Genomic DNA, 144,179 nt, shown 5'->3' on the forward strand with positions numbered 1-144,179 from the left:
GGTTTAGTCCCCAGTTGGCCACAACAGCCAGAGCTGTGCTGATCTGAAGCTAGGAGCCAGTAGCTTCTTTCGGGTCTCCCACGTGGGTACAGTGGCCCAAGGCCTTGGGCCATCTTCTACTGCTTTCCCAGGCTATAGCAGAGAGATGGATCAGGAGTGGAGCAGCCGGTGAGTGAGATCCCAGTGGAAAGAACAGGTCTTCAAAGAAGGAGGTACCTTTCTCTGAAGGGAGGAGAGAACCTCCACTTTGACTATGACCTTGTCTAAACAAGATAAGAGTCGGAGAACTCAGAGGGCTTCCATAGCCTTGGAAACTCATGACTGGAGCATAGGGAGATTACTGATGCCATAGACAGGAGTGTCAATTGGTAAAGTCAACAACAGGAGTCACTGTGCACTTACTCCTCATGTAGGATCTCTGTCCTTAGTGTGTTGTACATTGAGATTTAATGCTATAACGAGTACTCAAACAGTATATTTCACTTTGTGTTTCTATGGGGGTGCAAACTGTTGAAATCTTTACTTAATGCATACTAAACTGATCTTCTGTAAAAAAAGAAATTATCAATTCCCAACTTGACTCTCACTGGGATTAAACATGACAATAGGTCTGATCTGATTTCATCATCATTTAAAAAATCATCTATCATTTTTCACTTCATGTTTCTGTGTGGGAGCAAACTGTTGAAATCCTTACTTAATGTATACTAAGCTGATCTTCTGTATATTAAGATAATCGAAAATGAATCTTGATGTGAATGGAAGGGGAGAGGGAGTAGGAAAGGGGAGGGTTGCGGGTGGGAGGGACGTTATGGGGGGGAAGCCATTGCAATCCATAAGTCGTACTTTGGAAATTTATATTCATTAAATAAAAGTTAAAAAAAAAAAAGAAGTGGAGCAGCCGGGACTCGAACCGGTGCCCATATGGGATGCCGGCATTGCAGGCAGCAGCTTTACCTGCTACACCACAGTGCTGGCCCCATACAATATATTTTTAAAAAAGAAAAGAATTTTAGAGAATTAATCAATAAAGTGCAATCTCTCTCTATTGTAAATTCCAAAAACAGAAAAAGAATGTGAGGAAATTATCAAAGAAATGATAAAAGAAAATTTCTCCAATCTGAAGAACATGAATTTTTTTTAAGGATTAATTTTATTTATTTGAAAGAGAGTTATAGAGAGAGGCAGAGAGAGAGAGAGAGAGACTTGAACTGGCCCTCTAATATGAGATGTGGTGTCACAAGTGGCTGCTTAACCAGCTGCACCATCTCTGGAGATTATTTTTTTTAATTAATTAATTTATTTAAAAGGCAGAGTTACCGGGAGACAGAGGCAGAGAGAGAGAGAGAGAGAGAGAGGTCTTCCATCCACTGGTTCACTCCCTAGATGACCGAAATGGGCGGAGCTGCGCCAGTCAGAAGCCAGGAGCCAAGATCCTCTTCTGGGTCTCCCAGGTGGGTGCAGGGGCCCAAGGACTTGGACCATCTTTCACTGCTTTCCCAGGCTGTAGCAGAGAGCTGGATCAGAAGCGGAGCAGCCAGGACTAGAACCGGCGCCCATATGGGATGCTGGCGCTTCAGGCCAGGGCTTTAACCCACTGTGCCACAGTGCCAGCCCCCAGGGATGAGTCACTTTCTAGCAAAAGCTCTAAGGGCCAGTGCGTGGTCTGCCAAGTGCTCTTTTCCATCTGCCACAATTCCAGCCATATTCCAAAAGGAGCTGCTCTTTAGTGTGGGTCCTGAAGTGGAGATGCCAAGTCACCAAACTACGATAGATTTCTACCTCGAGCAAAAGCACACACACAACGAAACCCTTTGCTCTTGTGAGTCAGTGGAGTTTTGGGGTCATCTGTTACCACAGCATATTCTGACTGATACATTGCCTGGCATATTTTACAAAAATATTTGTATTTATTTATTTATTTATTTAAAAGGCAGACTGATGGGGTGGGGGCAGGGGAGAGAGAATGAGAATCTTCCATCCACTGGTCTGGGTCAGGCTGACGCCAAGAACCAGGAACTCCATCTGGGGCTCCCATGAGGGTGGCAGGAACCCAAGTACTTGGGCCATCATCAGCTGCTCTCATGTACATTAGCAGGAAGCTGGATCAGAGACACAGAGTACCTGGGACTCCAAGCTGGCACTCTGATATGGAATGTGGGCAACTAAACCTGCTGTGCCACAATGCCCACCTCATTAGCTGGTACCTTTTTTTTTTTTTTAAGAATTATTCTGGGGCTGGTATTGTGTAAGCCGTAAAGTTGCAGCTTGCAAAACTGATACCCCGTATGAGTGCCAGCTTAAGTCTCGGCTGCTCCATTTCTTTTCTTTTTTTTTTTTTTTTTTTTAATTTTTGACAGGCAGAGTGGACAGTGAGAGAGAGAGACAGAGAGAGAAAGGTCTTCCTTTGCCGTTGGTTCACCCTCCAATGGCCGCCGCTGCAGCCGGCACACCGCGCTGATCCGATGGCAGGAGCCAGGATCCAGGTGCTTTTCCTGGTCTCCCATGGGGTGCAGGGCCCAAGCACTTGGGCCATCCTCCACTGCACTCCCTGGCCATAGCAGAGAGCTGGCCTGGAAGAGGGGCAACCGGGACAGAATCCAGCGCCCCGACCGGGACTAGAACCCGGTGTGCCGGCGCCGCAAGGTGGAGGATTAGCCTATTGAGCCACGGCGCTGGCCTCCATTTCTGATCCAGCTCTCTGCTAATGCTTCCGCTGGGAAAGCAGTGAAGATGGCCCAAATCCCTGGGCCCCTGCACCTTTGTGGGAGACCCAGAAGAAGCTCCTGGCTCCCGGCTTTGGCCTGGCCCTGCCCCGGGCATTGTGGCCATTTGGGGAGTGAACCAGAGGATGGAAGATCTTTCTCTCTCTCTCTCTCTCTCTCTCTCTCTCAGTAACTCTGCCTTTCAAATAAATCAGATAATCTTTTAAAAAATTAGTTTATTTATTTGAAAGGTAGAATGACAGAGAGGGAGACCCACCAAATGAGAAGAGGGGGAGAGAGAGAGAGAGAGAGAGAGAGAGAGAGAGAGAGAGAGAGAGAGAGATCTTCCATCCACACGTTCATTCCCCAATGACCACAATAGCCGGGCTGGACTAGGTTGAATCTAAGAGCCAGAAAGTCCATCCCACCTGGGTGGCAGGGATTTCCGTACTCAGAATATCATCTGCTGCCTCCCAGGTGCAGTAACCCACTGTGTGACAACACTGCCCCCGCAATATGCTATGATTACAGTGAAGTTAAAAGACTAAAGCAGAAGATGAATAAAACAGAATGAGAAATTTTTATTAATCTTTTTTATGAGTGTCGGGTGGGGGAGAAATGTGCTTTATGAATAATGGCTAACATATACTCTTACCGTAAGTGCTCTAATACATTGCTGCTCACTTACATCTTATGACAAATCCTATGAAGTAAGTAGAAATAGTTGCTATGTCTTTGTAGTATTTGGAAACAATTTGCAGAGAGTAAGTAATGTAACTGCAGCGGAGGCAAAATGGCAGGGATCTGAGCCCCAGGACGCTCACCCCACGTGAGCCCGTCATGCCTCAGCTGCTGCTCCACCTTCCAGAAAGTCTGCGATGCTGGGAGATTTGAGCTAACTCCAATGAGGAGGTGGTGGTATCTCATTGTTGTTGTAATGACATGTGGTGTTGCTTTTTGGTGTGTGCTTGACTTCAAAATAATGCCAAATTTATTCCTATAGTCATATAAAAATACGTGGCTCCATACTAAACTTACAATGTTATCTCCCAGAAGTAGAATTAGGGTGGCTTTTATTGTCTTCTTTGTCTACTTTGCACTTTGCTGCCTTGTACATGTTGCAGTTTATAAGTTTTTATTTTTTTATTTTTTTTATTTTTGACAGGCAGAGTGGACAGTAAGAGAGAGAGAGACAGAGCGAAAGGTCTTCCTTTTGCTGTTGGTTCACCTTCCAATGGCCGCGGCAGTCGGTGCGCTGTGGTCAACGCACCGCGCTGATCCGATGGCAGGAGCCAGGTGCTTCTCCTGGTCTCCCATGGGGTGCAGGGCCCAAGGACTTGGGCCATCCTCCACTACACTCCCAAGCGACAGCAGAGAGCTTGACTGGAAGAGGAGCAACCAGGACAGAATCTGGCGCCCCGACTGGGACTAGAACCCGGTGTGCTGGCGCCGCAAGGTGGAGGATTAGCCTACTGAGGCGCAGCACCAGCGCAGTTTATAAGTTTTATAAAGTTATCAGCAGGAAAATTATTTTTAAGATTATTTTAGGGGCCAGCACTGTGACATAGCAGGTAAAGCCGGCGCATTTCATATGAGTTCTGGCTCAAGTCCCAGGTAATCCACTTCCAATCCATCTCCCTATTAATGTGCCTGGGACAGCAACGGAAGGTATCCCAAGTCCTTGGGCCCCTGTATCCAGTGTGGGAGACCTGGAAGAAGCTCCTGGCTTCTGGCTTTGGCCTGGCCCAGTGCTGTTCATTGTGAGTTTTTGGGGACTGGACCAGCAGATGGAAGATCTCTTTCCGTCTCTTTCTTTCTCTCTATAACCATGACTTTCAAATAAATAAATAATTTTTTTAAAAAGTTCCTAAATATTGATGCCAAGGTAAAAGGTTTATAACGTCTGGAAATATTCTTTTTAAAATCTGGACACAAGATCTGAAAATCAAACAGGAGTATTTTCTGAGCACCACCAGCCGTTCACTCAGTGAACTCACATTTTGTGATTTTTCCTGATATGTGCATAATCACTTTCTCCTAATATTTTATTCAATAATATTTGCTGATTGAAATACGATTCTTAATTATGACAGTAATAATTTGGAAGTTATTTTGTTACTAGTTAATATACATCCTGTCATATAGTTATTGTTTATAAAATATAAGTTGATGCAAAGAATGAAATAATCCTCAAGTAATGTATAGTACACTAATGTATACTCTGCAGTATAACTATGTTTTATACAAACTCTGGTATTTAGCATCCTTTTTTTTTTTAAGGGAAAGGGTTTATTGGGGGAAACCCAGCAGAATGGGGGGAAAGGGACAAAGAGGGAAAAGGAGAGTAGGAGAGAAAGAGAGAGGGGAGTGCAGACGAGAGGAGCCAAGAGAGCCATGTGTTCAGGAACAGGCCCTTTTAAAACTTTGCCGGAGGGCAGGCAGGGAAGCAGGAGCAAGGAATCCCATTAGGATGGGGGTGGAGCTTGGCACAGGTAGTTGGGCCTTGTGGCCACCTGGCTTTCAGCCATGGCAACTGAACCAGGGCATAGGATGTAAATCAGGGTGTAGATCGAACCATAGATAAAACTACACCAGTTTCCTAACATTCCACCCCTTCGTTTTTTATAAAGCAGGAGTGGTATGGAATTACATTAGTCCCAAAAGTCCAGGAGGGGTAGAGGGAGGATGAGCTGTCTTTAGAGCTACTCCCTGCTGGCAGAGGGCAATGTCTCAAGCTGCTGTCTCCTGGGTGGGGAGCCGAGTATATCCCTGTAGCAGCCTTTGGTTGACCATCTCGTTGCTGAAGGCCTTGGTTCCTTCCATTATCACCTGCTGTAAACACTTAAACAGACACTGTAGTATAAAAGTCAGGGTGAGAATAGTAACCAATGATCCTGAGAGTAGCATTAACCAGGTAATGGGAGGATTTCATAGAGGAGAGGAAATTGGGGGGGGGGGGGTGTCTCTGGACCCTTGTGAGGACAGTTTGATGATGTGGCTTAAAGCTGATCCCAGCCAAGACTGGGAAAAAAGGCCACTTAACTTTTGCAGGTAGCAGGGTTTGTCTGTAGAGAAATTCTGAACAATCATACAACCATCAGTACACAGGTTGGGAGTAAAGCCATCAATACATTTAAAAATTTATTTCAGTTACCATCCTGTTTAACCTGTCTTGTCCAACATTTATCAGAGTAGGAAAAATTTGAAAATGCATTTGAATTAGCCTTTAGTAGCATCTGCGTAGTTTTTACCGTATAATCACTTCACCTCCAGCCCTTTGTTTTTGAATTGTTAGATTCTGGAAATAATTCATTGCAACTGGCCTGTTATCGTTATCCTATTCTGCAAACTCATAAATAGTTTTATATATTTTTAAAGATTTATTTATTTATTTGAAAGGCAGAGTTACAGAGAGTCAGAGAGAGAGAGAGACCCTCTATCTGCTGGTTCATTCCCCAAATGGCCGCAACAGCCAGAGCTGGGCCAATCCAAAGCTGGGAGCTTTGGACAATTCCAACAAAAGTGAAACTGTCAAAAACAAATCTGTAAGTTTCAGATTAATATTTAATATAGGGGGCCGGTGTTATGGCCTGGCAGGTAAAGCCACTGCCTATGACACAGGCATCCCATATGAGCACCAGTTTGAAACCTGGCTGCTCCACTTCTGATCCAGCTCACTGCTAATGTGCCTGGGAAAACACCAGAAAATGGACCAAGCCCTTGAGTCCCTGAACCCATGTGAGAGACCAGGAAAAAGTTTATGGCTCCTAGCTTCATCTTGGCCTAGCCCTGGCTGTTGTGGCCATTTGTGAGAGTGAACCAGCAGGTGGAAGATCTCTCTTTCTGTATCTCTGCCTTTCAACTATAAATAAATGCACCTTTAAAAATTAAAAAATAAATTGCACATCATTCTAAATTGCAGGATGAAATCTTGTGCCATTCTGCTCTGTACTGTCTAGGACATGAATCATCTTTTTTTTTTTTTTTTTTTTTTTATTTAACAGGTAGAGTTATAGACAGTGAGAGAGAGTCAGAGAGAAAGGTCTTCCTTCCATTGGTTCACTCCCCAAATGGCCGCCACGGCCGGCGCTGAGCCGATCCGAAGCCAGGAGCCAGGCGCTTCTTCCTGGTCTCCCACGTGGGTGCAGGGGCCCAAGCACTTGGGCCATCCTCCACTGCCCTCTGGGGCCACAACAGAGAGCTGGACTGGAAGAGAAGCAACCGGGACTAGATCCTGGCGCCCATTTGAGATGCCGGTGCTGCAGGCGGAGGATTAAACAAGTGAGCCACGGTGCCAGCCCCCATCTCTTTTTTTTTTTTTTAAGATTTTATTTATTTATTTGAGAGGTATGGTTACAGACAGAGAGAGGGAGAGACAGAAAGGCCTTCCATCCACTGATTCACTTCCCAAAAGGCCACAGAGACTGGAGCTGAGCTGATCTGAAACCAGGAGCCAGGAGCTTCCTCTGGGTCTCCTAGGTGGGTGCAGGGGCCCAAGGACTTGGACCATCTTCCACTGCTTTCCCAGGCCATTGCAGAGAGCTGGATCAGAAGAGGAGCAGCTGGGACTGACTCCCATATGGGATGCCGGCACTGCAGGCAGAGGATTAACCTACCGAGCCACAGCACCAGCCCCATGAATCATCTTTGTATCCACTGTATATTTGCTTCCTGCCCATTAGTAAATTAGTAGCTGTCTTGGCTATCAGGTTGGTTGTCAGTATCACTGTGCTTATGTTCCTGATTTTACTGCATGAAGAGAGTAGTGATGCTGCTCGCTAAGATATACACAAGGAAGAATCCATAGATGCTTCCTTTAACGGAAAAGATGAAAGTGGGATGCCGAGGGTGCAACCATGTGTGCTAAGAACAAGGCTTCTATTTGTGACATTGTGAAGAAAGGCAGAAAATTATGCTAGTTTTTCATAAAGATTTGTTATTTATTTATTTGAAAGGTAGAGTCACACAGAAGTCTCCCATCCTGTGGTTCGTTCTCCGAATGGCCTCCATGGCCAAGGCTGGACCAGGCTGAAGCTTGGGACTTCATCTGGGTCTCCCATGTGGACAGGGGCGCAAGTACTTGGGCCATCTTCCGCTGCCTTCCCTTAAACTTGGCCCTGGATACGGGACTCAGGCCTCACAAGCAGCGGGTTAACCTGCTGAGCCACAACCCCGACCCCTTAGGCTAGTTCTGTTAACTGCAACAGTCGTACCCACAGTGCTTGCTAAGTGCTTAGTTGGTATGGAAAAGGCATTAAATAAGGTTCATTATTCCTTGTGGCTTCAGGCATCCACTGGGAGTCTTGGAACACATCCCCTGTGTGTGATACGGCCAGTAGACCCCAGGAGCGTTCCCGCAGCAGCTTGGCTGTGAAGTGGGTCTCCTGGTCAGAAGCAGTGCTCTGCGGAGTGGACAGGCAGCATACAAAGGGTGCATTTGCAACTCAGAACATTGTGCAACTGAAACCCTGGGGTCTGTGAGACTGCAGACAGCAATGCTGGCTGATACACTCTGCAGACAGGAAAGGCAAACCGACACCCAGAGCAGGTGCTGGAGCTGCCATGACAGGCGCCACGAACTGGGTAGCTGAAATGATGAAAACCTGTTTTCCCGCAGTCCTGGAGGTTACAAGTCCAAGATCAAGGTGTGGGCGGGGTCGGGAGGGAAGGAGGGGTTCCTGAGCTCTCCTGGGGGCTGTGGAGGCTGTCTTCCTGTTCCCTGGCCACCCGGTCTGTATTTTCACTTCACATTTGTTCTCTCTCTGTATGTGTGTGTGTGTGTGTGTGTGTGTGTATCTGTGTCCAATTTCCCTTTTGTAAGGACATCAGTCAGATTGCCTGAGGGCCCACTCTAAGGACCTCATTTTAACTTTAACTCCGTAAAGACTCTGTCTCCAAATAAGGTCATCCCTGGAGGTGTGTTTGAATATGAGGGCTACACAGTTCACCCTGTAACTGCCTTCCGGGACACGAGGGTCCCGCCCTAGTCCATTTGCCGTCAGTCGGACGCAGGGGCGGGGTAGCTAGCGTACACGTGAGTTCTAGAGCTCAGTTCTGCAGTACAAGCCGGTCACCTGGAAAGGGTGTTCCTCTCGAGCTTCGCTTTCTGTTTCAGAACAGTGCTTAGTTGAAGAGTACTTTTTTTTCTCGCTACTAAAGCGATGCCTTTCTGAACCGTGCAGCCTATAGCCCATGAACGAATGTTTCAGCTCTGACTGGGGACAGCCCCAACTCCTCTGCACATGGCTGTTTCTAGGCGGTTCTTTCTCCTGAACCACACTTGCTGGCTGCCATCTGCATGGCACGCCCCTGTGTGTTAGTACTCAGGCTCCACGGCTCCAGCTGTCCTCCCAGGACTTCCAGCCTTGTCTCCCCAATGCCGGGAGACTGCTGGACACCATCCAGTGTCCCTACCCACTGCGTGGCAGGAAGCGGGGAGCAGTCATAGGGTCCACTCCATTGGTCTTCCTTCGAGGCCACTGTCCTTCCTCGTCTGACAGCCAGTGTTTTGGAAACTGAGTTCATATAGTTCATCTGGCTTTTTAGCTATTTCAGTCCTCTTTGTTCCTTATATCCAGTCCCTGTTACTTCATCTTGCCTAGATATAGAAGTTTGTAGTTAAAAACATATTTACACAGCACCTAAAAAGTAGTGGGGAGAAACAGCCAGGGTTCCCTTTTGGTCTTACCTCACATGATGGCCTTGACCCCACGGACCAAGAGTTTGCTGTAAAGTTTTCTTCAAATGCTGTATATGTGGATCCCAGTGATACCTCCAGGTATTTGGGGAGGCAAGGTGTGTGGAGGAGCAGGGACAACCGGAGTGAGGCCATGGAGCTGGCAGACCCACTGCGGGTGGCCACTGCCAAGGACTTCGTTGCTTGGCGCCTCACTTGTCCTCTCTCTAATACTGGAGCCACGCTGCCACTGTAGGTCCCCTGTGTTGAACTGCTTTTGAAATGCATGCGTGCTCTCCTTTCCTCACTGTATAATCCCCCAAGTCCATAGCAATCTGTACCTCTTGGGGAGAACTGGCCACTCATTAATTATAGATTATGCCTGCAGGTTTCCTTCTCCAGAGGATGGCACCTTCTCTTGCCAATAGATTCTGAGTCTAAAAATTTGTTCATGTCTGGGAAAATGGTACAACTGTGGAATTTTATTCAGCTGACTCCCTGCAGCCATTCTCACTCTCTTTTGAGTGTGCTAAGTCCCTGCATTGGCTGCCTCTGTGTTGCTCTGTTGGTGAGCTGTGTTCTAACTCTCTCGAGGATTCTTTGCAACTCAAGTCTCCTTGGCTGCAGCTCTGACTTAGCCAGTTACTACAATGATTAAACCTCCTGGAATCTAATGGTTATGCACCACCTCCTGTTCCACCTTCCCCACTGCTAGCCAGGCCATCCTTACTGATGGCCTTGATGACCAGTTGTCCCGTAGGCCTGCTCATGGATTACGATCTGGGGAGTCTTCTGATCTCACCTAACCTCTACTCTGGTGTGCTCACTTCCTGATGCTTCTATTCTCTTCCTCTACCCTATCTAATGGCAACTCAGGCATTGCAATTTGACTCAGTTCCCCCACCCCTGGCTACTACAACCCACCTCAGTAGGGATTTTGTACCCTGATAACTTGCTAGGGTATTAAATCCCATAGCTCACGAAAATGTCCCCAGAAAACACATTCTTCTTACCAGTCTCCTGCTCCAGCCTACTATTCCAAGGACCTCCAAAATCCAGTCCCACAAATATACCCCCAGCTCCTGCAGGTATCTGCTGGTAATTATTGCAGTCGCTTTGGGAGTATTTTTTCCCCCTGCCATGGTTTAAATATCCCTCCCCAAACTCATGTCAGAATCTAACCCCCAAGTTCCTCTATTGATGGCATTTGGGGGGGCCTTTGGGAGGAAGTTAGGATTAGATATTGTTTTTTCTTTTTTTTTTTTTTTTATTATTTTTGACAGGCAGAGTGGACAGTGAGAGAGAGAGACAGAGAGAGAAAGGTCTTCCTTTGCCGTTGGTTCACCCTCCAATGGCCGCCGCTGCAGCCGGCGCACCGCGCTGATCCGATGGCAGGATCCAGGATCCAGGTGCTTTTTCCTGGTCTCCCATGGGGTGCAGGGCCCAAGCACCTGGGCCATCCTCCACTGCACTCCCTGGCCATAGCAGAGAGCTGGCCTGGAAGAGGGGCAACCGGGACAGAATCCGGCGCCCCAACCGGGACTAGAACCCGGTGTGCCGGCGCCGCAAGGTGGAGGATTAGCCTATTGAGCCACGGCGCCGGCTAGGATTAGATATTGTTATCAGAGTGGTGTCCCCATGGGGGATGACTAATAAGCGGAAGAGAGACCTAAGCCAATGCATGCTTTCTCTGTCTCACTGTGTGATGCTCTCCCCCAAGTTGCGATGTAGCAAGAAAACCCTCACCAGACACTGAGCAGGCTTTTAGACTTCCTGGCCTCCAGCACTGTGGGCAATACATTTATTTTCTATATAAGTTGCTGGGTCTCAGGAATATTGTCATAGCAACAGAAAATGGGCAAAGACATCTCCAATAATTAGGCCCAGGGTGTCCCAGGTGAGTTATGCTTTGTTCCAAGACTTATTTATTTGAAAGAGTTACAGAGAGAGAGAGAGAGAGAGAGAGAGAAAATCTTTCACCTGCTGGTTTACTCCCCAAATGGGTTTTAACAGCCAAGGCTGGGCTAGGCTGAAGCCAAGAGCCAGGTGCCACATCCAGGTATCTCACACAGGTGCAGGGGCCCAAGTACTTGGGCCATCCTCCGCTGCTTTCCCGGTCACATTAGCAGGGAGCTGGATTGGAAGTGGAGCAGCCAGGACTTGAACTGGTACCCACAGGGGATGCCAGCATTGCAGGTGGTGGCTTAACCCACTATACCACAACAATGTCCCCTGTGCTGTGTCTTAAGGGTAGGGAACGAGGCAGAAGCAGATCATGGCGGGGGGGGGGGGCAGCTGATGGATCTTCTCATGGGGAGGAAGGAATGGGCCACATCCACAAACTCTTCAGGTTTCAGAGGAGTCAAGAGAGCCCGAATCTTTGGAGTCATCTACCCAGATGTCTCTGTCCCATGTGTCCATTTTGCCAACCTAGGGCCTGACCCTGGCATAGCAGACCTGCCTCAGCTGTGCCTTCAAACTTATTTGAAGCTCAAGACTTACATGCTGAGTTTGGTCTTCAACTTTTCCTGCTGTCCTACAGCAGATGAGTTTTTTTTTTTCTTGATTTTTTTTTCTAGCTACCAAAGAGGCCCTATGGTATTCAGACTTGGCTCTTGGCTTTCTACAGTTTGCTATTGCCCTCAGCTTTTCAGAGGATGCTATGAACTAGCTGTGTCCCCTCTCTCTCCCCATTCGTATGTAGTTCTAATCCAAAAAAAAAAAAAAAAAAAAAAGTTCTAATCCCCACTGTGGTGCTGTTTGAAGGTGGGGTCTTTGAGAAGTAATTAGATGAGGCAACATGATAAGGTTGGCATCCTTGTAAGGGAGAGGCACACAAAGAGGCTAGGAGAATGCATGGCGAGATGGCAATGACCTATACAACACTAGAAGAGGTCTCAGAATGAATTAATCGTGTAGGTACCTCATTCTTAAACTTGGAGCCTCGAGAACCATGAAAAATAAATTTTGGTTGTTTTGTCCACCCAGTCTATTGTATTTTGTTACAACAATAATTCTGTCAGCATTATTATTAAGGAAAATATTATTAAGCAGTATAAGACTGGGGGTCAATGCCATTTATTAAAAAGTCACTGTCAATTTCATTATTTATTGTTCTCCTTTGTCAAAGGCCTGAACCATTGTATTGTCTGTTGCAGAGACCAAGGTGGTCCCTTCCAATGCAGCATTCTTCCAAGTCACCGTCGGTAAAAGTTTTAGCAACTGAGCCATAGTAACAGTGCTGGCAGGGACGATCCATGCCCCACATGCACCAGGGATGGAGTCTTCATTATCATTGTCACAAAGGCATTTTCTTCTACCATACCCAATGCCAAGTATATGGGTTTGGATAATCAGTAAACAATACACTGAGGTTAGGTAAGCAAGAAGTTTGGGAGGGGTAAGTTTGTGAGAGCTAAAGCATTGGGTAGATCTATTGGAGTCACACACTAGGCAGAAATAGCTTGGGGACTACTTGGGAAAGGTGTGGCCTTGGCTCTAAAGCAGAGCTTGGGGCTGAACAGGAAGCTTTCTCATGAAGGGAGAGCTGAGAGGTGTGCCTATATACTCACCATGCTTACCCTGGACTTTTGATTGGAATATGTACTTTCCAATTTCAGAAAATTTAAAGCATCATGTGGGATTCAGTGATTCAAATAGAAACCAAGGGAATGACCATTTGGGACCTGCTTTGGCTCACAAGCTGTACCACAACCAGCATCTCCTTCCTCTGATGCAGTGCTATAGCAAGGTGGCTTGCATGACAGTGGTTTGAAGTTTGATGGGGAAATATTAGGGAGATAGTAGTTACAATATTTAAATAGCATGCTGAGCTGAGGATTCCAAGTGGTTTGCTATAGGCTCACGTACTTAGTCTGCCTTTTATTTATTTATTTTTTTGACAGGCAGAGTGGACAGTGAGAGAGACAGAGAGAAAGGTCTTCCTTTGCCGTTTGTTCACCCTCCAATGGCCGCCACGGCCAGCGTGCTGCAACCGGCGCACTGCGCGCTGATCCGAAGGCAGGAGCCAGGTACTTATCCTGGTCTCCCATGGGGTGCAGGGCCCAAGTACTTGGGCCATCCTCCACTGCACTCTCTGGCCACAGCAGAGAGCTGGCCTGGAAGAGGGGCAACCGGGACAGAATCCAGCGCCCCGACCGGGACTAGAACCTGGTGTGCCGGTGCCGCAAGGCGGAGGATTAGCCTAGTGAGCCGCGGCGCCGGCCTAGTCTGCTTCTTTAAACACTGAGAAAACAGAACAAATGCCTTGCTGTGATACTGAGTAGGAGAGGGAGAGTTAGTGTATAGCATGATGGAGTAAGAAAATAAATGAAAATGCTCAACAGAATGGAAGAACCAAATAAGATGAAATCTTTTAAGAGTAATTTTTTAAAGATCAAAACAAACAAAATCACATGATTTGACCAAAGCAAAGGACATGGCTTTTATCTATCAAAATAATCTGTGATGTGGCGGTCAAAGTGAATTCAATCTTAGGTATGTTTTTCAAGCTTAAGCAGCGAACCCTTCCTCCTAATGCCTACTTATGAAGAACATCAACATTAGTCAAATGTCCCCAGCAAAAAACTCCTAAAGCTCTGACAAACAGCTTGAAAATCCTTGACCTCAATCAGACAGCAAGTTCTACTCTGTATATTAGACTATTAGAAACAGTAAGATCAATTTTCATTATCACATTTTAAAGAATCTGCAAATTGTGACCCTACAAAAGAATGATAAAATGCTTTGGAAATGTATCATGCAAAAACGTTGAGGGAGAGCACTTCCTCACTATAGCATTAAGTATGCTCTCAGGGCATCTGGGAAAGAAAGTAGGACTTTGTGCCTCCAAAAGGCTGATCTAGATAAGAGATGGTATTTATTTTTTAAGGTTGTGGTACCAAAGTACCGTAAGCTGGATCACTTAAAAAAAAAAAAAAAACAACCACCTCAGTTCTGAAGGCTACACTGCAGTATCAAAATGTTAACAGAATTATGCTCTCTCCAACTTCTCTAGAGAAAAATCCTTCTGGGTCTCTGCCAGCTCCTTCTGGTTTCCAGCAACCTGCTCCTCCTTGGCCTGCAGATGCACTCCTCTACTGTCATACGGTGTTGGCCTCTTGTTTTGGGTCTCTTCTCCAGTTCTTAGGACACACTTCAATTCAGAAGGACACTTTAGAGACAGATTTCTGCTCTGTAAAATACCACTTCTAGTACTCAGATTTATTTTGGCTTGATATCCCTTGAATAACCCCAGGGTGCAAATATGAATCAGGCTTATTGCGAGGCCCTACTTGAATTCCAGCTTCATCTTCTTGATGGGACAATGGTATAGTGGTTCAGACTTCTTAATTTTGTAGCAATTTCCTCCCAGTTAAAAAAAAAAAATGCCCCAAGAATAAAGCAGTGCTGGTGGGTCCATTCTCTGCTAGTAGAAACTGAATAACCTCTACCTCACCCTGACTCACAGCACCTGCCCTTGGTGCACTCAGAACCAGTCATGTCGTCCTCTGAGCTGACCTCTGAGCTCCCATCCTAGCTCTTTGGTACTTGAGACCTTTGTTTTTGCCTGAAACCCACTGACAAAGTACAGTTTTCAAGCCATGAAAGTACTGTTTGTAAACAGGTTTCTCTGACAACCAGAAACTGCCTTATCTGCCTCTTTGTTGGCATGAGTATTCAGAAATGTACCTGATTAGTGTCCATCTTTTAAAAATTTATTTTGTTTAAGGAATACAACTCCATGCATTTAATATATACAGATTTGGGAATATGCTGCTCTCCCCCCCCACCCCCGCCACCTCCCACCACCTCCATGACCTGATGGCTCCTCAGATGTATCTAGTTTAAAACATTTCTGTTCTTCATCTGTGAATATTTTTAACAATTTGGCTCAGACATAAGGTAAAGATATGACAAAAACCTATGAAAAAGCCAAAACCAGTGAAGGATTAATGGCTTTATTTAAAAGATATTTTCTCAAACTCTGGGACAAAATGGGTACAGCATTCTGCTATAAAATTTCACTCAGATGATGGTCTGAATGTTTCAAAACAGCTAGCACTTGGGGCACCAGCATTGTGGCACAGCAGGTTAAGTCACAGCTTGCAATACAGCATCCCTTATTGGTGTGGGTTCAAGTCCTAGCTGCTTCACTTCCAATCCAGCTTCCTGCTAATACACCTGGGAAAGCAGATGGCCCAAGTGCTTGGGCCCTTGCCAACCATGCAGCAGATTGGGATGGAGTTCCTGGCTCCTGGCCCAGCCCTGGCTGTCGCAGGCATCTGGGGAGCAAATCAGCAGATGAACAGCTCTCTCTCCAGCTCTGTCATTCTGTCAAATACATCAATCTTTAAAAAGAAATGGCTGGCACTTGACTATGTTTCTCTGAAAAAGCTAGTATAAATATACAGGTATAATCAAGTTAAACACATTTGTTAAAGCTATACACTAGGTCCTTTGTGCTATGCACTGGGGATAAAAATATAAAGTGACACAGTCCTTAGAGTTCAGGATAGAGGGCTAGTCCAGGGTGAGGAGGGATGAAGGGACAAGGATAATAATCTTTGAATCATACCTGAACAGACCTTTCAGGTAGAAAAATGTATGGTGAAACTTTTAGAAACAGGGAAGAACAACAGTCTAAGTGATGAAGAACAAGTCTAAGTGGATTGTGTCACATCTACTGACGGCTGAAGAGCAGCCTGGGAAACACCAGGTCTAGGTGAAGAGTGTGACAGCAAGGGGACTGGAAAGGAGGGAGAACTATAAGGAGTGTTTTTAAACAAGGGCTCAACAGGAACTGATGACAGGGAGAGGACTAGCAAAAAGTCTCATTTGTTTTGGATAAACTATGTTGGCTAGGAATACCATTAAACTACAACTGGGAAAGAGAAGTATGCTTTTATCAGGGCAAGACTGGCGATAAAAATTTTGTTCAGCTGGATATCTACAGGATATAACCATCCATATTAGCTTCTTGCCTGATGATATATATCCACCAACATTAGGTCTCTGAAGGTATAGACACAAGAAGATAATCTGTTTCTTATTTCAATTTTATGAAGACATTTCCACTGAACTAAGGGCACAGTGGTATTCCCAGCGTACACATTTCCCATTTATCAGGTAAACATTTTCAAAAAAATCTCGTAAGCAATTTAAACAATATAGTGAGATGGGTTCCCAACAGAGCACATACAGAACCACTTATTTGGAAATTATTAAACAAACACAGACAACCCTTACTGAGTCATCCGAGCCTACAAGTAAGCTCATGTATATTTTGTTTGTTAAGATGTTATGTTAGTGTGAAAAGTACTAAGGAATAGAGGGGAGTTTTAGAAACACAATCACTTACCCATAAGCAGGAAATTCATACCTACTATGTGAGGGAAACATTATTTTAAGGATTATAATCAAAAGAAAAAGTGCCATTAAATTACAAAGGAAGATGGATCTTGCATTTATCTAACCACTCACTAGTCTACCTGCACAGAGCTTGCTCAGATACAACAGTTTCTATGGTAGTAAGGCTGCTTAAATGAGACTAAGGTGCTCCTAAGGCAAGTAGTCCCTGTGAAAAGAAAACGTAGAAATAGCAGAGTGTATTTAATTTCTTCCTGCTGTGGTAACAGCTGCAGATACATTCCCTTTCTCTGCTTATTTCCTTGTCTTTTCTTGAAGCTTCAGAAGTCATTCACTGAAATAAATTAGTTGATCTGTTTGTATTGTCAGAAAAGCAACCAGAAGATTTTACAGAATGATCTCATTCATTAACAACTTGAAGTTCTGAAATGTTGATTACCATTTTCATTGAAAATGTTCAGGACTTAGAGCATCAAGATCCACTAAAACAAAGCAGGTATTCTATTAAGTAGACAGGATCTGTAAATTAGCAGCTGTAGGCTTCATTCTGTTGTACTCATTTTGGAAATGGACATGTTATGTTTCCATAATCCTTAAAGGATCACAAATCTTTCATAAAGAGGAACTACTATGCAAATAATTTTACATTACTATAAACTACAAAGTCTAGTATCCATTCCATTTAGTATTCAAGTCTACAGAAAAAAATCAAATGACAACTGCTTTATTATTAAAAGTTACTGAATTCCATAAAGCACACAAAGTAATCTATATTCAACTAACAAAAGTTTGTTACATGTATTTAAAAATATAACAGATTTGTCTGTCTTAACATTTATATTCTATTTAAAAAGTAATAGCTTTACATATTTTGCAACTTGAATTTATAAAATACATACATTCACCCTATTTCAAATTCTCAAGCACAATCTTTATTTCTGAATTGTAAGAGAAAAAAATGGTACCAACTGAAATGAAAAATTCATTTTGACCTGAACATGTACTTAATCCTTGGCTACCATATAATTAACCTAACAATTCATTAAAATAATTTTTTTACCTCAAACCTGACAATTTTAATTTACATAAGCAATTTGTGGTTAACTACGAAAAGACACATTTTCATACCTGACAAAATCTACTGAGTTCCTTAACAGTCCTATTTCAAGCTTTTAGAAGACGCAAGTCTATTCAATTTTTCCATATGCCCTGAAATCTGACAAGTTATGTCACAATTAACTCAAAGCCTAGTATGTTTTGAAAACATGATTTTGACTTTGAGAAAACAGTTTAGAATTATTATGGGATTAATCTTTTGTGAAAATCAGATAGGGGATGTGCCAAGAAACAGAGCAAGAACTGGATCCTGTTTTCCAGTGAACTCTTTCACTCAACATGTAAAACCAGAGTTCTTGCAACAGCTTCTATTCAGGAGTTCTTTCCATACATTCAAAATAGTTTCAGATCCTATTTTATCAACAAAACATTTTTCAATATAAAAAAAAGTCATAGCATTCTGATAACTCATTACCAAATACAAGTCTCAGTGCTAACATTTGAGAATTAAAATTACAATTAACATCTTACCCAGGGTATCACAGTCAAAACCACACTTTCAATTTTCAGGATAGGGCTGGGCTTGAAGTACACATTTAAGAGCCCACATGTTTGTAATGATGATAATGTATATAATCCTACGCTTAAACTAATGCAAAATGTATGTTGAGAAAGCAAGACTCTTTACAAGTAATTTAAGAAAAATAATTCCACAACTCAAAATGACTTAAAAATTTTAAATGGAAAAAAAATTTAATTCATTTGAGCAATAATCAGGCTTTGGGAGAGTTCCCACTCAAAAGTCAATACATTTCTCTTATTAGTTTTTTAGAAGTAAATTACAACTAACAGCTCATTAATGAAGGAGTCAATTATTCACAAAATTAACAATCTACTGATGAGGGGAATATCAGGAATTCAATGTATTTTATTTGTAGGACAGTCTTTTTTAGTTTTTTAAAACTTTCTGATGTAATTTTAATAATCTTCCTTCTCTGGATTCCTCAACTTAAAAAAAAAAAGCACAACTTAGAAGTCAGAAAAGGAAAACGCTGAAGACTGATCCACATTCAGAGATCTGTGGGAAGAGATAGGAAGGAAGGAGAAAGAGCACAGTGACTGAACAAATCAGAAAAGGATTGGGACTAGTTGCTGCAGACTAAAAGACGCCTTTTCCACAGGCCACAAACATGCAAAGGCAGTAAAGGCACTGACATACCAAATAGTGCACTACCTATTTTGATAACAAAAAGTAATATATGGTTAATTAAGCCTTCATTCTTTCTAAAAGCCAACTTACAAACACAATTATATATAAATATAAACCATAGCCATTCAAGCTAAAGTATGCACAAAAAATGAATAAAAGTGAATCTGAGAAATATAAGCAGCAGTAACCATAAAGGCTTAGAACTAGTGACACTGAATTCTTTATTTAAAAAAATTTTGAACACATAGTACCTCCTCTTCTCTTCTATTTTTAGGAAGAAGTTTTAACAAGTTTTAAATATCTCAATTCTCAGAAACAATAGACTTTTTAAAAAATAAGACTTGATTACTAGAAACAATATGTAGTTACACACCATTTTCATTATCACTACTCATTTCCATTATTTGTCAATTCATCTTCGATGCAATCTGGGGACAATTAACGGCCACTAGATAACTGTTTTAGAATCTGAAGAATTACCCACCACAGGAATCTAATGATATATATTTGCATATATTTAAAATTTCAGAAGGGTGAGTGTAATAAACTACTCTAGTTACTTTATACCAAATATTTATATACCCAATCAAAACAACAAGGATTCAGATCTTTCTCCAATTGTGTTGTTGACTATATAAAAGCTATTTGTAGCACTTTCTTCTGGGGAATTAAAAATGTTTTATTTCCCTGCGGGCTAAAAGGAAGAATTACATATTACAAGTAAATCCAGTAAAAGTGAATATTATTAACTCCTTAAGATTGAGAATGGCCATAAAATATATTTTTAAAAATTTTCCTTAAAAAACTGAAAACAATCTTTCTCTTTAAAACCTATGGCATTAATCCCTACTTGACAAAAAAAGAAAAATTCTGAAAGGGCACCAAGTTCATGAACTAAGCATGCATAAATAAGAAACTGAATGTATCACTGTTGTAACAGAATTTGGCAAACCAGCAGAATGGCCTAAAATAAATAAATAAATAAATAAGAAGAGAATACCTATTTTCGATATGAAAACATAACTCTGTAGGCCTAGTGCCCATGGAGGAAAAGCAGGGAAGGAGGAAGTAGCATATTCCTATGTACATTTTCTTTGTATTCTGGTTGTCTTTCAACAACACATTACAGAGAAACATTCTGCTTATTATTACAAAGCCATTTACTGCCCTCTGCAGAGCAATGAGTCAGATAAATGATGACTTCTAATAATGTGATGACTTCTAATAATTTTAATATAAAATTAATCAAATCTAAGTGTAAAGCAGTGTTCAATGACTTATTTTTCAAAGGAGGAATGTTAACCTGATTATGAACTGTGAATGGTTGATACTCCTGTTAGGATATTTCATCTTATTTTCTTCTCTTTAAAACATTAAATGTACTGAAATTATTTGGTTTTCCTCTGCATTACTTCATTTTATAGTTATCTATATGTAGAGAGAGAGGTATGTTAAAATACTGTTATAAAAAACTCAAATTCAGGCTGTATATGACCTATTAATCTATAGTTAATAGCATTGCTAATTGTAGACCTGGTATATTAATTCCTTTGGTGAATGAATGTCACAGGTCACTTCCTTGTAAGAGGATTTTAGTGAGGAGGACCAGCAATGTGGAGAGAGATTTCTCGCTAACCAACTGGAAAAAGATGAAGTTCACTCAGTAGTTTAGACCAGTTTTCTAAAATATGAAACTATATAATTTATAGCTGCAATTTTCATATTAAAAGCAGTTAAAAACTAAAAACTAAGAATAATTCCAAGATTTTCTATCTTGGTTAAACAGCCAACTAATACAATTGATTGAGATCACTATGAGAACTTATGTATATCTAGTCAAAATTGAACAAAAATGTTTCTAATTTTTAAAAAGTGGTAGTTGCTAACTGATAATATTAACTAACAGTGTCCACAATTTGGTGGCTGGCCATGGTTTTAATTTTTTTTCAAGTTATTTCTACAGCAGACATAATTTTGAAGTCTACCCACCCCTGAGTTCAGCAATTATACTTTTAGAGTGTAAAATTATATGCCCTTAATTAACAACATGTACAAAGCTACAAAATGTCATCTATACAGAGATTAAAAACAATTTTTAAAATATTATTTACCAATTATTGATTGGATGGTTTTACTGGGGTACATATTTCAAACTGTTCAGCCAATTGGCTTTTACTGTTAAGCCCAAATTGATCCACATATTCAATGCAGGATATTTCAAAAAGAGTGCAACAATAAGGCATTAGTAAAAATAACATTGTAGTAGAAACAGATTTTGCATATGTGAAAAGGTAATTTATAAAATACATTAATCACTTTTTAAAAAGAGAACCTAGTTGTAGCATCATTAACTTACATGGTACTGAGAATTGGACCTTTCAACAAACTTTTTTTTCTATAGAAAAATTTCATCTAGCTATAAGCACAGTCTTTTCAACAAGAAAACAAACTAAATCCCTTCAGGAAAAAGCTGTATGGTTGTGGAGACAAATAAGCAAACACACCATTTTATAGTGTACTTTTGCCTAAAATTAAAATAAAAATGTCCACACTTTTTGTTAAAACATTAAGCCTCTGTCAAAAATGTATTTCTTATTTTAGGATACAGGATTGAAGACAAGATGATACTTACAAGTAAAGAAAATTTACAAGAAAAAGCTTGACAAAAGTTTTTCAATTAAAGTATTATAACATTCAAACAACTTAAAACATAACAAAAGAAACAAGATTGCAAACAAAAATGTTTATGGATTTTCCAAACATAAATAAATGAAATAGTGTTTAGGCAGTAGGGCTCATGCTGATGGCTAGTAGGAAGTAACAGAGTGTAATCTACTTGGAAAAAAACCTTTAATGTACAAATAACAAGCCCAAATTATGGACTGCAGCAATTTAATCATCACTGCCATTTCTCTTACTTCCAAAATAAAGCCTTGATTAAACCATTCATACCCTATATTACTCACACCTTTACTTCAGAGATTGAGGAATTATATACAACAAATGAATTTATTTTCACCATAGGGATAACATATTGTACCTCTCTGCCAATGTTACTTGAAAACCTTCCATGTCAAAACAATTTGACAGCAGATATAAACAATTAAATAAATACGCAATGATCTTTCATTACAGTCCTTTGAAGACGCATGTTAATTCATGCTGTTAACCTTAGGATCACAGTGCATAGAATCCAAATATAAACAGTTGGGGTGCCTTTCAAAGTAATGTTGGATCCCTCACTTTATTTATAATCCCACTATAACCGCTAAGTTCATTTCATAGGCCCTATCATGCATTAATCATCGAGTGGCAGAAGCTAATGAAAACTTTTCCTATTACAACGTCCATTGCCGGCAATGAACGTCTTCAAACCACCAGGGAAGTCATTGTTATTGCACAATACATGAGGACCTGGAACTATTCCAAAAGCTTAAAAAAATAAAAATAAAAAATGGAATTATATTTGACATTTCCTGACACCTGCATTGATACTGTATGACTAATAAAAGCATGTCAGTTGCCTGGACTGAACCAGCGATCAACATGCGCCCAGAATGCACACGAGTAAAAATGCAGTAAAAGGAAGTAGTCTTCATTGCCTATAGGTCACTTCCAGTCAAAGGTTAAAGTTCAAAGACTGAATGATCAAAGTGCTCATTTTCTCAGTAGGACTATCTTCTGCTAGGAGGATGATAACAGTGGCATCATCAACAAGTATCATCTTTAAGAAAAGGAGAAAAAAGAGAATTAAAAAGTTAAGCATGCATAAATAAAATCTACAAATTAATCTAATGTAGAAATATTTTCACTAGCAAAAAGAATATGGTTTACATAATTGCCTCTCTCAATCCCTGGAAATAAAAACTCCAAACTGCTATTATACAGGAATAAACTAATCAAGTTTTACTCTTTAAGGAAATTAGTAGTTCATACAAACCTTAAAGTGATGTAGTTTATTTGTTCTATTTGAAATAATAAATTAAATATTATACCTAATTTCATCATAATGCTTTAAATAAGAATATTTTTAAGAAAACACTGGGAGCTTATATCTCCTAAATTTCATAAGAAAGTATCTGAATCTTAAATTACCATGGAACTTGGAATTTTTTTATGACTACAGAACAAACTTAGGAATATGAAGAAGTTCCTTACAACATCACTTCTCTATAATAAGAGCATTTTATAACACTTGGGTCCTAAATTTTTACTAAGACTAATCATACTCAAATCTCTAGCCTAAAAGGATAACACTGTATTTTACCTATTATGTCAAACTTCATCATTCATTAATTTCTGAAATGAACTGGAGGCAGGTCTATTTTACAAGGGAGATTCTAGCTCTGAATCAAAGGCAAATCCCTCAGCCCATCTGTTATGTTAGGATGAACTGTCTATTTCATATACCTATTTTGCTTAGGTTCCTTAATTTTTTTAACTGTATTCTCTGAACTTAATCGATTTTTCAAAGCAATGGACTGTTGCCTCAACTGGCACACAAGGTATTTCCATTCCAATGCAAGTATGACCTTAATTAATCAATTAATTAATTTTAAAATGTATTTAAAAGGTAGAGTTAGAGCGAGCGAGCGAGAATATCTTCAATCCACTGGTTCACTCCCCAAATGGCCGCAACTGCTGGGGCTGGGCCGGGCCAAAGCCAGGAGTCAAGAACTTCCTCCAGTCTCCCACATGGGTGCTGGGGCCCAAGCACTTGAGCGGTCCTCTGCTGCTTTTCAAGGCACATTAGCAGGAAGCTGGATCAGAAGCAGAAGTGGAGCAGCTGGGACTTGAACCAGTGCCTATATGGGATATTGGCACTGCAGATGGAGGCTTAACCTTCTATGCTACAGGGCCAACCCCAATGTTAATTCCTTAGTGTATAGAAACTATTAAAATAGTTCTAAAAAACATTGCTAACAAATTTACAATACGGAATGTTTACTCACATATCAATACAATTTTTTATATCCAAAGATCTCTGAACACGAATGGGGTGACTTTTTTACACTTGAATGTGCTAAAGAAAACATCTACAAAAACAATATAAGGTATGAAACAGAAACAATAGGATAGCAGTGACTGAATTCTTAAGAGAACGTAAATAAATAATGTGAAAGATCACAAATTTAAGCTGAAGAAAATTTGTTTTCAATAATTCAACACAGGTATCTGGCAGCTTAGCTTTGGTGTGCTGGCAGAGTTCTCTTGTAATAAGAGATGAAGTGAAGCCGGCGCCGCGGCTCACTAGGCTAATCCTCCGCCTTGCGGCGCCGGCACACCGGGTTCTAGTCCCGGTCAGGGCACCGGATTCTGTCCCGGTTGCCCCTCTTCCAGGCCAGCTCTCTGCTGTGGCCAGGGAGTGCAGCGGAGGATGGCCCAGGTGCTTGGGCCCTGCACCCCATGGGAGACCAGGAGAAGCACCTGGCTCCTGCCATCGGATCAGCGCGGTGCGCCGGCCGCGGCGGCCATTGGAGGGTGAACCAACGGCAAAAGGAAGACCTTTCTCTCTTCTCTCTGTCTCTCTCTCTCTCACTGTCCACTCTGCCTGTCAAAAAAAAAAAAAAAAAAAAAAAAAAGAGATGAAGTGAAATTTCAGATCTTTTGCTTTTTATGAATACACTGTGTATCCAGGAAGCCCCTTGGAAAATACATATAACAATAACACTAATCTACACCAAAACCTCCCTCACATTTCTGCTTACACCCGACAAATACACTGACCCAAGTATTCTGATTGTATCACTCAGAGGACTGTGGAACTTGATACCTGAGACATAAAATTCCACTTGGTTTCTAGAAACCAAACTGCTACATGTTCTACTGAGTTTATCCAGTTCTAAGTCAGCCTTTGTTCAATGTCTAATCTTTTTGTTTAGCTTTGCAAATCACGTGAAAGCTGGTCTCTGTATCAAACCTTTGAGAATTGTTAAGAAAGAACAATATTTCTTGGTATCCTCGTTTTATATAAGGTGAACATGCACAACAAAGATCTTCTGTGACAAAAATAGGTAAGTAGAAAAAAGATAAGCCAACATCTGGAAAGTTCTAACAAAAATAGTTGATGAGTTAATATTATACAAGAGAACATCCAATTACCTTTTTGATAAGACTGTTCAAGTTCACCTATAATGCCAAGATAATTTATTATTCATATACTTGTGAAAGCTATTCTGATCATGTATGAAGGAGAAGACAGTATATGCTACAAAGTGAAAATGATTTGTTTAAAATTGAAGGGAAAGTTCAAAAAAATTCTGTTTCATAGCCCCTGTAGACTGACCATGAAATTCACTTATGGAACTAAGTTTTCCCTTAAAGAGAGAATGGATGAAGTGAATGATTCATGCATTTTGGGTTCAAAAAGGAACAGAGGGGTGGGCATTTGGCCTACTGATTAAGACTCCAGTTAGGATGCCCACATCCCACACTGGAGTATCAAGACTGGATTCTGAGATCCTGATGTTTGCTTACTGCCACCCACACTGGAAGACCTACATTGTATTTTAGTCCCCTAGATCCTACAGGCATTTGAGGTATGGGTGTCAGCACATGGGATCTCTCTCTTTTTTTCCTGTCTGTCTCTGTTTCTCTGCCTCTGAAATAAATTTTAAAAAAAGGAGAGCAGAGAGTATATCAGAAGATAAGAATTTCTCACAGTAAGTCACTGAACCAAGGATATTTTAAACAGAATTATATATAAATAAAAAAATTTATCTGTACCTAGGACTGGAGGTTGGACTAAGAAATTCATGATTAGGATGAATTAAATTTCAGTGGCTTTCTAAAAATGACTACTTGTATGGGGGGGGGGGGAATATTTAAATTTGTTTATTGGGAAAATGAATTCCTGAACAAACTCCAGACTAATTTAGGTAAGATGTTAGCTTGAAATGCTCCACTATTTTTTTGGTACTTCTGGGCTTACTTGGAGATTCACTCTCTCCAAATCATTTATTTATTTTTTAAAGATTTATTTATTGCCGGCGCCGTGGCTCACTAGGCTAATCCTCCACCTTGCGGCGCCGGCACACCGGCTTCTAGTCCCAGTCAGGGTGCCAGATTCTGTCCCGGTTGCCCCTCTTCCAGGCCAGCTCTCTGCTGTGGCCAGGGAGTGCAGTGGAGGATGGCCCAAGTACTTGGGCCCTGCACCCCATGGGAGACCAGGAGAAGTACCTGGCTCCTGTCACCGGATCAGTGCGGTGCGCCGGCCGCAGCACGCCGGCCGCGGCGGCCATTGAAGGGTGAACCAACGGCAAAGGAAGACCTTTCTGTCTGTCTCTCTTTCACTGTCCACTCTGCCTGTCAAAAAATAAAAAAAAATAAAAAAAATAAAGAATTACTTTAAAAAAGATTTATTTATTTATTTATTTGAAAGTCAGAGAGAGAGAGAGAGAGAGAGAGGGAGGGAGGGAGGGAGGGAGTGGTGAAAGAAAAAGAAAGAGAGCAAGCGAGCTATCTCCCATCCACTGGGTCACTCCGCAGATGGCCACAATGGTCAGGGCTGGGCCAGGTGGAAGCCAGGAACCCTTTCTGGGTCTCCCACATGGGTAGCAGGTACCCAAGTACTAGGGCCATCTTCCATTGCTTTTCCAGGCCATTAGCAGGAAGCTGGATCAGAAGTGGAGCAGCCAGGACACGAACCAGCACCCATATGGGATGCTGGCATTGCAGGCAGTGGCTTTACCAGCTATACCACAAAAGCTGCCCCATCTGTAATAGTAGAGATTTCTCCATAATAGCTAAAAAGTCTAACTGTATAAAAAGCCATTTCTACTATGAATTATACTTTATTTTAAATAATTAGTTCTTATTTCTGGTCTCACTATGTGACCTTCCCCCATTTGTTATTCAAAATGATAAAGGGCTTTTCATAAATCCTTTCAACTGTACAAGCCAGAATTACAGGGTCTTGAAAACTGATTATCTTTTTCAAATTTTCCTACTGGGGAGTTAGGAAAGAAAAATTATGAATACCCTCTAACAGTGGGGTAAGAGAGTTGTACTTTCAAAAAACATGCATTTTAAAAATAAATTACTCAGGGTCAGCATTATGGCATAGCTGGGCAAACACCAGCATCCCATATGGATGCCAGTTCAAGTCCTAGCTGCTCCATTTCCAATCCAGCCCCTTGCTAATGGCCTGGGAAGAGCACTGGAAGATGGCTCAAGTATTTGGGCACCTGCCACCCACATGAGAGACCCAGATGAAGCTCTTGGCTTCAGTCTAGCCCAGTGCTGGCCACTGGGACCATCTGCAGAGTGAATCAGCGCCAGCAGATTTTCAAGATGTTTTTCTCTCCCTCTCTGATTTAACAAAAAAAAAAAAAACAAAAAAAAAAAAAACAAAAAACTGGGGCTGACATTGTGGCATGGTAGGTAAAGCTACCACCTGCAATACCAGCCTCCCATATGGGCACCAGTTTGAGACCCAGCTGTTCTACTTTGGATCCAGCTCTCTGTTAATGGCCTGGGAAAGCAGCAGAGGATGGCCCAAGTATATGGGCCTCTGCTACCCATATGGGAGACACAGATAGAGCTCCAGGCTCCTGATTTTGGCCTGGTCCAGCATTGGCCATTAAAGTCACTTGGGGAGGTAGCCAGTGGATGGAAGATCTTCCTCTTTCCTCCTCTCTCTTTCAAATTAATAAATAAAACTCTAAAACAAACAAAACAAAACAAAACATCTACTAGGTCAGTGCTGTGGCGTAGGAAGTAAAAGCCACCATCTTTGATGCCAGCATCTCATATGGATGCTGTTTTGGGTCCCAGCTGTACCACTTCTGATCCAGCTTCCTGCTAATGAGACTAGGAAAGCAGCGGAAGATAGCCTAAGTACTTGGGACCCTGTACCTTTGTGGGAGACTCAGAAGGAGCTCCTGGCTCCTGGCTTCAGCCTAGCCCAGCCCTGGCTATTGGGTCACTCCATTTGGAGAGTGAGCCAGTGGATGGAAGATTTTCTCTCTGTCTCTTTCTCTGTAACTCTGGCTTTCAAATAAATAAATCTTAAAAAAAAAAAAAAAAAAAAGAATTGTTACCTTCAACTATGGGAAGATTTAAAAAAATCCATCACTCTAAGACAATGTCTTACAAAGTTTTGTTTTAAAAAAGAGATGATTTAAAAACATTTGTGGAAAAAAACACAAAAGAGGAATGTTTCTATTACTAGTGAGAATGGATCTGAAACAGAATGACTACTTTGTTAGCAATTTTGACATTTTCAAAAGATCTCTGGGGGTGGGTGTTTTAGCCTAGCTCAGCCTCCTGACTCCAGCTTCCCACTACTGCAAAACAGAAGGCAGCTGGGAGAGCTCAAGTATTTCAGTCCCTGCCACTGGGCTTCAGTCTGGCCTGGTTCCCAGCTTCAGACAGGATCAGCTCCAGCTCCAACAGACATTCGGGGAGTGGATCAGAGGATGGAAGATCTCTTTCTCTGTTTCCCTCCACCTCTCAAATTCAAATATATAAGTAAATATAAATATAAATGTATGTATTCAATGCAAATTGAAGTAGAGAGCCATTTAATTGCATTAGGGTCATATTAAATATTTTAGGGGATCCTCAGTGCCTACAAGGAATTCTTTAAGCTAGATTATTAATGAGTCTATTTGGAAACCTGTTTTTCTAAGAATACTTGAAACAGTAGCTCTTAAATGACTAGCCATATGAGGGGATATCTTAAAAACCCTATTTTGGGCACAGTAATAACGTTTTTCAGGTTCCTCAAAAAAGTAGTACTCGACAAGACTTTGATGAAGAAGCTCCCAAGAGAGGTGTGGGGGAGGGGCAGGTATGGAGTGAATGTATGTGTGTGTATATGTGCAGAAGGATTTATTCCATGAAAACAGCATGTGCAAAGGCAATAGATGGTGGAATAGAGTGTACATTACAAATAGTGCTCCACTGACCACTTCATGAATAAAATGTTTCTCGTATTAGTTTCCTGTGAAACCAGGAGCTCTTAATGCTATTACCAAAGACGAAGTTCTTCATAGGATGCCACAGTCATTAGTAGTGTTGTTTTCCTGGGGAATTCTAAGACTCAGCCATTTAAAATCACAACACAATACATGGCTGGTGAGGGAGAAAAAAGATTCCAATATCTTAAAAAAAATAATTATTTTCTTAGAATGGATTCTCAGTTTACTGAGACAAAGGATTTGATCTTGAAATTTCAGCTTCTTAAATACTGCTAAAATATTTCCTCACCATCCCATATGAGCAACCAGCTGCTCTGCTTCTGATCCAGCTTCCTGCTAATGTGCCTGGAAAATCAGCAGATGATGGCCAAAGAGCTTGGGCCAGAGACCCAGAAGGAGTTGCAGACTCCTGGCTTTGGCTTGGCCCAGCTCTGGTCTTAGTGGCCATCTGGGGAAAGAACCAGCAGATGGAGGATCTCTCCCTACTCCCTCTATAACTCTGTCTTTAGAATAAATAAATCAATTTAAAAAAACAAAAACAAAAAGGATTACACTAAATTTTCTATGTAACACCAGCAGATATAAAAGCTGTATTCTACTCTTTACTATCTTTCAATATTGCATTCATTTTATAAAACCCTACCAATTCAATTATTCACAGTTCCAAAAATCTTAAATTTGCAATTTTAATGAGCTGCACTTTTTGCCTATGTTGTTATTTACTCTTAGATAACTTTGAAATAAGTCTTAATTTTAATAAGGTACACATATTTTTCAAAGTATTTAAAACTTCATATGGGGGCGGTGTTGTGGTACAGCAGGTAAAACCATTGCCTGAGATGCCGGCATCCCTTATGAACGCTAGTCTGAGTCTCAGCTTCTCTGTTTCTGATCCAGTTCCCTGCTAATGTATCTGGGAAAGCAGCAGAAGATGGTCTAAGTACTTCTGCCACTGCCATCCATTGGAGAGCTGGATGGAATTCTTGGCTCCTGGCTTCAGCCTGGCTAAGCCCCAGTCATTGTGGCCATGTGGGGAAGTTAATCAGTGGATGGAAGATCTCTCTCTCTATAACTCTGCCTTTCAAATGAAATAAATCTCAAAACTACTTTATAATGATAATGCTTTCTCCTGGTCGCTCCTCTTCCAGTCCAGCTCTCTGCTGTGGCCCGGGAAGGCAGTGGAGGATGGCCCAAGTGCTTGGGCCCTGCACCCACATGGGAGACCAGGAGGAAGCACCTGGCTCCTGTCTTGGAACTGGCGCAGCGTGCCGGCCGTGGCAACCATTTGGGGGGGGGGGGGTGAACCAATGGAAAAAGAAAGACCTTTCTCTCTGTCTCTAACTCTGCCTGTCAAAAAAAAAAAAAAAAAAAAAAAAGCTTTCAAAAAAATTTAAAAATTTCATATAACTTAAATTTTTTGTGGCTCCTTTTAAATTTAGTAATCTCCCTCTAGAGAATGTCCAGTGTTTTAAAGTTTGTTTTAAAAAAAAATGTTTGTTTTTTTCTTAAATACCTAATCCACAGGAAACATTTTATATGAAGTGACTATATAAATTTCTTTCTTAAATTACCAGTTTTCTAAGATGATGACTATTTCTTTCCCCTTCTCACTGACTTGCAACGGATTTCCCAAATATTATATACAACAAGGCCTATGTAACAGTAATTCTATTTTCAGTGATGTACTCTTACATTAATATGTTTTACCATCTGGTAGACTTTGTTCTCTGTTACCCTTTGTAGTTCAAGTTTTGCTCTCCTCATCTATATTTTTTCAAACATTTTTTTTTTTTTGAAAGGCAGAGTTAGACAAAGACACACACACACACACACACACACACACACTCCATCTGCTGGTTCACTCCCCAAACAGCCACAATGGCTGGGCTGAAGCCAAGAGCTCCAAGCTGGGTTTCCCAGACAAGTTGCAGGGTCCCAAGCACTTGGGCCATCTTCCATTGCTTTCTCAGGTACATTACCACAGTGAGGGGGATCAGAAGTGGAGCAACCAGGACTTGAACCAGAGTCCACAGGGAATCAGGTGTCGCAGGCACCATCTTAACCTAATGTGACACAATGCTTGCCCCCTGAACTTTTCTTTTTTAAAAAAGATTTATTTATTTATTTTACAGGCAGAGTAACAGAGAGTGAACGAGAAGAGGAAGCTGGATGAGTAGCTGGGACCCACACCTGCTTAACCTGCAGAGCAACAACCCAGGCCCCCTCCAACTTTTCCAGCACCTTTCCTCATCATTCCACTGGATTTTTACTGAATTACATTAAACCCCAAATTTGTAAATAATATATACCTAAGAAAAGTAGTTTCTCATTAAAGTATCTCAATATTTTTTCATTTTTTCAAGGGTTTTTTTACTTTCTTCTTCTAGGTCATACATCTCATTAACTTCACAAATTTTCATATTTTGTGTCTCTCAGGAATAGCATTCTTGTTTTTTAAAAAAGATTTATTTATTTATTTGAAAGTCAGAGTTAGAGAGAAAGGGGGGGAGGGGAGAGGGAGATGGAAAGGGACAGAGAGATACCTTTCATCTACCGGTTCACTTCCCAGATAGCTGCAACAGCCAGGCCTGCGCCAGGAGCTTCATCTCGGTCTCCCACATTGGTGGCAGGGGCCCAAGTACTTGAGTCATCTTCATCTGATTCACCCAGACCATTAGCAGTGAGCTGGATCACAAGTGGAACAGCCTCGACATGATTTGGCACCCATACAAGATGCTGGAGATGCAGGTGGCTGCTTTATCAGCTATGCCACAATACTGGCCCCAAGAATACCATTCTTCTTTCACTCTTTCTACTATGTATCAGCTGGCATGGCATTACTACCTCATTGACTCTGGTCACTTTTTATTTCAATACCTGGAGAACTCTTAAGTTTATAATTTATTCAGTTTAAGTGAGGATACAGAAAGTTTCATATTGGATAGAAAAGGAGAAAGGTCATATTCCTTCAGTTTTTCCCGTTCTAATTTGTATTGGGTTAACAAAAACAAACAGGAAAACACAGGCAGATGCTTCTATGTATACAAAATCACACAGGGTGGTTTTATTTCCTCTTTAAAATGAACATTATGGAACATAAATGTTTTGTTTTCATTTCAAATACTTCTTTGAGGAAGCTGTAAGGTTAGTTCAGAAAAGATGCTAGCAGCTCTGAATTATAAAGCTATCATTATCTCTCTTGTCTTTCTCTCTGCCTCTCCAATAAATAAATAAAAATTTAAAAACAGCAGACTGGGGCCAGCATTGTGATGTAGCAAGTAAAGCCACCACCTGCAATGCCAGTATCCCATATGGGTGCAATTTGTTTCCCAGCTGCTCCATTTCTGATCCAGCTCCCTGCCATTCATGGCCTGTGAAAAGCAGTGAAGGATGGCCCAAGTATTTGGGCCCCTGCTACCCATGTGGGAGACGTGGACGAAGCTCTTGGCTTTGGCCTGGCTCAACTCTGGCTGCTGCAGCCATATGGGGAGTGAAACAGTAGATGGACAATTTCTGTGTCTCTTCTAACTCTTTTGAGTAAATAATTTATTTTTTAAAAAAAGTGGTACAGTCTCATAATGTTAACGTAATTTTAGATTTTAGTTGTATTGTATGATGGATGTGATTTTGCTTGCCCACTAAATCTAGACTGAAGGGCAGGTATCTAGCATAGTGATTTAGAAACTGTATCAGTACTGGGTTAGATACGCTGCTCCCACTCCTATCCCCAGCTCTCTCCTAATGTGGAAAGAAGGCAGCAGTAACAGTACAAGTAATGAATTACTGCCACTTACACGGAGACCTAGATTGAGGTCCTGGCTTCAGCCCAGTCCAGTCTGGCTGTTATGGGTGTGGGCATCTGGGTAATGAACCAGTGGATAACAGATCTGTTTCTGTCTCTCTACTTCTCAAATAAATAAAAATAAAAATAAAATGTAGTATATAGTTCATCCATAAAATATCCTACAATGTTTTCAAGAACTTTTTCCATACTGATATCATAAAAACAGGATCAATTATATCTTCTGCTCTTTTTTTCTAAGTCCTAACAGATACATATCAAGTCAAAATGCAAAAACAATTACCATCCCAAATTAAATCTGCTTACCATGATACCACCATTTTGTTTTCTTTGGATTCTTGTTACATGTTCGCACATAAAAAGAATTATCTGGTGGTCGTCTCTGAAACAAAAGAAGTGAGTTTAAACAGCTAAGAAGTTGTAACATAGAAAACTTGCAGGGGAGATAGCTTGAGGAAAAGCTCATGCACAATTATTACAGAAAGCATAAAAAACACTGTCAACACTAACAGCATGACTAAAAGAACAAGAACTATAAATATAGCCAGAGAAATATATACTTTTGACCCATAAATTGTTTTTAAAAGGAGATGGTGGTGTATGTGTATGGTCCTGGTTAGGCTGCAGTCAGTGGGATCACTAACAGAATGACTATCAACCAAAATTGATGGCATTAAGATAAAGGAATTTTAGTTTCATGTATCTTATAATTTCTGTAGGAATAATAACTACTTCTGTGAGCTAATTAAAATGGAAAAGTCTACTTAACTAGGTTTGTCTAAAGAACTAAGAACAACTTAAAATCTCCACACCTCCAAAGTCTTACTGTTTTAGTGTAATAAAGTATTATTGAGGAAAGATCAAAGGATTCCATTCCTAAACAAAATATAAGAGGAAAAAAAAGACAACATATTTTGGCCTTTCTGGACTAGAACAATACAAGAAACAAGACAGCTCTGCAAGGGAATTATGTTAGAAGCCATGATTCCAACAACACTGAAAGTAGATAATACAACAGAGTTCTTTCTGAAAACCCTTGGATACTGACCAGACACAAGAAATTTGACTTGGGGCCAGCACTGTGGTGTAGCGGGTAAAGCTGCCACCTGCAGTGCCGGCATCCAATATGGGCACTGGTTCAAGACCCAGCTGCTCCACTTCCGATCCAGCTCTCTGCTATTGCCTGGGAAAGCAGTAGAAGACGGCCCAAGGCCCTGGGCCCCTGCACCCGTGTGGGAGACCTGGAAGAAGCTCCTGGTTCCTGCCTTCACATCAGTGCAGCTCTGGCCATCACAGCCATTTGGGGAGTGAACCAACGGATGAAAGACCTCTCTCTCTCTCCACCTCTCCTTCTCTCTGTGTAACTCTTTCAAATAAACAAATCTTTAAAAAAAAAAAAAAAATGACTCTACAAAGATTAGGAAACATATTAAGTTCACATTAAAACTACCAAGGGAAGGTTTGAGATAATATGATAGATATTCCTATCTTTTAGTTTTCTTTTCATCTACTCTCAGCACTGTTCTGATGGATATTTTTTTTCCCTGCCCTTAAACGTTTCATAGTGTTTAGACAGGCATCTTTTCAGATTTCATCAACTGTTCAGCTAACCTACTAAAGACAAGAGACTAAGAGAATTCTTTCCTCTAAGTCTAATCAAAAGAAATGGAATGGGGGACCAGCACTGTGGCATAAGGGGGAAAAGCTGCTGCCTGTAAGGCAGACATCCCACAGGCGCATTAGTTCAACTCCTGGCTGTTCCACTTCCTATCCAGCTCCCTGCTAACGTTCATAGGAAAACAGAAGATGGCTGAAGTGTTTGGGCAACTGCACCCACATGGGAGACCCAAATAATCAATCTCCACTGGCTAGGGAGTGAACCAGTGGATGGAAGATCTCTTTCTCTCTGTCTCCCCCTAACTTTGACTTTCAAAATAAATAAATCTTAAAAAAAAAAAAAAATGAAGTGGAATGGAGATATTATTTCAGGAAGGTCCAACCAGAAAGCAAAGTTAATAGGACTACCTAGATAGCAGGAAGGTAAATAATCCACCTGACTGTAACTAAAACTCACACACTTGATTCACGTTTGTGTTAATATTTAATAGTAATTTAATTTAACAAAAGGAACATTGTCACATAAGGTGTTCAACAACTATCCTAAGATTATTCTGTTGGCATAATCTGAGAAAATTCCTGAAAATTTAGTAATTAGATACCTGACTACCTTGAAGAGATGGTCCTCTGTTGTTTGTCATGCAAAGTTAAACCAGGGTTCGAACAATGGAATAAACTTCTATTATTATAGCAAATCATCTCAAACTCATTTTATCTATTTTGTTTAGAAGCCAAGAATTTATCTATTTTGTTTAGAAGCCAAGAATTATAACAGCCTTTAAAAAATATTTAAGAAGGAATAAAAACACTCATTCTATTTGCTTAAGTCTGGAATATAACCAATCTGTTAAGTGATCAGGGAGATACAGTTCTGAAAAAAAAAAAAAAAAAAGTAACTTTACCAAGAGATGGATATTTTTTTTTCCTGCCCTTAAATGTTTCATAGTGTTTAGACAGGCATCTTTTATCAAATTGTTTCAGGAACGGAATACAAGGCTGGGAAGGCTGGGCAGTGTAAGAATATTATAAGGGCATTGACAATAAAGGATAGATTACTAAAAGGCCATTGGTCCCATTATCAGTATTTAATCTACTGAAATCTACTGATAGATTTCATTATTTTTTATACAGACTTCATTTAAATGACTTCCACAGGGCTGGCACTGTGGTGTAGTGGGTAAAGCTACTGCCTGTGACACCAGCATCCCACATGTATGCTGCTTCACTTTCTGGCTGGTCTACTTCTGACCCAGGTCTCTGCTAATGTGCCTGGTAAAAGCAGCAGAGGATGGCCCAACTTTCTGGGCCCCTGCCACCTACATGGGAGACCTGGAAGAAGCTCCTGGCTCCTGGCTTTGGCCTGGCTCAACCTCAGCCATTACAGCCATCTGGGAAGTTCAACAGTAGATGAAGATCTCTCTGTGTCTCTGTCTCTATGTAACTCTGACTTTTAAAATAAATAAATAAATTTTAAACAAATGAAAGCCTTCAGCCTAGGGAACCATTTCTTGTAAAAGGGAACTAGAACAAAATAAATGACTGAATCAAAGTCCTAAATACCTTTAGTGAAAACTGACGTGTATATTCAGAGTTTAAGTACAGCCCACAGACCAAAGTCTACCACAGATGACCTGTTTTAACAGCAGAGCTTTAAGGTGGGTACCTAAAAGACCTTTGAAAGCTTATTTGGAGCTGTATCTCCTCAGTCTGAAGCACATTTCCTTCTCATCTTTATAACATAGCACTAAGCACAGTAAAAACAGCAAACATCTAATAAAAGTTTGTTAAATCGTATATTTAACAGACATTTTGACTATAACACCAGCTTCCCATATGGGCACCGATTCCAGTCCCAGCTGCTCCAGTTAAGATCCAGCTCCCTGCTAATGTGCTTGGGAAAGTAGCAGAAGATGGCTCAAGTCCTTGGGCTCCTGCACGTGCCCACATGGGAGCCCCAGATGAAGTTCCTGGCTTCCATCTGGCCCGGTCCTGGCTGTTGTGGCCATTTAGGGAGTGAACCAGTGGATGGAAGACCTTCCCCCCCCCGCCCCTTTCCCTCTGTAACTCTGCCCTCCAAAATAAATAAAGTCTTAAAAAAAAAAAAAAAGTTTATTGGGGCCAGCGCTGTGGTGCAGCAGGTTAACACCATGGCCTGAAGCACCGGCATCCCATACGGGCACTGGTTTGAGACCCGGCTGCCCCACTTCTGATCCAGCTCTCTGCTACGGCCTGGGAAAGCAGTAGAAGATGGTTCAAGTCCTTGGGCCCCTGCACCCACATGGGAGACCGGGAAGAAGTTCCTGGCTCCTGGCTTCGGATCGGCACAGCTCCGGCCGTTGTGGCCAATTGGGGAATGAACCATCTGATGGAAGACCTCTCTCTCTCTCTCTCTGCCTCTCCTCTTTCTGTGTAACTCTGACTTTCAAATAAATAAGCAAATCTTTAAAAAAAAATTTATTGATACTTTATATAGCATGGCAAGTCTTAAAACTAATCATGCAAGAAACACTAGTAGCAGACAAATACAATGTGAGGAGAATGGCAAAGGTTAGAAGGATGAAGGAGGCACAATGGATTCTCAATGTGTATTATGGAAAAACCATGCGTGAACTTCAAAATTTTTCTGCAAAAAATAAGTATTTTTAATTCAATTTTTCTGGAGACTTTTTATTGACTATCCAGGACCACTTAATTTTACTATTTATTTATTTGAAAGGCAGAGCAACAGAGAGAAGGGAGGGAGGGAGGGAGGGAGGGAAAGAAGAGGGGAGGGAAGTAGAGGGGAGAGAAGAGAGGAGAGAGGAGAGGAGGTCAGTCTCCCAGAGAGGAGAGAGGGAGAGAGGAGGAGAGGAGAATGAGAGGAGGCAGAGGGAAGAAAGGAAAGGAGAGAGGGAGAAAGGGAGGGAGAGAGAAGAGAGAATAAGGGAGGAGGACAGGAGGGAGGAGAGGAGAGAAGAGGGGAGGCATAGGAAGGGGAGGGGAAGAAACGGAGAGGAGAGAGGGAGGGGAGAGAAAGGAGGGGGAGGAGGGGGAGGGGAGGGGAGGGAGAAGAGAGGAGAGAGGGAGGGGAGAAAAAGGGAGGGAGGGGGAAGGTAGGGGAAGGGGGGAGGGGAGAGGAGGAGAGGGGAGAAGAAGGGAGGGGAGGGGGAGGGGAGGGAGAGGAGAGGAGAGGGAAGAGGGGAGGAGAGAAGAGGAGAGGGGAGAGGAAGGGAGGAGAGGAGAGGGGAGAAGAGGAGAGGAGCTCAGTCTTCCAGAGAGAAGAGAGGGAGAGAAGAGAGAAAGAGGAAAGGAGAGAAAGAGAGAAAGGGAGGGAGAGTGAAGAAAGAGGGAGGGAGGGGGAGAGAGGAGGGAGAGGGACGGTTCACTGCCCAAATGGCTGCAAAAGTCAGGACTGGGGGCTGACACTGTGGTGTAATGAGTTAAGCCACAGCTGCAATGTTGGCATCCCATTTCAGAATGCCGGTTCAAGTCCTGGCTGCTCTGATTCCTATAAAGCTCCCTGCTAATGGTCTTGGGAAATCAGCAGATGATGTCCAAGTACTTGGGCCCCTGCCACTCACATGGGAGACCCAGATGGAGTTCCAGCTTCCTGGCTTCCGCCTAGCCCAACCTTGGTTGTTGCAGCCATTTGGAGAGTGAACCAATGGATGGAAGATCTCTGTTTCTCACTCTGCCTTTCAAATAAATAAAAAATAAATCTGAAGGGAAAAAAAGAGCCAGGAACTCCATGTAGCTCTACTACAGGGGTATCGGGGGTGAGGGTGAGGCAAGTACTTGGGGCATCCATCATTTGCTGCCTTCCCTCCACAATTTTTTCGAAGTACCCTCACAAATAGAAAGAGCATAGCGATTCTCCAGTTTTTAATAGTAAATTACTATATTTAAATATAAACAAAAGCTAATAATCATAAGGCACAGGCAAACTATGAGCAAACTGCTCTGTAGTACTGTAGTACATATAAAAGTTTAAAATGAGTGTGTTGGGGTGAGTGAGAAAAGAAAATATGGAAGGAATAAATGAGGAAGACTTGCTTCTAAAGTCTTTGGGATTAATAAGAGCTCAATTACAGCCTGAAAATGTAGCATGAAAAACACCAACAATAAAGAGGAAATGAAAGTTAAAAAGTGATGTTAACAATACACAGGTACATTTTTTTCTGCAAATTTTAATATTCCTGACTAGGGATATGTCTTTTAAATAATAGTGCAATTTTCTATTTTTTTCTTTATTTTATGGTACATAAAATTGCATATGAAGGGCTCTTAATCTTATAATTTGAAGAAATATAATGTAATCCATTATTTTCCATGATTATTTGAACAAGAACTGTTTTGTTTGCTTTTTTCCAAGACACTCACTTGTTGAAATAGAGTCTAAATGTTTCAGATTCTAAATAACCTATCATTTAAAAATGAACTACAAGGCCGGAGCTGCAGCTCACTTGGCTAATCCTCCGCCTGCAGCACTGGCACCCGGGATTCTAGTCCCGTCCCCGGCGCACCGGATTCTGTCCCGGTTGTTCCTCTTCCAGTCCACCTCTCTGCTGCGGCCCGGGAAGGCAGTGGAGGGTGGCCCAAGTGCTTGGGCCCTGCACCCGCGTAGGAGACCAGGAGAGGCACCTGCCTCCTGGCTTTGGATCAGCGCAGCGCACCGGGCATAGCAGCCATTTGGGGGGTGAACCAACAGAAGGAAGACCTTTCTCTCTGTGTCTGTCTAACTCTGCCTGTCCAAAAAAAAAAAGAGAACTACAAGGCATGCGTTATGCTGCAACAGGTTAAGCCAATGCTTGGAATGCACAAATCCTATTATCAAAATGCCTGGCAAATTGAGTCCTGCCTCCACTTCTGATCCAGCTTCCTGCTAACACATCTGAGAGGCAGCAGATGATAGCTGAAGTACTTGCATCCTTGACACCCACATAGGAGACCTAGCTGGAGTTCCCAGATCCTGACTTCTGCCTGGCCCCACCCTGGCTGTTATAGGCATTTAGGGGAGTGAATCAGTAGATGAAAGATCTGTCTCTCCCTCTGTCACTCTGCCTTTCATATAAATAAATCTTTAAAAAAGCAATAATAAAAATGAATCACTATCTTAAAAGTTCTCTAAACACAAATTTAATAAAAAATGGCAGTGCAACTTGGAGAACAAAGGAAAAAGAAGGCCTGCTAAACACACAAACACAACATAGGTTCCTTTCTAAGGCAAATTTGTTTTCTCCTTTAAACAGAATACAAAGCTAAAACTTCATGGGAAAAAGGGTTTTATTTATTTTTATTTTTAAAATTTGTTATTTACTTCATTTTATTTGAGAGCGCGAAAGCAAATGCATAAGATATTCTAAGTGCTGGTTTTCTTTCCAAATATCTGTAACAGCAAAGGCTGGGCTAGGCTGAAGCCAGAATCAGAAGCCAGAGCCAGGAACTCAAGCAGTTTTCCAGAGAAATGGCAGGGACCCAAGTACTTGAGTGCATGCTAAGAAGAAGTGGGACTCAAACCTAGGACTCCAATATGGGATGTGGCATCCCAAGTGGAGTCTTCACTGCTGCATCAAATGCCTGCCCTAAGAAGAGGATTTAAAATGCAGGGACTTGGCGCCAGTGCTGTGGCCACAGTGGACTAAGCCACTGCCTGCAACGCCAACACCCACATGGACATTAGTTGGAGTCCCGGCTGCTCCACTTTCAATCCAGCTCCCTGCTAATGCGCCTGGGAAAGCAGCAGAAGATGGCCCACATGCTTAGGCTTCTACCACCCTTGTGGGAGACCTGGAAGAAGCTCCTGACTTCAGCCTGGCCCAGCCCCAGCCATTGTGGGCCCTTCGGGAGTGAACCAGCAAATGGAAGATATCTTTTTCTTTTTCCTCTCTCTTTGTAACTCTGCCTTTCAAATAAATAAATTATAAAAAAACTAGAGACCCACGTTGTGCCACAGTGGGTTAAGCATCACTTCAGACACTGGTGTCCCATACTGCAGTGCACAGTTTGAGTCCTGGCTGCCCCACTTCTAATTCAGTTCCCTGCTAATGCACCTGGGAAACCAGAGGAAAATGTTCCAAGTACTTGGGACCCTGCCACCCACATGGAATTCCAGGTTCTTGGCTTTGCCTGGTCCAGCCCTGGCCATTGTGGCCATCAGAGGTGTAAAACAGTGGATGGAAGATCTCTTTCTACCTTCCAAATAAACAAAATAAATTATAAAAAAATTAAATGTAGAAATACATGAATATTATGCTACACCAATCCTCAAGTAGGAATAAGAATGCCAAAAACACATAAGGGGTTCTGGCACCATTAAAGGGTATGCTAAATTTAACTAATGTGATTTTTCTTTCTGGTCTTTTTTCCTACCTCCCTCAGACATAGAATCTGTGGATTAGGAATGCAGAACAGGAGGAAAATCCTTAACAGTTCTACAGGTAAACTGGCTCTCCTTTCAAACTAACCATTAGTATAGGAAATCTTCTAAAAGAAACTGACAGGGCAGGAGCTGGGAAATGAGAGAGGGAAGCTATGATGCGGCTGGGCCTTTCCACTGTGAAATCTGGAAATAAAAATTTCTTGTATACTTTTGCCCTATGCATGCCTATGAAAATAAAATTCAGATAATTTAAGAACATGTGCAGACATTTCCTGTTTTAAAAATGTAAAACAGTTAAGTATGACTTCTAGTCATTCAACATTAAAACTTCTATTTGGAATGAAAGATTCAAAATAATTTTCTAATTTATTACTAAACATGACATTCCCTACTATTATAAAATAAAAAGCATGAGTTTTTTCATCAAATAAAAATAATTTTATATTAAAACTGTTTATCTAACTAAACTGAAAGAAGAAATATTACCTGTAGGAATTCTGAAAAGTCCTACCTTTTCTTTGCAGCTGGAAAGCATACTAATAATGCTAAGACAAACTGACTGGACTGAGAGCGCTGGGGACCAGTCTTCTGTTAGAATGGATAAACAGATATGACCATTGCTATAAACATGAGGATGAACAGGAATATTTTCACCAGTAAACATGACCTAAGAAAGAATAAAATTTTATTAACACTCAAATATTCTCTATTACCAAAAAAGAAAATATTGTACACAAGTAATAAGTATTGACTTCTAAGAACAAAATGAAAACAAACCAAAATCAGTGTCCGGAACAAGATAAATAACTATTTGTTTATTCTCATTTTCTCAGTTAAGTATGGGTTTCATTGTAAGAATAACCATGTAGTACGGGGGAAATCCCAAGTTACTTTATATTTCAATTATCTTTTAATAAATTCCCATTAGAATTTCTAAATTACTAGGTATTTTTTGACTAGTGAAAGACAACTACATTTATAAGAATAGTTTTACAGGTTCCTCTCATTGCTCTCAGCATACAAAAACCAAGTTCACCAGAATTTCAAACAAAAAAGTATTCAATTTTGAAACAATATGAACCACAGGTGGTTAGGATCACCTCTACCTCAGCTACAAACGCCAGCACCTAAGCAAAGGAAAATGACAATACATATATATATACATATTCCATATATGTATATTCCACTATAATACATATATTCCACATCCTCTAAACTCATATCCATTTTTACGGGCAACTTACTAGTCATTAATTGGCAATAATTAAGCTCCTAGATGAAAAACACAGTTTGACTGATTCTCCTAATTACGTTCATCTCTGCTTTTCCTTTTACTTAATTCTTCTAACAGTTTTCCCTTTCTCTATCTTGTTTCAGCACTGTTTTGAATGGTAATAAATCCATTACTCCTTTTCCTTTGTCCTAATAATGGGAAAAAAACCGTTAACAGTGTTTCTCAAATATCTATCTAAGCATTTGAATAGGCATAAAGCATCTGTAAGCATAGTCAAAAATAATTCAAAGAAAACAGTAATAACTTTTATGTTTAGGAATGTTTTTATATATATCCTTCTCCAGAATAATTATTTTTACATGAAAAATTAAAAGATTGCTACTTTAAGTCTTTCAAATTTTATATCACAATACTACATTTATTTTGCAATTTGCAGTAATTCCTAACTCCTGATCTTGTCATTTGAAAAAAGAAAAAATCACTTGATAGTCTAGTTAAAAACACAAAATCGGGGGCCAGCACTGTGGCGCAGTGGGTTAGCTGCCGTCTACAGTGGCTGCATCCCATCTGGTTCATGTTCTAGCTGCAACACTTCTGATCCAGCTCCCTGCCAATGCACCTGGGAAAGCAGTCGAAGATGGCCCAAATCCTTGTGCCCCTACACCTACCTGGGAGATCTGGATGAAGCTCCTGGATCCTGGCTTCAGCTTGGCCCGACTCTGGCCATTGCAGCCATTTAGGGAGTGAACCAGCAGTTGGAAGCTCTCTCTCCTTTTCTGTAATTCTGACTCTCAAACAATATAAATCTTTAAACACACACACACACACACACACACACACACACACACACACAGAGTCCTACTTTCAAAGGTAGGTAATGTGAAATATATATATAGCAACAGCTTCTAAACTAGGCTGAAAGTACCACTCAGTCCTGAAAACTGCCTCATACCTGAAGATAGGGTATCAATAAAAAGGAATCCTGTTTTATTACAGAAACTGATAAATTACATATTGTTCCTAGGCATACCCTTTCCCCTCCTCTTTCTAAAGCAGAAAAGAAAGCCAGAGAACTAAGTATGGTCAGAGTAAGTTGGTTTAATATGAAACATATTATGGAAAGCCACAGAAAGCTAAGGTTTTACAGATAATTAAAATATGCAGCTATAATTCTGATTTTATAATTTTACAAACCTTTACATATTAACAAAGCAATTTTTCATACAAGTTAAGAGTCTTCTAATATCTTAAATACACTAACATGTGGAACTCATTTCCTTGACTGACACTAATATAAGGCAGCAAAAGGAATTTTCCATATTTGCACATTCTTCATTTCTTTTGTTTAATTCTGGCCATCCACCCCAAATCTTCACTATAAAATGCTAAAACAAGGCTGGAAAATAAAAGTCAAGTCTCAAAATAAGAGAAATCAAGTAACTTGTCCTACTCTGAATGCAGAAGACACCCCAAAAAGAACCTGACTTTGGACCAGTTGTGTGCTAACCATGCCAAGTCTTTCAACTGCATCCATGAATGCTGGTGCTCTCTTCACCTTGTGCTAAAAATGTGCTGCTCTGCAAAAGGAAACAGCTGCTCATAGGTCTTACAGTTCCAAGCTTTAAGTCTGTCCATCAGTTTTTAAAATAAAACTTTACTTTTCACAAATATGAACTACAATTTATTACACTGTATCCATTAAATATTCCTAAAATGTGTTGTGGATGTCTAGGATGGGAGCTTATAAGTACCACAGAACATGTTTCTACTTTAGGGTATTCATTTGCCATGAAAACACATTTGACTAATTGGACATTTTCATTAAGAACACAAACAATACCCAAGAGTTTATTCCCTGGCTGTAATTGTTTTTTGAAGGATACTTTTTCCAGGAGGCTTTTGTTATGAAATGTCCAAAAAATGAAGAACTGTCACTTATCTTCTTTGGGAAAAAAATGAATCTATGGATCATCAGCTACAAGAAAAATACACTGACAACCAAATGCAAAGGTTATCACCACATGCTTTGACTAACCAATTCACAGAACAGAAGGAAAGTAGTATTTTTCTGGGAGAGAAATTATTATATACTTAATCATGCAATCAGAGCCATGAAGTATGCATGAATTTAAAGGAAATCAGGAGAGAAAGGAAAGAGAGAGTGGCACTGGAAGACACTGAGAGCAGAAGTAGCAGACATTCTACATAAGCAGAGAAGAGAGCTCAAAAATCAAGACAGAAAAGTTATGAAGTAGGAGGAGGCTGAAATAAATCAGACTTCAATCACAAATAAAAAAGTAAAGGCTTTTCAACATGCTTCATGCAAAGCAAATGCAGCCTGTCTGAAACTTTGGGCAACCAAAAGCAAGGGAATTAATTGTTTGTACACATTATAAGTAACCCCTAGGGCCTAACCTGCCAGAAATAGAATTTCAGAAGTTTGTCTAAACAAGGGAAGGCTGACTTTACATGCCAGAGGTAACTTCCTGAAATAAAATCTTCTCAACAGTTTATTCATGTTAAAGGTTGGTAGGCAGTTTTCACAGCCAGTTTTAAAGTAATCCTTGTAGCTCTAGCTCTCTGCCTGATGTTATGGGGGACAGTAACCAAGCTCAATTTCCATTCCCATTTATTTAACATTTAGCAGAAGCCAAAGGAAGAAGTGAAATTTCAGTTTTTTTAAAATGGAACCAAATTGATTCTGAAAACTAAAAAGAGATTGTTTCTAGAGTTAAAAAAAATTTGGAGTCTCAAGTAGGCAATAAAACTAGAACTCTGGGATTGGACATTTGGTGCAATGGTTAAGATGCCAGGATCTGGGTTTAAGTCCTGGCTCTCTTCCCAATTCCAGTTTCCTAATAATGCACACCCTGGGAGGCAGCAGATGATGGCTCAACTACTTGGGTCCCTGCCACCCACGTGAGAGACATGGATTGAGTTCTAGGCACCTGGCTGTTGCTGGCATCTGAAGTGTGAACCAGAGGACAGGTGTTACCTCTGTCTCCCTTTCAAATAAAAAAAAAAAATTAATTAATTTAAATGTATTCATTTTAAAAATCAAAAACAAAACAATCAGCTCACGTGACCACTGTGTGTTAAACCACAAGAACTTTGCCAATTCAGACTCAAACTGTCATATAAACAGTTTATAACCAGAGACTGCACACATTCCCCAGTGTATAAACCACCTGAGTAAAATGAACTAAACAATCTTGGAGGAAAAGAAAACTATTTTATGGAAATAAAGTTTGAAACTTAGAAAAGGATTTTAGCTCTAATGTACATGAATCATATTGAAGTTCTGAGTCTGCATTAGAATCAGTCCTCAAATGTCTCTAAATTTCCAAACATCTCCTTAGCAGTGCAGCTTATTTCAAAGAGCAAATGAGAGCTAAGACAAAATTATGCTCAGCATATCTATAATTATTTTAAATTAATAAATCTGAAAAGTCAGGGAGAGAGACAGACACAGAGATCTGAGAACGCCCATCTGCTTTTGTTCACTCCCCAAATGCCTGCAGCAGCCTGGGGGTGGTCGAGAGGCCAAAGTCAGTCTCAGGGAACTCAATCAAGTCTCCAACATGGGTGGCAGGGACCCAAGTATTTGAAGAATTACCTACTGCCTCCCAAAGTACACATTAGCAGGAAACTGTACCAGAGAGCAGAGACAGGGCTCAAAGCCAAGTCTCCAATATGGGAGGCAGACATCTTAACCACTACCATGCTCACCCATTTATAATTCTGGAGTAAGCATGCATATTCTATAACCAATCTAAAATTCTAAGCAGGGTAACTCCTGGGTAACTTTTGGGGAACCCTGAATGTAGTGTTCACTAAAATCTAAACTGAAAGTCACCATAATGATAAAAAAAAATCTAGAATAAGGATGAATACCATTTGAATTTGACATAGTTTGAGAATAGTTCAATCTTAGAGTTACCGATATTTACACTGACGTGGTAAGATTGTACCATTAAGAATGCAAACTACCGCTATGTTTAGACTATTAGGAGATGCAGAGTCATTTAAGATTGTGTCAAGTGAGGTCAAAACACCATATCCATGCAGTGAGCAGTACAAAGTCTTTAATTATATATGCTAATCTATAATACATCCAACAACAGTATGAGGGAAATGTTTTCATTTATTAAAATCACAGGCAGCTGACAGTGCTTAACGGTAACTACAAGAAAAAGAGTACACAAGGAAAGTTTGAAAAATGAAATCAGGTATTTAATTATGTACAGAACATAGTATGACCAGTATAGCATGAATGATAAATATCTGACAAAATGACTGGAGATTGGGATTTTCGCATAGCTTTCAATCCAATTCTCCCTGTTAGTCTTCACACGTGTATGAGTAGCAGCAATACTAATAGTTTTCCCTAATACTACAGAATTACCACTACCACCATGTACATATGTATCACAAAAACAAAATTCTTTATTTTAAGATTTATTTATTTAAAAGTCAGTTACAGAGAGCGAGAGTGAGAGATCGAGCCTCCACCCACTGATTCACTCCCCAGATGGCCGCATCATCCAGGGCTGGGCCAGGCCAAAGTCAGGAGCCTCATGTGGATCTCCTATGAGGGTGGCTGGGACCCAAACACTTGGGCCATCCTCTGCTGCTCTTCCCAGGCCATTAGTAAGGAGCTGGATCAGAAGCAGAGCATCTGTGGCTTTACCTTTTTGGCCACGATACTGGCCCTGAAGAAAAAATTCATTTTTTAAAAAATTTATTTGACAGGTAGAGTTATAGACAGTGAGAGAGAGAGAGAGAGAGAGGTCTTTCTTCTGTTGGTTCACTCCCCAAACAGCTGCCACAGCTGGCACTGTGCTGATTTGAAGCCAGGAGCCAGGTGTTTCTTCCTGGTCTCCTATGAGGGTGCAGGAGCCCAAGCACCTGGACCATCCTCCACTGCCCTCCTGGGCCACAGCAGAGAGCTGGACCAGAAGAGGAGCAACCGGGACTAGAACCTGGTGCCCATAGGGAATGCTGGCGCCGCAGGTGGAGGATTAACCAAGTGAGCCACAGCGCTGGCCCCTGAAAAAAATTCTTAAACACAAGGAAACCAAAATTAAGATTCCCTTGGATGTCAACTATTTTCTTTATACCTGTGTTTCTCTAGCCTACCAGTCTTTTCCTTTATTTTCCCTTTGCTTTACTCCTAAGATTTCAATGAAAAGGGTTAACTGTTTATCACTTCATCAGATATCCTAGATGCTAGACCATTTAAGGCAATAAAAATTGCTATTCAAGACTTTGTGAAGTTTGACTAGCATTACATGAAAGAGTAGGGAGAATCAGACCAAGAATAAAAGCAATGATGAAGATATCATGAAATTAGGTTATGGATCTTTCCAATGAAGGGAATTTTGAGGAAGAAAAGAAGGGAATATATTAAGAAAGCATGAATAGGAAACATTAACTGAGAGGATACAGGAAATAGCACTTTTTGTCCTAGTACTTCTTTGGTTCTTTTAAAAAGATTTATTCATTTGAGAGGCAGAGTTACAGAGAGAGTCTTCCATCCACTGGTTTACCCCCTGAATGGCCTCAAGAGTGGAGCTGGGCCCATCCAAAGCCAGGAGCCAGGAGTTTCTTCTGGGTCTCTCACATGGGTGGAGAGGCCAGCCCAAGCACTCGGGCCATGTTCCTAGCTTTCCCAGGCCAAGAGCAAGGAGCTGGATCAGAAGTGGAGCAGCTGGGACTTGAACTTCTGCCCATATGGGATGCTGGCGTCGTAGGCAGTGACTTAAACCTACTATGCCACAGAGTCAGCCCCTCTTTTTTTTTTTTTTTTTTTAATAAAGATTTATTTATTTGAAAGGCAGAGTTAGAGAGGTAGAGGCAGAAGCACAGAGAGAGAGAGAGAGACAGAAGACAGAAGACAGAGAGACAGAGAGAGAGGGAGGGAGAGGGAGAGAGAGAGAGAGAGAGAGAGAGAGACAGAGAGAGAGGGAGGGAGGGAGGGAGAGAGAGAGAGAGAGAGAGAGAGATATCTTCCATCTGCTAGTTCACTCCCCAAATGGCCAAAAGGGCTGGGCCAGGCTGAAGCCAGGAGCTTCTTCTCAGTCTCCCACATGGGTAAAGGGGCCCAAGCACTTGGGTCATCTTCATTGCTTTCCGGGCACATTAGCAGGGAGATGGATCGGAACTGGACAGCTGGGACTCAAAACAGTGCCCATGCAGACAACAGCAGCTTAATCCATTGCACTATAGTGCTGCCCCATTGCCCTAATACTTCTAAAACTTTGTAATCATGGCAAGTGTTAAGCACTGCTTTTAGCATCAATATAGACCTTTAAAATAAATATTTTTCCGTTTCTAAAATACCTAAAATTTCTTCAACAAAAATTAAGAGTTGAAAGGCTTAAAACCAAGTGTAACTGGTCCACTTAAGGCCATAAAGATGCATTTCAGATTTATCTCATTCAAAAAGAATGTTTTGACAGGAGAAAGAGGAATAAATAGTAGATATATGAAGGAAAGGAAGAACTCCTAATATGAAGGAGGCAGAAAGGGAAAAAACCAAAAGGGTAAAGTACTAAGCTTGAGGATTTCACTGTTTCTATGGAAACTAACCACACGTCTCAATGCCTATGAGACAATGTCCAACTCCCGCAGAGTGCATGACCCTCTCAGCCTCAAAACAATCCTCCACTCATATTTCCTGCTATAGTTACAGTCCTCCATGTATTTTACACTTAAAACTACAAGAGCATATGCTCACATATCTCAGAAGAGGCCAGGTCCTTTCATATTTTATCCCATACTTTTCACATACTCCTCTTACCCTTGATCTTTAAAGCAGTTCAAAGGTCACCTTAGTCTACTCTAAACTGGTCACTGCCTTTCCTTTTCCTCCCGAAGCACATTACTATTTTTATTATCCTCCCAATTTCATAGGCCAAGAATTGTGAGGTCTTCTTTGACTCTGATCTTAGTTCATAGTCCACATCAATCTATCAACAATTATGTTGATTCAATTTTTAAAGTTAAGTCCAAAATATGGCTACCTTCCATAATTTCCATGGCTACCCTTCTGTAGAAAGCTGCTAGCATCTCTCTTCTGGATTACCAAATTAGCCTGTCAGGTCTCCCTGTGCCCTTGCATTAACAGTCTATCTGCTATAGCCACATTGTTCCTTTTCAATAGGATCACACCATTCCTCTGCTCAAAACCTTCCAAAGCCTTCCCCATTTACTCTAAGTCAAAAATTACTACAATAACAATCATTGGGGGCTGGCGCTGTGATGCAGCGGGTTAACGCCCTGGCCTGAAGCGCCGGTATCCCATATGGGCACCGGTTCGAGACCCAGCTGCTCCACTTCCAATCTGGCTCTCTGCTATGGCCTGGGAAATCAGAAGAAGATGGCCCAAGTTCTTGGGCCCTTGCACCCATGTGGGAGACCCAGAAGAAGCTTCTGATCCTGGCTTCAGATCAGCGCAGCTCCGGCAGTTGAGGCCAACTGGGGAGGGAACCAGTGGATGGAAGATCTCTCTTTCTCTCTCTCTGCCTCTTCTCTCGGTTTAACTCTGACTTTCAAATAAGTAAATAAATCTTAAGAAACAACAACAACAACGATCATTGTTCTTTACAATCAGTGGTGGATACTCCAGGCCAAATTAAGTCTTTAACTTATGCCCTATACTGCCCATTCTTATACATCACTCTAGGGACCTACTCCTGTGTGTGCTGTAAACTGAGGATCTTTGCTTTTGTCTTCACCTGTTCTTTCAACTCCTTTCAGGTCCTTTCAGGTCCTTTCAGGTCCTCCTTCGATGTCACCTTGTCAGTGAAACCTTTCCAGACAACTCTACCCTATATTCAACATCTTCATCTCTCTTCCTCCCTTTTCCCCCACCATCTTCCATACTGAAGTTATTTTACTTATTATGGCTGAATCTGCCTGCAAGAATGCAAACCTTCAATAAGAAGGACTTTTTGTTGTTTTTGTAGTTTTGGTCACCACTGAATTTACCAGTGTATGTAGAGCACAGTGTCTTTCCTATGACATTTACTCAATAAATTTCTAGAGAATGAATGAATAAATGTCTGCCTATCCAAATGTCAAAAAAGATTATAAGCTGTTTAAAGGCAAGCCTAATGTCCTTTTTTTATCCCTATACTCTCCCCCATCTCTCAAATACAGATAACAGTATCTACATTCAATATATACTCAATACATGTAGAGCTAACCAACCATATACCTATACCCTAGCAAGGGAATGGAATAGAACATACGTGGGAAGATAAACATTAATGGGAAAAATAATTAAAAAATGTTTCATCTCTATTCCCATATTAACTGAAAACTGTTTGTTGTTATTGTTCTTTCTTTTAAAGCAAATCACTGAGCGAAACATTGTATTTAGATAGCTTTTTTACTGTAAGGGAGCTATCACATGAGAAATTAATAATTGGTAAAGGTGAAAGAAAAACTATAAAGGTGTGTAAAAGTCTTACAGATCTCATTTACAGGTACAAAAATAGTGATGTAGAAAAGAAATCGGTCAATTCCAGGGATACTTCAATCCAAATCTCCCATGTGGTTATCAGGGAACTAAGTAGTGAACCATCAGCTGCTGCCTCGCAGGTTGTACATTAAAAAGAACCTGGAATAGGAAGCAGAGCCAGGACTTGGATCTTGGCATTCTGACATGGCACATGGGTGTCTCAAACAGAATTTTAAATCTCTTTTAAATCTTAAACCACCTCTCTCAGAGCCTTAAATGATATTGTTCTACATATCATCTTTTACCTCAGAGAAAACTGCTACATGGATAAACAGGTATTTTCCTCATGTTGGTACTTATAGCTAATTAGCAAAATGAGGTAAGGGAGAGAAAAGCCTTGGGTTTATTAAACCATGAACAAGACAATTCATTTTAAAAAACTTCAATGTCATCACTTAAAAAGGGATATTTCAGGGGCTCGCGCTGTGGCATAGCGGGTAAAGCTGCTTGCCTGCAGTGCTGGCACCCCATATGGGCATAGTTTGAATCCTAGCAGGTCCACTTCTGATCCAGCTCCCCATTAATGTGCCTAGGAAAGCAGTGGAAGATTGCCCAAGTGCTTGGATTCCTGCACCCATGTGAGAGACCCAGAAGCTACTCGCTTCAGCCTGGCCCAGTCCTGGCCATTGTGCCCATTTGAGAAGATCTTTCTTTCTCTCTCTGCCTCTTCGTAATCTACCTCTCAAATAAACAAACAAATCTTTAAAAAAAAAAAAAAAAAAAAGAAACCTATTAGACAATAAAATCAAAATGGCAGTTAAATTACAAAATGAGGGCCGGCGCCATGGCTCACTAGGCTGATCCTCCGCCTGTGGCGCCGGCACACCGGGTTCTAGTCCCGGCCGGGGTGCCGGATTCTGTCCCGGTTGCCCCTCTTCCAGGCCAGCTCTCTGCTGTGGCCAGGGAGTGCAGTGGAGGATGGCCCAGGTGCTTGGGCCCTGCACCCCATGGGAGACCAGGAGAAGCACCTGGCTCCTGCCATCGGATCAGCACAGTGCGCTGGCCACAGCGCGCTAGCCACGGCGGCCATTGGGGGGTGAACCAACGGCAAAAGGAAGACCTTTCTCTCTGTCCACTCTGCCTGTCAAAAAAAAAAAATTACAAAATGATATAAATATTATTAATACTATAAATGGAGGTAATGTGTGTAGAAATGGTTACGTCAGAGGTGACAATAAAGGAACTTGAATGTCAAGCCAATGACTGAACAGAAAATAAAGAACCATTACGATGTTTTACTGCTAAGAGTGGGGGCTGGGAGGGAGGTTGTATAGGAAAAAAATGAGATAATTATGTCTTCAAAGACATCTAATGGCACTGAGAGAAGACATAAAGGAGTACAAATAAGTAGAGGCTAACATAACAGTCCAACTGAAAGATAAAAGCTTGGACTACAGCACTAATAGTAAAGTAAGAAAGGAGTGAACACTGGCCGGCATTGTGCTATAGTGTGTTAAGCTGCCATATGGGCAACAGCATCCCAAATGGGTGCTGGTTTGAGTCCTGACGGCTCCACTTCCAATCCAGCTCCCTGTTAATCCTTCTGGAAAACCAGCAGAAAATTGTCCAAGTGTTTGGGCTCCTGCATCCACGTGGAAGACCCGAAGAAGCTCCTGGCTCTGGCCTGGCCCAGCCCTGCTGCAGCCATCTGGGGAGTGAACCAGCAGACTGAAGATCTCTCTCTCTCTCCCTGCCCCACCCCTGCCTTTCAAATAAATAAAATAAACCTTTAAAAAAAAAAAAAAAAAAAAAGGAGTGAACTGACTAAAGTATTTGCAAAAATATTTGGAAAAAAATTGTAAAATAGTGATGGAAAGGGAAGAATTGTAATGTAGCGGGTAAAAGCTGCCACCTGCAGTGCCAGCATTCCCGTATGAGTGCCAGTTCAAATCCCAGCTGATCCACTTCCGATCCAGCTCTCTGCTATGGCCTGGGAAAGCAGTGGAAGATGGCCCAAGTCCTTGGGCCCCTACACCCACATGGGAGACCCACAGGAAGTTCCTGGCTCCTGGCTTCGGACTGGCTCAGCTCTGGCCAATTGGGGAGTGAACCAGTGGATGGAAGACCTCTCTCTCTCTCTCTCTCTGCCTCTCCTTCTCTCTCTGTGTAACTCTGACTTTCAAGTAAATAAATAAATCTTAAAAAAAAAAAAAAAGATGAAATTCAAAATGACATTTGACTTTTGATTTAGAATTAAATGCTATTAAGAACGTTTAGAGGATTTTTTTTTTTTTTTTTTTTGACTTGACTTGACTTCCTATCTTCTGGGGCCGGTGTTGTAGCTCAGTGGGTTAAGTCACCTCTTGCAACCCATGAGTACCAGTTCAAGTCCTACTCTTCTAATTCTAATCCAGTTCCCTACTAATTCACCTGGGAAAGCAGTACAAGATGCCCCAAGTACTTGGGTCCCTGCCACTCATTTAGGACACCTGGATGGGGTTCCTGGCTGTTGGGGAATGAAGTAGTAGATGGAAGATATCTGTCTCTCCCTCTTTCTCTGAAACTCTGCCTTCCAAATAAAAATAAATACACCTTTTTAAAAAAAATCTTTTCTCTGATGAAAAATTTGTGAGCCCCTAGAGTAACCTTTTCCAAGTATTCTCCTAGACAAAAGTTCTGAATTGGTGTTTTGTATTCTTCCTTCACATACCTTCAAACAAACAGAAAGTAAGATGGAAAACAGATGGAAGGTGACAAGGCAATGGAGTCTAAGACCCTCATTACTTCATGTATTAACAGCCAGAAATAACACTTACAAGCAGGCAGGAAACAAGTGAAGGTAATTCTCTGGAGGAAAGAACGATTTTTGCTTTGTCTTTTGATTATAGTTGACTGAGATCTATTATAGACAGCGTAAACTCCCTTCACTTCTTTTTATGAAAATGGTAAAAAGCCTTAACAGTTTTCTGCTTACAGGAAATCTTCAGAACTCAAGGAGTCAGTATCCATTTAATCCTGTGCCTTTAAACATCTCTCTTCTCTATCCATATCACAAAAACTAAAATCCAACTATTCTCCCACATGATCAAAAAAAAAAAGATTCAGCTATGTCTGATATATTCTTTAATATGGCAATGAAATATGATTTTCCTATTTTAGCACCTAACAAGCTGAATTTCAAGTATCTGGTAAACAGTTCAGGTATTTGGTTCATTTTTCAGACTTCCCATTAATTAACAATACTCCAGATTTAGCATTAAGTCTTATCATTTTAGCCAAAAGATGTCACAAACCTCAAATTTAAAAATTAAGTACTTTGTTGTAATAATTCTCTAAAGAATAAGTACTTCTAGTAACTCATTCACCCAACCTACCAAGCCAGAAACCTGGGAGTTATCCCAGAGTCTCCCTTTCTCCAATTTCTGATTATTCATTTACCAAAGTTAAATACTTCTCAAAAATGTTCCTCTAGTACCATTATCAACTGAGTATTAAGCCATTGACTAAACTGCGTCTTAAATTACAATAATTAGATTTGGAGTTGATGTACAAATATGTAACACTGGTAATGCACCACTCTGTCCTTGCAATACTAAAAGACTGCAAAAACAGCATGTCAATGCAAATTCTAAGTGCTGCTTCCAACTGAGTGCTCACCTCTTTATCATGTCACTCTGTCACCATATCTAGCACAAAGTACCTCCAGCTATTCCAAAATGCTAACATCTACAAATCAGAGGCCAAGGTCAGACTTTTACCCTTTTCTGCTAATATCCAGAGAGAAGCAACAATCTAAAACTCTTGAAACTACCAGTGCAACAAAGCCCTAATAGCAACAGTGAAATATTCATAAGACCTTTATTATACTACAAATGAGAATGAGTAAATCCATTCCACGTATTTATAATGATTTTCTTTTGTACATTTTTACTTAAAAATCACTAATTTAGCATTTTGCTATTACTAAAAATAAAAATTTAAAAAGCAAGGCAATTACCTGAGGAGAGTCAAAAGGATATCGACTACTAAATTTAAATAGAAGTTGAAATTTTTCCCCTTCATATAAGGTACCTGGTGCACCCTCCATGTCTACAATCCACCTAGAACAGAAAAAAACAAATTTAAAACTTAACATAAAAGGGATTAAGATGAGAAGCAGAAGAAGGAATACAGAGAACATCCTCTAGGGCAGGTAGTGGGACAGGAGCATACTTCACCCTCCCAACAACTCTGAGTGGGCTTTAACACCCTGAGTCCCTCCTCTAACACTCAGGGGTTAAGACACTAGAATCAAGATCAGATGACTAGCAAAGGACAGAGACAAATTTTCATCCAGGCATGAAAAAAACGAAAAACAAACAGCATAAAATCTCAAACTCAGGTGTATTGACACAAAAAGAGCTCTTATTCAATTTTTTAATATTTATTTGAAAGGCAGAATTAAAGAGAAAGAGAGATGGACAGACACAGCCACATACACATACACACACAGATTTTTCCATCTGTTGGTTCACTCCCCACATGGCTGCAATGGCCAGAGGTGGACCAGACCCAAGCCAGAAGGCAGGAGCTTCCTCTGGATCTCTCATGTGGGTGCAGGGACACGAGTACCTGGATCATCCTCCATTGCTCTCCCAAGTGCACCAGTGGGGAGCTGAATCAGAAGTGGAGTAGGGAGGACTTGACCTAGCATTCCTTTTTTTTTTTTTTTTTTTTTTTTACAGGCAGAGTGGACAGTGAGAGAGAGAGAAAGGTCTTCCTTTGCCGTTGGTTCACCCTCCAATAGCCGCCGCAGCCGGCGCGCTGTGGCCAGCGCACCGCGCTGATCCGATGGCAAGAGCCAGGTGCTTCTCCTGGTCTCCCATGGGGTGCAGGGCCCAAGCACTTGGGCCATCCTCCACTGCACTCCCTGGCCACAGCAGAGAGCTGGCCTGGAAGAGGGGCAACCAGGACAGAATCAGGCGCCCCGACCAGGACTAGAACCTGGTGTGCCGGTGCCGCTAGGTGGAGGATTAGCCTAGTGAGCCACGGCGCTGGCCTTGACCTAGCATTCTGAAATGGCAGCATCTCTTAAGCTGCTTTGCTATAATGCCAGCCTCAGTATTTATCTAATTTACTCTGGAAAACAAACTGAGTTTACTGAGACAGGAGACATGCCAAGGTAATTATGACTATATAAAATTTTTGCCTTATATCCTAACTATAACTATTACTGACATTTACATTGTTTCCAAATTAGCCTTAAAATTAGTAACACTGATATGCATATATCTAGTTCTAAGTCAATCTTTTCCTCTTTGTACCCTTCTTAAAAGAGTTTTAGGGTATATTTATAAATTCAAAGGTTAAGATATTCACATTTTATAAGGTCTTAATATAGTCTACCAGACTACCAGTGTTTCAGAGAACTGTTTAAACATTTTTGCATTTATTTCTTTGTGAGAGAGCTCTCAGATATCTACTGACTCACTCAAATGCTTGCAAACAGCTGGAACTGAGCTGGGTTGAAGCTAGAAACTCAAATCCAGATCTCCTGCATGGTGAGAGGAACCCAATTACTTGTGCCATCACTGCTGTCTAGCACAAAGCTGGAATCAGGAGTCGGAGCCAGGAACAGAAGCCAGGTACTCTGATGTGGACTTTTTAACTTTAATTAATTTATTAGAAAGGCAAAGTGACAGAGTGAGAAAATGAGAGTGACAGAGATCAATCTTCCAACCGTTGGTTCACTCCTCCTATGTCTGCATCAACGAGGGCTAGGCTAGGCCAAAGCCAGGAGCCAAGAACTCCAGCCAGGTTTCCCACATAGGTGGTAGAAGCCCATCTTCTGCTGTCTTCCCAGGCACATTAGCAGGAAGCTGGATTGGAAGCAAAGCAGCCAGGATCTGAAATGCACTTCCACGTGGGATGCCAGACACTGGCCTGAGGTGAACATCCCAACCTACATCTTAACTGCTAGACTAAATGCTGCCCTAGCTTTAACAATTTGTTAGTCATTGTGTTAATGTGGTTCCTCACTCCCTCAAAAAGAGTAAAGGTTAAAAAAGGAAGCAGTCTGAGGATGATCGACTTCATTGAGGTTTACAAGGCCTGACTATTACAGAACACTCCGAGGGGGATTAACACAGAGAGGGGTTAAAAAAAAAAAAAAAGATAAAAATGGGATTAAGGATGGGTATTTGGTCTAGCAGTTGTATCAGAGTGGCTGGTTTCAAGTTCCATCTCCACTCCCAATTCCTGGTTCCTGCTAAGGGGAGGAAGCAGGTGATGGTTCAAGTAGTTGGATGCCTGCCAAACACATGAAAGACTCAGAGTTCTTGGTTCCTGGCTTCAGCCTGGCTGAGCCCTGGCTATTGCTGGCATTTGGGGAACGAACCAATGGATGAGAAACCTGTCTTTGTCTCTTTCAAATTAACAAATTTTTAAAATGAGATTCAATCTGCACCAGGGCAAAAACAGAGTCAGACTGTTCTATTTTGTTTGATTTTATAGATTATCATACTCTTTTAAAATAGCTTCAAATTTATTTGCTACAAATGAAAAATCACTTGAGATTCATCAATATTCTAAAGATATTATATATCCAAAGATTTGTAGTAAAATTTCAGAATTCAATATGTCTATCCACTCAATATACACATTCTCAACACTCCTGTTCTTAGAGCTCTAGTCATTAAGGTGCGGACTCAAATGTCAAAAGTCAAAGGTAACCAAAATGCTTCCTTCTGAAAGGATAAATATTTCCACTATTATGTGAATTTTGGTCACTTTTACTCCCTGCATCTAGAATTCAATAAATATTTCACTTGGTGTATTTATGTTACAAGTTGATTTACAGAAATTTCTATCTTACTGGCTTCTTTTCCTTATTATATATATATACATATATATAATATATTAAATATATACTATATATTTAATGATTTATTTTACTTTGTTGGAAAGACAGAGTTACGGAGAGAGGTCTTCCATCTGCTGGTTCACTCCCCAGATGGTGGCAGTGGCCGGAGCTGAGTCAATCTGAAACCAGGGCCCAAGGACTTAGGCCATCTTCCACTACTTTCCCAGGCACATAAGAGGGGAGCTGGATTGGAAGTGGAACAGCCAGGACTTGAACTGGTGCTCATACAGGATGCTGGTGCTATAGGCCAGGGCTTTAACCCACTGAGCCATAGCGCCAGCCTCTCCTTTTATATTTTTAGAGATTTTGTTGTTGTTGTTAATATAGAGGAGCAATTATTTCAAATTTCTTATCTATTAAAGGAGACTGCGCAGTCAGACCTTCATAGTTACCCTTCTATACAGTATGCAGTTATACAGTATGCAGTTAATATGTTTGGAAGATGGGAAGAAATAACTCATTATTATTGCTATTATCTTCAAAGCTCTAAATGGTCTCTTTAAAAATTTGACAGAAGCTAGTGTTGTGGCATAGAAGTAAAGCTGCTGCCTTCGATGCCGGCAACCCTTGTGGGCACCACTCATGTCCAGGTTGCCCCACTTCTGATCCAGCTCCCTGTTAATAGCCTGGGAAACACAGCAGAAGATGGCCCAAGTACTTGGGCCCCTGCCACACAAGTGGGAAACCCAGAAGAAGCTCCTGGTTTCAGTCTGTCCCTACCCTGGCTTTTAAGGCCATCTGGGGAGTGACTCATTAGATGGAAGACATCTCTATCCGTAACTGTTTCTAAATAAATAAATAAATATTTTTAAAATATTGGCTAGGCCGGCACCGCGGCTCACTAGGCTAATCCTCCACCTTGCGGCGCTGGCACACCGGGTTCTAGTCCCGGTCAGGGCGCCGGATTCTGTCCCGGTTGCCCCTCTTCCAGGCCAGCTCTCTGCTGTGGCCAGGGAGTGCAGTGGAGGATGGCCCAAGTGCTTGGGCCCTGCACCCCATGGGAGACCAGGAGAAGCACCTGGCTCCTGCCATCGGATCAGCGTGGTGCGCCGGCCGCAGCGGCCATTAGAGGGTGAACCAACGGCAAAGGCGGACCTTTCTCCCTGTCTCTTTCTCACTGTCCACTCTGCCTGTCAAAAAAAAAAAAAAAAAAAAAAAAAAAGAAGAAGAAAAAAGTGGCTAAATAACTCATACCAAATCATTGTATTACAGATTAGGATTATTTCATACAAAGTCAGACAAAAATTTTTAATGCTGCTCTGTCATTTTCAAAAACTTACGAAAGATACTGCTTTTAAAAAAAGGCTTTATAATTCTGCAACAATGTGTATAATGATACATGATACAAGAAATTAAGTCTGTAAATGCAAGGACTAAATATATTAACTCCTTGACGTACGAAAATGGGATCAATATGAAAATATCATAATTCAAAAATCTGAACATAAATTCATAGACTATGTCAATAATAAAGAAGTACTTTAAATATTAAACACTTACTGTGTAATTGAATTTTGAACGCTCTTTTCATTTAAAGTCATCCCTGGAGGCGGGTCATTTTGCAAAGCCAACAGTTCTTTCTGTAGTCGTTTCTAGAAAAGACCACCAACAATTATTTGCAATTTTTTTCCTTTATAACATGAAATTTATAACATAAATTATAGTATGAACTCACTGATTAAACTTCCTTCCAATGCTCAATCCCTTTCCCTCTACAAACCCTGTTATCTTGTACTTATCATATATGCCTAATTCTTAAAATTTAAATTGTCTATCCTATAACCCACAATCTATTGTCAAAATATTTCAACACTGACACTGTAAAGTGGTTATAAGAGTAGCTAGTTACCTACAAAACATCAGCTTCTTTAGGACTTCATAGCTAATCTTTTGAAGTTGCAAGGTCTTAATAGCCTAGAGTGCTTCCTCTGCTATTTCCACTTAAAAAACAAACAAACAAACAAACAAAAAACAGCTCTCCGTAATCATTAAAAAAAGAAAAAAGAAAGTCATTATACACAAATAAGCTTTCCAGAGAACTTGAAAGCCTTTGAAAAATTTTAAGTAATTTTAGTTTACAAACTACTGCCCATATTTCTTAAATAGGATCACCTGTACATACTTAAGATAAGTTATTGTTATGGACAGTATATATTACACAACATTAAAATATAACACATCAAGGTCTAGAATATGTATTTTCCACATATTAGGTGCCTAAAATAACTTTTTTGCATTCTAATTTGCACAACTCTCATTATTCACTTCTTCCTTGTTATTGATGGGTATTCTTTTTCAGTGTACAATGATGAAGCAAAACAAAAACCACAGCAGCTTCCAATTTATGGACTTCAAAACCAAGTAACTATGGGATAGCATTGTGGTATAGCAGGCTAAGACTCCACCTATGATGTTAGCATCCCATTTGGGCACCAGTTTGTGTCCAGGTTGTTCCACTTCCAATCCTCAAGTCTATTATGTAAAATGATGTAGTATTCTCATATAACTCCTGAATACTTTAGAGCATCTCTACATTACTTATAATACCTAATACAATATAAATGCTATGTAAATAGTTGTTACACTATATTGTAATGATGGTATGTCACCTTGCGTTTGTTAGACAGTAATAATATCAAATTTCTCTGCCCCCTCCCATTAGTACCATGAGATGGGCCAACCTTCCAATTCTTCATTTCAATATTACCAAGCTAGTATTTAAGGCATGCACAGGACCATGTTTTTGACTGAAGGAATGGTGTCACTACATTTAAAAAAACAGTTCATGCCAGCCCTTTGCTGTCTAAGTAGGGAGTAAACTACCTTGCATATTCTCAATAATGACAGCAGGGCTAGTATTCTGAGTTAAGGAGTGCCTCCTAATGAAACTAATAATTTGCCTCATATGATCCTTTTGGCTCTTCTGGAAAGCTAGGTTTAAGTTCCTTGAATGTGGACATTCAAGAATTGAATGTAAAGACAAATTAAAATTCATCTTCATTGAAGATCTACTATAATGTTTTAGAGGTAATTAGACTATAAAAAACATTACAGCTTCCACCTTGGTCATTCTCTTTCTCAAAGCATTTGTCCTGGAAAAAATCTAGCTATCATACTGTAAGCAGCCTAACTGTGAGAAGATATTCACCTTCTAACTTTGAAGACAAAGTGTAAACAAAAGCAGCTGAAACACTAGCATTAAGACAGAACACTAGCATAAGCACTGAGCCACCTGCTCTTAAAGCCATCGTGGCAGGGTGGGTGTTTGGTGCAGCAGTTACTATACCACTTGGGATGCACGCATCAGAATGCCTGGATTTGCATCCCAAAGGCTCAAGTCACAGCCACTCCTGTCGGAGGTTTGGATGGCAGGCTGGGTTTCCGGCTCAGCCTGGCTCAGCCCTGGATATTGAGAGGATCTGGGGAATGAAGTAGCACTTGGAATATCTCTGTCTCTTTGCCTTTCAAATAAGTGAAAATTAAAAAATAAATCAATCATGATAATACCATTCTGCTTTCCCAGACAGTAGTAAAAATGCCAGCTATAAACTGAGGTAACTACACAATGGAAAATAAATGCAGAAGGGAACCACTCTAACTAAAGCAGGAGAAACACCCAGAAACGATGGGGGGAAAGAAGGAAGAGGATATTAGTTCTAGTGGTTCACAGCCAAGTATCCTTCCTGCAAGTCCCTAAGATGGTGAGGTATGGGAAAATTACAAATAATCACAAACATGCCACTGTCTCCCAAATCTGAGACATGCCATCAATTCTAAGATATGCCATTATTTTATACAACACTAGAAAAGGAAAATTCCTGCCAATTATTCAATGACATGCATTGATAACACATCTTTTTTAAAGATTTATTTTATTTATTTGAAAGACAGAGTTACAGAGAGAGGTAGAGGCAGAGACAGAGGTCTTCCATCTGCTGGTTCACTCCCCAGATGGCCGTAACGGCCAGAGCTACACTGATCAGAAGCCAGGAACCAGGAGCTTCTTCCAGGTCTCCCACGTGGGTACAGGGGCCCAAGGACTTGCGCCATCTTCTACTGCTTTCCCAGACCGTAGTGGAGAGCTGGATTGGAAGAGGAGCAGCCAGGACTAGAATCAGCATCCATATGGGATCCCGGCGCTTCAGGCCAGGGCGTTAACCCACTGTGCCAGTGCCGGCCCCAATAGCACATATCTTGATTTGAAAGATTAAAGTATAAAAATAAGCATTTAAAAAATCTATAAAATATAGAATTATAAAATTAACTTTCCTAACCTTTAGGTACAAGAAAACTTGAAAAATAAAATTTCAATTAAGTTTCAGTAAATGTAACAACTGAAATGATTCTTATCTCCTATTTTATCTCATCTACCCTAAAACACATGACTTTAGTCAATCTATTAAATGTGCACTTAATGCCCAGAATTTCCACAGCAGTACACAGACATCTATCTTTCTAGGCAAAAAATGACCTAAAGTTACTAGCAAAAGAATTTATTTTCTTTATCTCACTCATCCATCAAAAATGGCCAGACTTAGAAAGCCAATGTTTTGAAGCATGTCAACTCTGACGCAAACCTTGAAAACACCTAATCTTCAACACGTTGGCTCAACTCTGGAAAGTGCACAGGAATTTGAGCTCTAATAGGAGACCCATGTGAGTTTTCCTGTTTAGTAAGAAGGATCCTAACATCTAAAAACCACTGAAGACAGGTCATTTAACACTTTCAAAACTAGCTTAGCTTTTCAGTGGCTCTGTAGTCCAGCTAGTACTTCCCCTTCTCTCCTTCCTCATTACAAAAATGAAGAGACACGAAACCATGTTAATTTAGAAAAAATACCTGACAAATTATCCAGTTTACTATTATCAATGACAAGGTCTTAGGACATATCAGAAAACTGAATTAACACTCTAGTATGTCATTATATATTACTTGAGAATCTCTACTCCATCATTACAACAGCCAAGGATATGTGACCTCTCCTAAAACTTTTTTTCCCAACTCAGTGCACATGAGGGATTACTAAGATTTATTCTTCCCTATGGTTGTTAAGGAGATAACAACATCAAAGTGCTGCTCAGATTAATATACTATCTGCTCCCATCTTCCCCTGTTGCCTTTTCAAGTCACCACTACAGTAGTTTCCCACAAAAGGTGAAATGTGGGAACATAAGGACAAAGTAATAAAACAAGCGATTTAAAAAGTAATCACTCAAGAATGGCGTGGTGGTGCAACAGGTTAAGCTACTACCTGTGACAGTGGCATCTCACATGGTGCCAGTTCGTATTCTCCACTTCCAACATAGCTCCCTGATAATGGCCTGGGAAAAGTGTTTGAGACCCTGCCACCTACATGGGAGATCTGAATGGAGTTCCTGGGGGACCCATATGAAGCTCCTAGCTCCCATATGACCCAGTCCTGGCTGTTGTGGCCTTTTGGGTAGTGAACCAGCACACAAACTCTGACTTTCAAATAAATAAGTCAAAAAAAAAAAAAAAAAGTAATCACTCTAAAAATGTAATCACTGAAACATTTCATCAGCCCTGCATAGATGCTGTGGATTAGTTCGAGGACCACTGTGGATACAACAATCCCCACATACTGAAGTCTCTTATGAAAAATGATGTACTATTCTCATGTAACTCCTGAATACTTTAGATCATCTCTGTATTACTTATAATACCTAATACAGGCCGGTGCCGCGGCTCACTTGGCTAATCCTCCTCCTGCGGCACTGGCACCCCGGGTTCTAGTCCCGGTTGGGGCACCGGATTTTGTCCTGGTTGCTCCTCTTCCAGTCCAGCTCTTTGCTGTGGCCCAGGAAGGCAGTGGAAGATGGCCCAAGTGCTTGGGCCCTGCACCCACATGGGAGACCAGGAAGAAGCACCTGGCTCCTTGCTTCAGCTCGGTGCAGCGCGCTGGCCATAATAGCCATTCGGGGGTGTGAACCAATGGAAAAGGAAGACCTTTCTCTCTTGTCTCTCTCTCTCTCTAACTCTGCCTGTCACACACACAAAAAAAACCTAATACAATATAAATGCTATGCAAATAGTTGTTATACTATATTGATTGTTTAGGGGATAAGACACAATTTCTAATTTTTAGTATTTTTGATATGTGGCTGGTTAAATATGAGATGTGGAACCCCACAGATATAGAGGGTTAACTGTAAATTCTATTCAGTTGATTTCTGCTCCCTCAACTCAAAATGCCAAAGCCTATACAAATATAAACTCAAAAAGTCAAACCAAGTTTGAATATGCCAAAAGGCCTTCCTGGCAAGATCAAGAAATGAGTTATAATGGATAAATAAAAAGATTAACATTTTTGGGTAACATTTAAAGAAATGACTACAACAAAAACTCTTTCTAAAGCCTAATATATACCACTGACATTATCTTTATTGAATGTTAACCTATTAATAATTGCTTCAAATTAACAGTGAAGTCTATATTTTATGAAAGTAACTATTTTCAAAACAAAAATTATGAGAAAAGTGGCATTATTTTATATTGTTGCAAATTTTTAACTTTCTTTAATGTTTGGCTTCAGAAAAGACATAGATTTGAAAGGTGGCAGTATATCCCTGCTTGATAACTTGATTACATCATAAATTGTAATAATCAGTGAAGTACAGACACATATACATCAATGGGACAAACAAGAAAACCCAAATGGAAATACACACATACAAGAGAAAATGAAAAAGTTCATGGAAGAATGGAATTACAAGATAATGTGAATTTCCCATGAAGTTTCTGAAGCCCTCTTGTATTTAGAAACAGGACTGAAATAATTGGGTATTCACAAAGAATGAAAAGGGATCTTTACTTCAACTCATAAAGATCAAAGGTCCAACTTGAAGATTTTTAAAATAGGAGAAAAATTGAGTTCAGAATAGAAAAGGTTTTTTAAAAACGAGAGAGAATGCTTTGATCTGCTGGTTCACTTCCCCAAATTCCTGCAACAGCTGGGGTTGGGTGAGCAGAAACTGGGAGTCAGACACAATCTGGTCTCCCAGTTGGAAGGAATATAATCACTCAAGCCATCAGCAGTGCCTCCAAGGGTTTGCATTAGCAGGAAGGTAGAACCAGAAGTCAGAGCTGGGAACTGAACTGAGGTACTATGATGAGGGATGTGGGCATCCTAACCACTAGGCAAAACACCCATTTCAGAAAAGGATTTCTTAAGAAACAAAAGGCGCCAATCAAAAAAAGAAAATACCAATATATTTGTAAGACACATTAAAAAAGTGAAGAAAACCTAAACTTTAAATGGGGAAATGAACCATATAAAGTAACTCCTATATACCAATATAGGAGAGTCAAATTGAAAGTCAAGAATAAGCACTTCACAGAAGAGGAAACATAAATGGCCCACAAACACATAAAATTATATTGCACTCTTTATTTTCAAGAAAATGTAAAATAGAACCACAATATGACACCTTTGATAAAAGTCAGATAATACCAAGTGTTGGGAGAGTACAGGATATCCCACCTTTGATAAAAGTCAGATAATACCAAGTGTTGGGAGAGTACAGGATATCCCTGGAATACACACTAATACAACTACTTTAGAAAAGTATGGCATTATCTGGTAAAGCTAAGTAGATGGACCATAACCCATGATCTGTACTCCTACAGCCATGCATATGCACACCAGGAAAATGTGTTAGAATATTTGTTTATTTATTTGACAGGTAGAGATATAGATAGTGAGAGAGAGAGAAAGAGAGAAAGGTCTTCTTTCCGTTGGTTCACCCCCCAAATGGCCACTACGGCTGGCACTGCGCCAATGTGAAGCCAGGAGCCAGGTGCTTCTTCCTGGTCTCCCATGCGGATGCAGGAGCCCAAGCACCTGGGCCATCCTCCACTGCCCTCCCAGGCCACAGCATAGAACTGGACTGGAAGAGGAGCAACTGGGACTAGAACCCGGCGCCCATATGGGATGCTGGCGCCACAGGCAGAGGATTAACCAAGTGACCCACGTTGCTGGTCCCATGAGTTAGAATATTTGAAGAAGCACTGTTCACAACAGGTTAGAAGTAAAATTGGTAAACTAATAGATTCATACCATGAAATACCACTTAGACTTAAAATGTACTGCTACATCCATCAAAATAAGATTAATCTTAAAATGTTAAAAGAATCAAGTCAGGATGGGGCTGGGGCTGTGGCGCAGCAGGTTAAAGCTTTGGCCTGAAACGCCGGCATCCCATATGAGCACAGGTTGTAGTTCCAGTTGCTCCTCTTCCAATCCAGCTCTCTGCTGTGGCCTGGGAAAGCAGCAGAAGATGGCCTAGGTCCTTGAGCCTTTGCACCCACGTGGGAGACCTAGAAGAAGCTCCTGGCTCCTGGCTTCTAATTGGCGTAGCTCTGGCCGTTACAGCCATCTGGGGAGTAAACCAGCAGATGGAAGACCTCTCTCTTGCTGTCTCTACCTCTCTCTGTAACTCTTTAAGATAAATAAAATAAATCTTAAAAAAAAAATCAAGTTAGGAAAGAATACTAACAGTATAGTTCCACTTATTTAATGTTCAAAAACAAAACACTCTGGGGCCAGCGCTGTGGCACAGTGGGTTAAAGCCCTGGCCTGAAGCGCCAGGATCCCATATGGGTGCCAGTTCTAGTCCCGGCTGCTCCTCTTCTGATCCAGCTCTCTGCTACAGCCTGGGAAAGCAGTGGAAGATGGCCCAAGTCTTTGGGTCCCTCCACCAACGTGGGAGACCTAGAGGAAGCTCCTGGCTCCTGGTTTCGGATCCGTACGGCTCTAGCCTTTGTGGCCATCTGGGAAGTGAACCAGCAGATGGAAGACCTGTCTCTACCTCTCTCTTTCAAATAAATAAATAAACAAAACAAAACAAAAACAAAAACAAAGCACTCTATATCTAAAGAAAAATAAAGGATGACAAACATGAAATCCAGGACAGAAATCTACTGTGAAACAGAAGTAGTGAGACACAATCAGAAGATGACATAGGAGGGTTCAAAGGTAATGGCAACTTATATTCATTAAGCCTTAAAGTTTTCACTTACAACTTAAAAACTATATTGATCCTTGTTGCATCTTTTTTTTAAGCTACTGGAATTTAGTTATGAAGGGAGGCAAAGCAACACATTGGTAATTGCATAAATGTGGTGTTTAAGGAAAAGAGGTTTTTTGAGGAAAAACATAAGCATATGCATCAAGGAGAAAAGAAGGTGGCAAACATACAAAATAACTGAAGGAGAGCAGTCAGATCTAGAATTTAGGATTAGAGACTTTACAAAGGATTGTCTTCTCAATGGTAAACATCACGTTTACACAGGTGAAAAAAATACAAAGCAAAATATTTAAAAATGAAAATCATTGCTTAATCTCACCATTCCTTGATCTTCTTAGGGTGACGTTTTTCTTTTTAATACTTGATATTTTCTAATATTTCAATAATTATCATGCATAAAATTTCTTTTAATAAAAAGTCATTTTGGGGCTAGCGTTGTGGCACAGTAGGTTAAGCTGCCACTTTCAACACTGGTGTCCTATATCAAAGTGTAGGTTCAAGTATAGAGTGCTCCACTTCTGATTCAGCTTCCTGCTAATACATCTGGGAAGGCAGCAGATGATGGTCTAAGTACTTGGGTTCCTGCCACCTACATGGGAAACCTGGATTGAGTTCCTGGCTCTCTGCTTTGGCCTGACCCAGCTCTAGTTGTTGCAGGCATTTGGGGAGTTAACCAGCAGATGGAAAATCTCTGTCTCTGTCCTTCTTTGCCATTCTTTCAAATAAACTGACTATTCCCTGTCCACGAAGCTGCCCTCTTCAGGTGCGTATGCTCTCTTCCATGATCTCAATACATATGTACCCTAAACCTGCTTGACTCCAGTAGACAAAGGGTTTACAACCCAGAATCAAACCTTAATTAGTAGGCCGGCACCGCGGCTCAATAGGCTAATCCTCTGCCTTGTGGCGCCAGCACACCGGGTTCTAGTCCCGGTTGTCCCTCTTCCAGGCCAGCCCTCTGCTATGGCCCGGGAGTGCAGTGGAGGACGGCCCAAGTGCTTGGGCTCTGCACCCGCATGGGAGACCAGGAGAAGCACCTGGCTCCTGCCTTCGGATCAGCGTGGGGCGCCGGCCACGGCGGCCATTGGAGGGTGAACCAACGGCAAAAAGGGAGATCTTTCTTTCTGCCTCTCTCTCTCTCACTGTCCACTCTGCCTGTCCAAAAAAAAAAAAAAAAAAAAAAAAAACCACACACACAACTTAATTACTTAAGCTAGTCTACAACTTATGTGTTTGGTGTTTCTGGAAATTAACACTCCAAAGAAAATATTTAAGTTACCAAGAAACCTTAATTAAGAATGAAGTAAAATAACTTCAGTGTCTACTTTCTTCTCTTGATTTCATATCACAGATGAAAAGCTGCAAGTAATCAACACTAAGTCTAACGGAGTTGATTTTTTTTAAGCTAACCTTTTTTCTTTCTTTTTTTTTTACTTCAGAAGAACATTCTATCTTTGTTTAAGATCTCAAATTATAATGTACAGATTTGGTTTGGCTAGGCTACCTTTGGAAATTCTAATACGAATAAATAAGTTACTAAAGCAAATCACATGTCGTAAATATGCAATGTAGACTACAATCAGGTTTTGGTATACAACAAGTCTTAGATAAAATGATAATTCTGTCCTCAATGCCAGTGAAAAGTTTGGTATGGCTTACAATTTTAACTTCAAATCTAACACAAGAAACAATATGTGTTGGTGCACTAGGGCATGTCACATATTATTCAAAATTAAGTAAAATGCAAACATTAGGAGTATAAGGGAGATACTATAAGGAATATAGTATTGTCTAAACATTTGTGTCCCATCAAAATTCCCATGTTGAGATCTAATCCCCAGTGCATAGGTATTAAGAGACAGGACCTTTGGGAGGTAATTAGGTCACAAGGGTAGAGTTCTGGTGAACAGACTAGTACCTGTATAAAAGAGGCCTGGAGGGAGCTTGTTTGTCCCTTCCACTATGTGAAGATACACACAGAGGGTGCTCTCGGGGGCCGATGCTGTGGTGTAGCGGGTAAAGCCTCTGCCTGCGGTGCTGGCATCCCATATGGGCACCGGTTTGAGACTGGGCTACTCCACTTCGGATCCAACTCTCTGCTATGGCCTGGGAAAGCAGCAGCAGATGGCTCAAGTCCTTGGGCCCCTGGACCTTCATGGGAGATCGAGAAGAAGCTCCTGGCTTCAGATTGGCTCAGCTCCGGTGACTGCAGCCATTTGGGGAATGAACCAGCAGATGGAAGATCTCTTTCTCTCTGCCTCTACCTCTCTGTAACTCTGACTTCCAATTGTTTTTTTTTTTTTTTTTTTTTTTTTTTGACAGGCAGAGTGGACAGTGAGAGAGAGAGAGAGACAGAGAGAAAGGTCTTCCTTTTGCCATTGGTTCACCCTCCAATGGCCACCGTGGCCGGCGCGTTGCAGCTGGCGCCCCACACTGATCCGAAGGCAGGAGCCAGGTGCTTCTCCTGGTCTCCCATGTGGGTGCAGGGCCCAAGCACTTGGGCCATCCTCCACAGCAGAGAGCTGGCCTGGAAGAGGGGCAGCTGGGACAGAATCTGGCGCCCCGACAAGGACTAGAACCCGGTGTGCCGGCGCCGCAGGCGGAGGATTAGCCTACTGAGCCGCGGTGCAGGCCGTGAATTTTTTTTTAAAAGGGTGCTCTCTATGAGGCCCCAACCCTCATAAGCTACCAGATCTGCCAATGGCTTAATCTTGAACTTTGCAGCCTCCAGAACTGTAACAAAATTCTGTTCCTTATAAATTATCCAATCTGGGCTGCCACCATGGCTCACTGGGTTAATCCTCCACCTGCGGCACCAGCATCCCATATGGGTACCATGTTCTAGTCCCGGTTGCTCTTTTTCCAGTTCAGCTCTCCGCTGTGGCCCGGGAGGGCAGTGAAGGATGGCCCAAGTGCTTGGGCCCTGCACCCGCATGGGAGACCAGGAGGAAGCACCTGGCTCCTGGCTTCGGATCGGCGCAGTGCCAGCCGTAGTGGCCATTTGGGGAGTGAACCAGCAGAAGGAAGACCTTTCTCTCTGTCTCTCTCTCTCACCGTCTATATCTCTACCTGTCAAATATAAATAAATAAATAAATAAATAAATTACCCAATCTAAGGTATTTTGCTTTGGCAGCTTAGAAACCTCAATCCTTGATTGCTATGGGTGTTAATACAGGGGTCTTCAAAAAGTTCAAGTAAAATACATATTATATAAAAACTATGCATGGATTTAAAAAACTTTCTGCACCAAGACAAATTCATATTTTAATTCTGCTTTTCCATGAACTTTTCTTTGTGAGCATGAGAGAGAAAAAAAGGGGGGTTGGGGGGTAGAGAAAGAAAGCATAGGTACACCCCCACTGACTGGTTCACTCCCAAATGCCTACAATGACAGGGTTGTATCAAGGTCAGAACCAGAAGCCATGAATGTGATCTAGGTCTCCATGTGAGTGGAAAGAATCCAACTACTGAGCCATCATCCCTGCCTTTCAGGGCCTGGGTTCATGGGAAGCTGAACTGGGAAGCAAAACCAGGCACTCACATGTGTGATGCAGACATTTTTAAAAATTTACTTTTTAAAAGATTTACTTATTTAAAAGGCAGAGTTGGGGGAGGAGGAAAGGACACAGAGAGAAAGATCTTCTATCCACTTGTTCACTCCCCAGATAGCACAACAGCCGGGACTAGCCCAGGCTGAAGTCAAGAGTCAGGAGCTTCATCCAAGTCTCCCACGTGAGCAGCAGAGGCCTAATTACTTGGGCCATCTTCTGCTGCTTTCTCAGGTGCATTAGCAGGGAGCTAGATCAGAAGTAAAGCAGCCAAGATTTGAACAGGTGCTCACATGGGATGCTGGCATCGCAGGCAGCACTTTACTTGCTATGCCACAACGCCAGCCCCACATTTGGGCATCTTAACCTCTAGGCTAAACATCTGCTCCTCTGTGAACTTTATGAAGTACCCCTGTAATATGCAACTTTAGATAAATAACCTGTATCTTCATAACTAAACTCTACTTCAGATTGTTATTAAAAATAGAATGAGATAGGCCAACAAATATAACAATAATTTAGAAAGTTTAAAGTTACAAATAAACATAAGGTAGTATTAAAATTCAGATGACAATAAAAAAATGAAAAATGAAAAGAAATTAAAGGTAACTCCTAAAAGAGTTTGAACAACTGTATAAGAAAATGAAAATATTATCTAAGCCTGTATCAGCTTCAATTGTTTTGGGGGAGTATTTTTAAATAAAAATCTTCAACTTTTCTTTCAGCTGAAACACATAAAATGCAACCTCATGTTCTCTAAGTTCTCCAAAGTTTTTTAAAAATAAAAACTTCCTTTTAGAACAAAAATTCTAAATATGTATATAATTCAATTACTAACTTGTTCTCAGTTTTAGCTGAACTCCAAAACAAAAACATTATCACACCCAGTCCCTATGGTCAATCTGTGGTTTTTCACTTAAATCCCAGCCAAAGTATGTTCTTTTCCTCTTTTCGAAATTCTCTCATCTCTCTCTTCAGGAACTTATGTACTATCAATTCATCCAGCATCCAGTCATAATTACTGATTTTCTTTCTAATAACTTTATTGGTCTTCAATAGGGTCTCTCCTAGCTTTAAAATAAAGGCATTGCTTACCTTTTTTTTTTTTTATTTGAAAGTCAAAGTTACAGAGAGGGACAGACAGATCTTCCATCTGCTGTTTCACTCCCCAGATGGCCACAATGGCCAGGGATGGGCCAGGTCAAAGCCAGGAGCTTCACCCACATTTCCCATGTGAGTGGCAAACACTTGGGCCATCCTCCACTGCATTCCCAGGCCCATTAGCAGAGAGCTGGATGGGAAGTGGAGTGGTGAGGACACAAACTGGTGCCCATATGGGATGCCAGACTCACAGGCAGCAGTTTTACCTACTACAACACAAGGCTGGCCCCTATCCCCAAATGGTCACCAGGAGCCAGGAGCCAGAAGCTTCATCTGGGTCTCTCACATGGGCCATCCTCTGCTGCTTTCTCCGGCCATCAGCAGGGGACTGGATTGGAAGTGGAACAGCCAGATCTTGAACTGGTGCCTATATGAGACGCTGGCATCCCAGGCGGAGGCTTAATCCATTATGCCTTAACACCTGCCCCAGAACATTATTTTAACAACTTACTTTTTAAAAGATGTACAGCATTATTATCACCATTTTTGTTGTTCTGAGGTCAATAATTTCCAGTGAAAATATAATCTTGTAATGAACCTTACCCTATGACAAGCTTCATGTGGCTATTCATTTGGACCCTTTAAAATAACATTTGCAATATACTGACAATTATGAATACATTGTTCTCTGGGGTTCTACGAGCTCATCTAGACAAGTATCATACCCAAGAAAGGGGATCAAGAAAACCTCCAATTTGGAGCCAACTTGGAACAAAAGTTGTGGTAACTGGGAACCTCCTACTTCTGACTGATGTCTGAAGCAAAGTACAATCTTGGGGGACTCAGGCCTTCTTCTGTGGTATCTGCATTAACTCTGATTAGTGTCTGAATTATAGGGCACCCAGAATTGCTTTGTGTGGGAAAAGCCCATACATCTGGTATCAGAAGTGAAGTATTGGGTCAGCACTGTGGCATAGTGGGTTAAGCCACCACCTGCAGTACTTGCATCCCTTATGGGTGCCAGTTCAAGTCCTGGCTGCTCCACTTCTGATTCAGCTCCCTGCTAATGCACCTGGGAAAGCAGAGAAGGGTGGTCCAAGTACTCAGGTCCCTGCATTCACATGGGAAATCCAGATGGAGCTCCTGGCTTCTGGCTCTGACCTGGCCCAGTCCTGGCCATTGTGGCCATTTGGGGAGTGAACCAGTGGATTCAAGATCTCTCTTTCTCTCTCTCTCTGCCTGTTCCTCTCTTTCAAATAAACACATTTTTAAAAAAGAAGTATTAAGTGTTTTGAGTATACAGTAAGAGAAAAAAGCTGGTTTTTTATCTATAGACTTAGAATTATATATAAGACCCAGTAATTCCACTCCTAGGTTTATAGCTAAATCAAATTATAAATACATCCACACAAAAACAGGTACATGGATGTGCAGAGACACATTATTCATAATAACCAAGTGAAAATTATCCAATTATCAACTGATGACTAGGTTCAAGAAAAAGTCCAAATGTCAACTGATGGATAAGCAAATTATGAGTATGGTACAATTATAAAATGAACTATTATTTGGCCACAAAAAATAATTAGGTGCTGATACAAACAACATGAATGACCCCAAAAGTAAAAGAAGCTAGTTATAAATCACTCACATATGACTCCAATTAAAAAAAATGCCCAGAACAGGTATATCCATAGAGACAGAAAATACATTAGTATTAGGGGAATGGGGAAACTGGGAGAGACTGCTAATGGATAAGGGGTTTCTTTCTGGGGAGGTGAGAATGTTCAACAGAAGTTTTGAGTGATTAAAAACTACGGAATTGTACACTTAGAAGGCTTAAGTTTTGTGGTATGTGAATTACATTTCAACTGAAAGAAAAAATTGCTTTTTAGAACTGATTTAGAAGGCTTCCGATTTTACTTAGCTAATGAGCACTGGACTGGAAAAGAATACACATTAATCAGAAATCATACTTCCACCCTCTTCCCCATGGTATGGAAATACAGAGAGACCTCATATGACACACGAAGATAAAAGGAATCTGGTTTTTTTTTCCATGGATTGCAAACGGACCGATTAGGAATCAGGCAGAAAAATAGTATGTGGTAGTTAATTTAAACTGGAGACCTACAGATTATAATTCACAAGCAACTCCAAAGATCCACAAAATGAAATAATCTGCAATCTTACCCCATACAATTGTTTTATCATTCCTATGTTAGGGAGGAGGAGGAAAGGCTATACACTTAAGTGGCAAAACAAGAACTAAAATCCAAGTTTTATCTGACCCAAAGGCTGGATTCCTTCACTCATTCAACTTTTATTGAGAGATTCATGTATGTCAGTCCTTGGTTTACATTCAGAAAACAGTAAATAAGCAAATTAATTAAGTCAAGGGCATGAAGAATTTAGCAGGGTACAGGAATTGCTACTGCTGAGATGGGAGAGTCATTTTATATTAGGTGGTCAGAGAAGCCCTTTCTGGGGAAAAAAAAAAATCACACTTGAACACAGATCTGAGTAACAAAAGGAAATGAGCCATTCATATAAGAAAAGAGCAAAGAAACAAGGACAAAGGCTCTCAGGCAGGAACAGCAAGGAGGCCAGTAAGACAGACACAGGAGAGTTTTAGATCTTTCAGTTTCCATGGAATTCAAGAAAGAGTGCAGCAACTTGAGCAGCTGCATCTCACACTGGAGTGTTCTGTTTCCATTTCAGCTTCCTGATAATGAACCTTGTGCAGGCAGCAGCAGATGACTCAAGTACTTGGGCCTCTATCACCATGTGAGACCACGACAGAGTTTGAAGCTCCTGGCTTGGACTGGCCCAAATCTGGCTGCTTTGGTCATTAGGTGAGTGAACCATTCAGTTTCTCTTTCTCTGTCACCACTCTGCTTTTCAAATAATTTTTTTTTGAGTAAGCCCTTTTAGTCTTAAAAGTGATTTTGGGTAATATCTGAGAAGATAGGGAAACCATAGTTGGGTTTTGAGTGAAGTGACATTTGACTATTTTAAAAGAATCTTCTGGGTTGAAAACAAGACAAAAGACCAGAGCAGAAGCAGGGAACCAGTCATGAAGTTGTTGAGACAATCTAGGTAAGTGATGATTTGATTTAGAAAGTAATCCAGGACGGCCAGCGCCGCGGCTCACTAGGCTAATCCTCCGCCTTGTGGCGCGCCAGCACACCGGGTTCTAGTTCCGGTTGGGGCGCCGGATTCTTTCCCGGTTGCCCCTCTTCCAGGCCAGTTCTCTGCTGTGGCCAGGGAGTGCAGTGGAGGATGGCCCAAGTGCTTGGGCCCTGCACCCCATGGGAGACCAGGAGAAGCACCTGGCTCCTGCCATCGGATCAGCGCGGTGTGCCGGCCTCAGCACGCCGGTTGCGGCAGCCATTGGAGGGTGAACCAATGGCAAAAAGGAAGACCTTTCTCTCTGTCTCTCTCTCTCACTGTCCACTCTGCCTGTCCAAAAAAAAAAAAAAAAAAAAAAAAAAAAGTAATCCAGGAGCGTGGACCAGGAGTTGATTCTGGATAGATTTTTGAAGGTACAACAGACAGAATTCGTCAATGGTTTGACTGCAGGGTAGGATGAACCCAAGGTTTCTGCTTGAGAAAAGGGAAGAATGAAATTGTCACACCCCACATAGAGGATAATGCAGAAAATAGGTTTGGCAGGGGCTGCTGTTTGATGCAGTGGTTAAGACAAAGCTTGAAACATCCGCGTGATCCCAGCTTTCTACTAACAAGCACCCTAGGAGAAAGAAGGTGATGAGTTGGGGTTGGCATTGTGGCACAGTGGGTTAAGCCACTGCCTGGGATGCCAGCATCCCATATGGGTGCCAGTTCATGTCCCAGCTAATCCACTTCCAATCCAGCTCCTTGCTAATGGTCCAGGAAAAGCAGTGGAAGATGGCTCCTGCCACCATATGGGAGACCCAGAAGAAACGGGCTAAGTACAGGCTGTTGCAGCCATTTAGGGAGTAAACCAGTGGATGGGAGATCTGTCTCTCCTTTTTTCTCTTTCAACATAAATAAATCTTAAAAAAATTAAAAAAAAAAAAAAAAAAAGGTGATGGCTCAAGTACTTGGGTCCCTGCCACCCACATAAAAGACTTGGATTGAGTTCTGGATTTCTGGCTTTGGCCTGCCCAAGCTCCAGCTGTGTGGGCATCTGAAGAGTCAACCAGTGGATAGAAGATTTCATTCTCTGTATTTCAATCATATATATATATAGAGAGAGAGAGAGAGTCGTAAATATTTTGAACAAAATAAAGTAGGTTTGGGGAGAAAAATTTTAAACATGTTTATTTCTCTGCTGATCTTGTTTTAAGCACTACACTAAACACTGACTGATCCACAATACAGCTTTTTAAGTAGTGAAACAGGACTTGAACCCAGGTCTTTAGATTCCAGATCTTGCGTTATTTCTACAGAAGTTTTATAAAGGCAAATGACTAAATTAGAGTCTTTTCTCAGAATAAAAACAATTCAAAGGCATGCACTATGTTTACGATCCAAAAACTAAATTCACAAATAAAGGCTACCAATTTTTAAAACATCTGACAAACATAAACAAGTATTTTTCAGATAATATTCATAATGGAAACAGCATTGATATAAAGGTGCAATAAAACTCACCCAATAAGTGTTAATTTAGGTAAATATTTTTTTTTTTTTTTTTTTTTTTTTTTTGACAGGCAGAGTGGACAGTGAGAGAGAGAGACAGAGAGAGAAAGGTCTTCCTTTGCCGCTGGTTCACCCTCCAATGGCCGCCGCTGCAGCCGGCGCACCGCGCTGATCCTGGCAGGAGCCAGGAGCCAGGTGCTTTTCCTGGTCTCCCATGGGGTGCAGGGCCCAAGCACCTGGGCCATCCTCCACTGCACTCCCTGGCCATAGCAGAGAGCTGGCCTGGAAGAGGGGCAACCGGGACAGAATCCGGCGCCCCAACCGGGACTAGAACCCGGTGTGCCGGCGCCGCAAGGTGGAGGATTAGCCTATTGAGCCACGGCGCCGGCTTTAATTTAGGTAAATATTAAGCAGAAGCATATATCCATAAAATACCAGATCACTCCATTTACAAAATTTTCCTTGAAAATAAAGAAATCTTTTGAGGTCAGCGCTGTGGCGTGGCAGGTAAAGCTGCCGCCTGCAGTGCTAGCATCCCATATGGGCACCAGTTCAAGTCCTAGCTGCTCCACTTCCTATTCAGCTCTTTGCTATGGCCTGGGAAAGCAGAAGATGGCCCAAATCCTTGGGCCCCTGCACCCACATGGGAGATCTGGAGGAAGCTCCTGGCTTCATATCAGCCAACTCCAAAAGTTGCAGCCATTTGTGGAGTTGAACCAGTGAATGGAAAACCAACCTCTCTCTTTCTGCCTCTAGAGGCCTCTCTGTAACTCTGCCTTTCAAATAAATAATCTTTTTTTAAAAGAAAATAACAAATATCTTTTAAAAATTTATCATTAAAATTAAAATATCATTAAATATTTATCATTACAATTTTGTTCAGTGCACAAAAAGAATCTCCTTTTAAAATCTGATCTATATGGGGCCAGCACTGTGGTATAGTAGGTAGGGCCATCGCCTCCAGTGCTGGCATCCCATGTGGGTGCCAGATTGAGTCCCAGCTGCTCCACTTCCAATCCAGCTCTCTGCTATAGCCTGGGAGAGCAGTGGAAGATGGCCCAAGTCCTTGGGCCTCTACCCGCATGGGAGACCCAGAAGAAGCTCCTGGCTCCTGGCTTCAGAATGGCTCAGCTCCGTCCGGTGCAGCCAACTGGGGAGCAAACCAGTGGATGAAGGACCTTTCTCTCTCTCTGCTTCTCCTTCTCTGTGTAACTTTGACTTTCAAATAAATAAATAAATATTTAAAAAATAAAGTAAAAGCTGATATATCATTTTATATTATAAGCTCAAAGAAAAACTTCCTTTTTCTTAAAGGAATATAAATTATAGTAAATATTTAATTCCTGATTGAAATGTTAAATAATTATCCAAATGATTTCTATTTAACACTAAACATCTTTTTTTTTTTTTAAGATTTATTTATTTATATATTTGGAAGTCAGAGTTACACAGAGAGAGGAGAAGGAGAGGTAGAGCGAGGCAGAGAGAGAAAGAGAGGTCCTCCATCCACTGGTTCGCTCCCCAGATGGCCGCAACGGCCGCAGCTGTGCCGATCAGAAGCCAGGAGCTTCTTCCAAGGCTTTCCCTTGCAAGTGGGTGCAAGGGCCCAAGGACCTGAGCCATCTTCTAATGCTTTCCCAGGCCATAGCAGAAAGCCCGATCAGAAGTGGAACAGCCGGGACTTGAACCAGTGCTCATATGGGATGCAGGCACTGCAGGTGGCAGCTTTATCTGCTATGTAGGCCCCAACACTAAACATCTTCATGTTTATTACCTACAGCATCAGATTTCAGAGCATGGGTTCTAATTCCATTTTCACTACTCACTTACTATGTAAATTTAGGTAAGTCTTTACCCAAATAAATAATTACTTACCAAAAATCACTCTTTCTCTAGCAGAATATAATAAGGTTATCTGACTTTCCTTTCCACAAGGGTGCAATAAAAATCCAGAGAAAATATGAAAATACTTTGAAAAACACTTAAGTTACAGCAAACAAATCAAGAAAAGAAGCAGCTTTTTGGGATCTATAAATATGAATTCTTTTTTAAAAAAAAAATTTTTTGTATTTGAAAGACAGAGTTGAGCGGGGAGGAGAGACAGAGAAATCTTCCATCCACTGGTTCACTCTCCAAATGGCCACAAAGGCCGTAGCTGGGCCAGACCAAAACCAGGAGCTTCCCCCAGGTCTCCCACATGGGTGCAGGGGCCCAAGCACCTGAGCCATTCGCTGCTTTACTGGGTGCATCAGCAGGGAGCTGGGTCGGAAGTGGAGCAGCTAGTCTTGAACTGGCGCCCACATGGGATACCAGCGCTGCAGATGTTGGCTGAACCTGCTACCTACACCACAGTACCGGCCTCTATAAATAGGAATTTTACATTATTCCCTTATAGGTACTCAACCTTACTATTGCAGAACTGCTTAACATATTTCCCTGAAATGAAATTAAACAAACGCAGAATTTCCTAGTTAGGAATGCTTAAGTGTCAAGTGACAAATGTTTACTGTACTCAGTACATGCAGTTAAGGGACAAAGGAAAAGTATTTTTCCTGTTTGCATGAAATCTATGGCCCAGTGGTAGAAGAGATATGAAAAGTTAAATAAAAATCTAAATGGGGCAGACATTGTGGCGCAGCAGGTTAAGCCACTACCTGTGACACCTGCATCCCAGATAAGCGCCAGTTTGGAGTCCCAGCTGCTCCACTTCCAATCCAGCTCCCTAGTAATGTGTCTGGGAGGGAAGCAGAAGATGGCTCAAGTATTTGGGCCCCTACTATCTATGTGGGAGACCTGATTGAAGTTCTAGGCTCCTGGCTTCTGTCTAGCCCAGTCCAGGCCACTGCGGCCATCTGGGGAATGAAACAGTAGGTGAAGATTGCCGTCTCTCCTCTCTTTGTAACTCTGCCTTTTAAATAAATAAATCTAAAAACACCACCCTAAATTCCATCCTCTGCTGTTTGTTTCCCTTTTCCCTTGCTTCAAAAACTCTGACAGCCAGATGCAGATATTATTCAGAATGTAGCTTGCCTTCTCAGATATAAAGCTAGTCATACTCCACAGGTTCCCAATAATCAGTGGGTCTCAGTTTCCAAGATGACAGTCATTTTTCTACTTCAGATTATACTGCAACCTTTCATAACATTAACAGTTATAAAGTATTTAATTGTCAATGCAACATAACTATTAAAAAAGCAATGTCAGTAAGAGCCCAAATTCCACCTCTCTCAATAACTATTATCAATTACTTAGGTAAAAAGCAATGTAGAGCTATAAATAATTCAAAATAATTATTTCTAAGTCCTCTGTACAATAAGCACACATTCATTCACTATCTCCACCTCCTTGCATCTACCTATATCAAAAGTCTAAGACTTAGGTAAGCAATAGAATTCACAAGAGTGCGGTTATGTGTTGCTTAATGAAGAGGATACAATGTAAAATTCAGTCCTTAGGCAATTCTGTCATTGTGCTAACAGAGTATCTTAGAGTGTATTTATACAAACTAAGAGGCTACATCAACCTCATTAGGCATTATAGGACCACTTTTGTATTTTGGCTGTCAAGGACATGTTATAATGCAGCACATGATGGTAATTCAAATATTTCTCTCAATTACGTCACTGCTTTCAGAGCTGACAAACATCAACTATTATGCACTGCATTTCTAAGACCTTAAGAAAGAATGTAGGGGTCGGCGCTGTGGCAAAGCAGGTAAAGCCACCACCTAGCAGTCCTGGCATCTCACATGAGTACTAGTTCAATTCCCAGATGTTCCACTTCTGATCCAGCTCTCTGCTTCTGCCTGGGAAAACAGTAGAAGATGGAGACTTGGAAGAATCTCCTGGCTTCAGATTGGCACAGTTCTGGCCGTTTCAGCCAATTGGGGAGTGAACCAGTGGATAGAAGATCTCCCCCTCCCTCTATCTCCATAACTCTTTCAAATAAATAAATAAATGTAGCGGTAGTCCATATCTAAAGTGAGTAAATCTACAGAGTGTCAATGTAGAAAAGTATACCAGGTATACATTAAAACTTCTAACTTAAGAAAACTCTAAATGAAACAACCAAATTCTAAAACTGGAAAACAAATCCAGGATACCAAAGTATTTAAGTATTTCATAACATGAAATGAGTCACCGGAAAAAAATTATAAAATGAAAAAAGAAACATCATACACAAAGCAAAATTCAAAAATTTAGCTGAGGATTGGGTGTTTGGTACAGCAGTTAAGACGCCTGTCTCATATCAGAGTACATGGGTTCAAGCCGTGGTTTTGTTCCCAATTCTAGTTTCCTGCTAATGTGTGCCCTGGGATGCAGCAGGTGGGAGCTCAAATACTTGAGTCCCTGCCACCCACAAGGGAGACCTGGACTGAAGTCTGGGCTCCTGGCTTTGGCCTGGCTCAGCCCCAGCTGTTGCAGGCACTTGGAGAGTGAACTAGCTGACGAAAGAGCTCTGTTTCTCCCCAACTCTCAAAAGTAAAAGAACGATTTAGCTGAAAACAGAACATTCTAATATTGCTAAACTATTAAGAAATATTTTAAATAACATAAATTCATTTTAATAGGATAATGTGTTTGCGATTTGGAGATTAAAGTTTGGGCCAAAAAATAATCAGTCTACCATGTCAAAACTAAACTTTGCTACAAACAACTTTCCATTTAGTATTTTAAGATTCCTGAAATCACCAAAATGAAATGTGGATCTATTTCTTCACTCTAACTCCTGCCAATTTTAAGTGTCACCATGAGTGTACCATTCTCTTAAAAATGGTTTCTTAAGCCGGCGCCGTGGCTCACTAGGCTAATCCTCCGCCTAGCGGCGCCGGCACACCGGGTTCTAGTCCCGGTTGGGGCGCCGGATTCTGTCCCGGTTGCCCCTCTTCCAGGCCAGCTCTCTGCTATGGCCAGGGAGTGCAGTGGAGGATGGCCCAGGTGCTTGGGCCCTGCACCCCATGGGAGACCAGGAAAAGCACCTGGCTCCTGGCTCCTGCCATCGGATCAGCGCGGTGCGCCGGCCGCGGCGGCCATTGGAGGGTGAACCAACAGCAAAGGAAGACCTTTCTCTCTCTCTCTCTCTCTCACTGTCCACTCTGCCTGTCAAAAAAAAAAAAAAAAAAATGGTTTCTTAAAGCATAATCCAACAACTCTTACTTGGTGATTCAGAACTGTTCTAGGAAGAAACAGTAGGAAGAAATAAAAAAAGATAAAAACAGGCCGGCGCCGCGGCTCAATAGGCTAATCCTCCACCTAGCGGCGCCGGCACACCGGGTTCTAGTTCCAGTCGGGGCTCCGGATTCTTTCCCGGTTGCCCCTCTTCCAGGCCAGCTCTCTGCTGTGGCCCGGGAAGGCAGAGGAGGATGGCCCAAGTGCTTGGGCCCTGCACCCCATGGGAGACCAGGATAAGTACCTGGCTCCTGCCATCGGATCAGTGTGGTGCGCCCGCCGCAGCGCGCCAGCCGTGGCGGCCATTGGAGGGTAAACCAACGGCAAAAGGAAGACCTTTCTCTCTGTCTCTTTCTCTCACTATCCACTCTGCCTGTCAAAAAAAAAAAAAAAAAAAAAAAGATAAAAACAAGGGAAAGAAGTCTCAAAGGACTCACTGAAGTCTGAAAATCACCACCTTGAACTGTATAATGAAGAATCCTAGCAACATTATGGAGGAGAGCTTCCCTAGCATCACAGGCATTACAGACATCCCACATGTTTCATAAGGCATTGCCTGGCCAGATGCTTATAGCCTCCAGTGATCACATCCACTCTAACGCACCATTCAAAAACCACATTTATGTGTGACATTATCTAAAAGAAGGCAGAGACGCACTGAAGCAATCTATTAAAGTAGCTACAACCTCAACTTTAAAATGTACACTCTCAGGGTCGGTGTTACGATGAAGACAGCATTGTGACACAGCAGGTTAAGCCACTGGTTCAACTGCCAATTTGAGTTCAGGCTACTCTGCTTCCAATCTATCTCCCTGCTAATGCATCTAAGAAGGCAGCAGAAGATGGCTTCTGCCACCCACTAGGGAGACCTGGATGAACTTCCTGGCTTCAGTCTGGCCCAGTTCTGGATATTGTAGCCATTTGAGGAGCGAATCAGTGGATAGAGGATATCTCTGTCACTTTGCCCTTCAGGTAAGTCAGTATTAAAAATAGATGCCTTGGAGGGCTGGCGCTTTGGTGAAGCGAGTTAAAGCCCCAGCCTGGAGGACTGGTATCCTGTATGGGAGCCGGTACAGGTCCCAGCTGCTCTGCTTCCTATCTAGCTCCCTGCTAATGTTCCTGGGAAAGCAGTAGAAGATGGCCCAAGTCCTTGGGCCCTGCAACCACATGGGAGACCTAGAAGAAGCTCCCGGCTCCTGACTTCAGCTTAGCCCAGCTCCGGCCGTTGCTGCCATTTGGGGAGTGAACCAGCAGATGGAAGACCTCTCTAACTCCACCTTTCAAATAAATAAATAAAATAAAACTTAAAAAAAAAAAAAAAAGATGCCTTAGGACTGGTGCTGTAGTGTAGCGGGTCTGGCCAGCACCTGTATTGCTGGCATCCCCTATGGGCACCGTTCCTGTCCCAGTTGCTCCAGTTCCAATCCAGCTCCCTGTTCATAGCCTGGGAAAAATAGCAAAAGATGGTCCAAGTGTTTGGGCCCTGCTACCCACATAAGACCTAGAAGAAGCTCCTGGCTTCTGCCTGGCCCAGCTCTGGCCATTGCTGCCATCTGGGGAGTGAATCAGTGGATGGAAGCTCTCTCTGTAATGCTTTCAAATAAATAAATTCTTTAAACAACAAACAAAAAAAGATGCCTTGTGACCCTTGCATCCCATATCAGTGTGCCTGATTCAAGTCATAATTCTGCTTCCTATCCAGCTTCCTGCTAATGCTCACCCAGGAAAGGCATCAAATGATGGCTCAAGTATTTGGGTCCCTGCTACCCACCTGGGAGTTCCTGGCTCCTGAGGGTATTTGGAAGAGTGAAATAGCAGATGAAAGGTCTCTGTCTTTTAAATACAATGAGTGAAAAAAACACATGCTCTAATAAGAATTTCAAAGACTATCCTTATTTAATTTTACTGCATTGCCTAAAGACTTTTTACCAAGTAATCAAATCCCATGTTACATTCACATGACATGGCCTATTTTAAAAAATGTAGTTCCTCTTGGGGCTTAAATTACCTCTTCTTCAGAAGCAGTTAATATCCTGATGTAAATTTTTAAAATAATAATAATAAAAGCTTGTTAGATTAAGACATGGTCAGAGCATCCTGTGTTATTACATACTTTATCCTAACCACTATAACTGAAATCCCCAAAACACCAACTTCCTAACCTCCTTCCATGCTTTTTCTCCACTGCACTATCATATTATTATAGTACATGATTAACTTAAATATTCTGTTCCTGGGGCCAGCTCTGGCACATAGTGGGATAAGCCACACCTGGGATGCCAGTATTCCATACTGGAGTTGAAACTGAAGTCTTGGTTGCTTCCATCTGATCCAGCTTTCTGCTAATGCACCTGAGAAAGCAACAGAAGATGGCCCAACTGCTTGGATTCCTACCACCCATGTAGCAGACACAAATGGAGTTCCCGGCTCCTGGCTTTAGCCTTACCAAGACCTGGCTGTTGAAGGTATTTGGGGAGTAAACTAGTGGATGGAGGATATCCCTCTTTCTCTCTCTGATGCTCTGATTAATTAATCTTAAAAAAAAAAAAATTGTTTCTGTCCCTCTAGACAGACTACGGAATCCACAAGGGTAGAAATCTTGTATCCCGAGCACCCAGATAAATGCCTGACACAACGAGCCCTCAAATAATACTTGCTGAGTGAACAAATTTGGTAATTTGGTTGTAGTTTTATGCATAATCTAGTTGTTCCAAAGAGCTAAACTTTGCTATTAATATGGTCAGGAAACAAATTTTGTACATCCAATAATCACACATAAAGGAGTGTGGTGTTTGAAAAAGTATGATTTAGTGAAGCCTCTGCCTACAGTGCCAGCATCCCATGTGGGCGCAGGTTCATGTCCTGGCCGCTCTATTTTCTATCCAGCTCTCTGCTATGGCCTGGGAAAGCAGCAGAAGACGGCCCAAGTGCTTGGGCCCCCCACGTGGGAGACCTGCACAGCACTAGCTGTTGCAGCCATCTGGGAAGTGAACCTGCAGATGGAAGACACCTCTCTCTCTCTCTCTGCACCTCTCCTCTCTCTGTGTAACTCTTTCAAATAAATAAATCTTTAAAAAAGTATGATTTACCATACTACAATACTGTTAAACACACTACCAGGAAATCTGTATCAGATATTTTTTAATACAAATAAAAAGTTAAAATTTCATTTTTTCACTAAAATAGGAAGCATCAGTTTTCCATTCCTCTAAGCACAAAGGAATAAATAAAGGTGATGTGATATAGTATATAGGGCATGGGAAAACACCCCACTGCACTGCCAAGTTATTTTTTTCCCCATTGCATAAGTCACCATAAAAAATTCAAGATTATCAACATCTCTTAAAAATGAATCCGCCTTTCCCAAACACTTCAAGTCTAAATCTAACCAACTAATACTATCCTTTGTCAAATATATCACAAGTATCATGAGTTTAATCTTAATATTTTCACCTCAGACAATAATCCTAAACTGGTCATAACAATATTTAATCTTAGAGTGAACATATCTAAATATTTTAAGTAATATTTAATCTTAACACAGTAAAAACCTTACTGCATTCATACAGCACATCTACTGTTCAACTAGTGTCCCACAGTTCCTTTTTTGGCCTCCAATGACGAAACTTCTCTAATGTCTCTCCAGAGGCTAGTGTAAAGTATAACGTTTCCTGAAATTGTTCTTGTTTTCACACACACACACACCCCATTTCATGACACCTCTCCAATGAGACAGAATACACACAACTTCTCTGTTCTGCAGAAAAGTCCAGAGGGAGAAGCAAAGGAGAAAAACACGCTGGAAGGGATACCATAAACGCATAGAAGGAAAATGTGAGGGGCACACGCACGTACAAACTCACAAAAAGAGGAAGATGCAGAAAACAGAAGGCAGAAAAACACAACTAGCAAAGAAATGAGAAAAAAGAACCAGAGAAGACAGACATGGGCTTATTCTTCCACAAACAAAAGCCCCCCCCCAAAAAAATGTTTCTAAGAAAAACGTGGTCTCTTTCTTAAGGGAATGTTATTAAACCTCTAAAAAGAGTTCAGGTGATATTCCCGAAGATGGTTCTGCCTTCGCTTCCTACATGTTTGGATACTGTTAATCTTTTCCGTGAATTAAATGCGAGCTATAGATTATGCAGGCAATCGCTACAAAACTACTATTGTGGTTGCCATCTTTGCCTGGAAAAAAAAAAAAAACTCCCTTGATTTAGAAAAAGGAGTAAATTAGTTGCAGAACCAGAAAACCACGCATTGCCAAGTCAGGTAGATAGGACACGGGTTAACAGCCGCCTCCCGGCAAATTAAGGTTCCATCAAAGGTCTGGGAAAGAAGGGCAAAGAGCTGTCGGTAGCCTCCTCGAGACCGCAAGGGTGGGGCATCGTAGGAAAAAAAAAAAAAAAAAAAAAAAAGCAAAGGGCGAGCTATCCCGAGAGGTGTTAGGGAGCTAGGGACCCGATCCTCAGGAGGCTGCACCTTAGGCGGCAAAGGATGCCGGCGTCCGAGGAAGTGGGCTGCTGCCGGAATGCTCGTGGGGCTGCCGCGGCCGATGCAAGGAGAAGATACCCACGGGGCGGAGGATTAAGGGTCAAAAAGAGAAAAGAGAGCGAAGGGGCCGAGCAGTCCCGGAGGCCGGGCGTGGGAGGCCCGAGCAGAGGCCGCCAAGCGCAGTCTGCAGCGAGCCAGCTTCCCCCGGAACGCCTCGTCGGCTCCCCTACACTTGAGCCCCTCTCGGGGCCGCCCCTGCCCAGGCGACAACGGCGAGCGCAGCTGTTTCCGCGGGGCCGGGGACCGCGGGGTGGAAAAGGCATCCCTCGGGCTGTCTGGCAGGCCGGCAGCGGCCCCGTGACTGTGTGAGCGGACAGGCGACTCCGAAACCACCACCACGGAGCCAACGCCGAACTTTGCCCTCTCTTCCCTTAAGCCTTCTTTATCCCCCCAACTTCCCGGCCGGCTGGTGTCCGCTACGACCGACCGAGGACCTCCCCCCTCCCCAACCCGCCCTTCCTCTCGCAGCCTCTCACCCCTCCCAACGCCCTGAGTCTGGGGGAAAACCGGCCACAGGGCCTGCTCCCTAGCCTGCCCGGATGTCCCCAAGTCCCGGACGCCGCCCCTGCCCGAACGCTCGCACCCTCTTGGCGGCTCCCTTGCCCGCCCAGATGCAGCAAACTCCTCTCACCTGCATTGACGCCATGATGGAACCATCCCCCCAAGGCCAGCGAGGCCGGAGACGCAGGGGGCGGAGCCGCCGTGCTCGCGTCACGCCGCGGGGGCCCTACATCCCGGCCTCGGGGGCGGGGCCTCCGCTGGGAAGGGGATGGCGTACAGGGATTGGCTAGCGGGCCGGGCGCCCGAGGGAGGGATGGGGGCGCGGCAAATGGCGCTCGTCGGTACCCTAGATCGCAGCTGCTGTCTGCGTCTGGGCCACCCCCATATCAGTTGCTAAGGAGTCGCCGCTCCGGTTTTGACCTGGGTTGTTGATTTTCCCGTCTGTACTGCGAGGTTCTGATGATATTTGGGTCCGTGTGTGTGTGTGTGTGTGTTTTCTGTTTCGTTTTGTTTTTCCAACCTACAGGTTTACGGATTTTTCTCTTCAGATCTCTTTTCCCCACCCCCAAACCCGCTTTCACACCCTTGGGGCCAGATCAGACTTCCCCTTTGGCTGGTCTGTGGTCTTCGCGGACCGGGAATGCTGCTCGCATTCCTAATTTGGAAAAGAGAGGCTCGAGTTTCCGTGTCCGTGGGATGAGAATGGGAAGCGGAGCAACACGGATCGTTAAAGGCAAGGACACTTGGTTTTGTTGAGCCCGAAACTTGCCTGAAAGAGAAAAAAGAATTTTGAAGTTTTCCTTTTGTGTGCAGTTTACCCTTCTTTACGCCAGCCCCTCGGTTTTGAACTTCAGGTGTATCAGTAATAGTTACGGTTGTTACCTCACTCTACATTTGACGAGCGATTTGACCTCAGGCATGAGGTATTTTTCACACGTACCGGTGTCACGTTGTGCTAAACACGTATCCTTTCTGTCACGTCTAGACTTCCCTTCAGCCCAGTTCGCGGTCGTGAGTTTTGTGATTATACCACTTAGGGTTGAATTCGGGCGGGGAAAGCTGAGCATACAGAATTTATTCTAGGAATGCACCAGTTCTGCCAACACTTATCAGAAGCTGTGTTTTTAAAAGCTATTCCGGTACCGAAGATGTCATTGGTTTATAAGAGGAAAATGGAAGCCAAAAGCTTGCACCTCGTGATACATATTAAGGTGGCTGACACACTGAGTAGGTTTTTACTTGACAGGAATGAAAGTTTAAAATCTGTAGTTTTATTGACCTTGGCTTTCTTTTTAGAAATTTCTCTAACAGGCAATGTAGAATATTATTCTTGACACTCTTAAGAAATATCATTCTGTTCTCTGGGTCTTCCATTATGTGAAATGTGTTCAAAAAGGGAAAAGGTCTTTAAAATCTTTTGCCGGTTATTTTATGGCAGAATATGAAACACACTGCTCTTCATCTCTCACAAGGAAGTCATACTGGTATATGCTTCCGTCTCCCAGGCTTCCACTCTACTGCCAGAAATGGTCTGGCCCTCCCTTTTTGTTCAGGATGACTGTGTCCTTGAGAAATGTTTGGATGCTCTTAGCAGCCAGGAATCAGCTAGAAGCATATCAGGTGTTAGCCTGTTTGTGTTGTTAATATTACAACAGTGAGCAAAATCCACACATCCCAATGAAAGAGGAAAGCTTATAGAAAAATCCAGAGATCTTTATCCCTGCGACTTCAGAAGATTGTTCCAGAATATTAGATTTGCCATCTAAGTTTTTCACTTTGCCTCAAGCTGATATCTCCTAAAGGTATAATAAGTGACATCAGCTGACCCAACAAACAAAGCATTATGGCATCGTCAGAGCAAACATGCCAGGACAGATACTAATAAGGAAGAAAAGTGGTCACAAGAATTCTGACAGAGTGAAACCAATTTCTAGTCCCTTGGGTTTCACATGTATTAAACGAATCTCAGCAGAAAAAAGTCAGTACCAGTCATACCCTTCCTAGGAAATAAATACCACATAATTACCTATCTTCTTTATTCCTTCTTTAAAATATAATAGAAAAACCCTGACATACTCAGGAGCTAACATAATGACTTTCAGGTTGTGTGGGAGTATATCATTATCTCACTGAGTAAGAAATGTTTACATCTAAAACAGTTGATGATACAATATTTGAAGACCAGGCTCACATCTCATTGCTTTCCAGAATGGAACTGACTGTAAAATAGGCAAAAGAACATTTCTGACAATACCAAAAGTCAGAGGCAGAATCCTTATGAACTCTACATACAAGAGTGAAACTGGTGCAATCACTCAGGAAAAAGCTCAGCAATTAAAGTTTCCCATATCTTCACAGAATCTTTTTAATAGCATCGTTTGTCATAAAGGATACTTAAGAGACAATACGTTAACCTTGTTTGGATCCTAATTCAAAGTAACTGCACAAAAGATTTTGTTTGAGACAACGAGGAACTTAAGCATAGGATGAATATTAGATGGCACTGAGGAATGATTTTTGTTGGATTTTATAGTGATACTCATTTTCCCACAGCATCAGAAATGACCATCAGGTGGCAAGGAAGCAGTTTTCCCTCATCTCACAAACTACCTCCACCTCCTTGAAAGGAAGACCAATCAGGGCATAACAAGCCACGTATGTGCCTGAGGTCGTTCCTTTCAAGGTTAAGGGAGAGCCTGAGACACAGAGGCTTAAGTTAGCAACTGGACTTTCTGGTGGTCAAGGGGAGAAAACGTGGGAAGCCAAAAGTCAGGAAACATTGAAGGAGCTGCAGAGGAACCACTGGGCAGATGCTGCAGTTCTGACCATGCCATGTGACTGATGAATGCTTTTGTTCTTGGGATTCCCTGGACTGGAAAGTCAGGGACAGTCTTATGGGGAGTTGTTTGTTGGAGCATGAAGAGGCCAAGTTGAATCGAGAGACCTTTCTTGAGTCTTATGTTTCTGTGGACTAGTTTATTTTTGAGTATTCATGACTCTCTGATGGTTAATTTTAGGTGTCAACTTGACTGTATTAAGTAAGGTATTCCTAGAAACCTGGCAGTGCATTATTTTGCATCAGGGGATTTGGGGGGGGGGGTGGCTGCTAGCGTGTGAGTCTGAATAGAGTAGGTGGGCAGGACCCACCACCCTCAAATATCGGTGGGCAACATCCAATCAGCTTAGGGCCTGGAGACAAACTCCAGAGCTGAAACATGCTCATTCCCTCCCTTGAACATCAGAACTCCAGGCTTGCTAGACTTTGAATACCAGGAATGACACTGGCAGCTCCATGCCTGAGTACTGAAGCTTTTGACCTTGAACTGAGAGTAATACCATTGGCTTTCCTGATTCCGAGGTCTTCAAATTTAGACTGAGCCATGCTACTGGACTCTCAGGATCTCCAGCCTAAACACAGCCAGTCATGGGACTTCTGAGCCACCATAATCATGTGAGCCACTTTCCTAATAAATCCCCTTTCATATTCTGTATGCATCCTACTAGTTCTGCCTCCATAAAGAAATTTACTACAATCTCCTAGTGCTGTTCTTACAAGAGAAATGGAGGCAGTTTGGCAACTGACCACTTGTCTATTAGATGCTGGAAAAGGTACCAGAAAATCCAAGGCTAGTGTTCTTAACCTAGCTTTGTCATTTGCAAGCCTGGATAAGGCCCTCGATCTCTCTGTGTTTGTTTCCTTATCAATAAAGCAAGCTACTGAGACTGACCAATCTTTACAGTTTCTTCAAGATTCCAAATTCCATGAAAGAGAATTGAAATTTTAAATGATTTATACAAAATACAGTTAAAATTCTAAGATAAAATGCAATGGGAATGATGTACTATTTTGATTCTAAAAATCCTTTTTGTGGGGCTGGCACTGTGGTGTAACAGGTTAAGCCACAGCCTGCGGTGCTGGTATCCCACATGGGTGCTGGGTTTAGTCCCAGCTACTCCACTTCTGATTCAGCTCCCTGCCCTGCGGATGTGCCTGGGAAAGCAGCAGAAAATGGCCCACCCATGTTGCTGGGACCCAGAGGAGTCATTTTGGCCATTTGGGGAGTGAACGAGCAGATAGAAGATCTAGCTCTAATTCCCTTGTTGTCTGTAAATCTGCCTTTCAAATAAAAAAAAAAAAACTTTTTAAAAAAATCACTTATAAATTCAAGGAATGAACTTGACTTTATTATAATTTATGTAGAAATACTGGGGGACTTTATTGAACAAACTGTAAATGTTAATGTAGTTCAGTTGAAGTATACATGGGATTTCAAACTGCATACTCATAATTTAGAATGATGGTTTAAGAAAACACAGGAAAAAATTTTTAAATTTAATAAATAAAACAAAGCAAGGATATATTATTTTATATAATTTTGAACCCAAACCAGTCATTCCATGAGTCTCTCCTAATAAAAGACAAAGAGAAAATGTTATTTTTTAACATTTTGTTTTCTGTTTTTTTTTATTTGAAAGGCAGAGAGACAGAGATCTCCCATCCACGGATTTACTTCCCAGATGCCCGCCAACATCTGGGTTGAAGCCAAGAACCAGGAAAATCATCCAGGTTTCTCACGGAGGTAGTAGGGACCCAATTACTTGAGCCATCACCTGGCGCCTTCCAGAGTGTGCGTTAGCAGGAAGCTGAATGGGAAACAGAGGTGATCAAACCCAGGCACTGGGACATGGAACATGAGTGTTCCAAGCAACAGCTTAACTGCTGTGCCAAATGCCCACCCTCAGATTTGTGTTTTAGAACGATTGCCATGGTAGCTGAACAGATTTGATCAGATAAAGTCACTAAAGAAAGAACAGGAGGCTATTGCCTGGGCCTGAGAGGCTGAGGTCAGGGCCCAGGACTCAGGCATGTGAGAGACTCGTAGAGATGTGAAGGAGAGCAGCCCGACTGAGAGATGTTTTGTAAGCCAGGGATGGAGAAAAGGGAAAACTGAGTGCCAGACTTCTGACTGAAAGATGTAAGAGTTGGTAGAGATGAAGGGAATGATTGATAGTAGAAAAAGAAGACAAAAGTGGGCCGGCGCTGTGGTGTAGCAGATAAAGCCACCACCTAGGGGTCCTGGCATCTCATATGGGTGCCGATTCAAGTCCCAGATGTTCAACTTCTGATCCAGCTCCCTGCTGTGGCCCAGGAGGGCATTGCAGGATGGCCCAAGTCCTTGGGCCCCTGCACCTGCGTGGGAGACCCAGAAGAAGCTCCTGGCTCCTAGCTTTGGATCTGCACAGCTCCAGCCGTTGCAGCCAATTGAGGAGTAACCAACAGATAGATGGAAGATGTCTCTCTCTTTCTCTCTCTCTCTCTGTCCCTCCTTCTCTCTGTGTAACTCCAACTTTCAAATAAATAAATAAATCTTTAAATTAATGTGCTTCTGATCCAGCTTCCAACTATTGTACAAGGGGGGGGGGCAGCAGATGATAAAGCAAGTGCTTGAGTTCCTGCTACCCACGTGCAGGACCTGGATGGAGTTCCTGGCTCTTAGCTTTGGCTTGGCTTAGTCCTGGTGTTGTGGGCATTTGGACAATGACCACAGGATAGAATATCTCCCTCTTTCCTTCTCCATCTTCTTCTCCCTCTTCCTCTCCCTCATTCTGCTTTTCTAATAAGCAAGCAAACAACCACAAAAAGACATAGACAAAATGTAAGTTCATATTAATATGAGAAAGATGTCAATACTACATGATTCCAACCATATGACATTCTAAAAAATGCAAAACTATAGAGCCAAAAAAAAAATAATAATAGTGCCTGCCTAGAGTTAGGAGGGAGGGAGGACAGGATGAATAGATGGAGAAGAACATCTTAAGGACAGTGAAATTACTCTTTTTAAAATTACTTATTCATTTGAGAAAGAGGAGACAGTTAGAACTCCCATACCTTGGTTCACTGCCCAAATGCCTACAACAGCTGCATCTGGACCAGGTCAAAGCTAATAGGAGTGTCGCTCCCTGTCTTCATGGAGGAACGACACTGGACCCTGCACTGTTCTTTTGTCTGCTCGGCCCTCCCCTGGTTTGCTGCTGGTTCTTCCCGGGTTGGCTACCATCCCTTCCACCTCCTTGGAAGGGCGGTTCCCCCTGGCCACTTTCCCCACTTCCGCGGGGGAGCGGCACACCGCCGGCCGGCTTTCTCAGGGGCTGCACAGGTGTTCCTTCAGATGTTCCCCTTAGATGTTCCTGGTGCATGTTGTCTCTCTCCTCCTTTATAGTCCTCTTCCTCCAATCCCAACTCTGCTACCCACACGCCGAGTACGCTGCTCTCCTCCAATCAGGAGCAAGTCCTACAGTTTATTGGTTGAACTGGAGGCAGCTGTGTAGAAGCTGTTACTCCCTTCTCAGCGCCATATTGTGGGAGAGCAGATGCATAGAATAAGTCTTAATTCCAGTAACTTAGTCTAGTCCGAGTTGCTCGCAGTTGCTCCCCATAAGGAGGAACTTAAAACCAGGTTTGCCATCTAGGTGGGTGGGAACCCAAATAATGGAGCCATCACCTGCTTCCTTCCAGTATGGCATATGAATAGACAGATCGGTGTAACAGATTCAATGGTCCAAAATAGATACAAGTACCCACAGAAATTTTACTATGTGAAAACCTTAGATCTCAAATCACTGCAGAACCTACAGACTTTTTTTAAAAAAAAGTTTATTTTTATTTGAAAGGCAGAGGGACAGTAAGAGAGAGAGGGAGGGAGGGAGAGAAAGAGTGTTTCCACTTGCTGTTTCACTCCCCAGATGCCTACAATGGCTGGACCTGGGTCAAGCTGAAGCCATGAGTCCGGAACTTCATTCAGGTCTCCCATGTGAGTGACAGGCACCCAAGTACTTGAGCCATCATTTGATGCCTTCCAGGGTGCACATTAGGGTATGATAGGACAGGAAAATTTTTATTTTTTAATTTCAGAAGAAGTGACAAATTATTTATTTTTAAAGATTTATTTATTTATTTGAGAGGCAGAGTTACAGAGAGAGAGAGAGAGAGAGAGAGAGAGAGATCTTCCATGTGCTGGTTCACTCCCCAAATTGCTGCAACAGCTGGAGCTGGGTCAATCCAAAGCCAGGAGCCAGGAGCATCTTTAGGGTCTCCGACATGGGTGCAGGGACCCAAGCACTTGGGCAGTCTTCAACTGTTTTCTCAGGCCACTAGCAGGGAGCTGGATTGGAAGTAGAACAGCTCAGCCAACACCCATATGGAATGCTGGCACCACAGGCGGAGGCTTAACCTACTATTCTACAGTGCCAGCCCACAAGGCAAATTTTTCTTACCCAGTGAAATGTCAGTGGAAGTTGGTACATTCTACCACAAACGAGAGTGGGGCTGCTTTATTGCAATTACATTCTGTTGCATTCCACACTACCCACACTGTCAAGACTTAGTTCTGTCTGAGTTGGCTATATTCTCCATGTAGGATTCTATTTCACAGGTTCTTTACTGGTTGATTCTTTCTCAAGGTTCATGTCCCAACATGAATATCATAATCACAGTCACCTCCTCTGGCCACTGTGTCTGAATAAGGTACCACCCGACAGCTAACTCTCCACTATTTTATTTATTAGAATAAAAACGAATAGGCTTGCTTCTAGGCTCTGGATAAGTTTCCTTTGTGGCACCTGGCTCTTGTGATTATATCCCTATTTGTCTGATCTGTTTCCCTGTCTAGTCTCCATGCCATGAAGGAGAGCCTGTATTCTGGGTTACAGCTGGATCACCTAAGCCCCACATGGTTCTGGCACACATTAGTTGCTCAGTCAAGAAACACTGTAAACCTACTCAGCGCTCACCACCACTCTTTTTGCCTCAGCAGCTTCTTCATTCAAATTTTAGTTGGTTGAGAAAGAGCTGTGAGAACTAAATTCCATGAGCTTTGGCTTAGATGGTTTTAAAATTGGGGGTCACATTTTTTTTTTTTTTTTTTTTGCCCCTCAGGAAGTTTTAGTGAATTGACCTATCGTTTACTAGCATGGAAATCGGGGCTTATGAGGCAAGAGTGGTGTGCTATTGATTTCTTTTTTTAAAGGCAGTATCTATGGGAGTTTCTCTTAACATTTAAATTCCAGTAGTTTCATTAGGATATGTTTCTGGGCTGGCTGATCTGTATTACCTTTAGCAAAAAAGTCATTAGAGGCCAGTGTTGGGGTGCAGGGATTTAAGCTGCTGCCTGTGATGCCAGAATCACCTATCAGAGCACCAGTTCAAGTCCCAACTGCTCTGCTTCTGATCCAGTTCCCTGCTAATGCAGCTGGGAAGGCAGCAGCTGGTGATCCACATACTTAGAGGCCTCACACCCATTGTGGTAGAGCCAGGCGGAGTTTCCGGCTGGTGGCTTTAGCTTGTCCCAGACCTGGCTATTGTAGCAATTTGGGGAGTGAACCAGTGATTAAAAGATCTCTCTCTGCCTCTGCCTCTAAGACTGTCATGGGGCCGGCGCTGTGGCATAGCAGGTAAGGCTGCTTCCTGCAGTGCTGGCATCCCATATTGGCACCTCTTCGAGTCCTGGCAGCTCTACTTCTGATCCAGCTCTCTGCTATGGCCTGGGAAAGCAGTAGAAGATGGCTCAAGTCCTTGGGCCCCTGCACTCACATGGGAGACCCAGAAGAAGCTCCTGGATCCTGGCTTCAGATTGGCCCAGCTCCACCTGTTGCAGCCATTTGGGGAGTGGACCATGGGATGGAAGATCTCATTCTCTCTTGACCTCTGCCTCTGCTTCTCTGTGACTCTGCCTTTCAAATAAATAAATCTTTAAAAAATTCATTAAAGTATATTTTAATCTTTTCCCCTGATTTTTTTTATTAAAAATTACATACTTGGAGAAAAATTTAAAGGATTGTACAAGAAACATGTGTATAATGTTATCAGCTATTAGCATTTTGGCACATTTCCTTTTCCTCTCTTTATACACATATATGTATACAATATGTATACCTGTGTCTACAGTATTCTATCAGTTAAGAATCTTCAGGGGCCAGCGCCATGGCGTAGTGGGTAAAGCTGCCGTCTGCAGTGCTGGCATCCCATTCAGGTGCTGGTTCCAGTCCTGGCTGTTCCTCTTCAGATCCAGCTCTCTGCTATGGCCTGGGAAAGCAGTAGAAGTTGGCCCAAATCCTTGGGCTCCTGTACCTGCATGGGAAACCCGGAGGAAGCTCCTGGCTCCTGACTTCAGATAGGCCCAGCTCCAGCCATTGTGGTCAACTAGGGAGTGAACCAGTGGATAAAGACCTCTCACTCTCTCTCTCTTTGCCTCTGCCTCTTTGAAACTCTGCCTTTCAAATAAATAAATAATTTTTTAAAAGATTTTATTTATTTGACAGGTAGAGTCACAGTGAGAGAGAGAGAAAGGTCTTCCTTCCATTGGTTCACTCCCCAAATGACCGCATGGCTGGGGCTGCGCCGATCCGAAGCCAGGAGCCAGATGCTTCTTCCTGGTCTCCCATGCGGGTGCAGAAGCCCAAGCACTTGGGCCATCCTCCACTGCTTTCCCAGACCACAGCAGAAAGCTGGACTGGAAGAGGAGCAAATGGGACTAGAACCGGCACCCATATGGGATGCCAGCGCCGAAGGTGGAGGATTAACCAAGTGTGACACAAAACTGGCCCCTAAATAAACAAATTTAAAAAAAAATGAATCTCCAGAGATGGTGCAGTTGGTTAAGCAGTCACTTGTGACACCTGCATCTCGTATTAGAGGGCCAGTTGAAGTCCCAGCTGCTCTGCTTCCAATCCAGCTTCCTGCTAATGTGCCTAAGAAGGAAGTAGATGATAGCCCAAGTGCTTGGGCCCCTGCCATCCAGGGGAGGGGCCTGTATGGAGTTCCAGGCTCCTGGCTTTGCCCTGGACCAGACCCAGCTGTTGTGGCCATTTGGGGTGTGAACCAGTGGATGGAAGTGCTCTCTCTTCCTCTCTCTCTTCCGAGAGGAAGTATCTATACCCATACTACCATCTATTTGTGTCTCTATGTAAAGTTATCTCAATCTGTATCTATAGATTTTTAAAAAAATATTTATTTATTTGAAAGAGTTACACAGAGAGAGAAGGAGAGGTCTTCCATCCACTGGTTTACTCCCTAGTTGACCATATCGGCTGGAGCTGGGCCTATCTGAAGCCAGGAGCCAGGAGCTTCCTCCAGGTCTCCCACGTGGGTGCAGGGACCCAAGGACCTTGGCCATCTTCTGCTTTCCCAGGCCATATCAGAGAGCTGGACTGGAAGTGGAGCAGCTGAGACTCAAAGCATCACCCATATGGGATGCTGGCACTACAGGCGGTGGCTTTACCCACTACGCCACAGCACCAGCCCCAATATATCTATAGATTTTTAAGGAATTGCTCATGTAATGTGGGAGCCAGCAGGATGGCAATTCAAGAAGCAACTGATGCTGCAATCTTGAGACAGGTTTTCTTCTTCCACAAAATCTGTTTTTGGAGGCAAGTATTGTGGTGCAGTGGGATAAGCTGCCACTTGATATGCCCACAAACCATATTGAAGCCATTTTGAATCCTGGCCCCTTCTGCTTCCAATCCAGCTTCCTGCTTATGAGCCTAGGAAGGCATTGGCTTATGGACAAAGTACTTGGGAACCTGTCAGCCAAATGGGAGACCAGGTTGGAGTTCCTGACTCCTGGATTTGGCCTGGCCCAATCCTGGCTGTTGGGGGCATTTGGGGAGTGACTGGGTGGATGTTTTCTGTCTCTCCCCCTCTCTGTCACACTGCCTTTAAAATAAATAATCTTTAAAAAAAGAAAGAAAACTTGTTTTTGCACTTTTAAAAAAAATTTATTTGAAAGACAGAGTTTAGGGGTTAGGGAAAAACAGAGAGAAGGATCTTTTATCTACTGATTCACTCCCCAGATAGCTACAACAACCAGGGCTGGACCAGGCTTAGCCTACTATGCCATCGCTCCAGCCCCCACAAGAGAGATTTCTAGAGTGATGGTCATGTTCTATTTGTTGATCTTGGTAATGGTTACACAATTATGACAGCTTCTAAAAATTTACTGAGCTGTGTACTTATGATTTAGTACTTTCCTATATGTATATTATACATATAGGAAAAAAAAGTCCCAAATTTTAAAAAGAAGACAATAAGACAAGAGTTTACTCTTTTCTGGGAATTGTGCTGACAACTAGAATTGGAATGAAGCCAAGGTCAATTTTTTAAACAGGCTAACAAGGTTTAAAAACAGCAGAATGGTTTTTACAATGCCCCATACAGTCTAGGCAACAGGTATGAGAATTCAGACACTGATGACAGCTGGTGTGGAAATCAAGGTGCCGGATCCAGAGATATTATGGATGTGGAAGAATCAATAGGATTTAGTAACTGAATAGACACAGGGGTGGGAGGAACCCAGGAGTTAAAGACGATTTCAAGCATACAGAACGAAGACAGTGAAAACACCAATTTTGTTGATTTTGATTTTTTTTAAATAATATCACCTAACATTCAACCAGCATCTGGCTGCTTTATTAGTAAACAAGAAAAACTTTTAGTGGAAGGATATGGAGTATGGGTGGGTGCTGGAAAGGCTCACAGGATGGACATAAGCCTGGGGGAGGCTGCTGACAGACGGATGTGAGACCACACAGAGCAGCAGAAATCACCGAAAGCATGGACCCCTGCCACCACCCTGTATGCAGCGTGACTTTGCTCATGTCTTTCTGCTATTGGCACAGATTCTTAATTCCAGACCTAACTGGCAGACTCCGGTCAGAAGCTTTCACTTTGGGTGCCAAAGGGCAGGGAGACCTCACCTCCTTGCTTTGGCTTTTGTCATGGGAATCAGAGTCCCACCTCTACCAAGAATCACAAGTTGGAGGAGTCTCCCAAACCAAGAAGAGTATTCAGCTTCTTGATAGCAAAGAATATCCCACCTAATATCAGGTAGAGTTCACTGCTTGTAGACTTGCACTTCTGAAAAAGAAAAAGACTACTGTCTAAAATAATGCAATAATTCTTGTTGTAATTTTAAAAATGTAATAAAAAAATACTGGGGGGCCGGCACTGTGGCATAACGGGTAAAGCCACCGCTTGCAGTGCCGGCATCCCATATGGGCACTGGTTCGAATCCCGGCTACTCCACTTCCGATCCAGCTCTCTGCTATGGCCTGGGAAAGCAGCAGAAAATGGCTCAAGTCCTTGGGCCCCTGCACCCACATGGGAGACCCGGAAGAAGCTCCTGCCTTTGGATTGGTGCAGTTCCAGCTGTTGCGGCCATCTGGGGAGTAAGCCAGTGGATATAAGGCCTCTCTCTCTGCCTCTCCTTCTCTCTCTGTGTAACTCTGACTTTCAAATAAATAAATTAATTAAAGAAAATGCTCTGGAGTCGGCACTGTGGCATAGTAGGTTAAACCTCTGCTTGTGGCACAGGCATCTCAAATGGGTACTGGTTCGTGTCCTGGATGCTCTGCTTCTGATCCAGCTCCCTGCTAATGGCCTGGGAAAGCAGTAGAGGATGGCCCAAGTGCTTGGGTCCCTGTGCTTATGTGGGAGGCCCAGATGAAGCTCCTGGCACTTGGCTTTGGATCAGCCCAGCTCCAGCCATTGAGGTTATCTGGGGAGTGAACCATCAGATGGAAGACTTCTCTGTCTCCCCCCTCCACTCCATTATTCTGCCTCTCAAATAATATGTATATATTATATTATATAAATGATGCTGCAAGAACCATCTTTTATATGAAAATGACTATTTTATAATACCAATGTTACATTTTCTGAAACGTAGCAAACAAGACATTCTAAAGATCTTTGGTGGCCTCTGTTTCTTGTTTCCCTTTCTACATGTGTGCTTTCCTCAGCTGTCTCTCAGTTTGGGGACCAAAGGGGATTGTTGACATTTTCCCAGCAATTTAATCTCATGACTGTTCTCCCAAACAAGAAAAAAAAAATGCACTGCTTTTCCTAAAGAGGAGCAACCCAATGTGTTGTCAACCATCATATTCAAAAACTAAGTCTGGTTCAGCAATTATATTGCTGCTTGGGATACCCACATCCCATATTATTAGAGCCAATCCATCTTCCTGCTAATGTGCACCCTGGGAAGCAGCAGATGATGGTTCAAGTACTTGGGTCCTTGTCACCCTTGTGGGAGACCCAGACTGAGTTCTGAACTTCCAGATTTAACCTGGTCCAGCATTGGCTTTTGAGGGCATTTGGGGAGTGTATCAGTGGATGGGAGATTGGTGTCTTTGTCTCCATCTCTCTGCCTTTCAAATAAAGTAAAAAAAAATTTTTTTTTCAAAAATTGTTTTTAAGGGGCCGACGCCATGGTTCACTTGGTTAATCCTCTACCTTGCGGTGCCGGCACCCCAAATGGGCGCTGGGTTCTAGACCTGGTTGTTCCTCTTCCAGTCCAGCTCTCTGTTGTGGCCTGGGAGGGCAGTGGAGGATGGCCCAGGTGCTTGGGCCCTGCACCCGCATGGGAGACCAGGAAGAAGCACCTGGCTCCTGGCTTTGGATTGGTGCAGCGCCCGCCGTAGCAGCCATTTGGGGGGTGAACCAATGGAAGGAAGACCTTTCTCTCTGTCTCTCTCTCTCTCACTATCTATATCTCTACCTATCAAATAAATTAAAAAAAAATTCAAAAACAAGTAAGGGATCTCTACAACGATCTCTGTTTCTTGTCTAGTTCTCTTGTGATCCCTTCAAGAGCTCATTATAAAGTTAAACCTCCATAAAGCCTAGATAAAGATGGTGGGAGAAAAGAGGATGAGGACCAAAGAGAATTCTAGCAGGTGTAAATTTCCACAGGGCATTGCAGGGAAGAGCACAGAAGGAGAGGCTGTGTGTTGTCATTTCTACAGCTGATCAGAAGGCTGAAGAAGGGTCTGATCTCCCCTGCCACCACCATATCTCCTTTGTCTCTAGCCAGTTGGCTCCTGGCTGGAGTTCTTTATCTAGAGTAAGGACCTAAACTTTGGATTCTCAGTGATGCTGCCTTAGTGGGGCTGCAGTACTCCTCTATTAAATTAAATGCTGGATGAAGGGAGTCTCCAGGTTTCCATTTACATGCCTAGTCAGAACTGGTGGCAGGTGGAAGTGAAGATTAGCTTTTCCTACGGGGAAATTCCAGGTAAAGGAGTTCTTATTTCTTCACTCCAAGAATAGGGAGCAAATTTAGCTGTTGAGGAGAGTCATCAAGTGTCTGAGAAAATTCCTTTTAATTTTTTTGGTTCCCGCCGGTGCCGCGGTTCAATAGGCTACTCTGCCTGCGGCGATGGCACACCGGGTTCTAGTCCCGGTCGGGGCGCCAGATTCTGTCCCGGTTGCCCCTCTTCCAGGCCAGCTCTCTGCTATGGCCTGGGAGTGCAGTAGAGGATGGCCCAAGTGCTTGGGCCCTGCACCTGCATGGGAGACCAGGAGAAGCATCTGGCTCCTGGCTTCAGATCAGTGTGGTGTGCCGGCCATAGTGCGGCGGCCATTGGAGGGTGAACCAATGGCAAAGGAAGACCTTTCTCTCTGTCTCTCTCTCTCTCTCTCACTGTCCACTCTGTCAAAAAAAAAATATTTTTTTTGGTTCCCATTCTTGTCTCAATCAATGCCCTCAATTTTACATGGCAAACTCTGTCAACAAAACTGATACTTTAGTTCAGCAACTTCTTGGGTCAGTCTTTAACTTTGGTTTTACTGTCAGAAAGCCATCTGTGGCTGAAAAGCAGAGCCCTAGCAATTTCTGATGACTGTGGCTGGAATGATTCAGGGATTTGAGGTTGTCCCCTTTTTTAAATCTGTATAAACTCCACTGTTAATTCTTCATGTCCAGCATCTTAATTTTTTGCTTTTGAATTTTTATTTATTTATTTGAGAGAGAGAGAGAGAGAGAGAGAGAGAGGGAGAGGGAGAGGGAGAGGGAGAGGGAGAGGGAGAGGGAGAGGGAGAGGCAGAGAGAGAGAGAGAGAGACCTATTTGCAGCTTCACTCTCTAAATATCCGCAGTGGCTGGGCTGAAGTCAGGAGTTGGGAATACAATCTGGGTCTCCCAAGTGAATGCAGGAACCCAATACTTGGCCCATCATAACCTCCTCTCAGGGTCTGCATTGGCAGGAAACTGGAGTCAAGAGCTGGAGCCAGGTATGGAACACAGGCACTATGGTATGGGTATGCAGGCATCTTAACCATGAGGCCAAATGCCCACTCCTCCCCCCGCTTTTTTAAATTTTTTTTTTGACAGGCAGAGTGGACAGTGAGAGAGACAGAGAGAAAGGTCTTCCTTTGCCGTTGATTCACCCTTCAATGGCCGCCGCTGCCGAGGCGCTGCGGCCAGCACATCGCGCTGATCCGAAGCCAGGAGCCAGGTGCTTCTCCTGGTCTCCCATGTGGGTGCAGGGCCCAAAGACTTGGGCCATCCTCCACTGCACTCCCAGGCCATAGCAGAGAGCTGGCCTGGAAGAGGGGCAACCGGGACAGAATCCGGCGCTCCGACCGGGACTAGAACCCGGTGTGCCGGCACCGCAGGCAGAGCATTAGCCAAGTGAGCCGCGGCGCCGGCCTCCCCCCGCTTTCTTAAAAAATTTTATTTATTTGAAAGACAGAGTGACAGAAAGGGAAAGACAGTGAGAAATTGATCTTCTTTCTGGAGGTTCACTCCCCAAATGGCCCCAATGGCAGGGACTGGGCTAGGCTGAAGCCAGAAGCCAGGAACTGCATCTGGGTCTTGCATGTGGGTGGCGGGGTCTCAAGTACTTGGGCCATCTTCTGATGCTTCCTCAGATGCATTAGCAGGAAGCTGAATTGGAAGGGGAGCAGGTGAGACTCAAACCTCTGCTCTGATACAGGATATCAGCATTGCAGATGGTTGCAGATGTGCTGCAACGCTGGTCCCTGTGCCTGTTTTTTTTTTTTTTTTTTTTGATTAATTAATTTATTTTTTATTTTTTGACAGGCAGAGTGGACAGTGGGAGAGAGAGAGAGAGACAGAGAGAAAGGTCTTCCTTTGCCATTGGTTCACCCTCCGATGGCTGCCGCTGACGGTGCTCTGCAGCCAGCGCACCGCGCTGATCCGATGGCAGGAGCCAGGTGCTTCTCCTGGTCTCCCATGGGGTGCAGGGCCCAAGGACTTGGGCCATCCTCCACTGCACTCCCTGGCCACAGCAGAGAGCTGGCTTGGAAGAGGGGCAACCGGAACAGAATCCGGCGCTCCGACCGGGACTAGAACCCCGTGTGCCGGCGCCGCAAGGCAGAGGATTAGCCTAGTGAGCCGCGGCGCCGGCCCCTGTGCCTGTTTTATTGAAAGCACCCAAAGGCCTGCCCTCAGAAACAGATTCAATAGTTATTCAATGCTCCTGAGCACTTGGAGTTCAGGTTCCCATTAAAAAAATTATTTATTTATTTGAGAAGCAGAGTCAGAGAGAGAGGGAGAGACAGAAAGATCTTCCATCCACGGGTTCACTCCCCAAATGGCTGCAATGGGAGCTTCTTCTGGGACTCCCATTGGGGTTCAGGGGTGCAAGCACTTGGGCCATCTTCCACTGCCTTCCCAGGCCATAAGCAGAGAGCTGGATTGGAAAAGAAGCAGCCGGGACACGAACCGGCACCCATGTGTGATGCTGGCACTGCAGACGGAGGTTTAGCTTACTATGCCACAGCACTGGCCCCTCAGGTTCCCATTTATGAATAATTTGGGGATGCTGTTTCTTTGTCTGTGCTGGAGAAGGTAATCAAAATCAGATTCCCCCGCTTGTCTGAGGGTTTGTTGCCTACAATCTACCCTCACCATCAATTTCTTTCTTTTTTTTTTTTTTAAGGATAATTTTATTTATTTGAAAGGCAGAGTTATAGAGACAGAGAGCAGGAGATAGATGGACAGGGTTTTTTCTTCTGCTTGTTCACTGCCCAGATGGCTGCAAGAGTCAGGGCTGGGCCAGACTGAAGCCAAGAGCCAGGAGCTTCCTTGGGGTCTCCCATGTGGATGCAGGGGCTTAAGGACTTGGGCTGTCCTCCACTGCTTTCCCAGGGCATTAGCAGAGAGCTGGAAGAGAAGTGAGCAGCCAGGACTTGAACCGGTGCCCACATGGGATGCTGGTATTGTAGAAGGCAGCTTAACTCATTATGCCACATGCTGGCGCCACCATCAGTTTCTTTAAGAGTGATGGTTCTCAGTTGAAAGCAACTGAAATCATCTGAAACTTCCTATGTGGCAAGGATAAGACAATAACTGGGAGGATATAGAGGACTCCCTGGTTGTATTCCTTTGCCCCAGTAGTCGTCGGGAGGCAGGTATCAAGTCTCATTTTTAGCTTCTGTAGTAGGATGTTGGGACTCTACCTTTACCTAGATTTAGATAATGGAGTTATTTCCTAAATTAAAGATGGAGATTTCTATGCTGGGCAGCTCAAACAAAAATATCTCACAAATGTTACCACATTTTCTCCCTCTTCTAGATTTCATAATTTTTTAGTTCACACTTTGGGGAATTTTCTGAGACATCACATTGGAGATGTTTTGTTCCTTTCCAGTATTTTTATTATCTATTTCAAATATTTCAGTATTATTTCAAATATTTCAGTATTATTATCTATTTCAAAGGTAGAGCAACAGAAGGGGGTTGGGTGGAATCTTCCATCTGCTGATTCACTCCCCAAATGGCCACAACTGCCGTTTGGGCTAGGCTAGGCTGAAGTCAGGAGCCAAGAACCCCATCCTGGTCTTCTACATGGGTGGCAGGCATCCAAGTACTTGGGCCATCCTCCACTGCCTTCCCAGACACATTAGCAGGAATCTGGGTCAGAAGCAGTGCAGCTGGGACTTGAGCCAGCACTGCACTAAGGGATGCTAGTGTTACAATGGCCAGAGCTGGGCTGATCTGAAGCCAGGAGCCAGGAGTTTTTTCCGGTCTCCTACATGGGTGCAGAGGCCCAAGAAGAGGGTCATCCTCAGCTGCTTTTCAAGGTGCACTAGCAGGGAGCTGGATCAGAAGTGCAGCACCCAGGACTAGAACCAGGGCTCATATGGGATACTGGCACTGCAGGTAGACGCTTAAGCTACTATGCTACAGCATTGGCCCCTATCAAATAATTTTTAAACATGTACTGATGATCCTAGTTTTATCCCTTTATAAATTTGTTTCAATAGGTTTTCGCAGTTGAAACCATCCTCACTCTTTTAGAATAAACATCACTTAATTATGGTGTAGTATTCCTTGACTAGTTTGGATTTGATTTGCAAGTATTTTATTTAGGGTTGTTGCTTCTGTCCATGGATAGGCCTATAGGAGCTCTCTCTTTTTAGGGGGTGATTTGTTCCTTCAGAGTTTATATCAAGGTTATACTAGCTTTAACCTGGACTTGGAATTTGTCATCTTTTACTTTATGCTAGAACAGTTTGGGGTAGGGATCATGTTTTTCGAAGACTGAAAAAAAAAATGAAACATTCCAAGAATGTGATCTCACATTTCTTTGGAATTAATCTCTCAACTAATTTACTTCCTTCCCTGGTTATTGGTCTTGCACGTTTGCTTTTGGGTTTTTACAATTAGCATTTACCTTGAAAAAAATCACCCACTTAATTAAAACTTAGCATTTTTTGATATAGCATAAACAATGTTAAATTTTCTGTAGCATTTTACATTCCCATCAGCAAGGTATGACATTCTAGACTGCATTTGTTATTGTAGCTTTCCTAATAAGTACGAAGTGGTGCATGCTTGAGGTCAATTGTCTATCTTCTCTGGAGAAGTCCATTCAAAGACTACTACCATTTTCACAGAACATCAAGAATCTAGATCAGCAAACAGCCTGGAACTCAGCTTCCCTGCCTTCCAGTTCAGCATCCTGGGACTGGTTGGCATACAGATACCCCCAGTTGGGACAAGACAAATATTTTATTTCTGTGTTTATACATGGGTAATTAAGACATAAAAGACACAGTAAAGTGTAAGATCCCACCTTCACACACTGATAAGCTTGATTCAATTAAACATTTATTCAATGTTTGCTATATGCAAGGTGCTGTGGTGGGGACTGAAGGAAAGGAGAGAAACATCACCCCAAAAACCAAAGGATCCCTGCAATCCCATTCCTGCTTACAATCTAGTCTTTACAAGGTATCTAGGGGCTGGCTTTGTGGCACAGTGGGTTAAGCTGCTGCCTACAATGCCAGCACCCCATACGAGTACCAGTTCAAGTCCTGGCTGCTCCACATTTTTTTTTTTTTAACATTTATTTATTTACTTGAAAGTCAGAGTTACAGAGAGGCAGAGGCAGAGAGAGAGAGAGGTCTTCTATCTGCTGGTTCACTCCCCAGATGGCCCCAATGGTCAGAGCTGCACCAATCTGAAGCCAGGAGCCAGGAGCTTCTTCTGGGTCTCCCATGCAGGTGCAGGGGCCCAAGGACTTGGGCCATCTTCCAGTGCTCTTCCAGGCCACAGCAGAGAGCTGAATTGGAAGTGGAGCAGCCAGGACTCGAACCTGTGTCTGTATGAGATGCTGGCATTGCAGGCGGCGGCTTTACCGGCTATACCATAGCGCTGGCCCCTGCTCCACTTCTGACCCAGCTCCCTACTAATGCACCTAAAAATGCAGCGGAAAATGACCCAAGAGCTTGGGCTCCTCCCACCCACGTGGGAGACCATGCTGGAGCGCCTGGCTGTTGGCTCAGACCTGGCAGTTGTGTCCATTTGGGGGGTGAACCAGTGGATGGAAGATTTCCGATTCTCCCTTTCTGCAACTCTGCCTTTCAAATAAATAAATCTTAAAGAAAAGTTGTATTTGAAGATAAAACACATAATTTTAATTGTAGTTTCATAAACTTTTGGCCTTTTGTGACTCTTGGATGGCCATTCCACTAATGCGTGTAACTTCCTGGACCCAACTCTTCAGGGATAAGTAAGGTTCTCACTGGAGAGAACCTTCAGTAATGAAGGATCAAAATTGCCTTTCAATGTTATGTAGCAAAAACCAAAGCCAAACAAACAAACAAAAAATGCTAGGAGCAATGTTTCAACCTGGTATCAGACATAAGACAGCAGTTTTACAAAACTCCTTTGAATTCCAAATGCATGCTGCTGCTGTTTCCTTTGAATAGGAAATGTATGGTGACTGCCTTAACAGAGGAAATGGAGTTAAGGTTTACCCTCTGAAATTAGGGTTTTCACAAAAATACCAGAAAAGGAATATTTGAAGTCATGTTAAAAACAAAGCAATTTAAAAATATATATATAAATTTGAAAGGTAGTGAGACACACAGCAAGCAAACCCTCATCCACTGGCCCACTCTTCAAATACCTGCAATGATGGGTCTGGGTTAGACCAAAGCCTTGAGCCATGAACTTAATCCAGGTCTTCACGTGGTTGGCAGGAACCCAGCTGCTTGAGCAATCATTGCTGCTACTTATCAGAGTTTGTGTTAGCAGGAAGGTGGAACTGGGAACCACAGCCAGCACTTGCACTCAGACTCTTGATATGGAATGAAGGCGCTTTAACCACTAGGCCCAACACTTGCCCTTGGCTACGGACTTTCCAAGGTTAAGCTTGCAGCATTTTTTTTTTTTTAATTTATCCATTTACCTGAAAGGTAGAGTTACAGAGACAGAGAGGGAGACAGGGACAATCCTCCACCCAATTGTTCACTCCCCAAATGGTCACAATGGCCAGGCCAAAGCCAAGAGCTTCTTCCAGGTCTCCCATGTGAGTGCAGGGGCCCAAGCACTTAAGCCACTTCTCACTGCTTTTTCCAGGCAATTAGCAGGGAGCTGGATTTGAAGTTGAGCAGCTGGGACTTGAACCAACACCCACATGAATGCTGGCTTTGCAGTCAGAGGCTTCACCTGCTATACCATGCCTGCCCCTTAAGCTTGCAGCTTTTAATTTGGTTCTGGGATATTTGAGTCAGGTTACTGGCTACATGAGAAGGCTACTCTAATTCCTTGTTACTCACATGTATCTTCTTCCTGATCCAGTCTGGCCAGGCATCTTTCTTCAGTAGGTTTTCATGCTGCAAGAACATTTAAAGAAAACCATCTAACACCACTGAGGCTGTTCTAAAGAGCATTCTAAGTTCCCAAAGCAGATGGAGAAATGTTCTGAGCAATGAAGTCTACTAAGTAAGTCATTTGAAATCTTATACAGGTCTTCTTATGCACTATTGGCACATTAGTGCATTGACTACCTAAATGCCACAATCAATATGATATAATGCTTATTTCAATAAATATGACCTTTTCTCTGTGTAGTTCCCTACAATCTAAGCACCATGTTTGCTCTAATTAACTTGAACTACAATCTGGATCTAGAATCTCACTGCAAGTTAGCTCGTGACCTTGGACTGTCATTTAAGTTTTGCCTTGCATACTTGTTTAAGGTCAGAAGACAAAAGGGAACATATTAGCTGATTTGAATGGTAGCTGTTAAGAAACCAAAGAAACTTGTATATTCAAAAATTGGTGAATAATAGTAGAAAGACAAAACTTGCCTTTGCTGGTCTGAAGAAAATCCATTTTCAATTCCAAATTATAGGTGAGCCTGATGCAGATTTTTGCAATGTTGTAGAGCAGAGAAATCAAAGTATACTGACTCAAAAATACAGGGGCTGGCGCTGTGGCACAGTGGGTAAAGCTGCCGCCTGGCCTGAAGCACTGGCATCCCACATGGGCGCTGGTTCGAGTCCTGGATGCTCCACTTCTGATCCAGCTCTCTGCTAATGCGACTGGGATAGCAGCAGCAGATGGCGCAAGTCCTTGGGCCCCTGCACCCATGTGAGACTGGAAGCAGCTCCTGGCTCCTGGATTCAGATCAGTGCAGCACCAGCTGTTTGGGCCAACTGGGGAGTGAACCAGCGGATGGAAAGCCTCTCTCTGCCTCTCCTTTTCTCTCATAAATCTTCCAAATAAAATAAATAAATCTTTTAAAAAAAAGTACAGTTGGTTGAGTCTGCATCAAAATTTAATATGGGGGGCCAGCGCTGTGGTGTAATATGCTAAGTCTCCGCCTGCAGTGCCAGCATCCCATATAGGCATTGGTTCATGTCCTGACAGCTCCTCTTCCAATCCAACTCTCTGCTTATGGCCTGGGAAAGCAGTGGAAGATGGCCCAAGTGCTTGGGCCCCTGCACCCACATGGGAGACCTGGAAGAAGTTCCCTGCTCCTGGCTTCAGATCACCCCAGCTCTGGCCACTGCAGCCATCTGGGGAGTGAACCAGTGGATGGAAAACCTGTCTCCCCCTCTTCAAATAAGTAAATATTCCAAGAAAATTATTATGCCTACAGTTAAGGTCTTTCTGAGGTATGTAAAAAAATTTCTAACAATGGATCTGGGCCAGTTGGTATAGGCAAGATTAATCACAAGCTTTACTTTGTGACATAAAGTTGGGTTCTAATGCAAAGGATTCAATTCTAATTTGAAGTGACCAAATTTGATCTTTTATAGTCTTAATCCATCATGCTTTTCTAAATAATGACACAATAGAGCCTATCACAAATTAAAAGTCTCAGCATATAAAATCTCTCTAGGCCAAATATATTTATATTAAAAGCAACTGCAGGGCTGGCACTCGGGTTCTAGTCCCGGTTGGGGTGCCAGTTCTGTCCCAGTTGCCCATCTTCCAGGCCAGCTCTCTGCTGTGGCCTGGGAGTGCAGTGGAGGATGGCCCAAGTGCTTGGGCCCTGCACCCGCATGGGAGACCAGGAGGAAACACCTGGCTCCTGGCTTTAGATCGGCGCAGCACGTTGGCCATAGTGGCCATTTGCGGAGTGAACCAATGGAAGGAAGACCTTTCTCTCTGTCTCTCCAACTCTGTCAAAATAATAATAAAAAAAGCAACTGCAAACTAATTCTGATGAATCCATGTCCTATGTAACAGCATCTAAAAATATAAAACTGACATTAACAATCTGATGATTATGAACATGAGGTCTATCAAAACTTTGTGGGAGGCTGGCAATGTGCCACAGTGAGTTGTTAAGCCACTGCTTGGGGATGCTTGCATCCCATATTGGAGTGCCTGCTCAAGTCCTGGCTACTCCACTTCAGATACAGCTCACAAGCTAATGTGCCTGGCAAACAGTAGATGACAGCTCAAATGCTTGAGTCCCTGCCACCCACATGAGACCCAGATAGAGTTCCTGGCTCCTGGCTTCACACTGGCCCAGTTCTGGCTGTTGCAGCCATTTGGAGAGCAAACCAGCTGATGGAAGACCTTTCTGTATCTCTGTCACTCTCCCTTCCAAATAAATAACTTTAAAAAAAAAATAAAAAGAACAAAACTTTTCTTGGGGTAGGAAAGAAAGCCAAACTAACTGAATATTCCACAGGGCATTAAAAGTTAGTTCTTTGTTTTCAACTGCAGGGACATGAAGTAGTTAACAAAATCATACAAGCACCTAATTTAGAAAAACAAGTGCATGAATGAAGAATGAACTTCAAGTTGATCTGATATTAAATATACTGTGTATAAAATCATAGACAATAAATTTCCCTTTATATTAGCAACTACTTATAACCAGAACTAAACCTGGCTTTCTCCATAAAGCAGACAATGAAAAAGAGATTCACAACTAACCTATTATATACAGTTTTGGATGCGGAATTTTATTATTCTTACTAGTTCATAATTCTTTTAATCTGATCATCTATAACGTTACAATCTTTGGTTTAAGCAACATCACAAATGCAATCTTATTAAAACACCTGTTAGGATGCTCCCCACATATCATATGAAGAGTACCTGGATTTGATACCAGGCACTGCTCCTGACCCGAGACTCCTGCTAGTGAGGCAGCAATGATGACTCAGGTAATTCGATTCCGACCACCCAATGTGGAGAACTGGATTGAGTTCCTGGCACCTGGTGTCAGCCTTGCGCTGTTGCAAGCATTTGGAGACTGAATCAGTGGATGGTGTACACTTTCTACTTTGCAAAAAGAAAAGAAGAAAAAAAAAAGGGGAACATAACCCTATGGATGTGAACCTCCTAACTCTATAGATGTGAAATGGATTTCTAGTGACTTGTCCAAGGTCACATGGCTAGCTGCCACACAATTCTAGACTAACTTTCAAGCTAGTGCTCTAATATTCCAAAAACATTTCTAGGTTAAGTTTAAAATCAACAAACCACTAAGTATATTTAAGAATTTAACCTGAGCCCCTGCACCCATGTGAGAGACCCGGAGGAAGCTCCTGGCTCCTGATCGGCTCAGCTCCGGCTGTTGCAGCCAAATTGGGGAGTGAACCAGCAGATGGAAGAACTCTCTCTCTCTGCCTCTCCTCCTCTCTCTGTGTAACTCTGACTTTCAAATAAATAAATTTTTATAAAAAAAAAAAGTTTAACCTGAAATGAATAAAGTCTTACTGCAAATATGACTGGCTTAGAATCAAAAAAGATTTATATGTTGCAAATAAAATAATATACATAAAATGTGTGGCATCTTTTGTGCAGACCTTAAATGTTTTATCAGACTTAGTGATACAGCCAATGAGAGGCTCAATTTAGCACTACTAAATCTGGAAACATTTAAGCTTGTTAACATGTATGAATTAGATGAAATGTCCTCTACTTAAAAAGGAATTACTGGGGCTAGTGCTGTGGTGTAGCAGGTTCGAGACCAATCCAGCTCTCTGCTATAGCCTGGGAAAGCAACAGATGGCCCAAATTCTTGGGCCACTGCACCCATGTTGGATACCTGGAAGAAGCTCCTGGCTTCTGGCTTAGGACTGGTACAGCTCCAGCCATTGCGGCATTTGGGGAGTGAACCAGTGGATGAAAGACCTCCTTCTCTCTGCCACTCTGCCTTTCAAATAAATAAATCTTAAAAAAAAAAAAAAAAGAATTACTGAAGTTGAAGACTTAAATCTTATCAACAATTCTCTATTATTTCTCAAAATATTTGCATTATTTCCAAAGAACTGTCTAGCTTAGCAAAATGACTCATACTAAGATGACATACCTAAGCATAGCAAGACATCGCAATGTATTTCTATGCTGGCATGAGCCGAATTTACTGCATCTAATAAATTCAATTTCTCAGTACCAACAATATCTTCAAAAGTAGGGAGACTGTTAGCAACTGAGAAAAACTTCACGAAAAATAAACAATCTAGAAAGCATAATCTAGACAGTACAAATACAAAATATTAAATGCATAAAAGACTATATGGTAATATTTTCCATGCAGAAAGAAAAAATATCAAAGAGAGTTATACTTAACTTAAAAGTAAGCAAACTACAAAGTGTGAGAACACTGTTAAGGTTTCAATGACACATAAAAGAATTTTCTCAAAATCAGTAAAATAAAAATCCCTGCTATTCAATCATATGGCATGATTTTCTGAAGCAGGGTTTTGTGAATCTCCAGGAAAAGAGAAAATTAAGGCTAAAAAGAGCAAACACCAAGTGTTCCATCCATTCCTTTCAGTCAATAGTCTTTATTAACATGCAAGTACCATTTGCCGCAAGATATACAGGTTTACCTAGTCTGTTTCAGATTTTATTGTCTTAAACTTATGGTTACTTCTGGATCACACACATAAGTAACCAAAGCTAAGGTTTATTTCCAGCTATCACCTTCATTTTTGAAATCATTATGGTTTATAATTGGCATTATTTGCCATCAAATAGCAGAATATAATTATTTAACTTGATACATAATCTTCTATGCTAAAACATGTACCAGTATGCTCTACAATATGCAATTGATATTTAACTGCTTTCAATAAGCCAGATAGTGTGTTTATGTTTTCTAAGAGGAAAAATTACTTTTGTTTATTGTTTTTGCAGTTTCCAGAAAAAACAGTCCATATTAAGCTAGTCTGGAAGAAATAAGCTCAAGACTTACATTTATAGATCCTATAAAGGCAGCTTTGTTCTACTACTAAAATACAGACAATATTAAACCCAACTTCAGTGCTTCTGTATCGATGCCTAAGCAAAGATACTATGTCATGGTTTTTCACATGTTTTTTATCTGCTTAATATAAAAGCTGAATGATCTCCCTATGAGTTTGCTTTCAGTAGGAAACTCACTGATTATGGATATTATATTTATTGGGACATAATTTATAAATTAATAAGATGATAAATCATGTACTATACCTAAGGATATTATATGATGTATACTACATCTTTCCATGTGTCTTTCATATTTTATAACATTCGATTGGATGGAGGAAGACTGGAGTAGTTCAGAAGAGTCTTAACTTTAAGATTTGGATAAAGTTCATAATGAGTCTTTTAAAACACATTTAAACAATCAAAAGCGTAATCACAAGGGATTACAAAAGAAGAATAAAAATAACTGCAAAGGAAGATTTATAATCAATGAAAGTACAGTACTTTAGATTTCCCAAAATGCGCAACGCACAAGAACTCTTAAGTCATGTAGTTTACTTGTTAACCATCTGGCTACAGTTGCATAGTTACTATTCCTAGTAACCTCCCCAAATTGCTTTTAAATAAAGTTCTCAAATTGTAGCAATAAACAAAGAGACAAAGTACACTTAAACAATACTGCAGTTTATCAAAAGACACATAAGAAATTTCAACTCTTATATGAGTTATAAAAATCAATGTTTTGGCTAAGTTTATGTTACATTTTTATAATGCGTTATTTGCATAACCCTAGTAATGCTACTGGAGGCTGTAAGATCAGAACAGGTTTTTAAAAAAACACTAAAAACATAAAAATACTTAGCCCCATTATTTTACCTGTATGTTCATTTATGCCTAAAGTTCAGCATTAACTATATGATCACTGCTCTAATTTTAAAAGTCACATCCAAAGGATAAGGTAAAACCATCTATGAATTGGCATATCTGTTTATTTCTTTTTGTGAAAATGTCCTTAATTTGTTGATGTAGCAAACAAATTTCAATTCTGATTGCTATGCAAAAGAACAGAAGATAATCTGCTTTGCAATGAACTTCATAGTTCAATTGCATACAGGCAACATGCTATATATGAAAAAATTACTAGCTGAACTACAGGTATTAAATACTGAAAAAGTTAACAGTTTATTATAATTTATTTTATTTAACAATCTAGGAAGTTCGCAGCCATCAGCAGTTCCAGTGCGATTTCAGGTGCAATTGGGAATTCGGGAATCTCGGTGGAGCTGTTAGTGTAGCGAACCTTGTAGGTAAAATACATGCACACTTTTGATAGCACATGTGAAGGGATCTCTCTAAAATTGACCTCATTGGTTTCGTTTTCAGCAAACTGACCTGGAAAACAAAAAGTGTGTGTACGTTATGAGCTGAAGTATGTCTTCCCACCAAATTCACATGTTGAAAGCTTTACTCCTAGTATCTTAGATTCTAACTTTATTTGGAGATAAGGTCTTTAATGAAGTATAGGCTAAATGAAATCAATAGGTTGGCAACTCAATGTGATGAGTGTTCTCATAAGAAGAGACTGGGACCCAGACAAGCAGAATGAAGATCATCTGAAGACAAGGGGAAAAGATGGTCATCTACAAGGCAAGAAGGTCTTGAGAAGAAACAAGCCCTGCCAACGCCTTAATCTTCAACTTCCACCCTTCACAACTGTGAGAAAATAAACTCCTGTTGTTTAAGCCATTCAGCCTATGGTACTTTGTTATGGCAGCACTATCAAACTAATAAATGTTAAAAAAAAAAAAAAAAAAAAAAAAAGTGGGAGGGCCGGGGGTGTGGCATTGCAGGTTAAGACTCTGCCTGTGGTGCCAGAATCCCATATGGGCGCAGGTTTGAGTTCAGGCTGTTTCACTTCTGATTCTCCCTGCTAACGGCTGGGAAAGCCGTGGAAGACAGCCCAAGTGCTTGGGCCTTTGCATCCATGTGGGAGACCTGGAAGAAGTGCCTGGTTCCTGTCTGGATGGGCCCAGCTCCGGCTGTTGTAGCCATTTGGGGAGTGAACCAGCAGATGGAAGAACTCTCTCTCTCCCTCTATCTCTGATTCTTCCTCTCAAATAAACAAATAAATCTTAAAAAAAAAAAAAAAAAAAAAAAAAAAAAGCTTTGGTTTTAAAAAAATAAACCCTCTATTTAGCATCAAACACTATCTAAATCAGATTTCTTTTTCAAAAATTTCAATTCATTTATTTTATTTGAAAGGCAGACACACACAGAGGGAGAGATCTTCCATCTGCTGGTTCACTCCCTCAATGCCTACAACGGCTGGGGCTAGGCCAGGCCAAATCCAGATGCCCAGAACTCAATCTAGGTCTACCTTATGGGTGGCAGGGACCCCAGCTGAGTCATCACCTGCTGCCAGGGTACACTTAGCAGGAAGCTGGAGCTGGCAGCAGAGACAGGTCTTAAACTCAAATACTCCAATATGGCAAACAATTATACACAGTGGCATCTTAACTGCTGTGAAAATGCCTACCCCATTTAACTCTGGTTTTTTAGTATAAACAACATAAAACACACACACACACACACACACACACACACACGGTAGCATTTCAGATTGATTCATCATGACTGAATTTTAAAATTCCAATTCTCAGGGCCAGTGCTATGACGCAGCTGGTTAAAGCCCTGGTCTGCAGTGCCAGCATCCCTGTGGGCTCTGGTTCTAGTCCCGGCTGCTCCATTTCTGATCAAATTCACTACTAATGCACCTGGGAAAGCAGCAAAGGATGGCCCAAGTCCTTGGGCCCCTGCACCCACGTGGGAGACTCGGAAGAAACTCCTAGCTCCTGGCTTCGGATCAGCTCAGCTGCAGGTCATTCGGGGAGTGAACCAGTGGACAGAAGATCTCTCTCTCTCTGTCTCTACCTTTCTATGTAACTCTTTCAAATAAATAAAATAAATCTTAAAAAAAAAAATTCCGATTCTCTCCCTGTGTAGCTTTCCCTTAATATCTGGGTGGCATGATTGTGGAAGGGTATACAGGTAGAAAAGGTAAATAACTTTCAAATAAGATTTAGTTCAGGGAACCAAGTCTTTATGGACCAAAGGAGTTCTGTACAATTTTGAATTGCCATGTAAAAGCAGAGTTGGGGTGTGGGAGTGTTTGGCCTAGTGGTTAAGATGTTAATTAAGATGTCTGTCCTCCACTGGAGTGCCTGAGTTCAATTCCTGGATCTGATTCCTAAATCCAGCTTTTTGCTAATGCAAATCTTGGGAAGCAGCAGTGATGGCCCACGTGATTGGGCCTGCCACTTACATGGGGGACCTCAATGGTGTTCCTAACTCCTGGCTTTGGCCCTGGCCACTGCAGGCCTTTGGGGAATGAACCTGTGGATAGTCTTTTTTTTTTTTTTAAGATTTATTTATTTATTTATTTGAAATGCAGGGTTATAGAGAGGCAGAAACAGAGGCGGAGAGAGAGAAAAAAAGAGAGAGTACACGAGATCTTCCATCTGCTGGTTCACTCCCCAGATGACCACAGCAGCTGGAGCTATGCCAATCCAAAGCCAGGAGCCTGGAGCTTCTTTCAGGTCTCCCGCGTGACTGCAGGAGCCCAAGAACTTGGGCCATCTCCCACTGCCTTCCCAGGCCATAGCAGAGAGCAGAGAGCAGCTGGGAGTCAAACTGGCACTCATATGGAATGCTGGCACTGCAGGTGGTCACTTTACCTGCTATGCCTCTGTGCTGGCCCCTGGATATTCTTTTCTAAAAGACATTTCTCTTTGCTTAGTAACACTACATAAACAATTTTCTTCAATCATTCCTCAAAGTGCCTATAGTTCAGAAAGGTCGTATTATTTAGCCTTTCCTCATAGAGACAAAATGCTTTTTTTCCTTTAAAGATTTATTTATTTGAAAGGCAGAGTTACAGGAAGGGAGAGAAGAGACATAGAGAGATCTTCTATCCACTGGTTCACTTGCCAAACCACTGCATTGGCTGGGGCTGGGCCAGACTGAAGCCAGGAGCCAGGAGCTTCTTTTAGGTCTCTCACATGGGTAGAAGAGGCTCAAGAAAATGCACCATCTTCTGCTGCTTTCCCAGGTGCATCAGTAGGGAGCTGGATTGGAAGTGGAATAGCCAATCTTGAACTGGCACCCACATGGGATGCTGGCACTGCAGGTGGCAGCTTAACACTCCTACACCACAGCGCCAAACCCCAAAATACTTTTTTTAGCAGTCGGGAACTAGCACAAAGACATTTCACACTTAAACAGACTAAGAATGTAGTATTTTAGAGGTTTTCTAATAACTATCCATTAGGTGAGGGTGAGGCAGGGATAAAGAAGGAGAATAGAATTCAGCAAACAATTCACAAATAGGTAAATTTTGGTTTACCAATAACTAAAATTCACATTCTTGAATATACTTAAATGTATGAAATATTACTAAGAGGTACTTATTAAGCCTTTCATAACAAACACGAGTAGTTTTTGTGGAGATGAAATTATTATAACATAAAATTAACCACTTTAGGCCGGCGCCGCGGCTCACTAGGCTAATCCTCCGCCTAGCGGCGCTGGCACACCGGGTTCTAGTCCCGGTAGGGGCACCGGATTCTGTCCCGGTTGCCCCTCTTCCAGGCCAGCTCTCTGCTGTGGCCAGGGAGTGCAGTGGAGGATGGCCCAGGTGCTTGGGCCCTGCACCCCATGGGAGACCAGGAAAAGCACCTGGCTCCTGGCTCCTGCCATCGGATCAGCGCGGTGCGCCGGCCGCGGCGGCCATTGGAGGGTGAACCAACGGCAAAGGAAGACCTTTCTCTCTGTCTCTCTCTCTCACTGTCCACTCTGCCTGTCAAAAAAAAAAAAAAAAAAAAAAAAAAAAAAAAAAAAATTAACCACTTTAAAGTGTACCATTCAGTAGCACTTAGTATATTCACAAAATTGTACAACCACCCCCTATACCTACTCATAAAACATTTTCATCACCCTGAAATAAAATTCTGTACCCATGAAGCAATTATTTCCCATTTTTCCTACCCTACCCCCCAGGCCTCTGGAAAACACCAATCCGCTTTGACATCCACTAGGATAGCTATAAGCAAACAAGACAGATAATAACAAACATTAGCCAGAAGGTGTAATAAAAACTAGAACTCTAGTACTGTTCGCAGGAATGTAAAATTATTTAGCTACTGTGGAAGCAGTTGGTGGGTCCTCTAGAAGGTTAAACATTGAATTACCATAGAATGAAATTCTACTCCTAAGTATATACCCAAGAGAACTGAAAATATACACTAATGTCTGCTAGGTGCTGGGGGTTGAGAATGAGTAGTGACAGCTTAATGGCCAGGCTGGCCCGGACCAAGGGCCAGGGTTTCTTGCTGAGGTGATAAAAATGTTTTGCAACTAATAGAGGTGAGGACTGTATACTTTAATAGTTAATTCTTATGTGAAATCTACTTTATAAAAAAAAAATGTTAAGAATAGAATTTGGCAGGTGGTAACTTCATATCAAGTTAAGAATACCAATCAGTCTGAAGTTAAGAAGTTAACCATGGGAAATGATGGAGGCAAACAAGCCTTCCTATTACAAAATAAACAGTTCAGTCTTATCAAAACTTAGAGGGCAAGGTGGGCATTCTTAGAGGGCATTAGAGGGCAAGATGCTGCTAGGGATATCACATCCCATATCAGAGTGCCAGTTTAAGTCCTGGCTATTCTGCTTCCCATCCAGCTTCCTGCTAACATGCCTAAGAGGACAGTGGATGGCTCAACTACTAGAGTTCCTGCTACCCATTAGGAGTACTAGATAGAGTTCCTAGCTCCTGCCTTCAGCCTGGCCCAGCCCTGGCTGTTGCAGCCATTTGGGGAATGAACCAGCAGACAGATGATCTCTCTCTTTCAAATAAATAAATAAATAAATGGCAAAATAACAAACTTATGTGGGCAAAAAAAAAAAAAAACACCTACACTTACCTGGGCCACTCAACATGGCTTTAATTGTTCCTGATGTTAGTGCATGTTCTCTTTTTACAATAAATTCATGACCATCAGAAGATATCAACTTGACATACATGGCATCAGGGCCTTCACAGCCACCATACGTTTTCTCCTCTCCATCTAAAAGTAAGTAGTGAAATGAGCTGAATCTTACTATGTATTAAACAGATTGACCAAGGGTATTGTTTGAGAACCTCAAAGACCAGAAACAATACTGGAGGGTAACAGTCACCAAATTTTTAAAGTCTTAAAATAATTTCATTATTATTTGCTAAAAATTTTCCAAAGTCAGTATAATCTCTGGAAACAAAAATGCTACTTTAGATAAAAATTGACCTTTATTTTACAATAAGATATTAACAACTTTTTGTGATCAAAATGGCGGCACATTTAAATATGAAGACTGGGCACTGGCACTGTGGTGTAGCAGGCTAAGCCTCTGCCTGGTCCAGGCCAGCCTGGCCATTATGGCCATTTGGGAAGTGAACCAGTCAGTGTATGAAAGAGCTTTCTCTCTCTCTCTCTCTCTCTCTAAAGACTTTACGAGAGGTAGAGTTATAGTCAGTGAGAGGGAGAGACAGGGAAAAAGGTCTTCCAGTCTTCCATCTACTGGTTTACTTCCCAAATGGCTGTAGTGGCCGGAGCTGGGCCAATCCAAAACCAGGAGCCAGGAGCTTTTTCTGGGTCTCCCATGTGGGGGCAGGGGCCCAAGGACTTGGGCCATCTTCTAGTGCTTTCCCAGGCCATAGCAGAGAGCTGGATCAGAAGAGAAGCAGCCAGGACTAGAACCAGTGCCTAAATGGAATGCTAGCACTGCAGGCAGAGGCTTAGCCTACTGGGCCACAGTATTGGTCCCAGACCTTTCTCTCTGTAACTCTACCTCTCAAATAAATAAAATCTTAACAAAAAATAAACCAACCAACCAAACAAAAAACTGAAGACAATCAAAATGTTTAAGCTGTATAACCGTATCTGAAATACTTTTAGATACACAGTGCATTTATGAATGGATGTTTATAGGCCAGCTTAGTTCAACTTCTTTTGACAAGCTCTGAATTCTGTAACTTAAGGCCTTTTTTTACTTATCATTTTACTCTTAACCCAAATGACTATTTATTGCACAACTGAAATTACTAGCTGACTGAAGTAATAAATACATACAAAACATGGGTGTTCAAAAATTCAAAGCAGGAATGAGGAGACAAGACTCTACGGATGTTCTTCCTACTACCCAAGGCCACAGTGCTGCCTTTAGCCACAGGAGTCAGTGCCACACAAATTGTTTTTTGTGGGGGGAAAGGGAAGGGTTATATTTTTGTGTTATCTCCTTATGATTTTTTTCTCACATACATACTTCGATGTTTTTGTTACCATAACAGAATTTTAACTTTTATCGTCATTAACATAGGAAAGAAATTATCTTAAATTATTCTTGGGGCTGGCTCCATGGTGCAGTAGGTTAATCCTCTGCCTGCGGCACCAGCATCCTATAGGGGCACCGGTTCTAGTTCCAGCTGCCCCTCTTCCAATCCAGCTCTCTGCTATGGCCTGGGAAAGCAGTAGAAGATATCCCAAGTACTTGGGCCCCTGCACCCGCATGGGAGACCAGGAAGAAGCACCTGGGTTCGGACTGGCACAGCTCCTGCTGTTGCGGCCATCTGGGGAGTGAACCAATGGAAGGAAGACCTTTCTCTCTGTCTCTCCCTCTCACTGTCTCTAACTCTACCTGTCAAATAAATAAATAAATCTTAAAAAAAAAAAAAATTATTCTTTGGGGCCGGTCTGTGGCATAGGGAGTTAAGCCGCCTTCTGTAGCGCCAGCATCCCATATGGGCGCTGGTTCAAGACCCGGCTGCTCCACTTCCCATCTAGCTACTATGGCCTGGGAAAGCATAGAGGATGGCCCAAGTCCTTGGGCCCCTGCACCCATGTGGGAGACCCAGAAGAAGCTCCTGGCTCCAGATCGGTGCAGCTCTGGCCGTTGTGACCAACTGGGAAGTGAACCAGCAGACAGAGGACCTCTTTCTCTCTCTCTCTCTGTGTAACTCTGACTTTCAATTAAAATAAATAAATCTTGTTTTTTTAAAGAATTATTCTAAAACTTAAGGAAGCTCTGCAAAGGAGAAGAGAAAGATTAAGCTTCAGTTCTGTTAAGCCAAAAACATCTATTTACTCATTTGTTAATAACTGATTCAGAAATTCCTAAAAGATTAACAAACATCAGAATCATCCATGGCTACCAAAAATATTTAATCTCAATCATATCACGAAGGAAAAAAACAAGCTATATTTAAACTGAAGGTTAGAGAGAGTCTTTAAAATACCTGGCCTGGTCTCTTATAGAAAAAAAAAAAGTTATATGGCAAGTGTCTGTTGCCACTTGGGATTCCCTCATCAGTGTGCCTGTTCCAGGCCTGGCTGCACTGTGCTTCTGATCCAGCTTCCTGCTAATGTGCCTGTGAGGCTGCAGATGCTGGCTGAAGTACCTGTGCTCCTGCCATCCATGTGGAAAACCTGGCTAGAGTTCCGGGCCCCTGGCTCTGGCATGGCCTACTCCTGGGAAATTAGCCAGCAGATGGAAAATCTCTCTTGCCCTTTTTCTCTGCCATTCTACCTTTCAAATAAAATGCACAAATATAAAAGCAGAAATCATGAAAGAACTTCCTTCCTACTTCCAAATAAGCAGGTAACTGCTTAAAGGAGACTAAAGAGCTAAGTTTACACAATGAATATTCCTTGATTGGATTCAGGGTTAAAACAAATGAAAACTATTAAAACTGGGAAATTCTGAATATGAACTAAATCAGGACATGCACGTATGCTGAAATATTTAGGTGTGAAGTGTGTCATTTGTGTGATTAATCTTCAGCGATGCAAGAACTGTGTGTGTGCATGCACATAAATTACACATGGAAAGACAATGTGGCAGAATGTTAACAATCAGGCAAAAATTATGATAGTATGTTTTTCTGGAAGTTTTCATAATAAAAAGTTGGGGACTCATAAAGATGTCAAATAGACTAAGCAATTCGAACATATGGATTTGTAGCAATTTTTATTTTTTGCAAACTAAACCATTTATATTTGTTTGCTGGGAATATTTCAAATACCTTAAGGTATAATTATTAGAATTACAACCTAGATTTGGCAAAATAGTTATTATTTTTCAGAAATATATAGTAAACATAACCTGTGGACATAAACTAATTTTGGTCTACTCTGACCATACTTACTTGCATTTACTGCCTTTGAAGGCTGATTTTTAATTGAGAAGAAAAACCAAATTGTACTCATGAAAACACAAAATTACCTTTATATAACTTACCCATTATGTTCTTATGAAATTCTACTTTGCTTCCACAGAAACTTTAGTAGTTTCCTGAAAATATAATAGTACCATTATAAGATTAATGTTGCATTTCACCCACTGTTATTTAATTTGGGGGGGGGGTCTCAAAGAGTTTGTGGAGGGACAGGCGTTGTGACACAGGGCAAGGCGCTGCTTGGGACAACGACATCACACATCAGAGTGCCTGGGATCAGGTCTTGCCCCTGTTTTACAATCCAGTTTCTTGCTAACACACCTGGGAAGGCAGTAAATGATGGCTCAAGTACTTGAGTCCCTGCTTTGGCCTGGCCCGGCCCAGCCCATGATGTTGCAGCATCTGTAGAGTGAACCAGCAGATGGAGATCTCTACCTCTCTCGGTCACTCTGCCTTTCAAATAAATAAATACATCTTTAAAAATGAAGCATAAGATTTACTGTGGTCCAAAAAACTTTTGAAATCCTTAATTTTTGTAAAAATCTGCATTTCTCATGAATTTTTATTTTTCTAAATTTATTTGAAAGGCAGAATGACATAGACAGATAGCTAGATCTGCTAGTTCACACCCAAAACATCCACAATAACCAGGACTGGGCCAGGTCAAAACCAGGAGCACTGAAGTCCACCCTGGTCTCCCATGTAAGTACCTGGGCCATTTGCTACTGCCTTGCCAGGTACATTAGCAGAAAACTGGATCAGAAGCAGAGCAGCTGGGACTTGAACCATTGTTCCAATGAGATGCTGGTGTTGCAAGCAGCAGTTAAACCCACTGTGTCACAACTCCAGTGCCCGTCATGAACTTTTTTTTTTTTTAAGAATTATTTTATTTATTTGAAAGACAGAGTTACAGAGAGAGGTAGAGCAAGAGAGAGGTCTTCCATTCTGCTGGTTCACTCCCCAAATGACTGCAACGGCCAGATCTGAGCTGATCCGAAGTCAGGAGACAGGAGCTTCTTCCAAATCTCCCATGCGGGTACAGGGGCCCAAGGACTTGGGCCATCTTCTACTGCTTTCCCAGGCCATAGTAGAGAGCTGGATCGGAAGAAGAGCAGCCGGGACTTGAATTGGCACCCACATGGGATGCCGACACTGCAGGCTAGGGCTTTAACCCACTGTGCCACAGCATTGGGACCCCCTCACAAACTTTTTGAAGACCCCTCATATGTCCTTGGTATTAAAGGACTTGTGGGGGCAGGCATTTAGCTTAGCAGTTAAGATGCCTGCATCCCATATTATTTAGCATGCCTATTTTGAATTATGACTCCACTCTTGGTTCCAGCTTCCTGCTAATGTACATCCTCACCAGAGGCAGCAAGTGATGGCTCAAGTGCTTGGGTCCCGGTCACCCACGTGGGAGACCAGACCTGGGTTCCTGGCTACCAGTTTCAGCATGGCAGGGCCCTACTGTTGTAGGCATTTAGGGAGAACCAAGGGATGCGAGTTTTCTGTTTCTGCCTCACCAAAGGACTCCCCCTCCTTGTTATGTAAGAGCTTACTGTTTTAACAAACAAAAACACTAATGTCTAAGTAAAGTGTACCACAATGCTGTGTTAGCTTGATCAGTTAGAATTTCTGGAGAAAGGCTATCTAAATCAGAAATGTAACATATAACTATTTAAAACTGATTGGGGTTTTGAGGAAAAGGACAACAGTAACAGACCCTGGACAGGCATTTAGCGTGCTAGCTAAGATGCCCATGCCCCAATTGAAGTGCCTGAGTTTGATGCCTGGCTTCTATTTCTGACTCCAGCTTCCTGTTGGTGAAGACTCTGGGAGGTAGTTCAAGTAGTTGTGTTCCTGCCACCTATGTATGTGGAAGACCTGGACTGAACTGCTGGCTTCAGGTGCCTGGGAAATGAATCAGTGAATAGGAGTTCATTCTGTCTCTTTCTCCATCTCCACGCCCTGGCAATATCATAGGCAAAAAAGTACAATACATTAAAATGCATACACACACACACACACACAATCATAATGATCAAGAAAAAACTGCTACACTGAGATGTTACCAGGCACTCATCTTTTATTCTTTTTCTGGGTAATTTTATTGAAATTCCAAAGAAAACTATGGGTGTTGCTGTACATAAAGAATTTGTCTGGCCTTTTTCATGGTTTCTGGGAAGTGGTCTCTGAATTCTTGGAACTTCTCCATTGAAAATTGTATCTTTTTGTTACTCATGGTTGACTCAAAGTGGGCCTCCATAATAAGAGAACTTAGGATGGAAGACTTTGGGTGCCCTTTTATCAGCATGACCTCCAGAGCTAGATAGAGGGGGCTGGAAGTTTGAGTTCAACTTTGTTAGTCATGATTCCATTTATGATGCTTACCTAATGGAAACCTAGTAAAAATCTTGGACACTGATGCTTAGGTGAACTTTCAGGGTTGACAATATTCTATTTACTTTGCTACAGATCAACGTGTTGGGTAGTGGATGTAGCCTGACTCAACACGGTGATGACACAGGAAGTGCAGTATCCTGTATTTATTTACTAGGCACACACTAAGCAAATATTTGCTTGAATAAGGATAAGGTTAAGCAGCAAAAGACATGGAAGTAAAGCTTCCATGAGAATGCAAAAAGATAAGGTTTGCTCTGTACTTCGAAAAGTACGCACAACTTTATAATTTTACTCTTTCATTCCTCTACATACAGGCTACCAGAGTTCTAAAATATAACAATGAAAAGGTTAAAAATGTATATTTTGAGAAATCCTAAATTTACAAAATAAAACATGAATCCTTTTAGTAATTTGCTTTAAGTAATTTGTAGTTTCACAACATACTATAGAATTTCTTCAAAGGATCTCATTCATACCAATACTCTTTTATGTCATTAACAGGAAAACAGCATATCCTAATTATTGTGTTCTCTAAAAAAACCTCTTCACTAATAGGTGTTTTGATACACTGGGTTAAGCTGCTGGTTGGGATGCCCACATCCCCTAGCAGAGTGTCAGCTTCAAACCAGGCTACTCTGCTTCTGATTCAGCTCCCTGCTAATGCACCTGGGAGGCAGCAGATGATGGCCCAAGTGCTTGGGTTCCTGCCACCCATGTGGGAGACCCAGATGAAATTCCTGTCTCCTAATTTACCCTGGACTATTGCAGGTATTTGGGGAGTGAACCAGAGGATGGAAGATCTCTCTCTGCCTCTTCCTCTTATTTACTCTGCCTTTCAAATAAATAAATACACCTAAAAATTTTTTTTTAGAGAAGGAAAGGAATTTAGAGACAACCTATCTAATCTCTCAGCATAAAAAAAAACAAATGCAACATCAATGTATAAAGAGGCTGAATGGGGACCAGCATTATGGCATAGCAGGTTAAACTGCTGCCTGTGACTCTAGCATCCCAGAAAAGCCTCGAGTACCTAGCTACTATGCTCCTGATCCAGCTTCCTGCTAATGTGCCTAGGAAAGCAGTGGAATATGGCTCAAGCCTGTGCTGTGGCAGTGTGTGTAAAGCCACTGCCTGCATCACTGGCATCCCATATGGGTGCCGGTTCAAGTCCCAGCTGCTCTACTTCTGAGCCAGCTTCCTGCTAATATGCCTGGGAAAGCAACAAATGATGGTCCAAGTCCTTGGGCCCTTGCATCCACATGGGAGATCCAGAAGAAGCTCTTGGTTTCGGATGGGCCCAGCTCTGGCTGTTGTGTCCATTTGGGGAGTGAACCAGTGGATGGAAGCTCTCTCTCTCTCTCTCTCTCTGCAATTATGTCTTTCAAATAAGTAAATAAATCTTTAAAAAAAAAAAAAAAGTATTTATTTAGGCCCCTTCTACTCATGCAGGAGACTGGGATGGAGTTCCTGGCTCCTGGTTTCCACCTGGTACAACCGGTTGTGGCCGTTTGGGGAGTGAACCAGTGGATGTAACATCTTTCTCTCTTATTTCCCCCCTCTCTTTCTGTAGCTCTGTCTTAAAGGAAAAAAAAAAAAAAAGGCTGAACCATGAAGAGATATTTAAAGTACCACTTTTAATGTGAGATAAAGGAAAGAAAAAAGGCAGCAGTGGCAACGTGATATTATGGCTAACCATCTGAGGGCCAAACAAGTGGTAAACACTGCACTAAACGTCTTCCATATATTATCGTATTTAAAAATAGCTATTTTGGGGCTGGCATTGTGGTGTAGTTGGGTAAAGTCACTCCCTATGATGTTGGATCTCATATGGGTGCCAGTTTGTGTTCTGGCTGCTCCACTTCTGATCCAGCTCCATGCTAACAGCTTAGGAAAAGCAGCAGAAGATGGCCCAAGTCCTTGGGCTCCTGTTACCCATGTGGGAGACCTGGAAGAAGCTCCTGGCTCCTGGTTTCAGCCTGGCCCAGCCCTGGCTGTTGTGGCCACCTGGGGAGTGAACCAGAAGATGAAAGATCTTGAACTCTGACTTTTTAAAATAAATAAATACTTAAAAATAAATAAAAATAGCCACTCTGCAGGAGAATTATTATTCCTACTTTAGAGATCAGTAAACATCGAAAGAGGCTAGCCAGCATGGTGGCACAGGCATCCCATAGGGATGCCAGTTCTAGTCTCGGGTGCTCCACATCCAATCCAGCTCTCTGCTATGGCCTGGGAAAGCAGAAGATGGCTCAAGTCCTTGGGCCCCTGCACCCATGTGGGAGACTGGGAAGAAGCACCTGGCTCCTTGCTTCGGATCGGCTCAGATCCGGCTGTTGCAGCCATTTGGGGAGTGAACCAACGGAAGAAGACCTTTCTCTCTTACTGTCTGTAACTCTGCCTCTCAAATAAGTTAAACTTATTTCCCACTATTCCTGAAAGACACTGATAGATATCCTTAGAGAGTTCTCTAAAATTTAAAAATTGTACAATGTCATTTTACAGGGTGGGAGTTTGGCACAGCAGTTAAGAAACTGCTTGACACACCTGATTCCATATTACAGTCCCTGGGTTTGAGTCTCGGTTCTGCTTCCAATCCAGGTTCCTGTTAATATGCACCCTGGAAGGCAGCAGGTAATGGCTCAAATATCTGGATACCTGCCACTCCGGTGGGAGATCTGGACTACACTCTGGGCTGCTGGCCCAACCCAGGTATTGTAGGCATTTGGGGGGAGTGGACCAGCAGATGGAATATTGCTCTTTCTTTCAAATAACAATTTAAAAATAGCACTATATAATCTTTAATAATGATAGGTAATTAAAGATTTATCAAAGCCATTATTATTTCCTGTTAATACAGCTTTATAATCATTCTGTTAAAAATGGGGAAAATGTTAGAAAAGCTTAAAGTACAAGAATTTCAAATGTCAACTTTTCTATCTGGAAAATCTTCAGAGTAAAACATCTAGGATGTTTACTTAGCCAGCAGTAGCTAAGCAACCATGCAAACTTACAGCTTCTCTACAAACTTAATAAATCAACTCCACCATTTATACAACAGGGGCTGCGAAAGGGAGACACCCACTACCAGGAACAGACAAAGCGCAATCAACATCGAGAGTTAAAATTTCAGGGTCAGCATTGTGGTATAATGCGCAATGCTGCCGCCTGCAACACCAGCATCCTGTATAGGCACCAGTTTCGTGTCCTGGCTGCTCCACTTCTGATTCAGCTCCCTGCTAATGGCCTGGGAAAATCAGTGGAAGATGGTCCGAGTTACTTGGGCCTCTTCCACCCAGGTGGGAGATCAGGATGAAGCTTCTGGCTCCTGACTTTGGCCTGGCCCAGTGCTTGCTGTTGTAGCCATCTGGAGAGTGAACTAGCAGATGGAAGATTTTTTTTCTCTGTCTCTCTCCCTCTCTGTAACTCTTTTAAATAAATAACTGATTTTTTAAAGTTAAAAAATTTCCTGTTTTTAGGAAGATGTGAAAGACATTTGAAACCTAACCCATAAATTAGCTAATAAGGTTAGGAGAGAAAAATCTCAGTTTGAACATATGAACATCTATTACAAGACCAAGGTTGAGTTCAGGGAATATGAACTGGGCAGGTGAAAGCCAGTGGCCAGGCAGCAGTGGGTTCAGAAGAGTCCTAGGCAGAAGAAACAACATCAACAATGATCTGAGAACTCACTGTGTGCTGTTAAGAGTATTATAGATCTGGGGGCAGGTGTTTGGCATAGTGTAAGATGCCACTTGGACACTAGCATTCCCTAACAGAGTACTTTGGGTTTGAATTCCAACTCTGCTCCTCATTCCAGCTTCCTGCTAACACACACTCTGGGAAACAGAAGGTGATGGATCAAATGCTTGGCTATCTACCACCCATGCAAGAGACCTGGACTGAGTCTTAGGCTCCTGATTTTGGAGTGGCCCCAGCTTCAGCTGCTGTAGGCATTTGGGGACTGAATCAGTAGGTAGGAGATCTAAGCTTGCTTGTCTTTCATATAAATTTAGAAAAAAAAAAAAGCATCATATATATATACACACACACACACACACACACACATTGCTACTTCCTTTTTTTAAAAAGTAAAAACAAAAAAAGGGGGACGAAACAAAATGTAGATGAGCCTAGGGGCCTGCAGTGAAATTCTTTTTTTAAAAAAATCATTTAAAAATTTTTAATTATTTGAAAGATGGAGGGGGTGGGGTGAGGAGCGGGGGTGAGAGAGAGGCAAGAGAAAAGAATTCTTCCCATCTGAAGATTCACTTTTCAAATGTCTGCAGCAGCCTGGGGGTAGGTTAGGTAGGGGTCAAAGTCAGGCTCAGGGAACTCATCAGGTCTCAAACATGGGTGGCAGGGACCCAATAACTTGAGCCATCACCTGCTGCCTCCCAGGGTATGCACTGTCAGGAAGTCAGAATCAGGAATAGAGCTGGAACTCAAATCCAGGCAATGTGTTGTGGGATATGGTGTACTAAGCGGCATCCTAATTGCTGTGACAAATGCCCCAACACACACTTTCTAAATTTTTTATGTATTTGAAAGGCAAAGTTAGAGAGAGGGAGAGGGAGAGGGAGGGAAAGGGAGAGAGAGATAGAGAGGCAGAGAGACAGAGATATCTTCCATCACCCCTGTTTCACTATCTAAATGACCACAATGTCCAGGGCTTTGCCAAGTTGAAGCCAGAAGCCTAGAGATTCCTCCAAGTTTCCCACATGGATGCAGGGACCCAAGCACTTGGGCCATCCTCTACTGCCTTTCCAGGCGCATTATCAGGGAGCTGGATTGGAAGTGGAACAGCTGGGTCTTGAACCGACATCCATATGATACTGGCATTGCAGGTAGTGGCTTAACCCGCTACACCACAATGCTGGTGTCATCTCATACTACATGTATTTCTAGACCATATTCTGCTTCATTGATTGGTTTATAGCTGATCAGTATCTCCACTGCTTAAATTATAACAGTATGAGAAACATGAATGATTAGCTAAGTCCCCTATTTTGTTCTTACACATTTCTTATTAGGTCTATTTTTAGCTACTTTATAGTTTCCATTATGAATGGAATCTACTTTCCTATTGGTTTTCTTGAAGATTCACTTATTTGAAAGGCAGATCGACAAAGAGGGAGAGGAAAAAGAGAGAAAAGGAGGAGGGTTGGGAGGGGAGAGAGAGAGCGAGCTTTCATCTACTAGTTCAATCCTTAAATGACTGCAATGGTTAGGTCTGGCTTAAGCTGAAGTGAAGAGACAGGAACTCCATCCTGAGACCTGCATTTAGATTCAATCAACTGTGGATCAAAAACATTAAAAAAGAGAAAACTGTGTCTGAACTGACCATATATACATCTTTTTCCTTGTCATTATTCTCTAAATAATATAATGTAACAACCATTTACATAGCACTTACATGGTTTGGGCACTGTAAGTACTCTAGAGATAATTTGAAGTATACAATAAGGCATTTTATGAGGATCTTCAAAAATTTCATGGAAAATGCACATTAACAATATGCATGTATTTCAATAAAATTCTTCACTATAATAATATATTTTACTTCATTGTTCCATGAAGGTTTTGAAGTACTTGCTCGTAAGAGCCTTGTGTACCTGTGGATTTTGGTATCCCCAGGGATGAGGGATGGTCCCAGAACCAATGTGCTGCAGATACTGAGGGAGATCTTTAACCAGCAAAATGCAAATTCAAACTTTAAAAAGTTTATCAGTTAGCGAATGAGCTAAATAAAAACATCAGACTTATGAAATATGAGGTAGTGAAAAAGAATAAATCTGTAAATGTAATAAAGCATGGAAAGATCACCAAAATAAACTTTTTTTTTAGGGCCAGTGCTGTGGTGGAGTAGGTAAAGCTGGCATTCCATATGTGCGCTGGTTTGAGTCCTGGCTGCCTCACTTCCGATCCAGCTCCCTGCAAACGTGTCTGGGAAAGCAGCAAAAGATAGCCCAAGTACTTAGGCCCTGGCACCCATGTGGGAGACCCAGAGGAAGCTCCTGGCTTCAGATCCACCCAGCTCTGGCCACTGGGGCCATTTGGGGAGTGAACTAGCAGATGGAAGATGTCTGTCTGTCTGTCTCTCCCTTTTTCAGTCTGTAACCCTGCCTTACAAATAAATAAATAAATCTTAAAAAAATAAAATAAAAGCACATTATATTGGGACCAGCATTGTGGTGCAGCAAGTCAATCTGCCACCCGCAGTGCCAGCACCCTCTGTGAGTGCTGATTTGAGTCCCAGATGTCCATTTCTGATCCAGCTCCCTGCTAATGTACCTGGGAAAGCAGCAAAGATGGCTGCAAGTGCTTGGGCCCTTGCACCCACATGAGAGACTTGAATGGAGTTCTGGGCTTCTGGTTTTGGCCTGGTGCAGCACCAGCAGTTGCAGCCATTTGGAGAGTGAATCAGGAGATGGAAGATTGATCCCCCTCCCAGTCCATAACTTTCCTTTTTCAAATAAATTAATAAAAGCTTTAAAGAAAAATTAAAGCAGGTTATAATGAGCCATAGTTTGATACTAGTTACACAAAATAGGGCATCTTACCTATTAATTTTATATTTTCTGAAGATAAATAAGCCAAAAATAATCTAATATCCAGGCCTATTTGGAGAGGAAAGTAGACTAGAGGTTTTGGCTTTGTAACACAAATTAACAGAATTAGGACACATTTCCATTTTTTGCTAAGACATCCAAATATCACCAGAATGTGTTAACACCATGGTTGAATTTATATCTTTCAGGAAGAGCTGAAATTGTCATGTCAGCCTATTCAACTCACAGCAGTGCTCTTATATTTGACTCTTGCCTCAACATTCTTACTATCTTTAGTTAGTAGTCACTCTTCCTTTTTTTTTAAAATTTAATTTAATTTAATTTTTTTTTTGACAGGCAGAGTGGACAGTGAGAGAGAGAGAGAGAGAGAGACAGAGAGAAAGGTCTTCCTTTGCCGTTGGTTCACCCTCCAACGGCCGCTGCGGCCGGCGCACCGCACTGATCCGATGGCAGGAGCCAGGTGCTTCTCCTGGTCTCCCATGGGTTGCAGGGTCCAAGCACTTGGGCCATCCTCCACTGCCTTCCCTGGCCACAGCAGAGAGCTAGCCTGGAAGAGGGGCAACTAGGACAGAATCCGGTGCCCCGACTGGGACTAGAACCCGGTGTGCTGGCGCCGCAAGGCGGAAGATTAGCCTAGGGAGCTGCGGCGCCGGCCCCCTCTTTCCTTTTAATCTCCACTGTGCAATTTAGTTTTCTTCACTATACATTGGAATGATTCACAGCTGCCTTATGTTGGGTAGATGCCCTAACCAGCTGTAAGTTTTCACAAGGTTTGGAAGGGTTTTCTCTCTTTATGACCCACACAGCCAGCACAATGACAGTTACAGGGTAATGTTAACAAAGCAAAGCTTCTTACAATAATTTATCGACCTTACACATATCTAGTTAGCACATGCTGAGATTTTTTACAGGGTTATGTTAGCCAGTGGCACAAGTCTGATTCAAATTTTACCTTACTGGGATTTATTACTTTAGTATTTTTAGACAATCATAATAGAAACTGTTCCTCTAGAAAACATTGACTCAAATTTATTGAAATATTTTGCCTTATATTTAGAGGGAGGGAATGAAGAACACAGTCAAGGTGTTTTGTCTCTCACAATAAACTTAGCCAGTATAAATTCGAACTTTAAACTGATTTTTAATTTTAAAAGACTTTCGGGGCATAGTCATGCTTTATGAAACTAGGACAGTTAAAACACCAGTCTCACAGTTATGCATCTACTATCATAAATTGTTAATAATGCATGTAAGTATATAAAATATGCATTCCTGTGTAAGATTACTGGAACTAATTTAGATATCTGAAAATGTTAATTACTTGAGAATGTCCTCAAATCTCCTAAGATTAAAACTTGCTTCCAAATCTCTGAATTTCAGAACAAGTTTTGTCTTCAGCAGCAGTGAGTGGGTCAAAGAGGGATGTTCTTTGCTTTTACTGAGATTCTATTTGGTTATTTAAAATAAAAGCACTGATCTCAATTTTCTTCTTTAAAATGTTGATGTTCAACAACCTGAAAGGCAGAGCAACAGCGATGTATCTTTTATCTGTTGGTTTATACACTCCCCAAATGTTCACCAACAGCCAGGACTGGGCTAGAAGCTCATGACTCCTCAGGGCCCAAGTCCTTGAGCCATCATCTTGCTGTCTCCCAGGATGCATCAGCAGAAAGCTGGATATGAAGTACAGTAGCAGGGACTCAAACAGGCGCTCATGAATGGGATGCGGACATCACAAGTGGCAGCTTAATCTGCTAGTCCACAACACACACCCCTGATCTCAATTTTCAGTCTTTCTGATGATTAACAATTAGCAACAGCTTGACTTGTCCCTAATGGTCAAACGTTTACTACTAAAATATAACTCCTCTAAAAATACTCTGTTTCATCAGCAGAGCTTGATTTCTAGTAACACACCCTCACAAATGCCAGTTCTGTGATCTGCTTGTGATTAGGGAGTTTAAAGAATTTTGATTAGGGGCTGGTGCTGTGGCACAGTGGGTTAACGCCCTGGCTTGAAGTGCCGGCATCCCATATGGGCGGCTGTTTGAGTCCTGGCTGCTCTTCTTCCGATCCAGCTCTCTGCTATGGCCTGAGAAAACAGTGGAGGACGGCCCAAGTCCTTGGGCCCCTGTACCCACGTGGGAGACCCAGAAGAAGCTCCTGGCTCCTGGCTTCAGATTGGCGCAGCTCCGGCCATTGCAGCCAATTGGGGAGTGACCCATCGGATGGAAGACCTCTCTCTCTGTGTAACTCTGACTTTAAAATAAAATAAATAAAAATCTAAAAAAAATTTTTTTGAGTGAAGAAATGAGATTTAAGAACTACAAATAGGTGCCGATACTGTGGCAGAGCGGGTTAAAGCCCCAGCCCACAGCGCCGGCATCCCATATGGGTGCCGGTTTGAGTCCTGGCTGCTCCTCTTCTGATCCCGCTCTCTACTATGACCTGGGAAAGCAGTGGAAGATGGCCTAAGTCCTTGGGCCCCTGCACCTGCGTGTGAGGCCCAGAGGAAGCTCCTGGCTCTTGATCAGCTCAGATCTGGCCATTGCAGTCATTTGGGGAGTGAACCAACAGAATGGAGACTTCGCTCTCTCTCACTCTACCTCTCTCTGTAACTCTTTCAAATAAATAAAATAATTCTAAAAAAGAACTACAAATAACCAATGAGAAATAGGGTGGTGTGGATCACAACAATCACAGTTAAAGATTAAATAGTCTGCATATACTGAGAATGATGGTTCTGCTATTTATGTTTTGGTGGTAACAATTGTTTCATATCAACTTATACATGGAAAATACAGTTAACCAGCCGGCGCCGTGGCTCACTTGGCTAATCCTCCACCTGCGACGCCGGCACCCTGGGTTCTAGTCCCGGTTGCTCCTCTTCCTGTCCAGCTCTCTGCTGTGGCCCAGGAGGGCAGTGGAGGATGGCCCAAGTGCTTGGGCTCCTGCATCCGCATGGGAGACTGGGAGGAAGCACCCAGCTCCTGGCTTCGGATTGGTGCAGCGGTGGCCGTGGCGGCCATTAGGGAAATGAACCAATGGAAGACCTTTCTGTCTCTCTCTCTCTGTCTATAACTCTACCTGTTAAATAAAAATAATAATAAAAAAATACAGTTAACTATAGCTTTCCTAATTCCTAATATTGGAAGAGTAGGTAACAATCAAAGTATATGGCTAGAAAGTAAAATCTCTCCAACAATTAAAGCTGCAACAAATGGATATCCATCCAGAAAGCAGAAACCTCAATATCAAAAAACACCATGGCATAGCAATTAAGACACTGCTTGGGACACCAGCATCCCACATCTGAGTGCCTAGTGCTATCCTTGGCTCCTCCACTTTCGATCCAGCTTCCTGATAATGCAAAGTCTGCAAAGAAGGGGTGATGGTTCAAATACCCCTTGAATTTTGAGCTCCAGCCTTTGGCCTGGCCCATCCCTGGCTGTTAGGAGCATTTGGGGAGTAAACCAGCAGATGAAAGATCTTAATCTTTCAAACAAAATGAAAACAAATAAACAAAGATTAAATAAAACAACAAAACACCATGCAGCAGGGCAGGGATTTAACCTAGTGGTTAAAGATACCAGTTAGGTGGGGCTGGTGCTGTGGCATACGAGGTTAATACCGCAGCCTGCAGTGCTGGCATCCCATATGGGTGCCGGTTCGAGTCCCAGCTGCTCTACTTCCAAACCAGCTCCCTGCTAATGCACCTGGGAAAGTAGAGGAGGATGCCCCTCCCCCCCCAAGATGCCAGTTAGGGGGCTGGCATTGTGCCGTAGGAGCCAAAGACACTACCTGCAATAGTGGCATCCCATATGGGTGCCAGTTCATGTCTCAGTTGCCTCACACTTTCAATCCAGCTCCCTGCTAACGGCCTGGGAAAAGCAGCAGAAGATGGTCCAAGTGATTCGATTGAGTTCTGAGCTTTTCCATGTAGGAGATATGGAAAAAACTCCTGGCTCCTGGTTTGGCCTGGCCCAGCCCTGACTGTTGTGGGCATTCCGGGAGTGAACCAGCAGATGGAAGATCCACCCTTCCCCCATACTTTCTGTTTTTGAAAGGCACCAAAACAAAACAAAACAAAACAAAAAAATGAAAGTCAAGCCACAAACTGGAAAAAACAGTCACAAAAACAGGGGTCTTCAAAAGATTGATGAAAAAATGCTGTTATGAAAAAGTTATGCATGGACTTCAAAATTCTTTGCACTGAAATAAACTTATTTTTAAAAACGTATTTATTTGAGAGGCAGAGAGACAAAGACACAGCACAAATGCCCCCTACCCACTGGCTCCTCCCTTAATGTTTGCATAAGCAAGGACTGGACTGGGCCTGGGCCAGAGCCAGAGCCAGAGCCAGGACCTCAACCCATGTGAGTGGCAAGAACCCAACCACTCAAACCATTACTACTGCCTCCCAGGGTTTACATTAGCAGGAAGCTGGAGTTAGGAGCAGAGCTGGGTATTGAACCCACACACTCTGGCTCTGATGAATGTCTGGTGTCTTAACCACGATGCCAAATGCCCACCTCTGAACTTATTTTTTAATGCCATTTTTTCCACAATTTTTCTAAAGTATCCTAATACATATCTGGTAAAGTAAATAAAACAAACAAATCCACCCACAACTGATACTGGGCAAAAGAGGGATTGGTGTTTTGCATAGCAGTCCAAACTCTGGGATACTGACATCCATTCTGTATTGGAGTGCCTGCTTCAACTCCCAGCTCTGTTTCCAATTCAGTTTCCTGCTAATACATACCCTGGGAAGGCAGCAGATGATGACTTAAGTACTTGAGTTTCTGCCACCCATGAGAGAGACCTGGATGGAATTCCTGTTTCCAGGTTTAGGCCTTGCCCAGCTGTGACTATTATGGGCATTTACGGATTGAACCACCAATAGATGGAAGATCTCTGTCTCTCTGCCTCTCAATTAAAATGAAAATAAAAATAAAACAAAGCTGGGTAAAGCACTGACTATACACAATAAGTGTACAATGTTGTTGGTGCCGCGGCTCAATAGGCTAATCCTCCACCTAGCGGCGCCGGCACACCGGGTTCTAGTCCCGGTCGGGGCACCGGATTCTGTCCCGGTTGCCCCTCTTCCAGGCCAGCTCTCTGCTGTGGCCCAGAAGAGCAGTGGAATGGCCCAAGTGCTTGGGCCCTGCACCCCATGGGAGACCAGGAGAAGCACCTGGCTCCTGCCTTCAGATCAGCATGGTGTGCAGGCCGCGGCGGCCATTGGAGGGTGAACCAATGGCAAAAGGAAGACCTTTCTCTCTGTCTCTCTCTCTCACTGTCCACTCTGCCTGTCCAAAAAACAAAAAAAAAAAGAAGAGGAGCGCTAGAACATAAACTGGCATCCTTAAAAAAAAAATTAAGTGTACAATGTTATCAGTGAAATGCAAAAACCACAATGAAATACTACTGCATATTAACAGTATGTCTAAAATTAAAAAGACAATCATCATGAAATATTGGAGAGGATGTGGAGCAAATGAACTCCCACACATTGCTGATGGGAATGTAAATGGAACAGTCATTTTTGAAAATTATATGGCGGTTTCTCAAAACTTCTAGCTTTATGACCTGGCGGTGCCATTCCTGGGTACTTGTCCAAGAAATAGGAAATAATTTGTCCACAAAAATGCTCACAAAAGCTTTATTCACTAGTAAAAAAAAGAACCTACATGTCCATCACAGGAGAATGATAATCCATGATATGTTCATACAGAGTATTAGTCACAGTAAAAAGGGATGATCTGCCACACACAATGTGAATGAATATAAAACACCTATTGTATTATCCCATTTATGTGAAATTACCGAATAGGCAAAACAACCTATGGTGGCAGGGCAGTCGTTGCTTCTGATGGAGAGGTCATAAGGAAGGAGCACGAGCAACTTTTTGGAATGATAAAAATGTTCACAGTCTTCCTACGCATTGGTCAAAACTAAATGGTACAATGAGTGTTTTACTATATGTAGGTTATACTTCACTTTTTAAAAATAAGGTCAATGTAGGAACTTTTGAAAAAGTTCTTACTAAAAAAAAAAAAGAAAAAGTTCTTACTGACGGCTTTTTGAAGTTTAGATAATCTGATTTCAAAAATATCAAATCAGTGTAGTTTTGTAATTAACCTTTGAAAAGATATAGTGATATTAAAATTAACCCAAATCCTTTGGATATGCAGATACTAACAGGGAACAAATAGGTTGGTTGTCCTAAAGAGAGTAAACAGAAGCTAGAGATCTGCAATGCAACAGCAAACTGAAGTGAAGAGGCACAAAAAGCATGTTGCTTTTGATCTGGATCTCTATGGACAGATGTGTTTTTATCAAGCTACACTGGAAAGACAAGGTGATTCAGGCAATGTAAACATTATGAGCCAAGTGAGACAGTTTGGGGACACACAAAGTAACTCACTGTTGTAGAAAACTCATTTACAAATTCACTTATTCAACAAATATTTACTAAGGGCTAGTATGCCAGGGTGCTGTCCTAGGCACTGGAGACATGGAGATGAAAGCTCAAGATTCATGGGACAAAAAACCAATAACAAAGTAATACGTGAGATGGAAGAAGTGCTACAGGGAAAAACAAAGGAGGGTAAGGTAAAGGTAATGGGAGTAGGGAAGCATGATGAGGTTGCTGTTTCAAACAGAACAGTGAAGACAGGCCTCACGACTTGACAGAGACCTGAAGAATGTCAGGGTGAGTCATGGATATGTGGGCGAGAGCCTTTCAAGGAGGGAGAACAAGGAGACCAGTTTGGTCAGAAGACTAAGTCAGACAGGAAAGGAAGAGAGGCAGAAGAAATTGGGCAGTTGGGGCTTATCAAATAGGAGGGTGATGGATATGGCACACGGGTTGGGACATGAATCAAGACATAGTCTTGGTTGCCTCGTGTAATACATTAACACCAGGGCAGGCCGTAATCCTCTGCTATTCCATCCTGTTTCATCTGTCCTACTGAACCATTTTCCTGCTGTTTTCTATCATTCCCAAATACTTTATTTCAGTCTTCCTCAGAATGTAGTACTTAAAAGTGGTCTTATTTTTGTTGCTTAATTTGAAAGGCAGAGACAGAGATCTTTCATCTGCTGGCTAGTTCACTCCCAAATGCCTGCAACAGGCAGGACTGGGTGGAAGAGCCATAAAGTCCATCCAGGTCTCCCACGTGGGTGGCAGAGACTCAAGTACTTGAGCCATCACCAGTTGGTCCCAGGATACAACACCAGCATGAAGCTGGGATGAAAGCAGAATAGCAGGGACTCAAAGGAGGGAACCAGGCTCTCCTCACGGAGGATGTGCAAGTCCCAAGTAGCAGCCTAACCTGCTATGCTGAAGGCAGGCCCCTCATGCTTATAAGTAGTATACTTTAGAACCCTTCATTCCCCTTGGCTAATTTCTAGCTTGAGAAAATTCGTCCATTTGGATGAAGTTATCTAACCTCTTTGTGCCTAAGATTCCTCAACTATAAAATGGGAAGAATATAAGATTCACCTTACAGGGTTGTTTTGAAGAACAAGCTTATATATAAAGCACTTAGAATGGTGCCTGGCACACAACAAACACATCAAAACACTAGCTATTATGTTTCTATTTCCGACAGAGGTTCATTCCCACAGGTATTATGGGCCTACCACGTGCCAAGCACTGTTCTAAATGCTTGACATAAACAATCCACCACCACCCTGGAACTTACCTTTTTAGTGGGGAGCAAAAAAATTTTTTCTGTAAAGGGCCATGTAGTGAATATTTTATGCTTAAGTAGGCTATATGGTCTCTGTCACAACTATTTCAATTCTGTGAATGGAGAGCAAGAGCAGCTACTGACAAGACGTAAACAAATTAGTGTGGCTATGTTCTAAGAAAACTTATTTATGGGCATAGAAGTTTGAATTTCATAACTGGTAAAACATATTCTTCCTTTGAATTTTTGTTCAACCATTAAAAAATGTCAAAACTATTCCTGGCTGTGGCTGTAACAAAAACAGGTGGTGGGCTGACTTTGCTGGCCTGTGGTTGCTACTTGCTAACTCCATTCTAGCAGGTTCTCAATCTGCAGTCCCTCAAAGAGATTCATAATTAAGAAGCAGTAAAATCCCAAATTCTTCAATATGAATGTATATTTTTGTGCACACGTACAGAAAAGAGTAAGGGGAATGAGAAGGTTCATAGCTTTCATCAAACTTCATAAGGGGTCTCTAACCATGAAGAAATTAAGAAATAGCTGGCTGGCGCCGCGGCTCAATAGGCTAATCTTCTGCCTGTGGTGCTGGCACACCGGGTTCTAGTCCCGGTCGGGGCGCTGGATTCTGTCCCGGTTGCCCCTCTTCCTGGCCAGCTCTCTGCTGTGGCCCGGGAGTGCAGTGGAGGATGGCCCAAGTGCTTGGACCCTGCACCCCATGGGAGACCAGGAGAAGCACCTGGCTCCTGCCTTCGGATCAGCACGGTGCACTGGCCGCAGTGCGCCAGCCGTGGCACCATTGAAGATTGAACCAACGGCAAAAGGAAGACCTTTCTCTCTGTCTCTCTCTCACTGTCCACTCTGCCTGTCAAAAAAAAAAAAAAAAAAAAAAAAAAAAAAATTAAGAAATAGCTCTGTTAAATTAATTTCAATAGCTACCTCATGTGTACTGAAACATCTTCACATCTGAATTTCTGCTCTGTTAGACATTTCTACCTTCAGACTCAGATGGATTAAATGTTAGGACTTGATTCCCACCTTCCAAATGAGGGAACTGGAATCAATTATGTCTAAAAGTCTCTCCAGCTCTATTTATCTGAAATTCATACTCCCCTACATCAGCTGCCTGGAACTCAACTTGACATCTTTACTAAGCAGAGTTACTCACATAAAACACAGAATTTCAGGGCTTCAGGGTACTGCAGGTTCTCATGAATTACTCTATCTCACCCTGAAAAACTGCTTGATCCCCATCTCATACAACATCTCCAAATTGCTTTCTTTCAGTTTAGAAAGTATAAGCATATATTCCAAAAATATAATGTGCATCTAATTATAGATTCTGTATATCATAAAATAATAAAAAATAACCTTTGAATGGGTGGCCTAAAAGTAAACTCTAATCACTTCAACTGCCTGTCTTTGTACCTTCAGACTGCAAATACTTATACCTATATAGCATATACTGTCTATAATTTCAAAAGTTTAATAAAAACCATCCTTGCTATCCAAGATCAGCCTTTCCACCTAACCACTGAGTCTCATTCCCTCTTACCTAAGGTCTTTCTCTTGCCATGACATCCAGCCCCACACTGTAACATCCCCACCTCTTCCCTCCAACTACCACCCATGTTTCCTTAACCCACTCAGCTCAAACATTTGGTCTATTGGTCTGCTCAAGAGGCTCTTACTAAATTTCAACTACTTGGTCCCCTGGTCAATTTTTAAACTTCATTTAACTCTTAGCAGTATTTTACATATCTTACCACTCCCTCCTCCTTGAAACATTTTCTTCCTTAGTATTCCAAATGTCACTCTCCTGGCTTTTCTGCTTTTATTACAGTTGGCTCCTCTTCTTACTGAGTGCTTCTAGTCATCTGCCCTCTTTTCCATTAACATTTTCTACTTGATGTCTTCCAGGCAACAGGTTTAAGTACCATCTATAAGGGGCTTGCGCTGGTAGCAGGTTAAGCCACCGGCTGCAGTGTTCGCATCCCATATGGGTGCCAGTTTGTGTCCTGGCTGCTCCGGTTCCAATCCAACTCCCTGCTAACATGCGTGGGAAAGCAGCAGAAGATGGCCCAAGTGCTTGGGTCCTTGTACCCACATGGGAGACCCCAGAAGAAGCTCCTGGCTTCAGCCTGTTCCAACTCCAGCCATTGTGGCCATTGTGGAGAATGAACCAGCAGATGGGAAGATCTCTGTCTCTCTCTAACTCTGCCTTCCTTTCAAAAAAATAAATAAATCTTTTAAAACAATATGAAAAATATATCATCTATAAAATGATTCTCAGATTATCTCCCTACTGATTTCCAGACTGCCAGTCATAGATACACTATTTGCCTAGTGCAAATGCTCTCAGCTATCTTAGTAGTTATCAAACTTAGTGGGTCCCACACAGAACTTCTGATTTCTCTCTCAGAAACTGATGCTTGAGGCTGCCATTGTGGCAAAGCAGGTAAAGCCCCTGCCTGAGAGGCTGGCATCCCATATGAGCTGCTCCACTTCCAATCCAGCTCCCCACTAATGTGACTGGGAAAGCAGTGGGAAGTGGCCCAAGTGGTTGGGGCCCTGCACCTACGTGGGAGACCTAGAAATAGCTCTTGGCTTCAGCCTGGCCCAGCCCTCACTATTGCGGCCATTTGGGGAATGAACCAGCAGATGGGAAATCTGACTTTCAAATAATTAAAATAACTCTTAAAAAAAAAAAAAAACTGATACTCCTTTCCCAGTCTTTCCAATTTCAGTAAATGATACTTCTTTTCACACAGATGCTCAAGCAAGACAGCTGATTATTCAAAAAAAATTTTTTTTGGTACCAGGGTGAATGCAAGGCCCATCTGATGCCAGGTCCAAATTACATTCCAAATCAGACTGGTTCTAACTTCCAACGCTCCACCTCTAGTTTAGGCTACCACATCTATAGCATCCTTACAAGTTGGTTTCCCCACTTTCCTCCTAGCTGCTCTTTCCCACCTAGCAACCAACCATCTAATGCATAAATCAGATGTCACTCCCTAGAATAAGGACTACAAATGCTTCATCTTATCTACTTCCTGTAACCACTTGGATCTTACCTCCCAGCACTCTTCTTTCACTGTGCTCCAGCCAGAATGGCCTTCTTAGGATTCCTTGAGTAGGTCGAGTTCACACCTAGTTCAAGGTTTCTCATCTGCAGTTTAAGCTAAAGTAATTCTTTTACATCATTCTTACCATTTAGCTCACCAGGCAAAACATCAACTCCTCAGAGAGGTCGTCCCTGACTACCCTATCAAAATTAGACACCCCCTTCCCAGTTACTCCAACCCCCGAGGTTGCTATATTTTCTTCACACTTATCGCTATGTAAAACTGCATTTTCTTACTCAGATATCTTCTCTTTCCTCAAGTTCCATGGTGGGAGGGCTACAATAGTGCCTGGCACATAACAAATGCTCAACAAATATTTATGGGGGGAGGGAGGGTTAAGCACTTGGCCTGGCAGTTAAAATGCCAGTTAGGACACTCATATCCCTATCAGTGACTGAGTTGGATGCTCCTCTGGGCATCCTGCTTCCCGCTAACATACTAGGAAGGTAGCAGTGAAGGCTCAAGTAACTGGGTTCCTGACACCCATGTGGGAGACCTGGGCTGAGTTCCTGGCTCCCACTTTCAGCTTGGCTCAGCCTCATCATTGTGGGCATTCGAGGAGTAAACCAGCATCCAGGAGCTCTGTCCTAATACTTAGAATAGAAAACTATCAGTTTTCTATTCACCAAGTCTTGATATTTCAGGCATCCCTGAATAAACTTATTTAACAATGGAAAAGCAAAGCATTTAGAAAAGCAGGTTAGCTGAAATACCTTAATGCATATGCATGTAAATTAAAGACTTTACTGATTATTTTCTGGTAATAAAAAAGCCAACTACCAAAAAACAAAACAAAACAAAACAAAAAACCCAAGACATGCATTTTTGAAGACTTAATTCCTACTTCAAAACTACTGCCTACCTACTGCCTACCCATATTACAACATTATTATCGTGTAACTGTCTCCAGCTTAAATATGTATGTACATGTATATGTGTTTTTTTAATAGGAGTTATCAGATAAACCTTACATTTAAAGAAAAAGAAGGTAATCATTTAAAAATTAAGAATCCCAAATCATTGGCAATAAACACAAACACCCCTGATGGCAGGAAGTAGGGCTGTTTCCTTGCCATTTTATCTGCCGGATGAATAAACTCAAATGGGAGCCGCGACGTTACAACAATACAAACGGTATTACCGTATATACGAGGTCAGAGATTTATCATTTTAGGCCACTTTACAAAAAATGAAAAAAAAAAAACCTATCTGGGGATCAGAAAGCAAACCTGGTAGTGTGAAAGGGAGATTTTTTAAAGACTAACAGATTTTAGCTGTCTTCTACAATGAAAGTAATGCACAGCAGAAATGCTAGCACCAAATGAGACACAAACTGCACAGCTAAGGCTACTAAAGAGATTCCAGTACTCTGAGAAATCAATGGGGTGTCTGACACAATCAGACATCTCCTTTGAGGCAAGATTGGGAGACTGATGCACAAAAGCCCCAGGACACCAATTCGAGCAAAGATTGCCCAACAAGTTGCCCAGGATGCAAACTTCTCCGGGTTCTGGGGGCTGAAAAGCGTGAATCTGAACTCACGTGAGAAAAGCAAAAAGGAAAAACGACAGGGTTGCCATGCTCCGAACACCACCCTCCCCGCGCTCAGCCCAGAGAACACCCAGTCTCACCGGCTGCCGCCCATCCTTCCACCTCTTTCCAAACCCACCCGGAGACGCCAGGACAGGTCCCATCGCCCTCGTCTCCCCTCCCCCAAACAGGAGTTGGAGAGGCCCGGAGAGGTCGAGAGCTTCCGTTCCTTCCCCGCCCAGATGGAAAAGGGTGGGGAGTGGGATTTCGAGCGCGCCCAGTACCAGCCTCGCTCGTCAGCCCGCGTGCCCGGAGCTCCGCTCCTACTCCAGCCCGAGACTCACTCAACAACCCCGCAGCCACCGCAGCCGCCGCAGCCAGGTCCCCGCGAACCGCCACAGCCCCTACTCAGGGCCGCCCCCCCACCCCCAGCGGCCTACCCCCGTGGGTTCCGGGGCAGTCTAAAGGATTACTTCCGTCAGGTCACAGCCGCGCTCTGCGACGCGCGGGAGATTAGTACCTGGTGGGTCTGTCGCCCACTTCCGTCCGGAGGAAGTGCGTAGCACTCCCTTTTTCCTTCTTCCCCAATAACAGGCGCTCGCGTAAGAGCCGTCACTGGCAAATCTCAACCAATCCGATTCTAGGGCTTCTGGATTCCCAGCATGCAGTGCCGACCTGCTCCAATTTCTGTTGGGACGGAATCCTCCAAGAGGCGCTCTGGAGGCCGAGGTAGCACTGCATTCTGGGATTTGTAGTTTCTCTGGGGTTGTGGTGAGGGGACGTCTGTCGATGGTTGACCCGAGGCAGCACTGCATCCTGGGGCTTGTAGTTTTTCGCGCTGCGTGTTAGAATTTTGAGGATGGTAAGAGGTTGTCCCTGCCTCGTGTTTGGGGGTACAGCCAGAGGTGGAAGACTGCAAAGGAAATATTACAATGTGAGAGTGTGCCTTCTCTGCTAACAAAGCCGTGCTCTTTAAGAGGCGGCATTAGCCCTTTGTGAAAAGTGGCGAGGCATGCTGAAGAGTATCTCCGCTGCCGGCGCGGTCCGCTGGCCTCATTTCCTCTCTTCCCGGTAGCGTTCAATGTTTACTGAAAGCTGACCACGCCCCCGCCGCCCCCCCCTGGGGGCCGCTCACCCCGCCCCCCGGCTGACGGCGCTCCGGGCTCTGCGCGCGCTCGCGGAAAGTCCGGGCTCCTGCCACCATTACTCAGTGCTGGGGCCAGCCTTGTGGTTCGGGGCCTGCCTCCGCCCTTCCCTACCCCCGCCCCCGCCTCCCTTTCTCGGGCCTTGCTTTCCTGTGGTTAGATAGGCAGGCACCTTTCCAGGAAGGCTGATGCTGCTAAATAAAGTTCGCCCTCGACTGTTTTCGGGGAGAGTGGCATGAAGAGAATGCTAGGGCCAAGACACCCTTGCAGGTTGCGCAATCCACACCGTTGTGCAATGATGTCCACAAAAGGAAAATAGATACAGACGATCCGTGTTCTGTAGGACTAATTAATGACTTTTGCCTGATAGGCTTTTTCTTAGTTGATGTGGTAGATAAAAGGCGTTGCTTTTTTAGAATTAGTTGCAAAAAAAAGGAGGGGGGGTTGGCTGGTCTACATTTTCAAAGCCTTTGCAAAAATCTTTTTTTTTTCCTTTCTGTATGGTAGTTTATTTAGTTTGGTAGGGGAGGAGGGGCGTTGGGGTGCAGAAGAGGAGGTTGTGGGACCATTTTCAATTTTCTCATTGTTACGGGTGAATGCTAGGGTTCTTGTCTTTGCGCAAGAAAGAATTCGGGCGTGAACAAAGAGTAGTGGAAAGTAAAATAGCAAGGTTTATTAGGGCAGGGCCATCCATAAGAACGGATGGGCACCTCTCCAGACAGAACCTGAGAGAGAGTGCCCAGTCGCTCAGACTGGGGGAGAGCGGGCTTACATGGTTGAGTGGAGAGAGTACACCCGGGCAGGCCAGGCGGGTG

The 144,179-nt window shown here is 42.4% G+C and overlaps 2 protein-coding genes and 1 long non-coding RNA gene across 33 annotated transcripts; all 3 read right to left on the bottom strand.

Moving 5' to 3' along the window:
- Window positions 1–17,457: 17,457 nt before the first annotated feature.
- On the bottom strand, window positions 17,458–86,914 carry UBE2W (ubiquitin conjugating enzyme E2 W). Of its 15 annotated transcripts, none has more exons than XR_011389139.1 (7): window positions 85,995–86,145; window positions 58,818–58,909; window positions 54,414–54,516; window positions 41,227–41,382; window positions 33,047–33,122; window positions 22,618–22,739; window positions 17,458–18,883 (listed from the first exon to the last, which is right to left on the bottom strand). XR_011389139.1 is itself a non-coding variant. In XM_070075223.1 (7 exons), exons 2-7 carry the CDS (start codon window positions 86,007–86,009, stop codon window positions 22,726–22,728), a joined length of 456 nt encoding a protein of 151 aa, XP_069931324.1. In that variant the 5' UTR covers window positions 86,010–86,633; window positions 86,805–86,914; the 3' UTR covers window positions 17,458–22,725. The 15 variants fall into 15 exon arrangements, 10 of the variants coding, with proteins under 10 accessions (XP_069931324.1, XP_051700526.2, XP_069931323.1 ...); XR_011389141.1 differs by having other exon boundaries at window positions 41,202–41,382; XM_070075223.1 differs by adding an exon at window positions 86,805–86,914 and having other exon boundaries at window positions 17,458–22,739; window positions 85,995–86,633.
- LOC138849928 (uncharacterized) lies at window positions 63,427–67,552 on the bottom strand. Its single transcript, XR_011389143.1, has 2 exons — window positions 64,820–67,552; window positions 63,427–64,766 (listed from the first exon to the last, which is right to left on the bottom strand). It is a non-coding gene; the product is annotated as an uncharacterized lncRNA (long non-coding RNA).
- A 24,286-nt stretch (window positions 86,915–111,200) lies between the features above and the next one.
- On the bottom strand, window positions 111,201–143,280 carry ELOC (elongin C). 17 transcript variants are annotated; one of them, XM_070075232.1, is made up of 5 exons: window positions 142,660–142,767; window positions 140,639–140,714; window positions 120,955–121,008; window positions 117,606–117,749; window positions 111,201–113,015 (listed from the first exon to the last, which is right to left on the bottom strand). In XM_070075232.1, exons 3-5 carry the CDS (start codon window positions 120,956–120,958, stop codon window positions 112,825–112,827), a joined length of 339 nt encoding a protein of 112 aa, XP_069931333.1. In that variant the 5' UTR covers window positions 120,959–121,008; window positions 140,639–140,714; window positions 142,660–142,767; the 3' UTR covers window positions 111,201–112,824. The 17 variants fall into 17 exon arrangements, with proteins under 17 accessions (XP_069931333.1, XP_069931331.1, XP_069931332.1 ...); XM_070075230.1 differs by having other exon boundaries at window positions 140,639–140,745; XM_070075231.1 differs by having other exon boundaries at window positions 142,564–142,696.
- Window positions 143,281–144,179: the final 899 nt, after the last annotated feature.

Source organism: Oryctolagus cuniculus, chromosome 6 (assembly GCF_964237555.1).
Source record: "Oryctolagus cuniculus chromosome 6, mOryCun1.1, whole genome shotgun sequence".
Taxonomy (NCBI): domain Eukaryota; kingdom Metazoa; phylum Chordata; class Mammalia; order Lagomorpha; family Leporidae; genus Oryctolagus; species Oryctolagus cuniculus.

What these genes read in the sequence shown, in the direction of transcription:
- UBE2W (XM_051844563.2), bottom strand. Translation starts at nt 61,367, where the DNA reads ATGGCGCAAGTCCTTGGGCCCCTGTACCCACGTGGGAGACCTGGAAGA. An exon ending in ATCCTTTTGACTCTCCTCAG is followed by an intron (nt 41,383 to 54,413) that starts GTAATTGCCTTG and finishes ATTCTTTCTTAG; the next exon opens with GTCATGTTTACTGGTGAAAA. An exon ending in AACAAAATGGTGGTATCATG is followed by an intron (nt 26,321 to 33,046) that starts GTAAGCAGATTT and finishes ATTTTTTGACAG; the next exon opens with GCAGAGTGGACAGTGAAAGA.
- ELOC (XM_070075227.1), bottom strand. Translation starts at nt 120,176, where the DNA reads ATGCCAGAGCCAGGGGCCCGGAACTCTAGCCAGGTTTTCCACATGGAT. An exon ending in CATGGATGGCAGGAGCACAG is followed by an intron (nt 117,750 to 120,115) that starts GTACTTCAGCCA and finishes ACTTACTTTTAG; the next exon opens with ATGGAGAGGAGAAAACGTAT. An exon ending in AGCCATGTTGAGTGGCCCAG is followed by an intron (nt 113,016 to 117,605) that starts GTAAGTGTAGGT and finishes TTTGTTTTCCAG; the next exon opens with GTCAGTTTGCTGAAAACGAA.